This window comes from Neovison vison, chromosome 6 (assembly GCF_020171115.1).
Source record: "Neovison vison isolate M4711 chromosome 6, ASM_NN_V1, whole genome shotgun sequence".
Lineage (NCBI taxonomy): Eukaryota > Metazoa > Chordata > Mammalia > Carnivora > Mustelidae > Neogale > Neogale vison.
Window position 1 is genome coordinate 2,016,809 of NC_058096.1, and position 135,090 is coordinate 2,151,898.

General features: G+C 57.8%; 3 protein-coding genes across 4 annotated transcripts; all 3 read right to left on the minus strand.

Moving 5' to 3' along the window:
• Positions 1 to 6,463: 6,463 nt before the first annotated feature.
• On the minus strand, positions 6,464 to 15,801 carry GATD3 (glutamine amidotransferase class 1 domain containing 3). The gene is made up of 7 exons (XM_044250823.1): positions 15,616 to 15,801; positions 14,907 to 14,959; positions 13,626 to 13,739; positions 12,919 to 13,038; positions 9,737 to 9,829; positions 7,860 to 8,016; positions 6,464 to 6,942 (listed from the first exon to the last, which is right to left on the minus strand). The coding sequence occupies exons 1-7, from the start codon at positions 15,742 to 15,744 to the stop codon at positions 6,814 to 6,816; spliced, it is 795 nt and encodes a 264-aa protein (XP_044106758.1). The 5' UTR covers positions 15,745 to 15,801; the 3' UTR covers positions 6,464 to 6,813.
• A 1,722-nt stretch (positions 15,802 to 17,523) lies between these two features.
• Positions 17,524 to 33,025, minus strand: PWP2 (PWP2 small subunit processome component). Its single transcript, XM_044250791.1, has 21 exons — positions 32,991 to 33,025; positions 31,845 to 31,957; positions 30,497 to 30,591; positions 30,135 to 30,234; positions 29,142 to 29,285; positions 28,150 to 28,285; positions 27,673 to 27,899; positions 27,237 to 27,380; positions 27,023 to 27,093; positions 26,458 to 26,594; positions 25,892 to 26,040; positions 25,564 to 25,711; positions 25,189 to 25,339; positions 24,214 to 24,394; positions 23,093 to 23,240; positions 22,363 to 22,471; positions 20,683 to 20,748; positions 19,605 to 19,823; positions 19,318 to 19,468; positions 19,103 to 19,177; positions 17,524 to 18,057 (listed from the first exon to the last, which is right to left on the minus strand). Exons 1-21 carry the CDS (start codon positions 33,006 to 33,008, stop codon positions 17,880 to 17,882), a joined length of 2,760 nt encoding a protein of 919 aa, XP_044106726.1. The 5' UTR covers positions 33,009 to 33,025; the 3' UTR covers positions 17,524 to 17,879.
• Positions 33,026 to 35,637: 2,612 nt separating this feature from the next.
• Positions 35,638 to 114,575, minus strand: TRAPPC10 (trafficking protein particle complex subunit 10). 2 transcript variants are annotated; one of them, XM_044250789.1, is made up of 24 exons: positions 114,425 to 114,575; positions 94,892 to 94,973; positions 90,212 to 90,347; positions 80,740 to 80,936; positions 76,493 to 76,688; positions 74,545 to 74,656; positions 71,976 to 72,223; positions 62,479 to 62,625; positions 61,716 to 61,830; positions 60,871 to 60,947; positions 60,011 to 60,102; positions 57,554 to 57,694; positions 57,125 to 57,237; positions 53,954 to 54,468; positions 53,045 to 53,186; positions 51,901 to 52,059; positions 50,890 to 51,119; positions 45,034 to 45,134; positions 43,059 to 43,185; positions 42,277 to 42,447; positions 39,843 to 40,020; positions 37,350 to 37,544; positions 36,985 to 37,034; positions 35,638 to 36,891 (listed from the first exon to the last, which is right to left on the minus strand). In XM_044250789.1, the coding sequence occupies exons 1-24, from the start codon at positions 114,489 to 114,491 to the stop codon at positions 36,796 to 36,798; spliced, it is 3,687 nt and encodes a 1,228-aa protein (XP_044106724.1). In that variant the 5' UTR covers positions 114,492 to 114,575; the 3' UTR covers positions 35,638 to 36,795. The 2 variants fall into 2 exon arrangements, with proteins under 2 accessions (XP_044106724.1, XP_044106723.1); XM_044250788.1 differs by having other exon boundaries at positions 35,638 to 37,034.
• Positions 114,576 to 135,090: the final 20,515 nt, after the last annotated feature.

Here is a 135,090-nt window from a genome sequence, read left to right on the forward strand (position 1 = left end):
ACGATACCCACAGAGCCCCGGGGCACTTGGTGTCCAGCACAGCACATGGGCAGCGAGAGCAAAACCACTGCTAAGTGACCCCCGAGGCCAAGAGCGGCTCCTTGGGGAGCAGCGTAGATGAGGCCCAGCCAGAAGCCCTCAAGAGCACCCACGCCCTCTGGCCCGGCGCTTATCTGAGCACCAGCAGTGTGGCCAGGACGCGCAGGAGTCAGAACTGCTACTGGCGGGAACGCTAAGGGGGGCAGCCACGGGGCACAACCATCGGGGGAGCCTCGAGAAACCAAACACAGGACTGCGGCGCGACGCGGGATCCCACCCCCGGGCCCACCCCCAAGAACCGGTAGCCACGGGGCGCCTGACACCCACGTCGGCACCCGCGTCCACAGCGGCGCTGCGCACGAAGCCCCGCGGTGAGGCCACCCGATGTCTGTCACCCATCGGCGACGACCGGACCAACGGAATGGTACGATCCCGCCGATGGAAGGACGGACGGCCTGACACCTGCGACAACGCGGTGCACCCCGAGGACACCACGCTCGGGGACGTCCGCCAGTCACCAGACACGAGCACTGCGTGGCTCCCTCATGTGAGGCGCCCGGGCCTCCGAATTCAGGCACAGAGGGCGGGGGGGGGGGAGCCGGGGGCTGCGGCGGGGGTGGGGAGTCGGCGCTTCCCGGGACGGAGGCCCCGCTCAGGAAGACGAGATGGATGTTGGAGGTGGGCGGCGGGGAAGGCTGCGCCCCAGCCTGAACGCACTGACCGCTGGCAGCCTGGCTGCGGGTCCCTCCAGCAGCATCTGGGGCCCCGAGCTTGGTGGGGGTGCTGCGTACACACGGCACGTTGTGGGGAGGGGTGGGGCACGGGCCCAGCACCCCTGGGCAGGTGGGCCGTTCTCCCCAGAAGCTGCCGCCCACCCGGCCCGCGGTGCACCGCGGAGCCCAGGCCTCTCCTGCACCCCAGGCCTGTTCTGCCACCGCCCACATGGACAGGCAAGTGCCTGTGAGACCGGATAGCTCGGCCCTGCCCCGCGTGGGCAGCCTGGCGAGGAAAGGCTCACCGGGGGCAGCCGCCAAAGTGTCGGCCTGAGTTCACTCGTGCGGCCCACGGCACTCAGTGCTGACCCCGTGTGGGCCTCCCAGCGGGCCCCATGCGGGGGTTCGGCCTGAGGCACAGACCCTAGGGTGCAGGCAGCCCGCCGGCCAGGCCTCTCACCCAGCCTGGCCTGAGCTCTATCCATTGCCTCTTCTGAATAACAAACAGCCCCCAAACTTAGTGGCTTAAAACTCTATCTGCTCACAGTTCTGTGAGCCCGCACCTGGGCTGCCCACGCGCCTGTGGCCATCGGTGCAGCTGTCAGACGTGGACACCCCAGCTGGCCACTCGGAGCGGGACCTCGGGCTCTCCTGCTCCATCTCTAGGAGCCCCCACCCGCCCACCCCGCCCAGCACAGCTGCAGCCCTGTCCCAGGCCGCCAGGTCCCTCCCTCGCCGCCCGCCCACTCATTTCTCACACAGAGGAAGCGGCAGCCTTCCCGCAGCAGCGCGGCCGAGAGAGCACCGCACGCGTGCCGGCCAGGTCTGCGCCACTGGAGCCGTCTCCACCAGGCCTCGGCACAGGGCGGGTTCACGGCAAGACGCCAAAACCTGCAGCCTGGCCCGTCAGAGCTGCGTCGCGGAGGAGCAACATAACGTCCCCAAAGAAGCTGGAGGAAAAACACCTTCACAACCGTGGAGCTGAGAGCGACAGACACCCTGTGAGCCAGGAGACCGCGGGCGAAGACTCAGGAGCGCTGCGAGACAAAACCCACCAACCCCCATTCCTCACCCTCTGAAACTGCGTCCCAAACACAAAGGAGAAGCAAAGACTTTGTCCCCCGGGAACGGCAGGGATCCGCCAGCAGACCTGCCTTCCAGCAATTCCCAGAGGACGAAAGGCACGTAGGCCACGAACTCCGATCCACGCAGGAAAGGAGAGTAAGTGAAGGGAAAGTAAAAGTCTGCTTTTCTTCTTCTTACTCGATCAGCGGTTCCCTCCAAGTAACAGCTGCGGCTGCTGTCCACGGTCAAGGTTAGTGACGGGGGATAAAGAACGGTATTTCATGATGATAAGAGGGTCAGTCCTTCCAGAAGACAGAATGGTCCTTAGCACCTGACAACAGAGCGTCAAGCCACGCGAGGCGGAGGGTGACAGAACTGCTGGCAGAAACAGATGAACCTGCTACCACGGCGGGGACGCCCGTGCCCGGCTCAGAGGACAGACCCAGCAGGCAGGAAATCAGCAAGGACACAGTGGAACTCAATGCCACCATCCGCCAATGGGACAGAAGTCCCAGACCATCGCACCAAGCAGCAGGGGGATACGCGTTCCTCTCAGGCTCACGGGGCATCTCTAAGACAGACCGTGTTCTGGGCCACACACACCTCAACACATTCACGGAAGAGAAACCATACAATGTCTGCTCTCAGACCGCAGTGGAATCCAACCAGAAACCAGAATCTGAAAGGGAACTGGGAAATCCCTGTAAACTTGAGACTCAACAACGCGCTGCTAGAGAACACATGGACCAAAGAAGAGGTCTCAGGAGAAATTTAAAAATATTTGGAACTGGAAAAAAAAAAATCAAAATATAATTTAATCAAAACACAACTTAATCAAAATGTGTGAGGCGCATGGGGCGCCTGGGAGGCTCAGTCCATCAAGCGACTGCCTTCGGCTTGGGTCATGATCTCAGGGTCCTGGGATCGAGCCCCACATGGGGCTCCCCCTCCTCTCTGTTCCTGCTCGCTCTCTCTCGCTGTGTCTCTGTCAAATAAATAAAATCTTTTAAAGAAGGGTACAATTAAAAATAAGTGTGTAGGATGCAGCAAAAGCAGTGGCCAGAGGAAAATTTATAGCATCGGACCCACGTTAGAAAAACTATCTAAATGAATCATCTGAGCTTCCACCTTAGAAAACCCGAGAAAAGAAAACATGCTATAAATGCAAAGCCAACACAAACAATACACAATAAAAATCAGAGCAGAAATCAATGAAATAGAAAAAAAAAAAAAAAACGAAACCAAAAGTTGGTTTTCTGGGAGAATTCAGTATGGGTCCCTGGACACGGAAAGGATAATGACCCAATACCACAAACGACTCGATGCCCACTTGATTGAGAGACTTGGGTGAAATGGGCCTGCTCCTTGAGAGACGCACTCTGCAGAGTCCTTTGTTTGTTTGTTTTTAAGATTTTATTTATTTGACAGACAGAGATCACAAGTAGGCAGAGAGGCAGGCAGAGAGAGAGAGGGAAGCAGGCTCCCCGCTGAGCAGAGAGCCCAATGCGGGACTCGATCCCAGGACCCTGAGATCATGACCTGAGCCGAAGGCAGCGGCTTTAACCCACTGAGCCACCCAGGCGCCCCTCCTCTACCTGTTCTTGAAGAGAAACTGAGTCACTACTTGATAACCTTCCAAAACAGAAGGTACCAGGCCTCAATGCATTTACTGGTGAGTTCTATCAAATACTTAAGGAAGAAATTATACCAAAGCCAGATAAAGACAAGAAAACTAGAGACCAATACCTCTCATGAACACAGATGCAAAATCCTCAACAAAATATTAGCAAACTAAACCCAAGAAAGTGCAAATTGGGATTTATACTAGGTATGCAAGGATGGCTCAACATTTGAAAAAAAAAATAATGGGAGTCTATCACATCAGCAGATTAGGAAGAAAAATCATCTGCTCATATCAATGGATGCAGAGGAAGCAGCTGGCAAGTTCCAACACCAATTCATGATAAACTGTCAGGAAATCAGAGAGAGGAACCTCCTCCGCGTACGGAACCCCTCCTGCCAACACACTTAGTGGTGAGAAAGTCGAGGCTTTTCCGCGGAGATCGGGCGGAAGGCAAGGACGGCCCCTCTTCGCCACTCCTTTTCAACGTTGTGCTGGACGTCCTTGCTAACACATAAGGTAAGAAAACAAAATAAAAGGCATACAGATTGGAAAAGAAAAAACAAAACTGTCTTTGCTCACAGAGGACGTGACTAGCTCCGCAGAAAAGGCAAACACGGCCACAAAGAGCCCTCGTGAAGTTGGCGAGCGCAGCCACACTGCGGAGCACAGGTCAACAGGCCACACACTGCTAAGAGGAACAAGTCAAGACACCTGACCCCACCCGACTCCGAGAATTACCGCAAAGCCACGGTCGTCAAGGCGGTGTGGCGTGGGGTGGGCAGTGTTGGTGACAGCACAGGTCGGTGCATCAGCGGAACAGAAGAGTCCAGAAGGAGCCTCACAGACACACCCAACTGACCTTCGACACAGGGGCACGCGCAGGGTGGTGGGGAAACGGTCTGTTCGACAGAGGGGGCCCAGTGACAAGACACGGACTCGAACGCGTCACGGGCTTGAATGTAAGAAGCGGAACCATAAGCCTCCTGGGAGACACCAGAGGAAACCCAGATGGCCCAGTGGTGAGGGCTTCGTGGACGCGAGACCGAAGCTAGAGCCGGGAGAACAAGCCGATGCGCTACGATTCCTTAACGGCAACGACGGCGGCTCTGCCCCAAGCGCAGCAGCAGCAGCAGGAGAAGAGCTACAGGCGGAGAAGCAACGGCAGGAGCCACGCACACCAGTGTCCCCGTCACCTCCTCACCTCGGGGGGACCGCGAGAGGAGAGCAAGACGGGCGTGTGCCAACGGCCACTCGCGGAGAACCACGTGAGCGCTACCGAGCCTCAGCGCTCCCGCGGGTTCGTCCTCGCGTCCCTCCCTGCGCACCTGCCCCTCCAGAGCAGCACAGCGAGAGGAGGGGAGCCTGTCAGCCTGCGTTCCCCGAGTGTGGCTCTGGGTCCCGCGGTGCCCGACATCACCCACGCCCTGTGCGGAGGCCCGAGGGGGCGGGTAGGGCTCTGGCGGTGCCAGCGGCTGCCGTGAGCGGGACGCCGAACGCCTCTCTGCTGCGGGGGCACGTCCCCACGTGTCCAGAAGACGTCCAAGTGCAGGCAGACGGGCGGCTCCTCACCAATCACTGACGAGCACGTGGCGGGCAGACAACAGAGAACCCGGGGAAGGCCTTCCCGGCCCGAGCGCGTCAGCCTCCACGGAGCACCGCACACCAGGAAGGGCCGCGGGCGCACGGCAGCCAGGACGCTCTGCCCATCGAGGCCCTTGAAGAAAAGGTCAACGGGAGAAGGCACGCGTGGCTGCCGGGGGACAGGCCAGCACAACGCACACCAACTCCGATGGTCAGTAGGACGCCGGCCACGTGCTCAGCTACAGCAGACCGCCCAGGGCCAGAAACGGCCGACAGAAAGGGGACTGGCGACAGCAGCCCTCGGGGAGACACCAGAGGAAGCCTCGTCCGCTGAGGCCAGGCTCCAAAGCCCCTACCGCCCGGCGGCACCAACCGGACACAGCACCCCACAGGCCCCTGAACACACCCGCACCTACCGGAGCGCTCACGGAGGCAATGCTCGCGCGACACGGAAAAGCTGCGGAGGGGCCCACGGGGGAGCACGTCCACGAAGGAAAGCCACACAGGAAGGGTCCCTGTGCCCGGACCCCAGTGTGCTTGGCCCTGGTGGGGGCGGGGAGGGCCTCTGCCCTGTGGTCCCACCGCAGTGTTGGCTGGGACCTTCCTGACTTGCACATCTGGGGGCCAGGCACTCCTCCCTACACACACGCGTGCACACACATGAAAAGGGTTTCCACACATTTCTCAGGAAGGAGATAGTGTTCCATGGTGACCTGACCTCTGACAGGCCCTGGGAGGCTGCCCGGAGCCAGGGCAACCCTGGTGTCTGCGGGTGGGCCGCGGGGGCTCCCGCCTTTGGGGGACACAGGCAGGCCTCCAGAGAACAGAGTTCCCGTGAAGGTCAGACGTGCCGAGGCCGTCTGGCAGACACGCGGTTTGCCGGCGGAAGGGGCCGCACGGCATCGGGCATCACTGCTCCGTCCCGGGGCCCGGGCACCCATGCGGCCCATCATCACTTACCTCTTATGGCAGTGTTGGGGGGGAGGGGGGCCTTGGGTGCCAGGCCCCAACTGAACGGCCCAGAAGTGCATCCCCGCAGCTGCCCCCACTCTCCCGGGGTCACAGGACAGGGACTGGGAGGGGGATGTGCTACAGCAGAGGCAGCCTGCACCACACACAGCCTGCCCCCGGGCTGTCCCTCCCCAGACCGAAGCACACACACGACACGGGCCGCCAGCCGGTGCTGCCACCGGACGCCTCCCTGCGCCTTCTCTACCACCTCACATCGGCTGCTGCCCGCAGCCTGGGACTGACTCGACAGTCCCCACCCCGCCGGCTGACCACACGGGCCGCGCGTCCGCAACTTCCTTTCCTTCCTGGAAAGCAAGGACCCTCGCGTCCGCCGCCCACGCCAGCTTCAGAAGGCGTCAGTCACGTGAGCCGGCAGAGTGTCTGTCTGGGAAAGAGCTTATCCTCCCCGGCCTCAACGCGACCCGACCCGTTTCCGTTTTAGTTCACGTTTACTCTGGGTTACAGAACTTCCAGTTACCAGTAAGCGTGATAATTCAATTTCCTAACTACTAGATTCATAAACTCAAAACAATTCTTCCCTCCCAAGTACCAAGCATCCCAAGGCCGCACGGAACACAGTGGGGCGACGTCTCCCGAATTCTCTTCCTGAACCAGCAGGCCCCGCGTCACTCTCCGGTCACATGGGAGACCGACCAGCCTGAGCCCCAGGATGCCTCCTCCAGGGGCAGAGGTGCCTACAAGTGGATCCCTGCCCGCAGCCAGGGCAGGGCACACGGGCCATGAGCTCCACCTGGTGGAGGACGCAGGCCGGCGGCACGGTCACTTCCGACAGAGTTCCAGCACCTTCTTCACCATGGCCCCGATCCCGTCGTGGATGTGGTGGAGCTCCGTCTCGCACATGAAGGCCGGGGTCGTGACCACCTTGTTCTTCTGGTCCACGTGAGCTTCGTGCACGGAAGTTATGGAAACATGTCACCCAGCAAGGACTAGGGGATCGCAGGCGCGACGCGTCCAGCCCGGCCCCTGCCGCCCCACACCAACCTGCAGCGGGCAGAAGTGTACCGAGGGCAGAGCTCACCCACAGCAACAGGCCAACCCGGGACCTCCCTCTACATGAGCCACATTCCTGTCCTGGTCACCCGGACACAGCAGGCACAGGCCTGGGCCTGTCCCATGCTAACAACATGTGCCCTCCTGCGCCCAACCCCAAGGCCGCGTGGCCAGCCCACCCGGACGGCTGTGGGCTCTGCCCCCCTTTGCACAGGGGGGAGAGAGAGCGCCGCACCGGAAACCGCCCACAAGGAGAGAAAGGCAGCTTTGAGACAGACGCCCAGAGGGACACGGTGTCTCCAAAACCCCAGGGGACACCGTGCCGCTCTGCTCCTCAACCCTGGCCCACGTGGAGAGTCTGGGTCCAGCCGTGGAGCTGGAACACGGTCGGCCTGTGGCCCGAGGCTCTGTGCGCACAGTACCAGGCACCCACAGGAGGACCAGCATCCCACGAGGCCACGTGGGATGGCTCCCCGTCCACGGTGCCCAGGGAGCGTCCAGCCAACCAGGCAGCTCCCCCGTCCGTCTTCCACTGCAGCCTCCCCCCGACCCCAGGACGCCTGCTCCCCCCACCCCCGCCCAGAAACCTGACCCCATGGAGCCTGAGGCCGTGCACTCGGCTGACCAGGTGGCCCCGTGGGGCTCCAGGCCTGGGCACGCCACGGCAGCAGGTGTGACGCCCGTCATGCACGGGTCCCCAGAGGCCCCAGCAGCACAGACCCTAGTTCGATGCTGCGTGCCTGCGTCAGTCCCCAGGGTCAGAGGACGGGCCCCCGCACCACACGCTGCTGCCCCCCCGCTGCCGGAAAGGATATGGTCACTCCCTTCACGCAGTGCTTGGCGCCCAGCGCTTTGATGGCTTCCGCGGTCCCTGCGTAGGGCCACCTGCCGCCTTCCTCCTGCTCGTGGCCCACGGTGACCTCCACGCCACGGAGCACTTTGGCGGCGAGGACGGGCGCGATGCAGCACAAGCTGGAAAGCAGGACAGGGCGGGCTCGGGCTACACGTGCGCACGCAGGCCCGGGGCGGGACCGACCCCAGGAGCCCAGCAGCGGCCGCTGGGCCCACGGAGCGGGGAGGGTCGCGGCGAGGGGAGCTCCGCTCACTGCCCCACGCGCTGCAGCCCCGGCAGCAGAGGGCCCGTGGGCACCGGCCGCCCGCCGTGGGGGCCGCAGAGAAGGGCTCTCAGAAGGCAGCAGGGGACTTCAACCTGGGTTCCGGGTGGCTTTTCACGCAGCAGCAGCTGCCCCGGGGCACGGACGTCCCAGAGACGTCCTCTCCGCAGAGGGTGTGAGAAGCGGTCTCAGCGGGCCAGCGAGTGTGCCCGGCACCACGGCAGCCAAGGACCCCTGCCGTGAGAGCCCCGAGCCCCGCTACACCCACCGGGCCGTTCCCAGGGTGTCCGAGGCTTGTGGTTCACTCTGGGCGCTCCCCGGGGCTCCTCTGAGGCTGTGCTCCCACCAGGAGGCCCCACTGACCCGAAGCGCCAGACCCCGGCCCGGGCCCGCCCACGTGGCACCACTGTGTGGCTGCAGGCCGGGCTGCCCCTGCCCAGCTCACAGTCAGCACGGCCTGTCGGGGCTCCCGTGCAGGCCACAGGGCTCTGTCCCCAGGCTGCTCCGGTGAGCTGTGAGAGGGACGCCAACATACTCGTGCTCCTTCGCAAACGTCACGCCTAAAACGCGCTAGAAACGCGTGGGAGAAAATCTCCCTCAGCCACCAAGAAGGCAGAAGGCCATCAGAACTGGCGTCCTGAAGCGCCCATGTCCCCAGCCTGGCAGCCGGGGCACGGGACACACGGGCCAGCAGTGCGGCCGTCAGCCCTGGAGCTGTTGGCACAGCCGCCCGCCCTGCTCTCGGGCCGTGCCAGAGGCCCTCGCTGGCACCGCTCAGGCACCCAAGCGAGGCGGCACAGCCATCGGGCCCCCAGCTCCCGCCAGCACTTGTGATACAGGGTCGTCCCCGGCGCTCAGCCACATGAGCGGAAGCTACTCCAGGGCTGGCATCCCAGGAGAGGAGAGGCAGGGGGCAGCGCCGCCCCCCACTCCCGGGTGGCCCAGCACGGCGTCCTCCAAGCCCATGGGCGGCCAGCCTACGGACCCGAGGCCAGAGCCTTCCGTGAGGAGGGGTCCCGTGCCGTGACTGGCAGGACTTCAGGCAAGTGACCTGCGTGGGGACCGTCATCACGGGACCCCGCTCACGCAGCCGCAGAGGCTGGCGCGCTCCCTCATCCCACCCGCATTCAGTGCATCCGGCGGGGCTCCCGGGCGCTTCTCGCACCCGCGGACCTGCACCACCCACACACGCCGGCACACTCGTGCCGACAAGCCGGGGCCGGTGCAGCCCGCCTGGCGAGCTCCGGTCCGGGACGCCGCGGCCTGCGGGAGTTTGGGTGCACCTTGAACGCTGCCCCAGGGCAGGGGAGGGCGCTGGGCCAAGGAGCCCCAGCCGGCCCGGAGCGGGGACGGGACGGCAGACGCCCGGTGAGGGGAGGAGGTGCTGGCAAAGCCGGGGGTCGGGGAAGGACTGACGGGGGAGTCTTCTAGAAGCTCTCCTTCCTGGGAAGTCAGCAGAACGAGTTACCAGGACCGCGGGATGTTCCCAGCGGGAAGGCGCCTGTAACCACCACGAGCCCCGAGTGAAAACGGCCTTGAGGACCGCGCAGCCCCCCCCCCCCCCCGCCCCAACCTACCCGATGGGCTTGCCGGCCGCGTGGAACTCCTTCAGGACCCGCTCCACGTCCCCGTGGACCTTGCAGTCCTTCCCATCAGCGGCGAACGTGCTCCTACCACGAGAAGAGGCGGCTCAGCTCTCACAGCCGGGGGTCGGCCTGCCCGGGGCCCCGACCCCCCACCTGGGAGACGGCCGCGCAGCTGCGCTAACTCCCCAGCTCCCGAGACGAGCAGGTCACGTGCGTGAGCATTTTTCAGGCAATCACATACGTTACTTTTTCTGCTTCTTCGAGCCCAGCGAGGGAGGGGGCGGCAGAGAGGTGAGGCGGGGAGGCCGGTCCCCAGGAAAACCAGAGCCGGCAGGTGCCCAGGCTGCGGGCTGGGCACTGAGTCCTCAGAGGTCGGCTTCGTAAGCCAAGGAGGAGCAGGACATGCTGCGGGCCTGAAAGCCGTGACCCGCCATCCACGCACGAGGAAGACGCGCGGGTTAGAGGACAGGACCCCGCGCCTCTCACCGGGGCAGGCGCGGCTCGGGGGTCTGGATGGCCTCCCTGCCCACCGCCTGCGCGCCAGCACCTCTCTGGGAGGCAACTGGTGAGCCGAAAAGCACGCCCACTCTCCAGGAGCCCCGCTCTGGCTCCCTGGTACACACGTGTGCACACCTCCGGCCCGGGAACGCACCTGCGGCCTGACCGTCTCAGGGTGTGCCCGCGTGGCCGAGCTATCACGCGTCCCGCTTTAATACACATCAACTATCTCCCCCAGAAGCTAGTAGCAGCCCAGACGTGAGGCCTGGAAACCACGCGTGTCCATCCGAGTTGGGGCGTCTGCCCAACGGGGTCTGTACGTGCAGCCATGAGATGCTTAATGGGCCACCAACAAGCCACCGTCTGTGACACATACAGAACAAGACGCTTAGCAGGTCTCCAACTGGTTACACTTTCCTTTTTTTAAAAAAGAAGACGTTACCTTAGAAAGCGAGAACATGTGCGTGCGCGCAGAGCGGAGAACAGAGAGAAGGAACGTCCAGCAGACCCACGTGCGCGGAGCTCCCGCTCACAACCCTGGGATCACAGCCTGAGCCGAAGCCAAGTGCTGGACACTCGCCCAACCACGCCAGCCCGGCGCCCCGGTCAGACTTAACACAACCACACGGAGACCTCTTGGAAGTACACGTGGAGGGGCAACCAGGGCAGGGATGGGCCCGAGGCTCCCAACAGCAAGAACTTCTGTCCCCGGCGAGCTCACCTGCAGCCCCTCGCTGCGTGCACACGGCCCAACCCCAACCGGCAGCCGTGGCGAAGGGTGCCAACCCCACCAAGCTGACATTTCTTCTGGAACGGCCGGGACGAATGGGGCAGGAGACCTGAAGCCCTAGCCTGCCCAGGGGAGGAGTGAGTTCACAGACGGGGGCGCTGACCCAAGGCCGCGGCTCCCTGGAACGCAGGGCAAAGATCTGCCAACAACCTGCTCACCTCCCTCCTCCGCTTCTAGGCTAACCGTGTGTGGTCATCAGCCGTGCCACGGGCACAGCCCCAGCACAGTCCGAAAGCGCCCTCACCCGAGCTGCGGGGGAGAGGTGGGCAATGGTCAGAGTGCAGGCTCATCCCCAGGAAAAGCCCCAGGGCCTGGCAGAGTGAAGCTTACGGAGGCCGTTCCCTGCCAGCTTCTGCCCGGTGCGCGTGCAGGCGATGGGGACGAGGGCCGCTCCCCCGAGAGCCGGCATGTGGAGGATGGAGCGGACGTGAGGTGAGGCAGGGCTCCCAGAGGAGGCGGCACTGTGGGAACCGGCCTCACGGGCGGGACAGAGGCTTGGGACCTGGACAGAGCCGTTGAGGTGTCTGCAGGCCGAGGGGAGCCATGAGGCGTCGAAACACCTCAGGGTCTCTAACTGCCTGTGCCCCTCACCTCTGGGTGCAGGGCACCGGGACACCGCGAGCCAGGACACTGCTGCAGGGGGACAGCGCCCACCAACCAACCAAACAGGGTGCAGGAGGCGGTGCTCACGAGGGTCCCAGGCTCGCTCCCCGCCCCACCCCACACCCTGCACACAAGGCGTCCAGACGGAGGCGGGGCTGACGGGGGACCGTCCAGGTGACAGAATGTCGACAGGACACTGTGGTGCGAGCCTGGGGCAGGCAGCCGGCAGATCAAGAAGTGGGGAGGTCTGCAGTCCAGATACAAACAGAATTCCTGGCGGACGTCAGAGAAGGGCGCCGGGGCAGGCGGGGAGACCCCACAGGGCAGCGGGGAGACCCCACGGGGCAGCGGGAGGAGGATGGGCAGAAGAGGAGCCGCCGCAGGAGGCACGGTGGGCGGGCACCTTCGGGAGGAGACCGGACGGCACAGCAAGGAAACCCAGCAGGCGCTCGCGGGCCGAGGCTGTGCGGGAGGGTCCCGGCAGCACCCTGCACCCCCCTGGTCTGGGACAGGACGGGGAGCGGGAGGCGGAGTGGGGGGCGGAGTGGGGGGCTGGCTGCCCGAGCTCACAGCCAGCCACGCTGTCGGGGCGCCTGGCCGTGGGCCACAGCAGCCGGCTCGTCTGCGACCCAGGGAGATGCTCCCTGTGGAGCCCAGCCTGCGGGGTTTCCACTGAAACCCACCGAGCCCAGGCTGTTACCCCCACCAGGGTCCCCGTCTGACCCCAAAGCAGGCGACACAGCTGCTTCCTGTCCTCCCACGCCAGCCGCAGGGGGGCTGCCTCGGAAGGGACGAGCCGGGGCGACGCGGCCAGCATAGAGCACTTCCGTGAGGCACGCAGAGACAGGTGGAGAAACGGGAACAGAAACAGGACCTGAAACCCAAGGGACGTCACGCCGACGTGGTGACAGCTTGTGCTCCGGCTACCATGGCAACGACCGGAGAACAAAATGAGGAAGGGCTCCCTTCCCCCCGTCAGACCAGCCTCCGCACAGCCCGTGGGGACAGCGGCTTCCCTGCCAACAGGCCCGTGAGGCGGCGATGTCCGTGAGGAACACGTGCGGGGACACAGGTCCTGATGGGACCAGCCCGGCCGGCACCGTCGCTGATCAGAGGAAGCCCCCACCGCCCCCACTCCGCGGCGGCCGGTGCCGGGAACACCCAGCAAGAAGTGAGAGAAAAACCTGCGTCCTGCTGACGTAACACTGGGGCCCCCGACAGAGCAGCTCCGAGCGGCCTCTGGGACCCCACGCCCCGTCCCCCACGGCCCTCCAGCACTCACAGGTTCTTAGCGGCCCCGAAGCCTCCAGGGAAGATGGCGGCATCGTGATCGGCCGCGCTGAGCCGGGCCAGGTCGGTGATCTTGCCGCGGGCGATCCTCGCAGACTCGGTCAGGACGTTCCTGGGAGAGAACAGAGACCTGAAGTAGCGTCAGGGTGTGGAGAGCAGAGCCGGGCTTGCGGGAGGCCGGCCCACGAGCAAACACGCAGGTGCTCAAGGTCGGCGTCTAGAAAAACGGCCCTGCCCCACGCAGCAGCTGGCCGGCTTAGCCCTGGGGCCTGAGGAAAGCAGGCGTGGGAAGGTCCAGGTACCGCAGAAGCGGAGGGAAGCAAGCCAGGGCCTGCCCCAGCAGGAGACCGCACTGTCCCTGGCTGGACCCTGCAGCCGGAGCAAGACGGGAGGGCCAGAGGGACCTCAGCGTGTGCCAAGACTGCACGGGCCTCGAGGACAGAGATGCTCGGAGACTGGGGCCCAGCCAGGGGCAGGAGGCAGGAGTCCACGCTGATCACAGGGCAGGGGATCACGAAAGCCAGGCAGGAGGACTTCCGGCAAGCGGTAGAGGGTAACGAGTGCCACCATGGCACCGTCGCAGGACAGCCCGGAACGCAGCCAGATTCGTGGCCGGAACCACGCAACCAAGCCCACGGGGTCTCGGGCAGCTTCCAGCACGTCCTGGTCCACGCGCAGGACTTGGGGAGGGACCCACACCTGGTCTCGCTCTCGGAAGGCTGCCCCTTGGTGTGGTCGACCACGTGCATCTGAGGGATGTCAGGAGCGAAGATCTGGACCTTGGCCCCGCCACGGCTCAGGTGGACCAACACCCTGCGTGGGAGAGAAGGAGACAGATTCTGAGACACGGCCGACCTGGCGCTGCCTGTCACTCCGCGTGCACGGGCAGTGCCCCACAGAGGGCCCCGTACACACCCCTTATGGCGGCTACCGTCACACGGCCTTCCCGCAGGGCTACGGCCGGCAGGCCAAGGACCCCCACGTCCACAGTTCAGATTCGCTGCCACTGAATCAGCCTGGAGAGCCCAGCTGGTCCCCCAGCTCCCTCTACAAACCGGGGTGCAGGGGACGGGCGACAGGGCCGGTCCCAGCCTGGAAGTCTAGGTTCCCAGAATGCTTTGGGTGCTCTTCCTCCCACAGACGATCGACGCAGGACGGGAGGGCTGAGTCGGGCTTCGGTCAGGACAGGAGGTTCGAGTCCCACTCTGCCCCCCCCTTCCCGTCATGGCCAGAGGGCGGGGGGAGAGACGTCCAGGTCTCCCCGAGGGCTGCTCTGTTCCAGGCCTGGAGCTCTCACTGTCCCCCCTTCAGAGCCGGCGGCGTGAGCCGGTAGGGCCAGCACCCGTCACTCGGGCTCGGCTCCTTGTAACCTGCAGGGCTCTCCGCACTCGGCTCCGTGTCCACCCGCTACCCCGTGCTCCCGTGCCGCAGCCCCGAGCCCCCATCTGGAAGCTCTCCTGGCTCTCTACTGCCCACCAGCTCTGCACACGCCGAAGTCCACTGCGGGCCGGTGCCCACACTGGATGGGAGGGCAGGCGCAGGCTGGGGGGGGCTCGGGCTCCTGGGGGTTCCCTGTGGCCCCGCACCCGGGAGGGACATGCTCCCCAGCCACGTGCTAACTCTCCTCCAACCTGCTCCAGGCCCACAAGCCCTAGTGCTCGCGTGCACAGAAACCTTTTCACTCAAGTAAGAGAAGGACGAACGACGGCTAACGGGTCCCACCAAAGACGCGGGCCGAGGCGGGCGGCTCACCCGGAGAGCCAGGGAGAGCCAGAAGGAGGACGCCCACGCCCCAGGGCCTCGGAGGGAAGCAGCGGGCGCTAACAGGGCACCAGAAGTGCTCCCTGCTTATCTCTGGGGCACAAGACCACAGACTCGAGGGGCTCCCTGCCCCTCACTTCCCGGCTCACTGGTTTCTGCCTGTCTAGACGAGGGGTCCCCAAATGGTTCAGGAAAAGGCAACCGTCCCTGAGGGCTTACGCTGAGGCCTCGTGGAGCTCAGTCCCATCGTAGACTCCACATCCAGACAGCACCTGCGGGGGAGCGGGGGTCAGGGGGGAGTCCACCTGGAAGCCGCTACCCTGGGGGCGGGCGGGGGGCGTGTGTGTGTGTGTGTGTGTGTTTGTGTGAAGAAGGGCAGGCTCAGAGCAGAGAAGGGAACTGACCCTGGACAGACAGAGGTGAGGGCTGCGCAGGGGTGGGGTAGGGGGTTAAGGGAGGAGCCTGGGGGCCCAACCCAGAGAGGGCGTGGCTGAGGGGCTAGGGAGCCTTTTCTGGGGGAGCAGGGGGAGCAGCAGCAGAGAGATTAGGGGCCGGCCTGGGGGAGAGCAGGGGGCCTGGCCTGGGAGGTAGAGGGGTGTTGCGGGGAGGCTGGGGGCACGACCTAGGGGGTGGAGGGGTGCAGGGGGGGCAGTTAGGGGGCTGGCCTGGGGGAGAGCAGGGGGCCCGGCCTGGGGGTGGAGGGGTGCGGCGGGGAGGCTGGGGGCACGACCTAGGGGGTGGAGGGGTGCAGGGGGGGAGTTAGGGGGCTGGCCTGGGGGAGAGCAGGGGGCCGGCCTCGCGGGATGGAGGGGTGCAGCGGGGAGGTTGGGGACACGACCTGGGGGGAGTGGAGGGGTGCGGAGGGGACTTAGGGGGCCGGCCTCGGCGGTAGCCCCGCCCCCAGCCCCGCCCGCCGGCGTCCGCTCACCAGCGCGACCCTGGCCCCCGGGCGCGGCGCCGAGCCGTGGAGGGCCGCGCGTGGCGTGGACGCGTGAAGTGGCGCGAACGCGGAGGCCGCGCGTAGCCTGGAGGCCACCAAGACCCTGACCGCCGCCATGACTGCGCGGGGACACGGGTCGCGGGGTCACGCGGTCACAGAGCCCCGCGCGTAACCAGCGTGCCCCGCGCGTAACCAGCGTGCCCCGCGCCTGCGCAGTCGGCCCGGCCGCCGTCCCGCGAGCGCGCCGGTAGGCGGGGCCGCGCCTGCGCAGTCGCCCTCCCCGCGCAAGATCGTTGCCGGCAGGCCCGGGAGGGTCCCTCCGGGCACTCGCAGGGGGTCCTCCGTTGAACCCCTCTAGGTGTTTCCCAGGAGTCAGTTCGCGGGAGACTCCCCTAATCTACCGCATTTCCAAGTGCGGCAGCTGTTCACGATGCTAAGCGGTCCCCGCGGCGGCCCCGGGCTGCGGGCGCCCGGCCGGTGGACGCAGGGCCGTGCCTGCCGCGGGTGTGAGCGCTGCCCGGGGCCGCCCTCGGCACAGAGACCCGGGGAGGCGGCAGTAACAGGACAGGAAACGGCTGGAGCCGAGGAGGGGCTTGGGCGGTCCCGCTCCTTTGCTCCTGACCCTTCAGGACGGGCCTGGGACCCTTCCCTGCAGCCGGGCATTCTCCCGCGGGATCCCGGCCTCTCCCGGCTCCTGGGGCCCAGCTCCCCCCCGCCCCCAGGGTCCAGAACGGGAGCTGGCAGGAGCGACGGAGTCGCGGGGTGATGCCGACGTGCCCTAGGTCTGCCCCACCCTGAGGAAGGTCCTTCTGCGGATTCTGATTCCGCAGGGCTGGGAGCCACGAGGCCGCCTCTCCACCAACCCCGTGGCAGCTCCGGGCCCTGCAGAGCCCCACCTCCCAGTCGTCTGCACCGCTGGGGCGGCTCAGCGGCATTTTAACCTCAAAAATAAAACTCAGTTTTACCGACAAAAACGTGTTCACTGGAGAATCGCAGAGCTGTAGCCCGTGAAAAAGAACCTGCAGGAAAACTGAAACCACAGGCAAATCAGGAAAACAGGGCAGAGGGGAGCCTCTTGATAGAGGAAAAGGGGGCTGGGGCTGTAGAAACCAAGTCCGGTTCACTGCAGTGAACAGGGAGTGGGTAGTGCAGTGGCCTCTCACTGGCTGGGCCCTGCCACCTCGCACTGGCTGTGACATCTCCCATTGGCTGGGGAGCAGGTGCCCAGGAGGGACAGGGCTGAGGGCTCCCCCTGCGAGCCTCCAGACTCCACTCCATTTGTCAGCTTTCTGGGCTTCATCGGGCACACATGAAACCTATCAGAAAAGCAGCGTGACAAGCCGCCCGAACTGGACAGGGCTGCCGTCGCAGCTGTGTGGAGGGGCCGGGGTACACACCCCATGGGTGCACAGCCTGGGTCACAGAGCCCAGGAGCAGGCGCAGGTGGTCTGAGGAGCCCCAGGCTGAGACACAGCAGACGCTGTTCCCACCCACTGTCCAGAAAGTGCTGCACCCGGCTGGGCCCTGTTTTCCTGCTCTTGAGTGGAAGCTGCTTCCACCAAGCCTCAGGGACCAGGACGGGGGCCTGACGGGAAAGCCCAGCTTTTCTCCTCCCTGTGGCCCTAGAGAGCCGGCACAGGAGGTCTGAGTGAGCTCCCCAAGAACACGGTCCAGTCCCAGCCCCAGGGATCCCCGTGTGTCACTCTCCAAAGTCAGAGTGCGCAGAGACTCCCGGAGACTCCAGAGGCAAGACAGCCTGGGCTGGGGGCCACGCAGGTCGGGAGCCACGCGGGCTGGGGCATGGTGGGCGCTCCAGCTGTCCTGCTCACCCGTTCCCCCAGCACAGAGAGGCCACAGGCAGGTGACCCCAATGGTACAAACGCTTTCAATTCAGAGTGCAGATTCAATCCACACTTTTATCATAGAAAACCTCATTTTTTTCATCTCCAAATCATCAAAACTGTATTAAAAATATAAATAATGGTCACACAAAGTTCAAGTCTATAAAAACGGACCCATTCATCTCTGTAGACAGGCATCTCCAACAGCGCACGAGCGACATTCACCTTGGCTCACAGCACACGGCTCCCGGGACCGTGTGCCACGCCGGTGCTGGCCCAGGAAGCAGGTGCCGTCCTCCCGTTGGCGTCTCCGTGCCGCCGCCCTCACTTGCTTTCCCGGGCCCAGGCCGTGGGGCTCCGTCTCGTCGGCGGTCTTGACCGCAACAAGCAGGGCCGCAAGTGTGGCCAGCCCTACACCAGGTGCCCGTCCCCATCTCCATCCCCGTGTCGTGCGCCAAGCAGGTGCAGAGTGTCGTCATCAGACGCGTCTGCTTCGTCGTCGCTCCCCGGCGGCTCTGAGGGGCGTTTCAGGCCACGCTGCTTGGACACCGCCAGGGCGTACTGGATGTTATACCGGTTCCAGTCACAGCTGTTCAAAGTGCACAGGAGTCCCGTCAGGCAAAGGGACCACTCTCCTCTCCTGCCGGGACTCTGGCTCCCTGGGCGCCCCAGCACCTTCCCTGGGACCCCAAGAGTAACTGGCCACAGGAGACCTAGACAGATTCCCCGGCACTACCAGATCCCGAGGGAGGGGCTGCCGCCCGGCTTCACACCCATTCTAGAGAGCAGAGAGGGGCTCCCAGACTCAGTTCTTGCCCCCCATGAGCAAAGTAAAGAGAAAAATCACACCCATGTTTCCATGGAGGAAACCACCCAGTATGGACGAACTCAAGGCAAAGGGCTGAGAAAACTACTGCCCTGTGGGAAACCTCAAACAAGATCCCGTTTGGCAACGTAACTGGAGCCCCCTGATTAGTACACAGCAGCGAGCTGCGCCCCCACATCAGCGCAAACCACCACATGCAGGCGTCCCAGCAACGAAGCGTTTACGGGAACACCACATTACAAGGAGCCCCGTCTCTCGGACTGAGCTCTGCAGAGGCACAGAGGCCCCAACAAACAGCAGGGCAGCACTGACGCAGGACCCCCACGCCCCCACAGCACCCAGCCAGTGGCCAGGACTCTCAGAACAAAAGCCTCCAGGAGGAAGGGCTTCTTCAAGGCTCCAAAAGACCAAGGAAGCTGTCACTGGACAGCCAGGGCAGGGAACACGCCGCTGGGGATGGAGTGGGGACCCCTGGCCACGGGCCCTGAAGACGGCCCCGGAGTCCCCGGGTGCCCTGCATGCCCACCCCTCCGCTCAACCTCAGGGCAGGGGCAGAAGAGGCCTGAGCCAGGAAGAAAGCAGCCGCGACAGGACTCTCAGAGGCTCCGGACCCCCCGCGGCACTCCTTCCTCCGCGGGCTGACGGTGGGAGGTACTGGTTTCACCGGAAGAGCACTCTCTTTTCAACTCCTGGCCACGCCTGAAGCTGGGACCTCGAGTCCCACTGGGGGGAACCAGCTGGGGATGGGGCCACCCCCCAGCGCCGCCGTCCCCTCCGCACCCCCTGCCCCGCCCACGGCAACACGTACAGCCTGGAGACGTCGTCCAAGTGCCGCTGGATACTCTTCTGAAGGAACTGAACGGCCGGCAGCACCTTCCCCGCCCTGCACAGGAGACCCGCCTCAGCGCACGGCCGCAGCCCGGCGCCGCACGGCCCCGCTCGTGGGCGCGCTCGCAGCCTCCCGACCTACAGAGCCCAGCCGACGGACGGGACCACAGCCGACCCCAGGGAAGTGCTTCTGACCTGGCCTTCAGCTTCTGCCCGTGCACCAGGAGCAACTTCTGTGTCCACAGGAGGTAGAACTCCAGGTGGCAAGACACTTCGAAGGACGAAGCCAAGAACTCCAGCACTTTCTCCACGTACGGCTCCGGAAGCGAGGAGCTGACCACTGCGACTGCAGGAGCAGGGGCAAACTGGGCTGGCTTGGCAGGGACGGCTCCCATCGGCAGGAAAGGGGAGGACGGCTCTGCAGAGCCCCGAGCCCGGACACGGGGTGCTCCCGGCCCTGGGGGACCCGCCCCAGCGCTCACCCTCGTCCCAGGGCACCGACTCCAGCGCCTCCCGCAGCAGCTTCCTCTCGTTGAGCCGGAAGGCCATGAGGATGGCCCTGGTGTAGTCCTGCTGGCGCAGGGCCGCCCGGATGCGCACGGGGGTGACGCCAGTGTCCAGCTCGAACGGGTCAAACAGCGTCTGCGCGTCCAGGGAGTACACGAGGAGCCCCTCGCTGGTGGTGGCCGCCCAGCAGCGTCCTGGGAAACGAAGCCGGCGAGAGCCTTCCCCAACACCGACTCTCACTTTCCCTCACCTTTTTAAAGGACGGACACTGGGTACGTCCCCGTGGTCCCAAACGCCAACAGCAAGAAAGATGCATGGGGACGCCGTCCTCCCACTCCCACCCCAGCCACTGGCTCCTCGGCGGGGGGAACGGTGGGGGTGGCGCCAGGGTCGCCGACACAGGCATCCCCCCTTCCCTGCTAGCGCGCGCTCACGGGAGCAGACACACTCGTGTGCACCAGGCCCGGTCGGGTCCCCGCAGGGGCGCACACCCGTCTCTGCGGGCCACACAGCCTCAGCAGAGACACTGTAGCAGCACCGTGGAGCCCAGAGAAGACGCCCGGACAAGCAGTGCCACGGGCCAGAAAAACCACAGGCCCCCAAGGGAGGGGCTCCCAGCGCTGTCCCTGGGCCACGGTCTGCAGCTGGCCTGCACAGTGTACGTGGCCACGCACGGCTCTGCGCCCTGCGGGGGAGTGTTTCCTATGGCCCCACACTAGCCCACTGCAAGCATCCGTGTCCTGCCCGCTCCACGGGACCACGTTTACCTGACGGTCCCAGGCCCTGTGGACACAGACCCTTCCCGCGGCCCCTCAGATGACTGCCACACAAGAGTGGAGCTCAGGGTGGGTGTCCGCCTCCCCGGTTCAATGCCCAGTGGGTCCAAGGCCACCCTCTTCACTCTCCTCTGAAGAACAGTAGGGCCCAGGGCCGGCCAGAGCAGTGACCAGCCCTATCCCTGGGAGCAGGTGACAAGCCCACAGTGTGCACTGGAAGCCCCGCGGGACTACCCCTGCCCTTCCCAGCTCCAACAACCCGCCACTCGGGGCTCACCGGTGGGAGAGAAGCGAAGGGAGGTCACCCTGATTTCAGGCTTGAAGTGCCGAGAGCTCATGTCACCTGGAAAACAGGGCAGCACCTCCCTTACCGCTCACAGGACGAAGGCAGGGACCCCGCTGCTCTTCCCTGGCCTTCCCGCTCCATCTGCACATGCAGCAGGCGTGTCCTGCGCCCCAGCGGCTGTTTCACAGGCACCGCTGGCCTCCGCAGACGAGCGCTTGGAGCCCCTGCTCCCAAGCATCCACCCAGCTCGGCCAGCAGACAGCTTGTCTGTTTTGGCAAAAGGCCTTGGCCTAACCCCAGGGCTGGGAGGCAGGGTGGCTCCAGGCCCCAGCCGCCCATTCTGCCCGGTACTTAGCGCCGTGCACAGCTCACACGACTTCACGCGGCAGCTCTGCACCGTGGAGGCTCATTGCCCTGGGCATCCCCACGTGGGTCCCTTCTGCAAACTGATTTTTCACATCTCCTGTTTGAGGCATGATATGCTCCTGTGGCTCGAGAGTCAGTGACCCGCGAGTCATCTGAGAAAAGCCACCCTCCTCTCTGGCGGCCACCTCGGTGATGTTTTGTGCCTGCCTCCTCACAAACACGCTGCTGGGGACCCAACCTCGGGACGACCAACACTTGGGGCTGCGTCCTTGTGGGTCCGGCAGACCCTGGCTCTCCCCACACTCAGCTCCAGCACCTGCTCTGCTCAAACCGTGACCGTCAGGAAGTCTGCAGACACGGTGGGAACCACCTTTACACATCACTGAGAACTGAGGAACCTGTTTTCCCGAAGAGATGCCCGAGAACACGTGTGGCGCGGTCAGGGGCTGCTCCAGGCCCTGCATCAACGGTGCAGTCCTGCCCCCAGCACCCAGCCAGTCGCTGGGGCGCCCCTGCAGCCCAACATGCAGTGTGGCTCCCTGGCACTTGGAGCGGCACGAGCCGGGCTGGAATGAGCCGGCCCAGGCCAACGCCAGAAGGGAGGACAGCCCCAGAGGTGGGGTGGGGGGGGGGGAGGCCAGCCCCAGAGGTGGGGGTGAGGAGGGAGAGGCCAGCCCCAGAGGTGGGGGTGAGGAGGGAGAGGCCAGCCCCAGAGGTGGGGGTGAGGGGGGAGAGGCCAGCCCCAGAGGTGGGGGTGAGGGGGGAGAGGCCAGCCCCAGAGGTGGGGGTGGGGAGAGGCCAGCCACAGAGGTGGGGGTAGGGGGGGAAGGCCAGCCCCAGAGGTCGGGGGCGGGTGGGGAGAGGCCAGCCCCAGGTTGGGGTGAGGGACGAGGCTGGCACGGGCAGGGCAGCTGTGTGGCCACAGCCGGCACACTGACTTCCTAGCTGCCGGCTGTCCCTTTCTAATGGTCTACTAAAGCCTGAGTGCCACCCCTTCCCTGGGAGGGGCGTGCCCTCCTTGGGCCTCTCTGACTCCAGCGCCCTGACCCCGGAGCCCACAGAACCCTCCTCGTGGCCCACGTGGGGGTGAGTGTAAGGCACAGGGCCGGGCAGCGGCCAGAGAGCACAGCCGCAGGCCCAGACAGACAGGCAGCCTCGGACTACTCGTGTGTGACAAGAGCTCCTGGACGTAATCACTGCGGCCCCAAGAGGAAAGCAAAGCTGCTGTCTCCTGGGAGCAGTGGGTGCTGGGCAGGGCCACCTGCTGCGGCCATGGCCTTGGGGGGCACGGGGGCCCCTGCTCACCTTTCTTCACGCCCGGCAGGGGCACTGCGACTCCGTCCTCCACCCCGGCGTCCTGGTCGATCAGCGCCAGGTTGCCAAACTCGGTCATTTTCCTTCGGTTTAGAAACTCCTGGAAAGGGGAGCCTGGGTGGCTCAGTGGGTTAAAGCCTCTGCTTTCGGCTCAGGTCATGATCCCAGGGTCCTGGGATCGAGCCCCACATCAGGCTCTCTGCTCAGCGGGGAGCCTGCTTCCTCCTCTCTCTCTGCCTCTCTGCCTACTTGTGATCTGTCTGTCAAGTAAATAAATAAAATCTAAAAAGAAACTCCTGGAAAGATGAAACCCCAGGGGTCTTGCTCATCAGGTAGAGAGCAAGAGCCCAGCCCCCAGGCCTTGCTTCGCTCACGCGCCACAAACACTGGTGGAGACGTGGCCCCATGGAGAACAGCCACGGAACACAAAGATCCCAAGGCACAGACAAGCCAGTTCTCACCCCCGTGAGGCGGAAGCTGCAGGCGGATGGGGCCGGGACCCTCCAACGCGCCCCCAGTGAGCGCTCCCGCAGCCTCCATGGGGCCGGCACACGTGGGGGGCGTCTGCTCACTTAGCCTGCCCATCTGCAGGGACCGTCCCCTGCCACCAACTCAGGAGGGGGCGGGCCTCAGACAGCAATGGGGGCCTGGGCACATGGAGACGGGCCTGGGCATGCGGGGGGACGGGTGCTGGGGCCAGGCAGCCGGCACTCCCCCTCACCTCCATGGCATCCAGGGAGAGGTTGCAGGAGATCTCAAACTTCTTCCTGAGGATCTGCTCCTTGACGTGGTAGATGCACACAAACTTGGACATCCCTCCGGCTAGCACGCTCTGGCCGTCCGCAGAGTAGCACACCGTGGTGAAGGCCCTGAAGCCAAGGGGACAAGAGCCTCGTCACTGCTGAGACCCCCGACGGGTGGCTCCCCACTCTCCCCCCTCCCAAGCCCCGGGAGGAGCTCCGTTCTCGGGAGGCTCTGGCCTGGGCCTCACAAGACACCGTCACCCGCCGGGCTCCGCAGCAGCACCACCCCCAGGAGAAACTTCCAGAGACATGACCCTCTCTCAGAAGGGCCCTCCTGGGACAGGACAAGAAGGCCATTTTGCCTGCCCCGCGCACAGCAGCCACTGGCCGGGCCGCCTGCTCAGCCCCGTGCGAGGGAAAGCCGGGGCCCCACCGGCCGGGCTGCTCACGAGACAGTGTCACGTGTGACACCAAAGAACCCAAGCAGCAGAAGAAAGTGGCGAGACGTCATCCACCAGAAAGCGCTCATGCCGCAAAGACACCGCTGGAGCGAAAAGAGCCCCGGGCAGAAAGCGGGACGTCCAAGCCCAGATCCGCCAAGCGTCGCCTGTTGGGACCATGCGGGACCACTGTCGCCGTGTTGAAGACCCTGACCCAGAGGAGCGGATGCCCTGGACGACCGCCTGCAGCCTCAGGGAAGCGTGAACCAGAACCACGCGCAGAAAGCGCCCCGGCCCGGCCCAGAGGGCTGTCGTCTAGAAGCCCGTGGGAACGGGGTAGGCGGCAGGCGAGACCGGCCGCCGCAGGTGATGCAGCCACTTTGCAAAACGCTCCAGATCCTCACAGAAGCAAAGCCTGGACACTGCGTGACCCCCCCAGAGATTCCACCCGAAGACGCACCCCAAAAAACCCAAGAAAAGCTGCGCTCACAGCCGCCGGTCCCGTCCGATCCCGCAGCCCAGGGGGCACGAGGACATGGAGACTGACCAGTCACAGACCCGACATAGGCTCTGTGACCCCCGGGGGAGGAGCCCCGAGGCCACACAGACCCCCGGACTGCGGGGCGGGATCCGCCGCGGCGGCTCACAGAGGCACTCACTTCCCCTTGGCCGAGTGCTTGGCAGTGATCTTGTCCAGCTCTTTTCTGCCTGTCTTGAGGTCATGCCTGCCCTCGATGCAGCCCGTCTGCACGGCATTCTCAGGGTCCCAGAAGGTGATCTGGGAGTTCAGGGTGGCCACAGCCAGCTCCGCGCCGTCAGGGCGGAAGGTCACGGCCAGAGCTGGAGAGAGAGGCATCATCAGGGCCAGAGGAAGAGCTCACGGTCCGCCGGCGGCCACACCCTCCACACCCTCGGCCAGCCTCACGCCGGGAAAGCCAGGCGGGCAGCAGCACCCCAAGTCTGCACAGGACAGGTGGGGGCCCCTGGCTCTCCCCACAAAAGCTCCACCCTGCGGGAGAGGCCCCAGGCCTGAACCAGCTCCGGGGCGAGAGGCCCCACGTGGGGCTGTCCCAGGCCAGCCTGGGGGCAGGGGACAAGCAAGAGGCCAGGCTGGGCAGGGGGAGGCCCAGGGAGAGCGCAACAGAGGTGCTTCTGACAGAGCCGCAGGACAGCCTCTAAACACACCAGCGGGTGGCCAGGGCTCAGGGCGGAGGCCCATCGGAGAGCCAGGCAGGCCACCGGCAGCTGCAAGCATGTCCCAGAGCTGCGTGGGCAAGCAGAGACGCTGCGCCCAGGGGCCCACGAAGCACCCGGGGGGCGTGCGGGGCAGGACGGCTTCACCCACACACACAGAAGCCAGGGCCCCGGGTAGCCTCCTGCGCCTACAGTCACCTCGGGCTCAAGAACAGCAGCTGTGTCTCAGGGATGGCAGCTCAGGGGGGAGCGCCCGGCTCACTCCCCTGGAGAGGAGCCGGACACCGAGGAAGAGAACAGGGCCACCAACCCCAGTAGCTGGGGAGCAGCTGGGTGTCCGGGTTTACACGTGCCTACACCTGGGACAGATGGATAACGGCTCCGAAACGAGGCCTCCCTCCGCCGGTGACACCTTGTACCTGTGCCCCCCATGCACCCACCATCCGAGGTCAGGCCCAGCGTCTCTGTGGTCCTCCAGCTGTCTGCCATGTCCCACAGGCGCACTGTCCTGTCCCAGGAGGCACTGGCCAAGACCGACCTCACCGGGTTAAAGCACAGGCTGCTGATGGGGCCTTCGTGACCAGATAGGACCTACGGTGTCCAGAGAGGAGGCGTGAAAAGACAGCCCCGGGGACCACGCCGCGTACCAGGCCTGCGCACCGAGGCTGCAGGACGGGCAGCTGACAACAGTCTGGGTCTCAGTGCAGGGGGGAGGAACCGCGGCCAGAAGACGCCACTGCCCCTCCTGTGGGGTCCCCAGAGGCACCCTCCCACGTGCCGTACCCCCCACCCCTGCCCCCAGACCGGACACTCACGTCCAGGAGCCTGCCTGTCTGCATGGACCAGATGAAGACCTCAAAGGAATCCTGGGCCCCGGCAGACACGACCTCCCCGCTGCAGTCCACGGCCACGCAGGAGAACTGGGTGGGCCGCGGGGACGTGAAAGTGCGGAAGTTCCGGTACCTGCCCGGAGACAGGCCTCCGGCTGGCACGGCTCACAAAGCCCCACACCTCGAGTCCCTGGGGCCCCAGGGGTCAGGCTCGCTCTGAGCCTGTCCACACTACGTGCTTCCCAGCAAGCCCACGAGCCCTCTGTAGCGCTCTCAAGGCCCACCTAGAGAGGGGATGGAGCGGGCAGGTCACCTGTGAAGGTCAAAAGCACGCACAGTCCCGTCCATGGAAGAGGTCACAATGACGTAGCCAGTGGCCGTGAAGGTCACACCGGTGACCCCACTCGAGTGCTCCGTGAAAGTGATGAAGCAGAAACCACTGAGGGTGTTCCACACCTTGACCTACCGGCAGTGGGGGTGAGGGGTGAGGGGCTGGGCACAGCTCAGGGACACATGCACGGGTCATCTCAACCACGCCCCCCTCCACAGCTGTGCACACACCCGTCCCTCGCCCCCATGAGGGAGGCCTGGGGGCTGGCGGGAGCCCGTGTCACCCCAAGAGGCACAACGAGTTCGCACCGTGACACAGCTGCCCCCATGGACTGACCCCCAGCCGATCAGCTGCATGCGCACCGAAGGCCGTGCCGTTAATAGAGAAACGGCCGCCGGCTGTCCCCTGTAAGTCCTGGGGAGCCGGGGGACGCCTTCTCATGAGCCTGGATGCAGCAGGGGTAGCCCCAAAGTCAGGGCCTGGCTCTCCCTCCCCGGGGGCCAGGAGGACGAGACCGCACGGCCCTCCCACCCCAGGCCGAGCCCCACCTTGCCGTCATCGCCGCCGGTGGCGAGGTACTGCCCGTCGGGGGAGTAGGCCAGGGCCACCATGCTGTTGAAGTGGCCCTGCTGCTTGAGCACGTACGATTCGCTCTGCCACTCCCACACCAGCAGCTGGCCCAGGCCTGCAGAGTGCACGCAGGGACGGGCTCGGGATGGTCCCCGACACAGCGGCCTGCAGGCAGACCCAGGCAGCCGGCACCCCCAGCCCCCTAACCCGAGAGAGGGCGCCCGGCAGAGACTGATGGCCTGAGTCACCGTCCCGCAGGCACCTGCCCCAGCACCCGACCCCCCTGCCAGAGGCCCACAGCCACGGGCCCAGTGGCTCACCGAGAAGGGGGCTCAGGCAACGGGGAGCTCGCAGCTCTGAGGAGCCCCCAGCTCCCTCCCACGAGAGTCCCTGGCCCACCCAGCGTGCTCGCTCGCAACGGCGCGTGGAAGGGGCTTCTCCCGGGAGCTGGCGCAGCCCCACGGTTGGGGGGCGAGGGGCCACGTCAACAGTCCGAGAGCAGCGACTGTTCTCGTCCCCGAGCGACCGCGCACCAAGGCGCACCTGAGCAGCCGAAGGCGACCCAGTCTCCGGAGCCGTTGACAGCGATGGACGCGATCCTCTGGTCAGAGACGCTGAGCAGGAGCGCACCGTGGGGGCAGGGGGACAGGGGGCAGGCAGGCAGCACCGTCAGCCCCGGGCCACCGCCCGCCTGGTGCTCTGCGCCCCACCCCCACCTGCACACGTCCCCCCGCCACGGTGCCAAGGGGGCGCTCACCTCAGGGAGTGGATGAGGTTGAACTCGGGGAGCTCGTGCAGGTGGAAGACCCCAGAGGCGAAGCCGGTGACCAAGAGGTGGGTCGTCTTGTGGTACGCGGCGGCCGTCAGCTTGTTAAAGTCTCCCTCTTTGTTGAAAAAGTACCTAAGCAGACGGGGGTTCCAAGGAGATGCAGGCGGGGCCAAACGGCCACGCTGACCTCAGCCTGCCCCGGCCCCCTGGGATCCCCAGGCCATGGGCCCTGGACCCGTGGCCCTGCCGCCCTGGCCTCTCGCTCCCGCTCTCCAAGGCTTGCCCCTCGCTGAGCCTCCCTGCCCCTGCCCCCAGGACACGAGGCGGCTCCCGGCCGGCCCCCCGGCACAGCCTGCTCTCCAGGCTTGTGCGTCACATGGCAGCCCCGAGGGCGCGAGCCGCAGACACCCGCAGGGACACCTACTTGGCCAGCCGCGAGTACTTCACTTTTCCCTGCTGCTCCTCCGCAGCCGGCGCCGCCTTCCCCCGGACGGTGGTCTCCTCCTCCCCCTCCTCGTCGTCCTCCTCCTCCGCCTCCGCGCCCTGCAGCAGCTCTGCCCTCCAGCCCGTGGGCGCTTTCAGCCGCAGGCCCTCTGGGGGGGTGTCACACTGCCACACACACAGGGCCCCGTCCTGGCTGAGGGTGTAGAGCTGTAGAGGGAAACGGATGAGACCGTCCCGACGCCGGTGCCCACCAGCCACGAGGCAGGCTCGCGGTCCCGGAATCCCCTGGCCCGTACGGCCCGCCCCCGAGTGCCGGAAGAGGTGACCGCAAGGGACAGCCAACAGGTGCCGCTGCTCCCCGAACACCCCCAGGTGACCCGGGAAGGCGCCTGCGTCTACGGGTGAGGCGGGTGCGTGGCTGCCATCTGGGGTGCCGCTGGGCTCCGCGGGGACGTACATCCAGACTGCTGGACTCAAAGAAGCAGGCCACGATCGCGTCCTTGTGTCCTCCCAGCGCGTAGTAGATGAGGTTGTCCCAGCGCTCGGCTCCGAACACCCACGTGGACATGTCCTTGCTCCCGACAGCGAAGCACCTGGACAGAGGAGGCCGGGCTCGTCCTCAGGGCTCCTGGGGCAGCGCCACCCAGCACGGAGGAGCCGCCCAGAGTGACCAGCCCGGGTCTGCCCGGCCCGAATCTCCCCAAGCGTCGGCAACACCCCCACGTTCCTCAGGGTCAAATCACCGTCCCTCCTCACGGAGCTGTCCCTCACGGGATGGCAGCGCGGGGGGCTTGGAGAAGTGACCGCCAAGCCCATCGGCTGCCACGTGGGGAGTCCTGCTCCTCACGCCTCCCTGACTGTCCGTGCCCCCCACCTGAGGAAGCCCCGCTCCTGGAACAAGCACAGCCAAACCCGGGAACCGTCGGTGCCTCGCTGAAGCAGTGGGGGGCGGGGGGGCGGGTTAGGCGGCAGGGGGCCCCGCTCCGGCCCCGAAGACCTGTCTGCCAGGAGCACAGCGGCTTCCGAGGGCCACACTGCCCCCCTGCTCCCCCGTCCCCCATGGTGCCCGACCCCAGACTGGCACCAGCCACCAGCCCCCACACGTCCCTGGCAGACCCTGAGCCAGCAGCCCTCCAGGACGGTGGGGGAGCAGCCGTGAGAAGACGGGGCCGGCGCCCCTGTGCGGAGAAGCCCCGCAACCCTCCCATGGACACGGCTGCTCTGACATGTGGCACGACAGATCCTGGTGCCCTTGTCAAGGACCAGAAGCTGCGCTCTGGTTCCCAGAGACAGACGCCAGGCCCGTGCCGGCCCCGCTCACAGCCAGGAGCCCACCGGCTTCCAGCCCCAGGAACACTCGAAAGAGACCATTTCCAGGTGGAACTCTGGGATGTGACAGGAGTCACCAGGGCTCCCCGTCCAACACGAGGCCCCGCCCCCGGGTTTCACCTGGAGTCGTCTGTCCAGTCGATGCACGTGGTCTCGTCGTAGGGCCCAAAGTAAGTTTTGTCCAGGACGAAGGCATTGAATTCCCGCTTCCTCCCAGGGGCGTGGTACATCTGCGCGATGTTGCCTTTCGTGACGACGAACTTCCTGCAGCAAACAGGGGCCATCAAGATCCAGCATCCCCAGAGTCCGGAGCCCAGGGCAGAGCCTGAGGACAGCGCCCCTGCCCTGAGCAGTTTCCTACGAGAGGCGAATGTGGGGGCCCGGCTCTCCACGGCCCCAACCCCCGTCTTCTCTCGCAGGGACGCTGACCCCTGCCACTCTGCTGTCCCGGAGCACAGGCACCCCCGGTGCTCTCACCAGCCTGGGGGACAGCCGCCAAGGCCTGGCCACACTCGGACCAGCCCCGGGGGAGCTGGAAGGACAACACGGGTTCCGTGCAACAGCACAGAGGAAGAGCCACTACCTTCTAAGGGATTTCTGAGGCCGGACATGGGTTGGGGGCTCATGGCTGAAACCCAGAGCCGCCCCCTCCACGGCCCATCCAGGTCAGTCTGGGCGTGAGCACCCCAGGATTGAGCCCTTTCCCTTGGAGCCCTGAACCCGGAGCAAGGCCGGGTCTGGCCAGGACCCTATGCGCACACACTCTCCTCCCTGTGGACCTCAAATTGGGGGTCAGCGCTACTCCGAGCCAAGGACTCCTCTGTGGCTCTGTCTGGAGACTGCAGGACCGTCAGAGGCCCACGACTGTTCTGGAAGCGGTTCCGGTGGCACAACTTTAGAACCACCCGCTCGAGATGGGAGCACCAGCCGTGGAGGACGGAGAGCACGGCCTGTGGCCATGCGGCCCTATGGGAACCTGGAGGGCGGCCAAGAGGAGGCTTGGGCACAGGCTCCCACGCTGATGCCTCTAGTCGAAAGAGTGCCTGAGCCCGGCGGCACCCGCCATAGGGTCTGGACTTGGTGTGCGCCCTGCCCCAAGCCCCGGACCCCTACCTGCCATCCGGAGAGAAGGACACGCTGTGCACCGAGCCCTTGAAGTGGAAGTGGTGCAGCACGGACCTGCACACCAGGCTGACCAGCAGCGCGTCCCCCCCTGCGGGAGGGACAGTGGCAGGTGTGGGTCACGCCAGACAGGACAGCTACGGCCCAGCCTGGGACGACGCTGGGAATGTCCACCCCCCGCCCCACGCCCTCACCCCAAAGCCCAAGATGGTCTCAGCAAGGAAGCAACTGGGGGAGACGACTGGAGGGGCTGAGACCCCGGTGGGACCGATGCTGGCCTTGAGTCACCCTGCCGCCTGCCCTGCCTGTCCCCCCAGCTGCCTGCGTGCCGCCTCCCTGCCGAGGGCGCTCACCTTCATCGACGATGATGGCCAGGCGGCCGTCTGGAGACAGCCCTACGCACTTGACGTTGTACCGCGTAGCCAAGGGCAGAGTGTTGGATTTGTTGCTGAGAGACAAAAACCGGAGCGGTGTAGCTGGTCTCAGTGGTGAGGCAAGGAAGGGGCGGCCTCAGACCACCAACCCCTTACCCCCTCCTGTCCCTGGCCGGCTCTGGGGCCAGAGCTCACGGCTGGTCCCCAGCTCCCTGCTGGAGAAGAGGAAATAAGACCAGGTTCCTGCAGAAAACTTGGCAAAACATACTCAAAACCTTAAAAATGGGCTTTGGTTTGGGGAACCTGGTGGCTCAGTCGGTTGAGCGTCTGACTTTCGACTTTGGCTCGCTGTGATCTCAGGTCACGGCGTGGAGCCCCACGACAGCCTCTGCGGTCGGTGGGGAGTCTGCTCGAGGTCCTCTCTCCTCTGCCCCCTCCACACGCACAGGCACGCATGCAGGCACGCAAGCCCCCTCTCACACAAAAAAGTAAACTGGGGGGGGCTCTGATTGTCCGCAGAAGTGCATCCCAGGAGATCTCCGCGAAGGCTACCGAGTCCCCAAACTGGAATGTGCTAAATGTTCCCCAGAAGGAATTAACCCCTGGGCCTGCACAGCCCCGTGAGGCTGTCGTCACAGAACGGGAAAGTAAGTAACACGAGAAACAAGGAAGCAGCAGCCATTGGCTTGGGCTAACTGTGCCCCACTCTTCTGCTCTCTGGTCTCCACCGAGCGTGCGGTCCTCACTCCAGCCCCGTCAGCTGTGACCATCTCACCTGCTGGCCCAGGGTGCCCCGCCCGGGCACTGCTCTTGGGGGCGTCAGGAAATGAGTCCCAGAGAGGATAGGGACCATCGCCCCTCTGCTGAGACCGGGAGGCAGAGCCTGCAGAGCCAGACACAACTCCAGGCACCCCCGGGCAACCGGAGGGTCTCACCCTGGCCACGTGACTCTGGGAAGGGGTGACAACCGTTCAGGAGTTCTTCCCCTTGAGGAGAAGGAACAGAGCCAGGTGCCGGCTCAGGAGAAGGAAAGTGAAGCTGGAAAGTGGAACCGCCGGGTTCCAGCACTGGCCCAGCACGGTCCAGGGTGGCCTCCAGAGCCGGCACCCAGCACAGTGACTGAGACCCCAGGGCTTAGGCGAGGGCCCGGAGCGACTAGAGCAAAGCAGTCCTGCGAGTGAGGCGCTCACACTACGTGCACCTGCAGAACCTCCCGGCTGCCCCGGGGGCGGGGGGTGCACTAGGAAGGGGAGGAGGAGGTACACACGGTCAGTTTTTGCTGCATGCTGTAGCTGTCCGTGCTGTTCAAGTCATTCCAGCCACTTACTTTTTAAGGTCGAATATAGTGACTCTGTTTCCCACAGGGCTGATCAGTGAGTTTCCATCACGTGTAAAATTCAAGTTTCCGCACCTATACACTGTCCCCAGCAAATTTGAAAACTGAAAAGCAAATAAACTATCTTAGTACAAAGAAAGCCCCAAAGTGCAGGAAAGGCTAAGGGAGGCCTCTGGTCCAGGGCAGCACAGAGCTCCCCCGCTCCCCCAGGTCCCTGGCCATTCCTGGGTCCCTCCTGGCACGCTTCCTGACCACCTATGCAGTCCGGCCAGGAGGGACACAGGAAGGGGAAGGGAGTCCCAGCCCTGGGAACTCCAAGTCCCTGCCGAAGAGGATAAGGGCCACTGTGAGTGTCTGGGGCGGGGGGCGGTCTCCACACACGAAGGGGACCCAGCTGAAGCGGGAGAAGAGCGGAGCAATGGAGGGCAACCCCCCAGCACCCTGGGCTCAAGGCCACCCCAACAAAGCAACCCTGTCGAGTCCAGTCCGGGAACTCCTCAGACTGAAGGGCGGCCTGGAAACGGCGCTGCGCCCCGGGTCTGCGCCCTGCAGGCCCTCCCAGTCTCCACCGGCCAGGCAGGGCCGCGAAGAGCTCAGCACAGAGCGCGAGCAGGGCATGCAGGCAGCGCGACGGGCGGACGGGCTCCGCAGGCGGGTCGGGTGACCCCGGACAGCAGGAGCCGCGGGAGCGCACCGGGAGCAGCCCGGCCGGCGGCGAGGCCGTCGGCGGAGGCCCCGTGGCCCGATTCCCGCGCTTTCAGGCCGTGTCAAGGGCCGCGCGGGCAACAGGGAGGCACCGAGGCGAGCGCGGCGAGGAGTGCGGAGCCCGGCGAGGAGCGGCCCCACGGGGCGGGCACGCGAGCGCGTAGAGCGGCCCCGCCCGCGAGGAAGAGGAGGGCAGGCGCCCCGCGAGCCGCCGGGAGCCAGGCCCGCCGCCGCTCTCCGCGCCGGGGCTCCGCGCTCTCCCGCCGCCTGTCCGTCCCGTCCGGGGGCCGCCGCGCACCGCCCCGAGGCCGGCCGCGCGGGCTACAGGCTGACAGTGCGCTCCGGCCCGCGCGCGCCCAGGCCCCGCTCTCCAGGCCCGCCGCCGCTCCCCGGACCCCGCGCCGCGAACCCTCGGGCCGCGCCCGCGCTCACCCGGTACGCGAACTTCATCGCGGCCGCCGCACGTGTGCCGCCGCGCAGCCGCCGCGCCCCGCCCGCCGGCCCCAAGCAGGCACTTCCGGGCCTGGCCGCCGCGTCGCGCGGCACCACAGCGCCCCCAGGAGGCCCGGAGGGGCGGTGTCCCCCGAGGCGGAGCCGAGCCTTTAAGCCGCGCCCACGCCTCCGCCCCGGGGAGGAGCCCAGACCTCGTGCCCCGCCCCCGCCGCGCTTCGAGGCTGAGCTCCGTCCCCCGGGCCGCGCCCCCGCCACGCCCCGAGGCGGACCCCAGGCTTCGTGCCCCGCCCCCGCCGCGCCCCGCGGCCGAGCCCGCCCCGGGGCGTCGCACCGGCGGGACCCGCCGCGAGGCTGGAGCTCGGGTCCAGCCGGGTGGCCTCGCCCCCGCGCCGCTTAGAAGGTTGAGGCCGGGAGTAGACGAGGCGCCCCGACCCCACCCGCACTTACGGCCCCGCAGGACGAACGGCGGGGCGGGGCCCGAACAGGGAGCCGCGCGGGGAGCCGCAGACGCGCAGGGGCGAGGCGCGGACGCCGCGGCGGCAGCTCCCTTCCCGGGCGCGCGGCCCGCGGCTCCGTCCCGGGGTGCCCCGAGCCCGGAGGCTCGCACGTCTCCGGTCCTGCGGGCTGCGGGGTGACGCACCCCGACGGAACCCCCGGTGCCCCCGCGAAGCGGGCGGTCGGAGCCCGAGTCCGCAGCAAGGGTCGGGGGACAAGACGGGGCCGTCCTTCAGGTCCGCGCACGCGACCTCCATGCGCCTCAGCCAAAGAATGACGTTCAAACAGCAAAGTTTCTTCTTAAAATGTGTATTTCCAGAATGATAGTGCTCACATTTAAACAGTCTTCGTACAGTGGTTTGAGTCTAACGGAGTATTACAGAGTAACGTGAAAAAGGACTCTCCCAGCAAACCAGTAAACGGAGTGGGTCTAACCGGCAGCGTCGAAGTCACCAGCTGGCCGCCTGCTCGCCTCGGAACCCCAGCCTTTCGGGCCTGACAGCCGGACGCGCGCCAAGAATGAACCGAGAGGGACGCGTTCATGAAAACGCAAATGAATTCCAAAATCATGGGTTTATTTTAAAGATCACAGCTGACAGCGAAACATTCAGATCCGCATAGTTCGGTCTTTAAAAAGTACTATAACTTCTTATTTTTATGGACACATCTGCAGTGTTCCTTTAATTTGATTTTGTAAGTCAATCTTATTTTAATCACTCAAAAACCGGAAGCCTGTGTGTGTGTTGTCTCTGCTGACCACGGGCATCAACCGAGACCCACCAGCATAGAATCCAACCCGCGACCGGCTGCGCTGACAATGGACTGGAGGTAAAAGTCATTTTCAGATTGAATACAACAATTTCCACATTAGAACCAGAAGTTATAATTTTTCCAATCACAGGAAACCCCATGAAATTCACCAAAATTATAACTTATATCCCTTTCCACTTGCTAGTACTTACATGTTGCGCAGTGTGTGTAAAACGGCTGCATATTCTGCCATTTAGATGCTCATTCGATATCCGGCTTCACAATTCTTTAACAGCTGCTACATCTTTATTAACAAAACCTGCTCGTCTCAAACACATAAGCCTTATTTTATTTGAGACACAACAGAAACCCAATTACTGCTTTAAAAAAAAAAAAAAGATGATGTTTTAGGTAACATGTTTCATTTCTGTTGAACAAAACAGAACAAAAATAGAGGCACTCACCCAAAAAATCTTATGGGTAATTGGGGGATGGGGCAAACCAGCCATAAATTTGAATTTATACCAGTTGAAAACAGTAAAAAGCCACCAAGAACACTTTGGATTTCTCCATTTTTTCCGAGTATGTTATGTAACTAGAGAGGATTTCATCTGGGATTAGAACCCAAAATCAAACAGAAACAAGGTAACCATCGAATCACACCCCCCCCCCCAGGGGGGAGAGGTAAAGCCACATGATACCAGTGTGAGCCTTTTCTGCCAGAATCAAATCTCAAAGTTCTCTTCACTCAAAAGGCTTGGCCGGTCTGGAGGCCATCGTCAATTTTTACAACAAAATAAGTTTATTTGAGAAACCCTAACCTATCATTAGATTCTGAAGTTCTAATTTGCCTAACTAGTTGACCAAGTCGATTAGTTTTAAAGTGCACCTAAGGAAGATAGTTTTCTGAACAGTTTAATTAAACACTCCAATATTTGTCTTCTTTACACGTTTCCAATTTCTGTAAATGAAAAAGACATGGGGCGGGGGGCGGGGACTCACACCACCTCATTTGTTGAGGAAGTGGAAAGTCAGCACACAGAAGGGTGCACGCAGCCGCCCTGTGTACCCTGAGCCCCCCCGTGGCCCCCGCTCCCCGCCGCACCGCCACACCGGCCTCTCCCGCAGGTGACCGGCAGGACCCGCGGCACCAGCAGCTGCGAAGGTCCCTTTCCTCTGGGGCTCACATGCTTGAGGCTGCCCCACCTCCGCTGGACCTGACTACGCTCGCTGGGTCAGTCTGCTCCGCTCCATTCCAAGCACACTTTCCCAGGGGAGTAAGAGTTCTCTATTTCTTATGTACAAAAATACATTGCTCTGGAGAGCTGGAAAGGGTTCCATACACCCAACACTTATTTACAAGCTGTGACTCTCACACCAGTAAAAACAAACACACATTTATTTTCTCCTTGATTTTTGGTGCAACTTATACATAAACATTACATCCGTTAGTCTGTACTTTTAAAAATAATAAATCAACCATATGTACAATTAAATTTACAACCAAAAGCAAATCAATCCATTGGTATGGCGTGACTGCGATTTTAGTGGACCGGCAGAGAATATTCCAAGACTCTTCGTCCTTCCCACAACCAAACTAGAAGCACAGTCAGAGGGCCGCCCCCCCAGTCCCCCTGAAATGGAGCCTCTTAATGTCTAGGACTTAAGGTGCAGAAGAAACACATCGATTATACAGTGACGATGACATGTCAACGCTTTAAAGGTGAGAAGAAAACGACGTATCACCCCCACATATATAATGGTAATTCAAATAAATACATATTTAATTTCAAGTGCATATTGACATTCAGTCAACATCATGGGGAACAGGGGTTCCAGAAACATTTGTTCCTAAACTAGTTCAATGCCAAGTTGTCCCTTAGGCCCTGGTCTCGTCTTCCCCGAGTTCCTTTAAGATGGCTCCAGCTAATGGAGGCTCCAGGTCCACCCAGTGGGCCACCCCAAGGCACAGAAGGGGGGTCCTTCTGTTCCCTCCCCACCCAGCCCTCAGCCTCACTGATCTGCCCTAACAGGGTGTAATTCTAGAAAATCGCTACGTATCTCGGGTAAAAGATGGTGTCTCACCCTCCAGGAGACTCACAAATCCACCCGGGCTGGGATCCAGAGGGCAGCCGTGTGACCAGGAAGGCACACACGTGTGACAACGAAGACGGCAGGGCCTGCTGTGTGTCTCCCTGGAAGGCACACGGACTCCATGAGGAACCAGGAGACGGGGAGGCGGCCAGGTGAGGGCGCAGGGCGGGGGCGGGGCTCTGCAGACTCCGCAGGACACCAGCAAAGGGACCCAGGGATGGGAGAGGAGAGCAGCGAGTCCTCTTACAGCGCGGACAACACAAAAATGACGCTCTAACTCAGCCGACCGGCCGCACGCCGAAAACCCTCCGATGCTTCCGTGGCCAGGCAGAAGCACCGCGAGTCCAGGTAGCGCTAGAATGTCACGATGGAGAGAGCAATGGAGCCAGGATCCCTTCCCGTGCGCCCACACCCGGCCGGGGGCGTGTGCGGACTCGAGGCACGGTCATGTGACGCTGACTTCGAGGACGTGGTCGTCTTTGCTGGGGATGACCAGGATCTGCGTGCCCGCGCTTGAGTTGAAGACCTGGCCCGGCGGCAGCGCCTGGAGCCGGGGCATGGGCAGGCCTTTGTGCTCACCGCTGGAGGCCGAGTGCGCGCTGCCCCGGCTCCGGACGCTGCCGCCGTCCGGCTGGTCGTCCAGGTGCTTGTCCAGCGACAGGCTGTCGCTCTCTATCCAGCTATCTGCAAAATGCACCGCCGGTGACACCCCGGCCAGCGACCCGGCCCCCAGCCACCCCGGGGGAGCAGCAGGCCCACCCCAGCGGCCTTCAGCGCACGAGCAAGCCAGGTGGCCCCTTTAAAGAGAAGCGAGCCCACGGGCCGTCTGAGGACCCACGGTGGCTTCTTAGCAGATGCCCACACCCTGCCCCCCGCCCCCCCCGCCCCCAGCCGCTGCCCGTCAGCAGCCCGGTGCCCGCGAGGCGAGCGTCCCAGCGCCCGCACGGACCTCTCCCTCCCTCCGACAGCGGCTGCGCCTTTCCCCTTCAAGGTCCTTACCAGCGTCCAGTTGTGAGGAGTGCGCCGAGTGGTGGGGGAGGTATTTAAACAGCCTGACGTCGGGGAGGGGGAGGTAGCCCGCGAAGAGGGGCATCACCTCCATGTGGACGCGGTGCGTGGCCTGGGCGGCCACGGGCATGGAGATGACGCCGGAGCTCTTCCCGCAGACCGCCCAGTTGCTACTGTTGTCGACCACTGAAACAGAGGGAGAGCACTGGTCGGGCCCCGGCAAGGGCCGTGCGCAGCCCCCACTCCAGAGCGTCCATGCCAACCGGACACGTTCTCGACCTCCCTGTCCTCTGGCCGCACCAAACAGGGAAGTGTGGCTCGGCGACAAGGTACACGCGAGAGCCACGAGGAAAATCACCTTCTTCTCAAGTTCATAAATGAACAGGGATTCGGTTTTACTCAAAAACTTTGTACATCGGGCTTCCAGAGGAGGGGGCGCTGGCTGTGGAATCTGGAACAGGAGCGGGACAGGGTAACGGTCTGTCTAGGAAGTGGTGGCATCGGACCAGGGGTCCCCACCCCAACTTTGCTGCTCAGACGAGCCTCTCGATGGCATGGAAAGAGCTTATGGAAAGGCCTCCTCAAGGAGGTTGCGACATTGTGACACAGCAGACATTGTGAACACACGGCAGGCATTAGCAGCAGTGATTAGACCAGCCACGATGTCGTTCAGCGTAACCAGAATGTTAATGCACTCCTCACTCAGAAGTCAGTGGGCCGGGAGCTTGTCCTCGACAAGCCGAGGGCCTTGCCAAGAGGGGACGGCAGCTCTGTCAAGGGGACACTGGGCGGGGCCCAGGAGCTCCATGCACCAGAAGCTCCCTGAGGAGCAAAGAAGGGGTGGCAGAGGGCCGGCTTCCCACAGAGGAGGATGGAACGCGGCATCCGGGAGGGAGACCAGAGCAGTTCTCAGAGGGTGATCCTGGGGCACCTGGAAGTCCCACTGCCGCCCTTTTCCCCAGGCTGCCACACGCCCCGGTGCCCAGGACCGGAGGCCCCAGCATGAACCGAGGCCCCCCATGCCTGGAGAGGCACGCCAGTGGCTTCCTCCCCACCATGCACCTGAGGACAGAAATCGCCAGTTTTACTTAAGGATGTCCTTTGTGAAGTCGTCGAAATTTATGACATCCCCTCCTTAAGGAAAGATCTTTTCAACTGTAAGTCTGAATGATTACAGACTCTCGAGAAGCTGCGCCCCATGAGAGGGCCTCCAGCCCCCGAGCTCCCGGGGACTGCCCCCGCCGTGCTCTTCCGTCCGGGGTACTGGGCCGATGTTGTCTCGAAAATGAAGGCTGAGGGCCTGTCGCTTCGAAGAAGTTGCCAGTGATACCGTCTGAAACCGATCGAGGGCAGGAATCTCGGAAAACCTGCCTTTGCCACGGTGAGCCCGGCAGTGTCCCAGCAGTGTGGGCCGGAAGCAGATGCCACCTGCCCGACTGCCCAGCGAAAGGCGCCCAGTGTGCGAGAGCCACAGCCCTCAGGAGCCACGTCTCCCACGTGGCCGAGGCATGCCACGAAATGACATCAGGGTAAAGGGGCCTCTCAAACCACCAGCCAGATTTGAGCGTGGGAGGACACAGAGCACGACAAGTTCATTCACAGATCTCAGAGGCCACGCTGTCACTGGCCTGGAAAAAAGTACCACTGGCCCAGTTCCGGTGAAAAGCCAGCCGCCTCGGCTATTAAACCCCCTCTAGCAGGTGTGGATCTAAGCGGCCCTAGAGCGTCCTCTCGTCCTACCACCAGGGTTCCAGGCGCCAGCACAGAGGACAAGCCAGCTCCCTCCCGTGAAGCCCGACGTTAGCGAGAGCCGGAAAAAATGCAAACTAACGTCCTTCTTCTATCTTTGGTCTTGTTTTGTTGTGAATAACAGTTCTTGTTCATACACGAAGTGATGGAATGCGTTTACTGTGATTTTTAAGTTACTAAAGAAAGAAATTTGGGCTCCTCAACCGTTTCTTAAGAGCACACACGGTCCTGACAGACCCCAGAGCGCGAGCTACTCCCAAAGCAGCCGAGGCCCTGGAAGAGGCAGGCGAAGTGGGTCTGGAAGGGGTCGGGCAGCGGGCGGGTGGCGGGGGCAGTCTCAGGAGGGGATTGGGGGCAGGGGACAGGAGGAGGCCCGGAGGGAAGAGGTCAGGGGCCCGGACCAGACCACACAAGGACTGCGGGGTGGCAGAATTGGGACCCTGCTCCCTCAATATTGGGAAGACCCCGAGTCATGGGCAGAGAGGGAAGGCCAGCTCCAGGGCCACCATGTTCCCCACACTGGGCCCAACAACCGCTTGAGGATCTCCCAGGAACCAAGTCTAACGTCCTAGCAGCCTAGGACCATGTCACATAATAAAACATTCAAGTGAGCTTTTCTGATTCTAGAACATTCTCTTCAGACTAGAAACACTGCACCCTGTGGAGAAGAGGCTGCAAACCCTTCATGCGCCGGGGCAGCCCAGCAGCCCGGGGAAGAGGTGCATCCAGACGCACCTTCGTACATCAGCTTGGTCGAAAAGTACTCGTCGGTCTCCGTCAGCGCTTCATCCTTGTCCACCTCCAAGAGGTCCGAGAGCCGCGTGATGGACACCTCCAGCGAGCAGAGCGAGCCCGTCCGACAGTGCTCCGTGCCCGAGGGGGGCAGGATCTCTGCTTTCACGTTATATAACGTCTGCACAAGAAAGGGAGAGACGGGCACAAGTGTCCACACAGCGGGCAGAGGTGCTCCTCCAGCCCCGGGGTGCTGCCCACAGACACGAGGGACGGAGACGGAAGGGCCGCGTCGGCGGGAGGGCTGCTGGGTGCGGCCCCGCAGCAACCACCTTGCAGGGACCCGTGCCCGGCAAGTCCCCGCCGAGCGCATCTCACTCCTGTTCCCGCGCCCTTTCCCGAGTGCGCACAACAGCAGCGAGGACAGGTCCTCGCCCCCCCGCACGCCTGTCACCCAGACTCAGGATCACCAACGTTTTGCTCCATTTGCTCTCTCTCTGTGGATCAACGTGTACTTCTCTGCCCGGGGCCCTGAAGGCAAATTCCAGAGCGCCTGTGGCTTCACCACTCTGTGCCTCAGCAGGTGTCCCTAAGAACACGGACTTGCCCTCCCAGACACGACACCAGAACCTCAACAAGCAGACATCAGTCTCTCCTTGCCACTGCACAGCACCAGAACTACCTTTGGCTGAATGCTTCTTTCTCCACAGTGACCTCTGTACCCAGCGGCCTGCCCCACTCACACCTGCCCGACACCTCCCCTAACCTGGGACCAGCAAGACCCGGCCCTGCCCCGGGGTGGGTGCCCACTGGGTGCCCCCCCCCGCCTCCACTCCTCCCCGGAAGGACGTCGGGGACAAATGCTGGTGAGGCTGTGGCAGCTGGGCCCTCACTTGTCACTGGCGGGCGTAAAGGGGCGGCCCTTTGGGAAACAGCAACACCTTCTCAAAAAGACCACTTGCTCTAAAACAGGACCGTGGGGACGGTCGCACCATCCTGCCGGTGGACACCGCAAGGGGCCGAGCCGCGCGGCAGGTAGGTGACGGGACTCAGTAGCGCTTTCCTGAGAAAATGGTGTCTCTGTTTCCGGCCCTCGGAGATGACCGGTTTATCAAACGCTGACCTGCTTGCACAGCTCCAGAGGAACCCGAACCCGTGCGCGTGACCCGGAGACGGAGCAGAGAGACCGCAAGCGCGTGACCAAACACCGTGGCAAGTAAACCAGAGGGCCCGCCCGCAGACTCAGGCGCACGTGGGGTTTTACGTGGCGCTGCTGGGCACACGCGGAAAGGTGCGCGCGCTACAGAGAGAGACCACGCCGGCGAGGACGCGGACGCCGAAGGCCGATGGAGAGACGGAGCAGGAGGGTCAACACAGCAACTCGGCTGGAAAGAGGCGCTGAAACACCGCTGGGGTCAAGCGTTATGAACACGAGCACATCCTCTGACGGTTCCAGGAGCAGAGCCAAGGAAACACCAGAAACCTGCGTCCTCAGGTTCTGACTGACCCGGCACAAAATCCGAGTCTTCAAAGACATGGAAACACACGTGCGTTTCCCCACCCAGCTCAAGGCCACTCCAGCCCACATGTAATGCACGGGTTATAGGACAATCGTCAGGATGTGGAGGCAGTAGATTTTGATAATACTTTTTTTTTTTCCTATTATTATTTATTTGACAGACAGAGATCACCAGTAGGCAGAGAGTCAGGCGGGGGCGGGGGAAGCAGGCTCCCCACTGAGCAGAGAGCCCGATGCGGGGCTCGATCCCAGGACCCTGAGAACACAACCTGAGCTGAAGGCAGAGGCTTAACCCACTGAGCCACCCAGGCGCCCCAATTCTATTTTTCTTTTAAAAAGAAAGCCCCCTTAGGGCACGTGGGGGGCTCAGTGAAGCAGCTGCCCTCGGCTCAGGTCATGATCCCAGGGTCCTGGGATCGGGCCCGACATCAGGCTCCCTGCTCGGCACGGACACTGCTTCCCCCTCTGCCCCTCGCCCCGCTCATGCTCTCATCTGCTCTTCCTTCTGCTCTCAAATAAATAAAATCTTAAAAAACATAAAATAAAAAAAATAAAAAGAAAGCATCTCAGTGATCCTAGCAGCTAGGATCAAGAAGAAAGGACTCTGAGAAATAGCTCCAGAACATTCTAATCGTGAGCAAGAGAAGAGGGAGCAGAGAACCCGAATCTTCACTCTTTGCACTCCTCTCACGACCACCGGTGCGACCGCAGGACGGCCAGACCTTGCCTGAGAACGACCCGGGTGTCTCCAGTACAGCCAGCCAGCGACCGAGCTGCTCCAAAGGTCAACTAACCTCCTGCGCAGTTGCTTTCTTACACTGGAAGATTCTTCTCTGACTTCTGTAGATTAAAAGGACTATGACGCCACCTTCCGCGTTCCTACCCCGCACTCCCACCAGAAAAGAATACGATACGTACGAAAAAATTTTCCACTTGAAATTCGTACGTGTACGGCTTTAAGGGGACCGAGAGCTGTCCTTCAGAAGCCGGGGAGAAGCCAACGGAGAAGCAGCAGCGCAGAGAAGGGGGGGGCTCCCGTGCCCACAGCAGCTCCCACACGAAGAACACGGACTGCTTGCTGTGGATGGCCTGTGGAGACAGTCACCGGCGTGGCGCACACACACGCAGCGGCCCCGCCGCCCCGCAGGGTCCCGCCCGCCCGGCCCTGTGAAGACGGCACCAGGCTGGTTGGAAGGGTTTAACCTTTCGGGGCGCCTGGGCACACGTGACACATGAATATGTGGAACAGGACGGTCAGCACCAGCCAGGCAGCCCGAACACGAGCAGGACCCCTTTACAAAGCCACACCAACACAGAGGGTCTCTTCCCAGGACATGGACAGGTGTCTCGTCGCACGCGGGACAGGGGGACGGCATCCACACCATCAGCAGAAGCTCAAGAACAGGCCTGCAGTTACACAGGCCAGAGCACAGGGCAGGACCGTTTGACTCTTGTACGAGGATGAGCGTCACTCAGTCTCCTAACCCACCCCGCACGCCGCTCCGCGCCCAGCATGAAACACAAACACGCACAGGGAGGCGACCAAGCTGGGTGTCCCTGCCCCTCGGGACGCGCACTATTGGCTTGTCACTGGGGAGGCCACGCTTTCCTCAGACCATCCTGGCCACTCGGGCGTCCCATGCGGACTCGCACCCCGCGCTGTGCGGAGGGCTCTGCGCTCCCCTCTGGACAAGGCTTACCTGTGGGCACTTGGCATTCAGAGGGACGAGCTGCAGGTCAGCACTGCAGCCGTGGTCCACAAGGTCACCGTCCGACAGCTGAAAGTCAAGTTCCGACAAATTCTGGACACACACCTGAATGTACTTCCTAAAGCAGAAAAGCAGATTTGGAAACTTGACAACTGTATTAAATGTGCTTTGGTTAAAAAGACTCTCTCTGGGGGCACCTGGGTGGCTCGGGCCGCTGCCTTCGGCTCGGGTCGTGATCTCAGGGTCCTGGGATCGAGTCCCGCATCGGGCTCTCTGCTCGGCGGGGAGCCTGCTTCCTCCTCTCTCTCTCTCTCTCTCTGCCTGCCTCTCTGCCTGCTTGTGATCTCTCTCTGTCGAATAAATAAATAAAATCTTTTAAAAAAAAAAAAAAAACTCTCTCTGGGGAACCGAAAAATGACCCAGTAACGTAAGACCAGTCGGTCTCACACGGGAAAGTGCCCCCCAAAACCGCACCTCCCCAAACAAGCTACTTCTGAGGAAAAATGGGTCAAAGGGGGGGCCGTTCCTGACCCAGTGCTAACACGCGATCGTAGCTGGCTTGCGGTGCGTGAGGATGGAGAGAGGGGCCACTGGTCCTGGAGAGACCACGCACAGGGCTCCCATCCGTCCCTGTCACACAGGAAGAGTCTGAAAGAAAGCACCCCAGCTTCTGCTGAGAAGTGCCGGTGTCTCTAGCCACTGGCAGATGTGGTCCCTCCCCGTAGCGGGAGCGTGCCGGGGTAACATTCGCTCTAAATTTCTGACAATCTAGTGACCCATTTTTGCAAATTTCAGCAACAGATGAACGGGAAAGGAGTTTTACAGGGAGAGGCCACACGCCACCCTGAGCCCAGGGTCGGCGCCCACCGTCACTGGCGGGGGGACAAGCAGATGCTGCCTCCCGAAGCTGACGGACGGAGCACGGGGCTCCCCTCAAAACATCTGGGCCCAAGGCTGAGTCAGATTCTAGTGCGTGTGGCTTTGAGAGCCGTGAGAGCTTCTCAGCAGGAAGCAGTCCTGCCCCCGTGGGCGGTATCACCCGGCATCTCGAGGGGGATCTTCTGTCGTCACGATGGGCGTGGGGAGAGAGGCACAAGATGGGGGAGGAGGGGTGCTGCTGAGCACTACAGCGCGTGGGCCAGACTCTCGGGCCCACGAACGGGGAGTTCTTGGACCCACAGCATCCGCGGTGCCGAGGCTGAAAACCTCCCCCCAGACATATCCAGCAGCCGGCAGAGGAACCAAGAAACATGAACCCCCAAGAACGCGACCAAATTCAGAATGCTGGTGGGGCTCTCTGCTCAGCGGGGGGCCTGCTTCCCCCGCTCTCTCTCTGCCTGCCTCTCTGCCTACTTGTGATTTCTCTCTGTCAAATCAATAAATAAAATCTTTAAAAAAAAAAAAAAGAATGCTGGGCCTTCTCTCTAGAGGGCTGAACTGAGTTCTGCAGAGGGCCACAGGCTTGAGAAATGGGAGGACAGATGAAAAACGATGTCATCGGGGCGCCTGGTGGCTCAGTGGGTTAAGCCTCTGCCTTCAGCTTAGGTCATGATCCCAGGGTCCTGGGATCGAGCCCCGCATGGGGCTCTCTGCTCAGCGAGGAGCCTGCTTCCCCCCTCTCTCTCTGTCTGCCTCTCTTCCTACTTGTGATCTCTGTCAAATAAATAAATAAAATCTTTAAGAAGAAAAAGAAAAGAAAATGATCTCATCATCAAACGGGGACTTGGTTTGGATCCCACATCCTAAAAACCAATGGTGCATGGTCACTTCTGAGACCGCTGGGGATACCTGACCGTGGACGGGCTGCTGTGGAGCTGCAGGGAATTGCCAAGAACCCACACGAGCGGACCACAGTGTCAGGACGGGGAAGAAAGCCGGCTCAGCGTCCCCGAGGCCACGCTCTGAGCGGCAAGGTGTGCACGCGGGACAGCCCGGCCCAGAACTGGGGCCCCGAGCCCGCCTTTACCGTGTCCCGGCAGACAGAAGCGAGTGCGTGGTCCGGAAGGGCACGCTGAAGGTCAGAGCGATGACGGTGGAGTAGATGGACCATGGGCAGTCGATGGACACCTGAGGAGAAACAGGGGGATGCGCCTTCAGACCCCTGGCCCGGCCATGGCCGCCACCGCACCGTCCACCCAGGCCAGCAGTGGCAGCCGACGTCCCGGACGGGGGGATGGCCTCACCACCTCTTCTTCAGAAATCAAACCCCCGTGAGTCACGTGCATGAAGGAGAAACATCGAGCTACGTACACAGACAAGAAAAATCAACACGGAGCGGCCGGCCGGCCGTGAGACACAGCGCAGTCCCGGCGCCCACAGCCCCAGGACCCACTCGCGCTTCCCACACCGACAGCGGGACGGCGGACATGTTCTCCGGCACTGCAGGAGGTGGGGACGAAGGGCTTTCCGCCATTCGGGCACGATGACATGAGCAGTGACTAACTACCGCAAAATTAAAGGAATTAGCCAGTCACGCCACACAACGGGTATGAAACAGAAAGGCAAAGGCATCCGGCTGTGGAAACGCTGCCGCAGTGAACAGGACGTGCAGATCGCTTTTCAAGCAGCTGTTTTCATTTTCTTTAGGCAAACACCTAGTAGTGACACTGCTGGGTACCAGGGCAGTTCTAGAACGTTCCGAGGACCCTTCCATTCTGTTTTCCAGAGTGGCTGCCCAGTCTGCATTCCCGCCAACGGGGCACAAGGGTTCCCCTTTCTCCACATCCTCACCAACCTTAGTGTTGTCCAACATCTGCACGTCGTCTCGGGAAAACACTCAGATCTTCTGCATGCGCTTTTGTCAGACCATGGGGGATTCTGCTACTGAGTTAGAAAGTCCATTTTGTATTTTGGGTTTGAACACCCCATCAAATATATGATTTTCAAGTATCTTCTCCCATTCCGTAGGCTGGCTTTTCATTCTGCCTCCTCTGCTGTGCCAAAGCTTTTTAGGTTGACACAGTCTCAATAGTTCATTTTTGCTTTTGTTGTCAGATCCGTAAAATCATTGCCAAGATCGGTATCAAGGAGCTTACCACGTAAGTCTTCTTCTAGGAGCTATGGTTTCAGGTCTTACCTTCTAGCTTTGAATCCACTTTGAGTTAACTTTTTTCGAACAATTTAAGACAAGGGTCCAGCTTCGTTCCTTCGCATGTGGCTGACCAATTTTCCCGGCACCATTTATTTGAAGACATTGTCCTTTCCCCATTACACATTCCTGCATCCTCTGTCTTAAATTAATTGATAGAATATACGTGGATTTATTTCTGGGCTCTGTATTCTGGCCCATGGGTCTGTGTATCTGCATTTATGCTGCTACCATAGCGCATGGACGACCGCAGCTTCGTAACAGTCTCAAGTCCAGGAGCACAATGCCGCCAGCTTTGTTCAGATTGTTCTCGGTATCTGGGGCCTTTTGTGGTTTCACACATGTTTGAGGATTATTTGTTCCATTTCTACAAAAAATGCCTTTGGAACTTTGGGATTACACTAAATCTATATTGCTGGGTAGTATGGACATCTGAACAATATTAAATCTTCCAGTCCCTGAGCACAGAACATCTTTCCATGTATTTGTGTCTTCCTCAATTCCTTTCATTAATGTCTTATAGTTTCCAATATGCACCTCTTTCACCACCTTGCTGAAATTCATTCCTAGGTATTTTATTATTTTCGAGGCAATTATAAATGGAATTGTTTGATTTCTTTCCAACAGTTCATTATTAGTATATAGAAACACAACAGATTTCTCATACTTATTTTGTACTCCGCAACTTTACTGGATTTATTGATGAAGGTTTTCGATGCAGCAGTCTTTAGAATTTTACATACATATAATATTATGTCATCTGCAAATAGTGACCTTTTACTTCTTTCCTTCCAACTAGGATGACTTTTATTTCTTTTTCTTGCCCAACTGCTCTGGCAAGGACTTCTAGTACTACGTTGAATAAAAGTGACAAGAGTGGGCAACCTTTGTCTTGTTCCAGATCTTAGAGGAAAGGCCTTCAGCTTTTCACCATTAAGCATATTAGCTGTGGGCTTGTCATATATGACCTTTATTATGTTGAGGTATGTTCCCTACATATCCATTTTAATCTCCTTACTAGTAATCTGTTCAGATTTTCTATCTCGCCATGATTCGCTCTTGGTAAGTTGTACATTCCCCTGAATTTACCCACTTCTTCTAGGTTCAATTTGTTGGCCTGCCGTCATCTATGGTAGTCTCTTGTGGTCCTTTTTAACTTCTGTGGTGTTAACTGTAACATCTCTTTCACTTCTGATCGGAGTCCTCTCTCTTTATCTCGGTGAGTCTAGCAAAAGGTCTGTCAGTTTCATCTTTTCAAAGAACCGGCTCTTGCTTTCGCTGATCAAGTCTATTGTCTCTTCAGTCGAATTCATTTATTTCTGCTGTAATGTTATTTCCTTCCTTCTACAATCTTTGGGCTTCATTTGTTCTTCTTTTTCTAGTTCCTTAAGGTGTAAAATAAGGTTGTTTGAGACTCTCCCTCTTTCTTGAAGTAGGCCTGTATTGCTACGAACGTCCCTCTTAGAGTGGCTTTTGCTGCATCTCATACATTTTGGTATGTTACACTTCCATTTTCATCTGCCTCAGGGTAGGCTGTGATTTCTCTTGATTTCTTATTTTGGCCAACCAATTGTTCAGTAGCATGTGGTTTAATCCCCACAAACCTGTGAATTTTCCAGTTTTCCTCATGTAATTAATCTCTAGTTTCCTATTGTTGGGCTCAGAAAAGATGCATGATGTGATTTCAACCCTCATAAACTTGTTAAGACTTGTTTCAGGGCACAATATACAATCTATCCTGGTGAAACGTTCCCTACACACTTGAAAAGAATGTATCTTCTGCTGCTTTTGGATGAATGTTCTGTAAATATCTGTTAAGTCCATCTGCTCTAATGTTTCACTTAAGGCCAGTGTTTCCTTATTGATTTTCTGTCGATGTCTGTCTGGATCCATTAATATAAATGGGGTATTAAATTCCTCTTATTGTACTGCCATCTCTTTTCCCTTTAGGTCTGCTCATACTTACTTTTCATATTTAGGTGTTCCTGTGTTGGCTGCATAAATATCTGCAAATGTTCTACCTTGTGGGATTGACCTTGTTATCGTTATGTTACACTCTTGCCTCTTGTTACAGTCTGTTTCAAAGTCTGTCTTATCTGATAGAAGTAGAGCTGCTCCACGTTTCTTCTGGCTCCTTTAGGGTTTGGTTTCACTTTAGTCTGTGTGTGTCCTTGTGTCAAAAGTGCATCTCTTGTAAGCAGCATAGAGTCGAGTCTTGATTTTTTTATTCGTTCAACTACTCCTTGTCTTCTGATTACAGAACTTAGTCCACTTACATTTAAGTAATTACTGAGAGGGCATGTGCTTGTTGTCATTTTTGTTAATTGTTTTCTGACAGTTTAATTTTTATTTCATTTATTTGACAGAGAGCAAGCACACGCAGGGAAGCAGCAGGCAGAGGGAGAAGCAGACTCCCCACTGAGTGGGGAGCCCGATGCGGGCTCGATCCCAGGACCCTGGGATTACGACCCGAGCCGAAGGCAGACACGTAACCCACTGAGCCCCCCAGGCGCCCCTTCTCACGTTTCCTGGAGCTCCTCTCTGTTCCTTTCTTCTTCTTGCTTTCTTCTTCGTGGTTTGATGACTTTCTCAGGTGGTATGCTTGTATTTCTTTATCTTTTGTAGGCTTGCCCCAGGTTTCTGCTTTGTGGCTAGCTACCATGAGGCTTACCTATAACAACTTATGTTTGTAACAGTCTGTTTTAAGTTGATAATGACTTAAAAGTTTCTAAAGCTCAACGTTTTTACTCTCCCTCACCCCCCCACTTGATGTTTGTTTTGATGTCCCACTGTACATTCTTTTATCTGTGTGTTAACTATTATAATCATAGTCATTTTTTACTTCCTATGTCTTTTAACCTTCATCCTAGCTTTTTAAGTGCTTAACCCACTACTTTTACTATATATTCAACTTTCCAGTGAGACTTATTCTTTCGCACGTGCTCTTGTGACAGCCTTTCTTTTCAGCTTAAAGAAGAACATTCCTTGAAGGCCGGGTTAGTGGTGATGAACTCCTTTAGCTTTTATTTCTCCAGAAAACACTTTACGTCTCCTTCACTTCCGAATGATGGCTTTGCCGGGTAGAGCTATCTTGGTTAGAGGTTTTCCTTTCAGCACTGAGTACATCATGCCACTCTCTCTGGCCTGCAGAGTTTCTGCTGAAAAATCCGCTGACAGACTTAGGGGGTTTCCTTGTACGTAATCAGCTGTTTCTCCTGCTGCTGATTTATCCTCCTTCCATGACCTCCCCTCCCTCATCTGCTGCTTTTAAGATTCGCTCCTGGTCTTCAGTTTTTGACATGTAATCGTAATGTGTCTTGGTGTGGGTCCCTTTGGGTTCCTCTTATTTGAAACTCTCTGGGCTTCTTGGATCTGGATGTCTGTTTCCTTCTCCAGATTAGGGAAGTTTTCAGCCATTACTTCTTCAAGGAGATTTCTGACCTTTTCTCTCAGTCTTCTTCTTCTGGAAGCCCAGTGATCCAAGCATTAGTCTGTCTGATGCTGTCCTATTAGTCTCTAAGCTATCTTTGCTTTTTTTATTCATTCTTTTTTCTTCTTGCTGCTCTAAGTTCCACTCCTTGGCTTTGAGCTGTCTGTTCCTTTCTTCTGCTTCATCCACGCTGTATTTCAGTCAGCTGTGCTCTGTGACTTAGATCTGGTACAGTCTTCTACTTCTCACCTCCTTGCTGAAGTTCTGTGTTCGTCCATTTTTCTCCCGTTTGGTGAGCATCTTCATGAGCAGGACTTTGAACTCCTTTTCAGGTAACTGCTTAGCTCCATTTCATTAGGATTATTTTCCCCTGAGGTTTTAGCTTGATCTTCATTCCTGGAACATGTGTCTCTGCTTCTTCATCCTGCTGGACTCTCTGTGTCTACACAGCAGACGGCACAACTGCCGCCCCTAGTCTGAAAGGAACAGCCTGGAGTGGAAGATGAGCCTCACCATTCACTCCTGTCCCGGGCGTTGGCTCTTGCTCCAAACCTTTGTGCTGTCAGGACTTGCTGAAATTTTAATCCCTTCTAGCAACTGAGGGGTGTGCCAAGACTTGTCATTGTCCTGGAGGGGAGGATCCCAGCCCCTAGATTCACAATGACTGGAAGCCAAACACACAGGCAGCAGCTTTTCAAAGTGCAAATATGTACAGTTCTGTGGGACCACGAGTGTACAGTTCTACCTCTGGGTGAAAAGGCTCTCAGAACTGGCATTTGTGTTACAAGACATGGACAAAGCTTAAGAAGTACAATGGTAGTGACACATTCCTTGAGCTAAGGCCTGTGGCTCTGAGACCGAAGTCGCGATCTCTCAAATAACTGTCAATAAACACCAACATCAAAGCATAAAAATGACAGCACTTCCTCTATGCCAAGCTATAACGTTTCAGTGGACAGAAACTGAAGCACACGGACACAGAAGTCACACTAGCCTATGTACCAAGACAAATGGACTACAGACCCAAACTGACTTCCCCATTCTAGGCAAACACCCTATCTCCTACCATAAACTATCCTGCCTTCTCGGGCTGGTGTAGAAAACTTACAGCCTGGCCTGTCTTTGTCCTTGCAAGCGTACCCTTTATCTAAGAAGGGGGATTCAAAGAGACAAATGCCAAGCCCAGCAAGGGGATGTGGAGTCAGGAACGGGAAATCTGCCACTTGAACACAAGGCATCTCTTGGAACAAGCACGACCAGCAAAGGCCGCCAGCACGGGCGGCGCCCTCCTGGCCCCTCCTTACTTTGTGGTCCGTGGTAGCCATGCAGTGGCCAGCTCTGTGTGTGTCCTTATGCTTCCTGTGCGGCTCTGTCGTCCCCAGCGTGCTGCTCTCTCCTCCAGTTACTGGAGCAGAAGGTAAAGACAGAACTTCCAGTTCAAACTCAATCATGTGGTACGCAGGAGCAGCGGGCAGACTGACGCTGGTGACCCGGTCAGACGACTGGACGCGGAGCAACACATCAGAAGCCTTTTCTAGGAAAGAGAGAAAAGTCACTTCTAACACGTTCCGCGTGCGTCCCTGCTCCTCGTCCTTCCGGCAGTGACAGGCCCAGCAGAGTCGTTCCCGCCCAGCCCCCACTGCTCCTGCGCACCGGCAAGAGCGTATCCAGGAAGGATGAAGGGGGGCGGGCAGAGGTCGGAAAACGAGGACCACAACCCTCTCAGACACGGATACCACATAAGCCGGCGGCCTGGAGACCAGAAACGGTCACTAAGTCCGACGACAGGAAAGGGACACTTTCCGTGTGGCCCGCCACGTGCTGTGTGTTTCCCTGCACGACATGGTCCCAATCCATTCCCCCAGCGGACCGGCTCCCACCCAGAAGGGGAGCAGCACCCTTCCGTCTCCATCCCTCATGCCTGGGGACCAGGGGAGACGGGACTCTTCTACGGCTTCTGGCCAGCACCTAAAAAGGATGATTCGTTTCCACTTTGTGGCGAGGGGGACTGGGGAGGCAGCAGGTGGCTGCAGGCTGGCAAGGCACCGCCCTGGAGCAGGGGCCAGTCTGTGATGCTGCATTACAAGCCCTCAGTAAGGTCCGCCCCGCCTGGCCTCCAGGCCTCCACCAGCTCTTCGTCCCAGATACGATGGCCCGCCCAGGGTCAGGCTCCCAGCCCAGCGACAGGCAGGACATGGCCATGAAAGAGCCGCAGGGAGAGGCGGTCCTCAGGCACCGTGGGAGAGCACGGCCGCCTCACACCCTCAGGGTGCGCAACAATGGCGGGAGTCTGCCTTCCGGGGCGGCCGCCTCACCTCTCGTGTTGGAGTAGATCACGGCTCTGTTCTCCGCGTGACACAGGATGAGCATGGCTTCTGCGTTGCTCAGCTGGAGGCTGTCGCCGTTTTTTACCGTATAATGGCCCGTAGTGACAGTGAACTTGACCTTCTGAGGAATACCAGCCAAAAGGCCGTCTGAAAGGAAGAAGACAGCAGTCGGCGCCGTCAGTCGGCGGCGGCCTCGGGTGAGGTCACAAGGGCGCTCTGCCGCTTGTCACAGCAGACCTGTCCCCTGCAACAGTCCACCGTTCACGCCCAGCCCCACCCGCCGCGCTTTTCATCTCAGTCCCACGGACGCGGAGCTGCGGGGGCGCCTGCTGGGAACCACAGGCCCCGAGTCTTATCGGCACCGAAGACAGAGTGGGGTTCCCGGGAGCAGGCATGTCTCTGAATCCACCCGCCGATACGTCAGGGAGGGAGAAGCAGACAACACGGAAGAACAGACTAACGGAATCCCATGTACTGTCCGTGCCGTTCCGAACTGCTGCCAGCCTTGTCAGGCCAGGCCTTCCGGAGCTTTGGTTCAGAAACCACCGGGCGGATGGGGTGGCTACTGCCTTCCCCCAGACGGAACGAGGGGCGGAGATGGGCTGAGCCGCCAAGAGTCCCGCGCCAGGACAGGCAGAAGCGAGGAGGCGAGAGATCGGAACCCAGGAGGAGGAGCAGACGGGGAGGGACGGGGAAGCACAAGCGAGAACGGGAGGGAGGGACCGCGCATGGCCAGTCCCCGGGCTGGCTCGGGGCGTCCCAGGCCCTCGAGCAGCGGTGCCCGGCTCCTCTCCAGAGTGGTCCCGACGGAACCGTCCGAGAGGCTGCCCGGCATCTGAGGGCCTTTCCCAGTAGCCGTGGGAGACTTTTGCAATCAGAACAGTAGGGACCATGGAGAGATGAACTAGAAATAAAGTGCTTTCCTTGAATTTCTTCCCGAATGGAAGATTCGGAGCCAAATAAATACATCCCACTTGGCCCGAGAGACCGAGAGACTCCCTCACTAGTGTCTGACATGTCAAGTGCCACGTGGGGTTCACTAATCTGCTTACACCAACTCCTCCCAATTTTCGGACTTGACCCGAGGACAGCGGCTCTGGACGGGGCTCGCCCGTGCGGGGGGCGCACTCACCGGCCAGCGGCGCCACGTGCAGCTGCGGCTCCTGCGAGTACACGTCGTACTGCACCAGCGGGTAGAGATGCGGCAGCACGAACCACACCGGGCCCACCGAGGCGCACAGCTGCCGCAGCGTGTATGTTCCGGGCTCCTTGGCCTAGGGTCAAAATCGCATGTTGTGACGGTCAGCCCCCGCCCTTGTGACGGGCTTCCCAGGGGAGGCTGCGCCCCTGTCTCTGGGAAACGCCCGCTGCTCTCCCCCTCTCCCGCCTACCCTGCGGCTCTGGGCCCCCACCTCGGCGCGTGGGCTGTCCCCCAGCGCCCTCTGAGTCTCTTGCGGGGGTCTTCTCAGTAACGGATGCTTAAACCTGCCTTTCTGCTTCCAAGAACGTGTTTTCAATTTCATACACGTCATCTGTGGCACTATTTTCTGCAAAGTGTCTCACGGGACCTTCAGCACGGGCTCTGAGCCCTGCACCGAGCCTCGGCCACTGCGCCCGTGACCGCAGCCGAGCCCTCCTCGGTCAGCAGGACTCACAGGGTGCGCCGAGGGGAGGCGGGTATCAGAGCGGGCCCCGAGCCGCTGTTCTGACATCCATGTGGCCCACGAAAGGAAAGCCGAGTGGAACAGAGAACTGGGCCACCTCCTCTAAAGGGTCATTTCAACAAATAAGGGTATATTTTAATACGGAAGAAAAAAACTCTAAGTCCAGTGAGAGCAAAAATAATTACCCATGTTAAGAACTTCTTTCAAAATCTATGAGCTGTCATAACACCGCGTTAAGCGTCAAGGATTTCGTAAAATCTCAGTGTATTTGTCCTTGAGGATATACGCAAAAGCCAAGGGAAGGCCCAGCGCCAACAGCTCTGGCAAGCTCGAGACCCTTCCTGAGCATCTTCTAAGTTGCCCGCGCCCCCACGTACCTGCGTCCTGAATGTTATCCTGTTGGGCCCCGGCTCCAGGGTCACGTCGCTGCATTTGAGCACGTGGGCGCCGTCCTCCAGAGCCACGCCTGAGGGTGTCTCCAGAGAAGTACTGCTCTCCTGCCTTCTCAGCAGCATGTGGACATTTTTGCAGATGATCCCTGTCGTGTTCAAGGAGTGGTCAGAGGGACTCCTCTCGAACATCTCGTACAGCTCCAGCGCTGGCAGGTTGTTCTGGGCGGCGGGGAGGGGCGAGGTCTCCGCTGGAAAGGTAATGACCCCGTTGGCCGTCTTGTGCTTGGTGAGCCACTCGGCCGTCTTCCGGTAGTTGTTCTTCTCGATGCTGAAGTGGACGTTGATGGCGATCTGCTCCACGCGGACGGGGATGGGCATCTGGCTGCACAAGGTTATGTCCACGGAGAGAACGCCACCCACGTGGACCACGGCGTTGGATGGGGTAAAATGCAGATCTCGCAGATGTGCGAAACAGTGCAGAGGGAGTACGATCTTCTGACCTGCAAACGCACATCACCACGAGTTACTCGCCACGGCTCGCTCTAGACCGCCTCCGGCCGGCAGGGCCTTGGTCTCCCCGGGGACCTGCTGGAGCACGGAGCACACCCAACACGACAGGCCAACAGGCCGGGCTAGTCCAAAGAGACAGACGCAAACCTCCCCACCCTACAGCATCTTCACACACCAGAACACGCTACCCGGTCAAAGGTAGAACATAACCTCGATCTTAGAGAGGCCCCCAGAAATCATAATGTCTGAAGAGATTCAGCTATGCTCTGTTCTGGCAAACCTAAGAGAAAACCAGTCCGTTAACACCTGAATTTCAAATCCACACTTGTCAACAGTCCGATTCTTGGAGCTGCTTCAGAGAATTCCACCCGTTTCCCAACTACATAAAGAAATTACCAAGTACGGGTGTCTACGTTCCCCCCATGTATCCGGAAATCAAGCCAGGTGCGCAACAGCCTATGAAGTCAGCCAATGAAGTGGGGAGCCCTGCCTCCCGGACCCCAAGCCTCGCAGCCCTCTCTGGCCTCCTTTCTGTAAGCACCCGGCTTGCTGAGACCCATAAGGCTGCCAGACTGGTCGGCATTTTTGAGCACGAATCTACTAAAGGCAGGACTCGCAGAGACCAGTGTGGACGCGGACGTCACAGAGTATCTTATTCGTACGGACACCTTGAGGGACACGGCAGGAGAAGCACGCGTGCCCAGGCTCACACACACGTCACATAAAGCAGACACGGCCCACGGCTCTACCGACGACCAATGGGGCACATTTAAGAATCTAAAAAGACCAGCCAGTGCCATCTGCTCCTAAGAAGACCACGCAGATGGCCGGCGAGAGGGCGCAGCACCCCCACGGTCAGTGACCCCTGCTACCTAAGGCCATGTCTTCGGAAGCCCTGGACGTCAGGGAGTCAGCGACTGCCAGGGGCCGTGCTGGGGAAGTGGGTGTCCCAGCCCCCAGTGTGCCCGAGCACGCAGCCGCTCCTCTGGGAGACACCTGGGCAGGAGGAGTTCGTGTCTTTATCCGAGGAGATAGCAGAGCACCCCCTCTCCATCTCCTCCCGGCCCATGTCTGTCTCTGTCTGTCTTATGGCCACGTCAGGGCAAGTCAGGAGGGGACGCAGTGTCAGAAACCGACTATGCCGGCACCTTGACCTTGGACATCCAGCCTCCAGAGCCAGGAGCAGTCACGCTGTTGTTCAAGCACCCAGTCCGTGGCTCCCTGCGACAGCAGCCCGAGGGGACCGAGGCAGGAACGACTTTGAGCAGGCACTCTTTGGGACAAACGGAACACGAGGAGCTGAATGTCACATAAACTGAGCTCCACACACAGCTCCATCTACGAAATAAACCTGCCAAACTGTTAGCCCAAACCTGGGCCACTCAGACCTACCTTCCCCAGGGGGATGCTCCTATGAGGAGACGGTCAACCAATTCCAGAAGGCGGGAAGGTCTACGAGCTAACGGGCCCGATGGCCCAATGGCCCTTACAAAGTCAGTGTCTGACAACCCAGACATCACACAGCTGAATGGATAAGCAGCGAGGGGTCCGTCCACACAACAAACCAATGCTCAGCCACAAAGATGAATGAAGCACTGACTCAGGCCTCAACACAGTGGATCTTGACACCATGATGCTCGGTGACAGAGCAGGTCACAAAGGACCACTACGGTATGGGTTCCACCTACACGAGACAGATGGAAGGTGCCAAAGGCTGGCGGGGGCGGTGGCAGGAGGAAGGCTGGTAAGAAATAAGTATGGGGCTTCTTTTGGCAGGGATAAGAATGTTCTAGAATTGACTATAGAGTGATGGCTACACATACATATGTGAACATACTAAAAGCCACTGAACTATACACTGCAAATGGCTGAGTTCTACTCAATAAAGCTGGTGTGTTAGAAAACAAACAGAGATGGGAAGAAGTGTTCTAAGTTACAAGAGAACCGAGGTGTGACACTCGGAGGCGGCACATGGTCCCAGACTGGCCTCCAGCAAACATAGTTCACAGACACATTTTTTGAGTCGCTGAGGGAGACTGGAAGATAGGCCACTAGCAGCTCAAGCGAGAACCCTGTTCTCTGGGGTCTGGGGACGCCCCTGGCGTCAGAAGGCCATGCAAGACGGCCCCAGAGTGGCGTGTGACACGCGGTGTGGGTCACGGAAAGCCCAGTAGCAAGACAGCAGACGCAGGTTTGGTGCGGCGCGGCGCAGTCGAGCCGGTGAGCCAGCCGCACGCACCGGGTCAGCCCTTCCAGCTTCCCAGAGCATCAGGAATTTCACAAGAAGTTTAAACCTCACTCGGACCTGGGCAGTCAGCCGGTAAAGCAGAGTCTCTCTCAGAAGGACAAGGGATAGATCCCATGGGCTCTCACTCCTACGTGGAATTTAAGAAACAAAACAAAGGAACAAACAAAACAACAGATTCCTAAGTACAGAACAAAGCGGTGGCCGCCAGAGGGGCGGTGGGGGGAGGGGAAGAGTGCACCCGTCACGGGGAGGGGGTGGCAGTGAGCCCTGAGCCCCGTGGAGAGGTCCGGACTCACGGTGTACCTGAAACTAACAGAACACCGCACGAGAACTAGATTTCAACATGAACAAACAAACAAAAATTTAAAAAAAAAAGCCCTCCGAAGAGCAAGTCTGACCTGTGCCGTCTGTCTGGCGGCTGGCAAAGCTGAGTATCTCTTGGCAGAAGTGTTTCCGCTCCTCCTCCGTCAGGTGGTGATCACTGGCCAAAAGGCTACTGGTCTGAAGGTAGCTGGGGGGGTGGGAGTCAAGGGGTCTGGCAAAAGGACCCCACCCTGAGTGGCGCCAAGCACCTGCGGCTTCACGGTCCCCAGGGCCTCCAGGGGCAGCCCGGTGGGGACCCTCCCTTCTGTCTCAGTTATTAGGAACACAGAAAGAGGCCGGACATGTGGACGAGGCACCTAACTTCCACATGACACGGGACATCAGTGCAAGGCAGGCTTTCTCCTCTATGAGGTGCTTACTGAACACTTCCCGTGGGCGCCGCTGCCTAGGACAGACAGACAGCACGTGTCCCACCACACGGCAACGCCACACTTAAAGGATACTTCTCAGTCTGTCCGAGATGCTTCTGACATTCGGCGAGCTGCTTCCTTGTGTGCGTGATCGGGAGAGCCCAGCCCTCGGCCAGGTAACTTTTCAGTGCTCCTTGAAGATAGATTTCCGCCTTCTGTGGAGACTTCTTCCTCCTTGCAAATCGACAAATAGAAGCTTTCGTCATGGTTCATGGTCACCACCACCGGCCTGCCACCTTCTACACGCGCACGCCACGCCACTGCGCCGTCCCGGTCCGTCCCTGACGCTCCCAGGGGAGGGGTGAGCAAGCGGACCGACAGCCGGGCTCGTGCTTGGCCCGCACGGTGCGCCCGACATCCTACATTCGCCGCAGAGCTTCCACGGGGAATCTCAGCAGGAGGAAGTAAAGGCCACGGCTCAGTATTTTGGGCTGAACCACAAGAATGCTAAGGGCAGAGCAAGGTGGGGCCTGTGCACAGGGACAGAGCCCGTCAGCCAGGGGAGCCTTAAGTCCGCACCCGATGCCGATGGCCCGACTGCAAGTGCAGCTGGGAAGGACTCGGAAACCCAGGCCAGCAGCCCTGAGCGGCCTTCAGAGCATTCCAGAAAACCACGAAGAGTTTAAAGAGCCACACCCGGCACCCAAGAGAGGACCTTGCAGTCCTGATTTCGACCTTCAAGCCGTCCAGAACAAAACCAAGTTTAAAGCACAACTGAGGACAGCCGGCCGAAGCCACAGGGACGCGCAGGACCCGTGCCCCCCGCAGGGCCGCCACTGAGCACGTGCACAGAGGCCGACACGGAGCCAGTGCTCGCCCCTTCCGGGCTCCCTGGGGGGACACCCCTCTGTGCTCTGCGCTATGCTCAGAGATGAGAGTTCTACGCGCCCACGTTTCAAAGGGGTCAGAAGCTTCGATTCTTCTTGTTACTGTCTGTGGCCAAAGACTCTCACGTTCCAGAGCAGGGGCCCTACAGGCCGTCCCTCAACCCCCCGGCGAGTCAAGCCGGAACCAGGACTCGAGGCTCCGATGACCACGCCAGTGCCATCCCCCGGGGCTCCCGGGCTCAGAACGCACGGGCGTCCACACGGGCTCAGCTCCCAGCAGCAGCGGACGCGGCCCTCTGCCCCACGGACTGAACACGCCTCCGCTGCCCCACATGGACACTCCGCTGCGCCAGTCCGAGCCCTGACTGCCCATCCCCGGGCATGTGACTGGCCAGCTGCCCCAACCACGTCTGGAAACCAGCAAGTTCACACAGATGCTCCCGAATCCCTCCGCAGCTGCTTGTATCAGTTCAAGTCGTCTTCTGGTCTCCGCTAATAAAATTAATTACAGATGTCAAGATAGCATCTCAAGCACACACTGGAGAAGACTTAAACTTATCTTTTCCCTTCGAATTTCTATTCCTTTCCAGGGTTCTGAATGGCAATTACACTGCCAGCCAGGCTTTCTTCCCTTCGATAGGCTGATTTTATCAAACCCGTGAGAAAAACGCTAAGTTCTGAGTCTTCTCTCCAGCACCCAGCCCCAAAGCTGGGGCGAGCCTGGGGACGTTCGCAGCATGTGCACACCATCGCCCCCTCGGCCCAGAGCAGCCCACTCGTGCGCGCAGAGCACACGCAGGGACTGTAACCGCTGACCTCCGGGCTCTCCATCTGCCCGTGGGGCAGGTGACACGAACCAGAGAAAATGCTACGGGAGAGACTACTTCAGGATCTGCATCCCAATCTCTGCCACTGGATGAAAGCTCCCATTTCCTCCCAATCCTTCCATTAAATAAAACTATAATATTAGCTATCATGTATGTTTTAACAGCACCTGCATATAGAAGTTCGTTACAGTGGGGGCGCCTGGGTGGCTCAGGGGGTTAAGCCTCTGCCTTCGGCTCAGGTCATGATCTCTGGGTCCTGGGATCGAGCCCTGCATCGGGCTCTCTGCTCAGCGGGGAGCCTGCTTCCCCCACTCTCTCTGCCTGCCTCTCTGTCTACCTGTGATCTCTGTCAAATAAGTAAATAGTATCTTTTTAAAAAAGTACGTTACGGGGCGCCTGGGTGGCTCAGTGGGTTAGGCTGCTGCCTCCGGCTCAGGTCATGATCTCAGTGTCCTGGGATCAAGTCCCACATCGGGCTCTGCTCTGCAGGGAGCCTGCTTCCCTCTCTCTCTCTGCCTGCCTCTCTGCCTACTTGTGATTTCTCTGTCAGATAAATAAATAAAAATCTTTTAAAAAAAAAAAAGTACGTTACGTTAGTTTAATTAAATAAAAGAAACACAAAAATCAGTGACAGATATACAGGGTAACAAGCTGACAATCTCTCCATCTGGTTTTCAGGAGAAATGGAGAAACAAAGCGGACGCCGACGGGCTGACAGGTCCTCCACTCTTCATTCTACACATCGATGAACCTTCATAGTAACCCCACACGACAGACCCTCTCGTACTGCACACGGGACATGTCTGAAACTCCAAGCAGCGTGCATGGTCACTTACATGTAAAACTCGGCCAGGTCCTTCCCGACGAGCCTGGCGGAGCGGGTCCTCCCGACGCTGGTGTGCATCTCGATGGCGGCGTGGGACAGGTCCTGCGGGAAAGGAGACGCCCGCGTCAGCCCGAACTTCACCGCCGGACAGATCTGACACTGACCCACCGATGCTGAAGCAGAAGACCTTGTTCTCAACATCACTGTTCACCTCGCATCTGCGTTCGTGTTTTTATGGAACGTGTGACTTATACAAAGTCGTTCACATGCACATAAATTACGAAGCGTCGTAAGAACTGAAACACGAACTCGGTGGGCGAGAGTATTTAACTTCTCAAGGTACTTTCCAAATGTGGGCAGCATTTTTACGATTTTTCTCACGTTTTGGGTAACAGGGACAAAAATGCTCTGTCAACGGCCCCCAGACTCCCTGTGTGTCAGGAGTGCGGCCGGCCCACCCAGCCCCTGCCCCGCTGTGCTTCCCACAGGCTCTCCGAATCAAAATCTTTAAAAATCAAGCACAACACCTCGGTTTGAGTCTAATGCATTTTTTTGGTACATAGAAACCCATTCATTATCATTCCTTATAATTTCTATTCTACTGAACGAGCAATGCCACTTTGAATAAAATTATAAATCTCCAAAGATGCTCTTAGGTCTACTTATGGCACCAGGATACTAACGAATGTTTCACGAACAACAAGTATCCCAGTGTCACCTGCGGGTCCCTTGGGCACCTCAGAGAAACATAAAGGCCAGTAGGAGGTGGTCCCCAATACCATCCCGTTCCCTAGCCCAAGGCCACGTCACAGCGGAGTCTTCAAGAGGCCGCACTGTGCCGGGCAGACAGGCACCGTCCATAATACTTACTAAGTAGTGCTTTTCAAAAGCTTCGACCGATGACAACGCTTCTTTGAGTTTCTTGTAAGGACTCTGAGCTGTGTTGGCTTGAACAAAAAGAAGAGTCTATTCATCCTCTGTGTGAGGTCACGAGTTCACATTCACCCTCTAATGCCACAGCTCGGGGGTTCGCTGCTGCCTGGGAAGTCACCAACGGCCACGCACCTGGACCCACGCCACTACATCTGTGCTTGCCCGAGGAGGACAGCCACGACAGACTCTCAACCCTGCGTGTAGGATTTCATTCTCGAGGGAGACTAGAGTTCCTAATTCCATCACTTCCGCAACAATCACACGTGTCTCAGGCTGGAGCCCGGCAATGTGAGCGTCACACGTCCCCCCGTGCTCGGGGCCGCAGCGAGGCTCTGCCTCTGTGTCACTCCTGCGGCCCGGCTTACACCTGTGAGAATCGGCGGGGCTCCTTCCACAGGGCTCTCTGACCTATGAGTCGCATATGGGGTAAAAGGATTTGTCTGACCACGCTGCTCCGGAACTAGATCCCCTGGGATTCAGAGGGACATGGGTGCGCCTTGACGGCACACAGGCCGCGGAAAGCCATGACGGGCTTATGGAAGCCTGTGACAAACCCAGCAGCAGTTTTAAAACCCTTCCAATTTCTTAAACTATGTCTAACGTTTCTTTACGTTAGTCAAAGGTAAATAACATCTTACATATTCATGGGGTCAGCTAACAAGGAGTGTAATTTCCCAAAGCGGGGGAGAGCTCATGGTCAGAACTTGAATTAAACGAGCCCAATACAACCGACTCTCCCATTCCTCGCCTCTCCCACTGCACAGACACACATCAGAACGTACCTGTTTCGGGTCGCTCAGCTCCCAAACCTGCCAAAAGATCCACAATCCTGTTGAGGTCCTCTGAGTTAGGGCCTTCCTCTGACACAAGGCCACACAGGTAGCCCAAGGACTTTAGCTGTGGAGATAAACCCACAATTTCAAGTAACTGGCAACAGCAGTCAGCAGAGAGTTTTTGAATCTGAACATAAAAGTAAAAATCCAACTAAATTCTAGAAGAAACCTAGCCTTCCGACCCGAGTAATTCTCCCCTGCACACAGAAACACATCTCACGGGGACCATTTCACCCTCACGCGGCCCGCACGGCAATTCCGAGCGTCCGGGGGCTGCTGTTCTTGGCTTACACAGCTCACCTGCCTGCACGGTCCCAGGCTTTCGAGGCCCCCTGCCCAGTCTGCACCCCGCGACCCGACACCGGCAGGCCGTGTGCTGCACACACCGGGTGACCGTCTGTCACTCAGGCAGAAGCCACTTTCATTTCTACATGACGCTTCCCACGTCCCCCTTCTCTGATCCCCCTCCAGCTCCCGCCCCAATTCCTGGCGCAGAACGTCTTCGGCACAAACAGGGCAAGCGCTGGGTGTCCGCTGAAGAGTGACACTGGCCGGGAGCCATCCTGGGCCTCCCGACTACGAGACCACCCAGAAGTGACTGGCACTGCCCGTGCGACGACTCAGCGAACCACACTCCTCCAGACAGCGTCCTCCGGCCACCCGCCCGAGGGCACAGCCCAGACAGCACGCACGCCTGCGTCCGCGCGGTCACCTTTTCGGTGGCGTAGCTCCACAGGCCCACCGTGTGGGCGACGTTCGAGTCGATCTGCGCCCGGTCGCAGCAGCCTTCGATCCTCTGCAGCACCTCCAGGCAGCTGAGGAACACCCAGCAGTCCAGCGCGCCGGGCGGGACGGACACCTGGAAGGTCCCGCACGGGCGTGGAGACAGGGCCGGAGGGAGACACCCCCGCCCCGCGCCCCGCCCCGCGCCCCGCCCCGCGCCCCGCCCCGCGCCCCGCCCCGCGCCCCGGCGAGCCCCTCCCAACACCGACCCCGCCCAGCTCGGCCTCTGCGCAGCTACGGAACGAACAGAGCACGTGGTCATGACCGCGTCGGTTCGCCTCCGGAGAGCAAAGGGGCGATCCACGTTCAATCACGGTTTTGGGTTTTATGTTCCCAATGATAATGAGAGCCTTGGGAGGGACGTGACTTTCAGCAGGAGGGTCTGAAAAGCTTCTTGAGAAAAGGCGGCTGCACAAAGGGCTGACCATCACCTCTGACTCTAGGTCTGAAGGGTACACGTCAGGAAGGGCAGGAGCTGGCACCTTGGGACGGCACTGGGCCCATTTAGGGAGGACCCCACTCAACCCGTGAGCCCTGAGCCCGAGACTGCTATCAGGTGACGCGCATTATCTAATCCGTTCAGTTTTCAGGTGTGATTATGTCTAAAAAACGGGTTCCTTTGGTCAGACACAGACTCTGAACCATTACCCTCAAAAAATAAACATGAAGTCTCAGATCTGCCTGAAGATAACCCAGGGGACCATAGAGAGGGACACCGATAAAGAAGAGAACGGTCACACAGGGTGGCAGCTGCTGCACAGGGGGTGGCGGACCGAGAAATCCATCACGCTACCTTCCCCGCCGCCGCCACCATACGGACCGGAGCCCCAGGTCCGTGACGCTCCCCTCCCGGCCACCGTCCGGACCCGAGCCCCCCAGGACAAAACTAGCAGTAACACAGTAGCGCTGTGTTATCGCAAATACAGAAAGCGCCTCCTGTCCACGTCTGATTCGAAGATGCACTTTTCCCCCCAGTAAAGCATCTCTGAAACAGGAACGTGTCTCCCCGTCGACGGCCTCAACGACACTTCATGTTGGCGGGCCTGACTGCTTTCCTGGCCGCACGAATCCCACGAGGGATCTTACAACCAGTACCCCAGTTAGGACTCCAGAATCAGGTCACCTGACAAGGGACGCTGCCCAGTGCTGACGAAAGGCTCCTCTGACACACCCTGAGCACTGAGCACACAAACACAAGGACCCACAACCAAATGGAAGGAACCTGAGTGTCTACATTCCCCAAAAGCCAAAATGCCCCGGCTCTGCAAAATGAGATAGACGACTTAGATCCTTCCAGAAGAAAAATGGGCCTAGAAACCATTTACACCATCAGAAGCCCCTCCGGCCCAGACAATGGGCCACACGCCAGGGTCGCAGAGAGGAGCTCCGGGGCAGGACGCAGCCCGGGGACGAGGACAGGGCACATCCCTCCCTCCCCAGTCCCAGCAGGGCGGGCCCTCTTGGCTCCCGGGTACCGCCCATTCTGGGGCCATCACCTCACAAGACACTCAACGCAGGTGCCTGCTCGACAGAAGCGTCTCCTGGGCCGGCGAGAGTATAGGAAACGCACCGAGGCTACACATGGGGCTTCAGACTCAGATGATCCCAGTACAGAAAGGGAAGACCCGCAGCCTGAGCAGGGAGCAGCCACGGAGAGGGGCCGAGGGGGGCACTGAGAGGGACCACAGAGGGGAGCACTGGGAAGGGCTGCAGGGGAGCACGGGGAGGGGCCGTGGGGCAGCGGACACGGAGGGGCCCGGTGCAGGCTGGCAGGTTTCTGGGATCTGAGCACGTGTGGGCCGCTGTCCCAGAGCAGGGAGAAGGAGAGAACCGGAGAGCAGGTCCGGAGAGCAGGTCCGGAGGGCACATCCTGACACGCGCAGGCTCCGCAGAGGCCCACGGCATGACAGGAGGCCCTCCTCTGGGGAAGACCGTGGACTAGACACTTCACTTTCCGCAAAACGCAGGTGCCACCTTGGTGAGCCCCGGCAAACGGTGCAGGGAAAGCGGCTGCAGCGGGCAGCAGCAGCTGTGCAAGGGGCCGAGAACGCACAACCGCCACAGACCAACTTCCATGCCACAGGCAGCCGCGCAGACGGGAAAGGATATGGTGGGCAGGGGCTGTGGGACAAGGACAGAGGGGCACCTCGCGCCTGGAGGGACCCCACTGACTGCTGGCTCCGGTCCCCCGGGGGACCCCCAGCCACCCCGGTGCTGACAGCTCCCTGGCCAGGCTCTGGCCCCCCCAGTGCCACTTGGGCCTGTCCGCAGCGTCCCCCGCTGGCCACCACACGCCACCGAGGCTTCTGCTGAGAGACACCGGCCTAGGGAGGGAAACTAGAGGGAAATCTGCTTCAGATTTCTTCTGGTTTGTGAGAACGGGTATGAAAGCAGGTCTTTTGTGAAGGTGAAGCGGTATAAAGCAAACTTTCTCTTCTTTTTCAAAGATTTTATGTATTTGACAAAGAGAGACACAGCGAGAGAAGGAACACAAGCAGGGGGAGTGGGAGAGGGAGAAGCAGGCTTCCCGCTGAGCAGGGAGCCCGATGTGGGGCTCGATCGAGGACCGTGGGATCATGACCTGAGCTGAAGGCAGACACTTAACTCACCCAAGTGAGTTAAGAGCCACCCAGGCGTCCCTAAAGCAAACTTTGGAAAATGCAGATACCAGTGTATCTTCTTCAGTTTGTCTGAGTCTGTCTTATCGGTCACCCCAAGAGCTGTTTTACCATTTCCTAAGCCCACAATTAAAGACCTTCTTTTTATTCTTTCTTTTGTTAAAGCTTCGTATTTTTGCAAGACTGAACACCGAGAAACACAGCATCATGAGGTATGAGGAAGCCCCCCATACCCACCCCCACTGGAGACCCACAGGTACAGGGGCCCCTTCCCCCCACCTCCTGCCCCCGCCCCCCGCCCAACATCCAGCTCTGGCAGTCGCCACCCCCTTCATAACCCCATCCCTGGCCAGACGCCCCACAACAGACAGCTGTGAACGCTGTGAACGCTGTGAACCATTGCAAACGTGTGCATTCTTGTGCGTCTGACTTCTCTCGCTCTCATGTCCGCGACACCGGCCCCCTACACGTCCGTCATTTCCACGGCTGTCTGCCAGTCTGCTGTCCAAACGGATCACGAGATCGCACCCACGCATGCGATGGACGTTCAGGTGATTTCGTGGCCAGCAATTAATAACACGGCCACGAGCACGTCTGTGTTCATCTCTTGGCGCACGCATAGCGCGGCTGCGTATGCCCAGACGGGACAGCGGGGTCACGGGCACGTGTCCATGGGGCTCGGAGCAAGCACCTGCTCCCCCCCTCAGCCATGCGTGGGCTCCTTTCCCACCTGCTCGCTGAGGCCAGCCGGGCCTGCCACTGCGGATGTCCCGGGACGTGTGCCGACCTTGCCCACAGACCCAGTCTGGACCTCGCCAGGATGAAGGGCATTCGGCGCCCTTCCACGTGCCTTCTGGCCATCGGGATAGCGGCTTCTGCCGATTCTTCTACTGATCTGTCAGCGTCCTTTCGTTGTTTGGCAGGAGCTCTTCACACATTCTGGGAGGCGCCCCTCCGCCTGCGCATCCCGCCGGTGCCCGTCCCGGCTGGGTCCTCGCTCACGCAGTGCCACCTGCCCACGAAGACAAGGTCTGATGCCAGCGCAGTCTAGCCCGTCTCTAGCTTCCTTTACGGTCAGTGCCTTTTAGTCCTGTGTCAGAAACATCTGCTAACTTCCAGATCAGGGAGACAGTCTCCCATATCCTCTTCTAGAAGCTTCTTTTTCTTATCTTTCATGTTTGGTTCAAAACCCCTCCTGGAATTGTGTCTGGTATGAGATCGAGGTTGACTTTTACATATAGACATCCAGAAGACTCGCTGAGTAGACTGTTCTCGAATTCACTCAGTTAAAATGTTCCCCAACTGCCCCAGTTCTCAACAGGGTCCTCCCGGGTGGATGAGGACCTCGGCCCCTGGCACTGCTCCCATCTCCGCCCGCCCTCTGCCCCACCAGGTCCCACACGTTTCCAGACCATGGAACAGCCCAGGCCTCGGGGCACCACACAGACACTTCCAGGTCTCTTCAAATTCCAGGCTCAGAGAGCTCTGCAGCCTGGCGGGCAAGCCCTGCCTCACCCCGAGGGCCAGCTGAGCGCCCTCTCAGTGCCTTCGCGGAACTGCCTCTGCCCTCAACACGCTCTCGCATTCGCCACCACAAGCCACGGCTACCTGGCGAGTTCTCGCGCGGCCTGCTCACTGCAGTAAACGTGAGGCCCCCGGGACGGGGGTTGGGGTCTCTCGCTCTCTGCTGGAAACGAGCGCCGGGAATGAAAACTTGCTTGGCACAACCCGGGTGCCCCGGGAAGAGCTGCCGCACGGAAGCCTGGAACTCCGCCCCTCCAAGGCCGCTTCTGGAAACCTTTCCCAGCGCACAGGAGGTGCCACGAAAATGACCGCTGAGCCGAGCTGAACCTCCCGCGCTGGGAGGGACCTCTGCGTCCCCGATGCTCCTGTAGCCGAACATTCTTCTTGGACGCCCTGGCGACACTGCCCCGACCCCAGTATCCACAGCTGGCTCAGTGCACTGGACTGCGGCTTTCCCGTGTCAGGAGTGACCTGCTTCTTCCCCGTCCGCGTGCCGTGCCCCCAGCCCATGTTTACCCCAGTGCCCTGCAGGCCACCGACCGGCCCCTGAACGACACTTGCCAGTCCTTCTTCTGTCCTCAGAGCCACCGACCCTCACCGGTTCTTCCTCAGCAACAGCTCCGGCACTGACCTGTCCTCCTGTCCATCCCTGCTGCTGTTCCACATCAGGTCCTCGCGGCTCCGGGTCACGCAACGACCCCCGCAGAGCTTCTGGAACACAGCAAGCACTCAGGGACCCCGAGCCACACTCCTCAGCGACGCCTCGGCTTCTGTCCTCTGCTGCCTGAGCCTCAGAACACAGATCCGAGTGGCCAGCCAGGAAGGCACCCCTTTCCTGTCTCATCCAGGTAAATCTAGGAGCTTCTACCACATGCAGCCCCTGATCAGAAACTAGTGGACTGGCCATGATGGCCTCTTGTGCCTGGCTCTGGCCAGTCTCTGGAGCAGGTGGCTCTTCTGGGACTCTGCTCCTTCTTGGCCTACCCCGTCTGGGAACCGAAGCCAACAAGAGACAAATCAGTACGGACAGAGATGCATGTTTTAAAATATCATTTGGAAAGTCATCGTAACAAATAAAGAATGGCCTTCTAGAAAATATCTTCCTTACGTTCTCACTTACAATTTGGTAAACATTAAACTATATGTGCATTATTACTTTTTTTCTGACCAAAGATACAGGAAAACAGGCACTTCTGGTGTAAATGAAAAATGGGAAGACCTTTCTGGAAGGCAATGCGACAACGTGTATACTAAAAGCTTTAAAAACGCGTGTGTCCTTGAGCAACTCCACGTGTATGAACACAGCATGTGCCGACGGACGGGGGAGAACCCGCACTGGAGCGGAAGGAACCCAGATGCTGCAAACGGGACTGACTGGACGAACGCACGCCCTCTGCGGACCGCGAGCCCCGGCCACTGCACACCTCCCATGGAAGCAGCAGCATTCTACCTTTACATTCATAGACAACATACTCAATGTTTGGGAAAGGGAGGGCTTTTTTTTCTTTTTTAAAGTTGTAGAAAAAAGAAATACTCTAAGCTTACGTGAGCTCACACAGCTGCGACGCTCCGTGGGTGTCAGTCCTGATCCCTAACAGCGGCACGTGGCAGGTACAGTTTCCAGAATCGGGGCAGCTGGCCCGAGGCTCTTCCCTGGCACACCTGGCCGGGACTCCGGGTCCCACTACAGAGGTGGCGCATGCTCCCGTGGCCCCCACCACCACGTGGCCCCCTCTCAAAGAAGAGACTTGAAACCAATGAACAAGTCAACCAGGCTACCAGCGCGTTTTACAAGCCACAAGAGCAAGCGTACCCAGCCTCTTCTGCTAAAGCAACGTCACATTTAGAAGTGCACGAAAGGCTTTGGGCTTGAAGGGTCAACCGAGGAAGCTGAACCCAATGAGAAGTACACCCGGCCCTGCTGCGAGCTGCCCCCAGCCCCCCGTCCACACAGCTGTCCCCCGCCTGTGATGGCACCACGCCAAGCCCCCTCAGGCCTGCGTCAGAAGCCACAGCGCCACACCTCCGATATAACTGTGAAAAACAGCCACCGAAAAGCTGCCCCGTCACCACAAAATGCGTCCGTTTTTTCGAATAAAGCTAAATGTGTAAAAAATGTAAATAGTCTGGGGTATTCTGAATTAAAAGGAACTCTAAGAATACACTTTTCCCGGTAACTGCCCCCTGAAGATCAAACAGCGCCCCCCCCCCCGAAGCCGTCCCCAGAGGAACCTGAGATGAGAGTGGAGAGAAGGGTTTTGCGCCCGACGTCCCACGCCACCTCTGCGGTCTGACGACAACGCTGACACAGGCGAGCGCACAGACTCCCTGTCCTCGGAAAGAGCCGAGAAGACGTCAACAGGGAAGGCCACGCGGGGACCTGACTGGCAGGAGGGGTGACGTGCAGGAAGCAGCGTGCGCATCGGCTCCCCGGACACGCTCCGCACCCACACGGCAGCCACGGTCTGCCTCCATCTCACGGATGGAAAGGGGGGCTCGAAGGGGCAAGTGAACGAGTCACGGGCCCTGGCGGGGGGGCGGGGGAGGGAGGGGTCTCAGCGCAGACCGTCTGTCCCCAGAGCCCACCCTCCGTGCTAGACTGTCTTCCTAAAACCTGTCCCGACAAGGACACCTGACGACCAGATGAGTCCCACTGCTGGGACAGCAGAGGGGCCAGGAAGCAGCTCCCAGCAAAGGGCCGCGAGGGGACAGCACTGACGCTGGTGCCGACCCCATGCGAGAGTGAGCGTTCGGCGAGGACTGTGCAGGCTCAGCCGTGGGACGGGCGGAGTCGGGTCACAGAGCAGGTCGGCGGCTCGTGCCCCGGGAAGCTCACCAGGCCCGGCGCATGCCCGGGGCCCAGCTGCTGTCCACGGCACTCACGTGGCAGGGACGCCGAGGACGGCACACTCACAGGGCACCCCCCCCCCGCCGCGGGTAGCACGAGGAGACCAGGGAACAAGAAGCTGGTCGTCAGGATGGAGCCAGAGAGAGCAAACACCGGGTAAGTGTGTCCTCACCTGAACGCCGCTCTGCTCCACACATCTCGGGCGGACACAGCAAACCGGAAAGGTGCACGGTACCACCACGTGACTCCGTGGGAGGAAACGGTCCAGGGGACCGTGACCACTGCCCTCGGAAAAGCACCCGGGGAGAGACTACTGCCCCGGGCGTGAAGTTCACCCCACAATGCGAAGCGCAGGCAAGGCCCCGGGGAGCGTCTGCACGGAGGCCGACAGCCTGGACATGGGGCCGCGTCAGGCGACACGCCGACCTGGGGCTTTCCCGGGAAGAGCCCCTCCACCTGCTCCGGGCGTGCTTCCCCGGCCAGCCGAGGGGGCAGCAACGACCCGTGTCCACACACTCCTCTGTGGCCAGAGGCGGCAGGCAGCTCAGGAGATAAGCCAAGGCAGGCAGGAGAGCCCTCCGTGTGTGCTGCTCGGCCACGAATGAGTGGAACACCACGCGTGACCCCAGGCAGCCCGCCTGCCCCGTCTGGTCGTGCCAGAGTGACAAGAGACCCCCATGAGGACAAGGACGCCTGTGAGCAGGCATCAGAGAAGGCCTCCCCGCTCCTCCCCTAGGTCCCCAGAGGCCTCGCAGGTCCCGGGAGCTGTAGGAAACGCAACCACAGCCGCCCTAGGCCCCTCCCCCCAGCTTCCAGAACGCTTGGCAGAGTGGCAGGAGGGGGTGGCAGGGGCCCAGCTGGTTCCCTGCGGGGTCAGGGGTCCCAGGCGGCGACACCAGTCACCCGGGCAAGGCTTCCTCTCCTGTCCCGAGCTGGCAGCTGCACTGGGACCAATTTCCTGGGGCAAGAGAAAGAATTCCAGATGAAGTCTAACTCTGAGTCTAACAGGTTGTGACTGGTGGGGGCCCAGCACTAAGGGGCAGGCCCTGCGCCACCACCCAAGCCCCGGGCTGCAGGACAGTGCCTCCGAATGGACCCACCCGGGGCCACCCTAGTCTGAAGGTGCTGCCGGTGACCCGCCTGGGACCTCCCCCACACCCTACTTCTGCCCCACACACTAAGATGACAAAATGCCAGGCAAATGTCTAGGCCCATGGACACGGGCAGCCCTGCCCTTGCGGCCCTGGCTCTGCACGGCTGGATGGGAGTGACCGAAGCAGACTGTCCAGGTCTATGACAGAGCCACAGAGCACCCTTCCGAGGTGCAGAATCCTTCCCTCATTTGCTTCTTTAGGTATCCTGGCCAGACAAATAGTTGGACACAAATTCCTACACTCGTAAGTTTGCAGCTCAGCTAGGCTAGGCATTTCTCCTTTGGAAATTAACTGAAGTAATTTCTCTTCGTTTGGGTAAAACGACATTTCTACCGAACTCAGCGCTGAGCCTGTCCCTCAGCACTCTAGGGCACACAGCACGGAGGTTACCCAGTCAGGGAAGACGGCTCCACCCGGGTTCGGCAAACACAATACGGCTGTGCTCGGACCTTCTAACCCGCACCCCTCGGGCGCGCCGGCAGCGGCACGGCAGAGAGAAGGTGAGCCCGTCCAGGGTGCAGCCCGACCCTGGGACCGGTCACGTGGCTGGGTGAGTCACCGCACCGCTTCCAGGCTTGCCACCCTCTTTGGAAAAATGGACTCAGACCGCTCCCCTCGCTCCGAACCTGGGAATGGGGTAGGGTGAGGTGGGGGTGTCTGTGAACCCCGAGACCCCTGGCAGAGAGGTCATCGAACAATTAATGGGAGACCCCCACCCTGCCCAAAGCAGACCATCATGGACGTTCCCGTACTTCGTTAGATCATGTGACTCCGTGAGCGCAGGAGCCCCGGCAGGGACCGATCCCTAAGGACCCCGCTCCGCCACTGTCACAGAGTCTGGCCTCACTCACGGGTTTCATTCATACACGCGCCCATCGGGAACCCTCCCAAACCTCCATGGTAGTAATGCCCACGTGCCCAGCTGTTACCCATGTGTCCACATGCAAAGCCAAAAGGCAGCTCCAAAAGCAGGTGAAGGTCCGCCTCCAGGGCCTCAGGCTGCATGTGCGGCAGGGGAGCGTCTTCCTGGAGGATAAGCCCAAGTTCTCCCCAAAACTTCCGCGAAGAACCTGACCTAAGAGTCCAGCCCTGGGCCAGTGTGGACTCCCCGACGCTGAGAGCAGAAATGACACTCGCGTGATCAATCAGCGGAGAGAGTAACTCTGCGACCCACGGGACTCAGAGAAGAGCCCCTTCCTGCGGCGCGAGCAGCTCCGCGCCCGGCCCGAGGCCCGAGTCTGCCTCTGAACAGGGGAGAGGCGGGCCAGCGGGGGAGACTCACCTCCAAGAGCTTGAGCTCCTGCACGCAGCTGTGCAGCAGCTCCAGGGCGCGCTGGGCCACCTCCCACGGCCTCTGCAGGAAGAGCAGCAGGGTGCACTGGCGAGAGAACAGGTAGCTGCGCAGGTCCAGCAGCGTGGCCTCCTGCCTCTGGATCAGCGCGCGCTTCTCCATGTCGATGGGCTTCCGGAGGATCAGCCCGTTCCAGCTCCTCACCGGCTCGCAGAAGAAAGTCAGCCAGTTGGCGCCGTCTAGACAAGCACAGGGCATGAAACGCACGGACTACAGATGACCTCACCTTCCCGCCATTCCCGCTCGGGGCTGTGAGGGCTCCTGCGGGCCGGTTCCCACGGGCACTCCCACCCAGCTCGCGGCAACTGGTGATGGGCGCAAAGCCACGTGACCTGGGACGCAAGGCGCGGCGCCGTACCATGCCCAGCGGGTCGTGACCAGGTGGGCAGCTGCAGACTGCCGGGCTAGGAGGGCAGGGAGGCCTCGGGCTCCGTGCTCAGTGGGCTCCGGCAGAAGGTGCCAGGCCTGGGCTGGAGCGCACTGTGCCAGCTGCTTCTGCCTGGGTGCCCGGGCGCAGTCCGTTCCCGGGCGCGTGCTGGTCTATCTGGCCCCTAGCCTTTTCCTCCCTACGGAAGCCTCACACCTATCTCTGTCTCAGCCCTGCAGCGACCTGAACCCTCTCCTGGAGAAAAGGACAGCAGGCACAGGAAGAAGCAGTAGCGGGAGCAGAAGGGGAACATTCCTGCTCATCAAAAATCCCCAGCGAGGCACCCCTGTTCGAACTTACAGCCCCAGACTCAAACACGGCCTTAAAGTAAGCATAAGAGCCCACGATAACTAGTCATTCAAGCCATAGAGCAAAAATTTAGTCTATTTCTCTGGCTCCAAAAGACAGCCGTCACACCGCCCCGCGCTGCACTGCCCCCAGGAAGCCACTCGATATTGGCACAGTGGTGTTACTGAACACCTCCGCTGCTAACAGCTTACTGACTGGGACGTCTACTCAGAGCCGCTCAAGGCCACAGTCGGGGGTGCCCACCCCAGCCCTCACAACACCTCTGCCAACAGGCCCCTCCGTCGGGCCCTCTGCCCAGCATTCTCCTGGCTCCCTCTCCCATTTCACTCAGGCGTCTGTGTCAATGCCACCTTCTCGGAGAGCCTCCCAGACCACGCTAAGATCGCCCGGCACCTACCACCAGACTCTGCCCTGCACCCGCAACGCCTTCTGAGCCCTACGCTCATCACAACTACCGGATGTGTTTTCTCTACACCTGTGTCCCCTTCACACAAGGTTCTGTTACCTACTACATTCCGAACAGCACCTGGTCATACGGGACTCTCACTAAACATCTGTTAAAGGAACACACAAAAACAGACCATCTTAGCATCCAGCTGCCAAACGTCGGTCCAGCTTACCTTTGGATTCTAATCTGTCCCAGATGTTAAAAGGGAGAGAACAAAGAAATTATGCAAAATATGATGTAAGAAACATATAAGACATCTAAACATGTACAGTACGGAGATGCAAAATATAATCTCACCCCTTCTCACATTTTTCAAGTTTAATGAGTAAATACTTTGCCCTGGTTATGTCTACATTCGTGCCTTCACAAAGTAAGAGATGCAAATCTGAACTTCCTAGAAACTGGTCTGGAGAGAAAACCAATCGGAGCCGTTCGTCCTCATTTCTATCATTTCTAAAACAAAGACGGAGCCCGAGCTGACTGTCCCCGCACCTCACCCTCCTACGGGTCTTCTAGCAGACACTACGGTTCCCTGAAATCACTCCTTTCTTCACAGGCCGTAGCAGGGCCCTCGCAGAAAGATCGCCCCACAAAGACGTCTCTTTCCACACTGTGGTGGCGGTCAGAATGGAAACCCCCGAACGTCCAGCAGCAAGGGATGGCCGGATGAACCCTGAGGAATCCGCACCGGGAAGCACGATGCAGCTGCGACTGAAAGCACCTGAGCCCGGACCCGTTAAGCTGGAACGACGCCACGATGGGCTGTCGGTACGGACAGACGTCTACAGGAGAGGACGCCACGTCCATCAAATCAGGCAGCACCCAAAACACCCTGCGAACGATTACGGTGAATTCTTTCTCTGCGCAGGGCTTCCCTGTGCTACGTCTGTACGTCTGAGAGTGTGAAGCTCTAAAAGGAAGATGAACGCCCACGACAACGGTGCCGTTTAGAACTCTGCCGCGAGCCTCGCGTGTTCCAAAGACAGCCCGTCAACGGAGGCACAAGACTCCGACTCTTACTAGCAAGGAGGCCCAGAGGCGGACGTGTAACTAGCCAGCTGCATGTAGTAGAAAAGATTCTTTGAACCTGAACAACACCTTCTTCGCAAATGCTCTTCCTGCTTAAAACGCCTCTAATGGTGAAAGCGACTGGTTCTGAGTTCTCACCTCGTTTCCTATTTGAGGATATGTCCTGTAGCCCTTGCACAAAATACTGAAAGTGATGTAATCCTTAGCCAAATAAATCACGGCAGCTTCCAGACCACGTAAGAGCGGATTTGCTTCTGGAAGAGGACCTGCGTCCAGCAGCTACTCACCCCCCGCGCCGAAGTTGACGACGTACTGAGAGAACAGGGCGTCCAGCTCGTCGTACTGTACCAGGGCGTCCTCGAACTGCTGCAGCATCTCGAATACGAAGGCAAGTTCTTCCTGGTCCCCCAAACAGAAGTTTTTTAGAAACCAAAAATGTCAATCAACTTTCTGAAACGATGTGCTGCTCTTAAAGATGATAACAGAGGAAAAGCACGCAGCACTGAAAGTAACTCTTCACTCATTCCACTCAGGAAACCTCAATTCCGTGACCCCACGGTGTTAGCAGCGACAAATGCCCAAAGGGGAGGCCGAAGGGAGGTACGAAAAGGCCACTGTGAGCCCTGGAACCGTGTCCACGGCCCCGAGCAGCAGGGACAGGAGCAGGCACCCTTGGTTGCTGGCACGGCCCTTGCTAACTAGCGTGCGTCTGTGTGCAAGAGGGGAACCTTCTCCGTCTCCTGATCTAACCAGCCATGTCGAGTACGAGGGCTCGCAGATGTGAACTGTGCTCCACGGGCTAAAATCCAGCTCTGTGCTTATTTTGTTAAACAAACTGTTCCAGCTTGGCCATTAGGAGCCTCCTTTAGGTGGTGCCAACATCCTTCTGATGGACCTCTATTTTCCATCTTCCCATCTTCCTTAATTTTCCAGAAGTTTTATTCCTGGTCCATCTTGTATTTTCCCCGCCCCAGCCCTAAAATCAACCACTTCTAGAAAGATCCCTGGCACTCATTATTAAGGATGGGGTCTAGAGGTGCCTGGAGGGCTCGGGAGGTTAAGTGTCTGCCTTCAGCTCAGGTCATGACCCCAGGGTCCTGGGATGGAGCCCCGCATCAGGCTCCCTGCTCAGCGGTGGGTCTGTCTCTCTCTCTCTCTCTCCCTCTGCCTCCATCCCCCACCCTGCTCGTGTGGTCTCTCTCAAATAGGAAGGAAAAAAAAAAAAGAAAGAATGGAGTTTAGAAACCAAGATCTTGGCACTACGTGTGCTTACGTGACTGCGAAGTCATTCTTTCCTGGCCCGTCGGAGGACAGAGCGAGGAAACACACGCACATGTAACCCTCACATGCATGCATCTCCATTTCTCAGATTCCCACCCCACACCGCTGCGTTCACTTGGACTCCCCCGTCCTTGTCTGTAGCTCTTAGGAACCAAGCGGAATGAGCCTGAAAGGTCAAGGGACGGGGCCGTCCGAAAGGTCGGTAACGGGTCAATCCCACCGTGAGTGGCCGACGGGTGCGACTCCCTTATGTGCATGTGTCGCCCAGATACCACTAAGACATGAGCAACAGAGTCAGAGTTAAGCACCAGGATTTCTAATCAAAATGGGTCTTTTATTTGTTCAAAGTGCATTATTTCTTCAGTAATTTATACACAGGTGGAATTTAAATACGAAAATCAGGGTTTTTCTTCTGTCAAAATATGGCAAACAAGAACCAGGAAACCTAAGGGCAACGTTCCTGTCACCCTTTGCAGTGTCAGCAAGGTCCCCCAGAAAGTAGCTTATGACTGTCCTTTATTGGAACCTGGGACTATGAAACCAAACGACAAGGTGATAAATGCTGCTGGGAAGTCACGGCCTACTGCCAGGGTCATGCCGGGGGCAGGACTGTCACCACTGCCAGCCTCCTCGGCCTCAGCCACCTCCACGGTAGAGACCCTGGAAGGCCCAACAAGTCAGCAAAACCCACACTACTCCGAGGCCACGGCCCTCTCACAGGAGGCCAGATGCCGAGCTCGGAGGCCGCAGGAGAGCTGACGGCAGCGAGGGGCACCGGGGGGACCACCTCCCACCCGCTCGAGAGCCTGCAGACGGAAACGTCGGTTAGTGGCTGTGTCCTGTCCCTTGGGTTTTAAAAACTACGCCAGTAAGAATTACCACCGAACACCCGCCTCACCGACCAGGACAGGAGCAGGAACAGGACACGGTCCCGTTCTACCCGCCGCCACACACCTGCACCATGAAATAGTCGCAGAAGCTCCAGCCTGGCTCGGTCCTCTTCTCCCTCAAGGTCCTCATGTCGTCCTCAAACTTGCCGAGGTTTTTGGTAAAAGACATAAGAAGCGAAGTCCTGAGTTTGGTCAGGAAGGCATTCCAGGATTCCTGAGTTCGAGAAGAGTCCTTCAGGGGGTCGGAGAGCACGACACACCTGCGGAGACACAAACGGACTGTCTGGAAAATACTGTCCAAGCACAGCACGTGGTCCAGCTGCCACTATTTCCCTGCGGTGCCAACTGTCATCCTCCCCCACTTCCTTCCTCCCCGGCTGGTGACTAACATCAGGCGGGCGGTGAGAAACCAGACTGGGAAGAGGCTTCATCAGAAGCTGGCTTAATGCCCCACGCGCCGTCACCACTGCAGAAGGACGGGCGGCCGGAAGGGATGGAGGACGAGTCGGTCTCACACCCGGCCTCCAGGGCTCCCGGAAGATCAAGGTGACCACGTCCCCAAACCGCACATGGGCTGCCCTCCTCAAACACCACTCTGGCTCCCGGAAGCTGACAGGACAGAGCTCAGTTACGGGTGCGGCCCAGAAGGGTCAGCAAGGCACAGACCCGGCCTCGCTGTCAGCTCTGCTCCTGCTATTCCTGGCCGAGCCCACCCAACTTCCCGGGTTCTCCTCTCTTCGTCTAGCCCGTTCCTACTCATCCCTCCAAACCCGGCTCGGCTGACACACGTCCTCCTGGAACCTGGCCCCGCTGCTCGGCCCCCACCAGCAAGCGTCATGCTGCAGACCCGTCCTCTCTGTGGGTCCCGCTCTCCCCAGACCCGAGACCCTGAGCACACGGGCAGATCCCACAAAGAATTCATAAGTGAAACTTAGAGACTATAACATGCGGCTATGATACAGTTTCACTACAAAAAGAGGGCGGCTGGCCGGCTCCGTCAGCAGAGCATGCAACTCGAGCTCGGGGTGGTGAGTTTGAGCCCCAGGCTGGGCACAGAGGCTGCTTAAAAAGGGGGAAAAAGGAAAAATAAAAGACCATCCATGGTGTGGAAACATCAAAGGCATAAAATTACAAGTTTCCAGGAGATTTGGAAGAAACAACGTGTCCATCTAACACACTGGAAAAGCTAGATCTCTTGATCCTTGATAGTAAGAATTTACAGAGAAAGTGATTAAACATGGACTCATAAGTAATTTTAAAATACTGGTGCTATAAGCTTCCGTATCTTTCCTCAGTGAGTGCGTCGCCTTAATCACTAGCAAGGAGCAAATGGGCAGATTCTAAGTCTCGGTGGCGCATCAGGCCCTTTGGGGGAAGGGCTCAGTCTCCAGAGTTACAAATCAGCAGAAAAAAATGTGACATCACTAGAGTCTGGACGATCCACCAGGAATAATCAGTACCAAGAAGATGATCTAAAAATCGGTAACTGGCTGGAATTCCGGACATCCCACCCCACGGTCTGGTTCTTCCCCTGAAAACAGAGGGGTCCCACCAGCTCACTGCTACAGCCCCAGACGACCAACATGCGTTTCCTCACTACAGGGTCTGCTGGAGTCTGTCAGGTCAGCCTTGTATCCTTAAGCCCTTCTCAAGGCTGTGAACCATCGGCATTTATCCCAGAATTCTCCCCTGAAACCAGACGGTGGAAGGGGGAGGAAATGGCCAAGAACCCCAACCAGAGACAGTCTCTGTGTCCCGTGAACTGCTGCTTACCACAGATTAAGTTCTCCAGCCCTTATTGTGCCCTTCAACTCTCACTGTTTCTAGACCTTTCTATAACAAAAAAGAACTATGCTTCAAAAATTCTCATTAAGTTTGGACGGTCACTTGGAAAGGAGAGCCCAAAAGAGCTGCTCAGACCAGGGGGCGCCCAGTGTCGAGAAGGGCCCCCCCCAGAGTGCACTGGTGGCCTGAAACCCAGGGCAGCCGCTCCCAGGGGTCCAGTCCCCACCAGTCAGGGGACCACCGCTCACACCGGCAGCTCACGGGTCAGGTACAACATGGACAGCAACACTCACCAAAAGCCTGAAAAGTGCACAAAACCTTCAGCCAAGCAATCTTCCTTTTAGGGATGGAGCTAAGAGAAGAACGAAGGATGTACACAACATCCAAGTTCGAAAGATGCTTACGACGCCATTCATCCTCAGCGGTGACATGTCTTCCAGCAGAGGATGGCATAAACAGCTAGGGTGTCACCACTAGGGACTGTCACACACTCATTGATGGTAATGGCGGAGAAACACATCCACTGGTCGTGGGAACATTTTTACAATGTATTAGGTGCAAAGCAAGTACAAAACATGCCACACAGTACGTTGTGGGCACACATGCTCCGTGCACCTGTGTGTGCGTAAAAAGAAAAGGTTTGAAAAATAAGTACCAAATATGAAGAGTTAAGATCTAGTTTAACTTGGCTTACTGCCTTCTAATACTCCTACCATGAACACGCAGTGCTTCTAACCACAAACGATAAAGAAAACAGCAGGCTGCCGCAGGGCCAAGTACGCCAATGTTTCCAAAGGCCGGAAATCACACTGGCTAATCAAACAGCTGTCAGTACAGAGTTATCAAATTCGTACGTATGAAAATCTGACCCAGCTCTTTATTTTAAAAAATAAAGTACAGATATGTTAAAGGTAGCTTGCAAATTAATGAAAATCCAAATGCTGGAAGGCACATTTATAGACGGAGATGAAATGTTAAAAACTTGGTAAGTTAGGTTCCACATATAAAGGAAGAGTCATTCAAAACAAGCTAGATTTCAGTGGCTCAGCAGGAGCACACCTTAAGCAATCAGATAAAATGGTAACGCAGACTTAAAAAAAAAAAAATCAAAGGGTACTTTGAAAAAAATCCTCTAATCTGAACATGTCACAGGTTTAGACGAATATGCCCCATTAGTACCAATTTACGTACTTAGTCAAATCCCAAAGAAATGAGACGGAGAGGCTGGTTGGTCTGGCCGTCAGTCAGCGTTCCCCGCCGCCCGCGGCCCCACGCTGCCCACCTCCGCCCCCGCAGCCTGCTCCTCCTCCTTCCAGAACATGTGTGCCGGCGTACCCGAACCACACAGGGAAGGACACTTGGTCACGGGGCCTCTTGCTGAAATGTAAACTGATTCCTTGGCGATAACTCATTTATGAATAAGAGGCCTTGGGAAAAAGTCCCCCCAAGTCCAGATGGCATGAAATTCCTCACAGATAAACCGGAAACTCAACAATCTCATATTTATTATGCTTTAGGCAGGCTCACATTATGCTTTATATAAAGAAAGCAAGTTCGAACATGACTCTGGATCCAGAACTGTGTGGAACGTGGAAAGAAAGCGCAGGAAGGCTCCTTCAGCGGAAGAACTGTCAGCTTACTGGGTGGCCTGACAACACAGGATGCGATCACGGCGTTGGGGGCTCTCCTGGCCGCACACCCAGGGCTCTGGCCACACCCTTCCCACGAGCTCCAAGGTGCCCTTTGCCTCGTAGCCTCGCCCCCTGCTCCCGTCTCTGGTCACACTCAGCACCGGCCACCAGGGTGCCACAGGTGTGGGGAGCGGGGGTGAAAACCATGCCTCGTCTCTCCGGGAGGCCACACTGGACCAGAGCGGGGACCAGGCTGAGCGCTGCACCCCAGGCCCCGGGGGGGTGAAGGCACTGGCCTAGGACCTACAGACTAAAGCCCCAGGCACCGGGAAGACTGCCGTGTGCACGGCGAGGCCCAGAACTGCTGACACGGCAGTGAGCTCCCCGGAAGACAGAACAGGGCCCCACAGAGAAGCAAGGGGAAAGGAAGGTGTGCAGTAATGCAGCCACCCAAGTTTCGGGGTTCCCGCAAGATGAAATCAGCACTTCAGAATTCTGGTTCTGAGGAACTCGTAAGAGGTGTTAAGGTGACCGAGGACAACATGGGGCCCCCTCACTAAAGGCGTGTGGGGAGCCCTGCCGCAGACGAGGGCCGCGGGACTTCCCAAAGCCCCAGCTACACGGACGTGCACGCCGGCTCCTCAAGGGGGGACCCGCCGTGCGGTCTCTCCCACCGCGGTCACCCAGGCAGCGCACGGGGCTTGGGGGGCGGTTAGGATGGACAGCACGTCACCCGCCAGAGCAGGGCACCCAGCCTCTCCCCAGCACCCTGCACCCCCCGAGCTGAAGCGTCAGGCCTGCCACCACCGCTCACGGAGGCCGAGCTCCCACGCAGAGGGAGAAAGGCCCAGCGCCCAGGGAGCAGCCAGTGGGGTAAAGTTAAAGATACACTTACCTGTCACTCTGTTTATTACAAAAATCATTCCTTATTTTGTCCACAATGGAAGTTCGGGGAAGGATGTTGGTTTTGTTTTTTTTCTTGGCATCATTTTCAACGACCACTATGAGCCAGTCCACGGAGCTATGAGCTTTCAGAATATTCTGCCACTTGGTAAGGTCGTCTTTGACTGTAGCTTTATACACTTCAGTATCCTAAAAATAAGTAAGTCACCGTGAAGGAAAGTTAATGAATGCTCTTCTGCCTAACAGCGCAAGGTGTCTAACAGAGAATACATCGGCCACAGCACTTTGGCGTGGGGCGCTGGGGGCGCTCTGGGCAGGCCCGGCAGCACCGAGGCAAGACAGCTCCCATGGCCCAGAGGAGGAGACCGAGAGTGAGCTCGGTAAACCGGCCGCAGCAGCACAGTCTGCGGGGTGAAGCTGGGACTGGAAAACCCAGGTCTGCTAGGCCAGAGGCCTCGCGCCCAAGAAACGTTAACTGCGGCCGGGCGCGGCATGGGGCGACGGGGCAAGGCCGCGCCTCTGCAGGAAGCCCAGGCTACCCCTGGGCAGTGTCCTCCGCGGCCCCCCAGAACCACTCCAATGCGAGGGCCACTCGCAGGCCACAACAGGGGCAAGGCAAGAGGACAAGCTAGGGCTTCTGGGGAGCTGCTGTAATCCACCAGGGCTGAAGGGGGAACCATCCTGGTCCTCAAAAGTCAATGCCACTTCGGACTCAGCGCCCCACACGGCAGCCTGCACGAAAGCCCAGGAGCCTGCCTCCGACCCCCCAGAGAGAAGTGGAAGACAGCATCTCCCTGTTCTTGGCCACGTGGACAACTGCCCTTGTGCTCCAGGATAATCTCCTTAGCAGATCTGGAGGGAAAATCTAAAGCCAAGACACTTAATTCATACCCAAATCAGGCATTTAGAAGCCTTTGCAAACTACCATTCATAGCTACTGTTTAAATATGTATCCCCCCCACCTTTATTTTAATAGATTCCTTGTTAACCTGCCCATGTTTTCTCTGGATTTTTTAGTCCTGAACATGCTAATGGGATCAATCCATGAAGGAGAATCTCCAATTCCATGCCCCGTCCCTCCTGTGGTTTAACTGGTAAATGAGTACTTTTAATTTTTAGTCTGATTTTTAAAACTGCTATATCCTCAGTTTAAATTTAAAATATATATATATACACGTATGTGTGTGTGTATATATGTGTATGTGTGTGTGTGTGTGTATACACACACATATATATATACACACATACACACATATATATAATAAAAATAAAACCTGGAAAGATCTTCTGCTGAAAAAACAAGGGGAAACCACCTTGTGAAGACGGATTTCCTGTGAGCTGCCCCCTCTGTATGGGCTGCCTCTACCTCTCCATACCACCGCCCTGTGGAGCTCTGGGGCCCACGTGCATCAGGCCTACAGGGTGAAACCAGAGGCCACAGACCCCAGCGGGGTCTTTAAAATCACACCACAGGGCCCAGGGTCAGGGAGCCCCGAAGGAGCAGAGAAGCCCCAGAAGGCCGGCCCCAGGGCTGGTGCCCTCCAAGCCAGGGAGGGGCTGCCACCCCGTGCAGACACCAGCCCCCCTCTTGGGAACGCTCTGGTTGCGGCAGAGACCTGGCAGAGCAACAGCAAGGCAGAGTCCCCCCAGTTCGCATGTCACGGAGGCCCTCACGCGACAGTGACAAAACCATGGACATTACCAGAGACCCAGTGACTCTTGAGAAGAGCCCAAGCTGAGCCGGTGGGGCTGAGGGCACGCGTCTCAGGAAACAAAGCCACCGGCAGGGGAGGTCAGAAGGTGCCCACCGGCAGCGATGAGGAGGGCACCAAGGCGGGGAGCGGCCCTGCCTGGGCACCAGAGCCGCCCAGGGCCAGAAGGGCATCAGGACCCAAGGTGTGGAACCGCCCAGTGAGAGGATGGCGGACTGGGGGCTGGCGTGAGGTGTCAGAGGCCGAGGGGGCAAACAGGGCCTCCCTGTCGGGGTGACCTTCACTGGGGTGTTGTGGATCCGCCGAGGTGAGGGGGGAAGTGATCCAATGTGGAGCCCCAAGGCGGGGAGGGGGCACCGAGCTGGGGGTGGGGCAGCGCGACAGCAGTGACAGAAGGGTCCCTGACAGCAGACCTACGGAGCACAGTGAGCGCCTCTTCTCCATGGAGAAGAAGTCAAAGGCGGACCAGGAGGACACGAGAGTCTCCCTGTGGTGCAAGGACTAGAATCGGACTGTGTGACGTGTGTGCATTCGCACAGACACCTAGAGCGGAAATAAACGTAAATGTGCGTGGGCGGACAGCACATGCACACGTCCACGGACTCCCCAGCTGCGCTGCTGCGCGGGCCGGAACCAAGAGCCCGTCTACTCTGGGGCTTGGTTCTCCATACGATCCCGCACTAAAACAAACCTGCGCTCCCAGGGCTCAGGCAGAGCAAGGACAGGCTGACCTGGCCCGTCTCGTGTCGGGGAGAGCCCAGAAAAGGAGGACACGTCAAAGGGGCACAGAAGCCAAATGGGGACAATATGAGCATTAAAATCAATGCTGATAGGAAAGGCTTACACTCGCCAAACCAGAAGTCAGTGGGTGTCTACCGACACGAACCAACAAACAGGGCAACCGCCCCCTGTGTGGCGATGGCTGAGGCAGGAGGCGGACTGACCTGACCACCTGAAGCTCCCGAAACACAGAAGCAGGTGAGGAGAGCCCTGCCAGTGGCCGGCAACTGCGTGGAGCTCCCAGCCCACGGTGCCGCAAGGGGCACTGAGGTCACGCCTGGCAGGTCCCCTGCACTGAGCAGACAGAGCACAGGGCCCTGAGAGCCAAGAACAGTTGACTTCACTGGAGGTCAGAGCTCGGAGGGTCCCCTGGGGTGCTCAGGAGGGGGCTGACCGGCCCACAAGTAAAAGACCCAAAGCCAGGCAGAGACCCACCCAGACAGGACTCAACACCCACACAGGCTGGGATCGGGAGAGGCTGGAAACCTCCAAAGCCACAGGGCACTGGGTGGAGAACCCAGGAAGGAAGGAATAATTAGTCTTGGATTGACCACAGTTTCAGACCCACAGATCATAAAAGTGATACCCAAAATGATCAGACTTAAGTAATTTAATGACACAAAGCGCAAATTTTCAAGGATCACAAAAATATAAGCACCGAACGAAAAACTCATGGTGCTTGGCATCCCATAAAAACTGCCAGGCAGGCAAAGAACATATGATCCATGATGAGTAGAAAATTCTATCAACAGACGAGACACAGTAATGACAGGGATAGTAGCATTAGTAGACAAAACCATAAAATACTCACTGTGACCACATTTCAAGGGTTCAAGATGATTCCATCAGAGGAAAAACTGACATGAAGCAGAGACATGGAAGATATTTTTAAAAGGTAAAAACCCTTATGATTCTTCTGGAAATGAAAACCACAATGTCTAAAATGCCAAATACACTGAGTGGGAGGGATTAAGAGCAGATTAGACACCGCAGAAGAAACGATTAGGTAACCTGAAGACACAGAAGCAGAAATCACCCAAATGAAACAGAGGAAGACTGAGAAGCCAGCAACACAGTGTCACTGAGCTTCTGTGGGACTTCCAGAGCCTAAGATGTGAGTAAGTGACGCCCCAGAGGAGAGGGGAGGAAGGGAAGAGGAACACAACAAGTATCCGAAGAAAGAAGGACCAAAAATGTTTCAAATCTAAACCAGAACTACAAACCCACAAAGCCTGAAACACGGGAGGCACAAGAAACAGGAAGGGAAGTACAGCAAGGCGTATCACAGACGGTTCAAAGCCAGTGACAAGGGAAAACATCATTAATCCCTGAAGGGGGACAGGGGGAGGACACTTTAAATACAAAGTAACAAAGACAAGAACAAGGCTCCTCCTGGGTCAGGATGTAAACCAAGACAGTTGGAGGAGCATCTTTTACCTGCTGGAGAGAAAGAACGAACTGCCAGTCCAGAATTCTATATCCAGCAAAACAGTTCGTAAAAGTCGAGGCCGCCTCAGACGCTCAGACTCACAGACGCTGGGACGTCTCACCACTCTAACCAGAGCCCTGGCAGGGGTAACTAAGAGGCCCACGTTCCTACCTCTGATCTCCACAATGCAACTGTTCAAAGCAAAAACAGAACACCGTACTTTCGGATCTGTGACAAGACCAGTGCAGGGACACAAAGGTGCACCCAGCCCCCGCTGAAGGAAGGAGGCGATGCTGCAGACATGCCCTAGAAACCTGAAAGCAACTACTAGCCTAATGCAGTTTTACTTTTAATTCTAAAATCCCCAGTGTTATCTGCTTGCCCCACAGAACTTTCCTTAAGAATGATCAAAACTAAAGTGAAATGACAACAAAACACAGGCTTCCCATTAGAAAGTGTAACTTTAAGGGGGAAAAACCCTCATCCATAGTGTCTACAAAAAGTATACCTAGCACTAAAAATACAAGACTTCTATGAAAAAAGTGCACATTACTAAGGGCATCAAAAAGGCATAAAGAATGGAGAGACCACGTTCCTCGATAGGACGATCTGTGACTATTAAAATTCTCCCCACATGAATCCCCAACTTATTCAAGGCGATCCCAATCAAAACAACTCCCGTCTTTCCCTTTCTCTTCTCAACGGCTGCTCCTGTTCTGCGTGGCTCTGGGACAAACCGCTACAACACGCAGTGGTGGGGAATGCTCACTCCACTCACCGACCTACGGCCCAGACAGGACCCGGCACACAGCTCACCTGCCGCGCCCGCTGCGGCACTGGGAGCAAGAAGGCCGTGGTGTGTCCGCTGCCGGCAGCTTCTCGGCCAGGATCTGCTGGGACTGGGGCTGCACGGCCCCAGGCGGCCTTCCCAGGCGGGCACTCGACTTCCTCCCAGAATGGCGGCTGGGCTCTGAGAGCACACATCCCCAGAGGGCCCCGGAGAAGATGTATCACCTTTTACGACTTGGTCTGCAAAGTCATGGTGCCCCTCCTCCCAGAAGCCCACTTGGATTCAACTAGAGGAAACACTGACCAGACCTCTCCGTGGAGGAAGGTCACTGCCATGGAGAGAAGAGCACGGGGTCTGGAATGTGCAGATAGAATCGTTTTCGGAAAATAACAGCTGTACACCTAACAATCTGACTCTGAAGTTTATACAGAAGAAAAAAATGTATGCTAGCCAAGGGATGTATTTTAAAACAAGACACATCAATACATATGATAAAGATGTAATAATTACAAGTCTAATCCTAGCACAGAACAGACAACGATCACAGAACGTAATGCGTACATGACACTGGTTTAAAATAAAGGTGAAATTTTCAGAAAGTAGAAAAGAGACAATTATGAAATGATGTTAGGCCAATGTGCTACCCAATTAAGACTTTAAAATTAGACCTTAATGCTCCACACCACCTGCCACACACGAAAATAACCGAAGCTACACGGATCCAAATGTAAAACACAAATTCAAAAATTACTGAGAGAAATATAGGAGAAAACCGATTACCTCCTTCAGACAGACAAGGCTTCCTAAGCAGGACACACTCTACTCAGAAACCATTCTTTAAAACGACCTATTTCACTCCAGAAAAGCTGTAATAGTCAGAACACCAACGCACATTAGATACGTGAACTATTCCCACGAAACACAACTACCGACGACATGAGGAACACGAACACACCTGTAAGTGCAGACTCTCGCACACACCGTGGGCCACAGACAGGTCGAGTGAACAAATCATTAAGATATGAATGCGTGACCCAACAGGTGGGTAGGGGCGCCCTTACGGCTCTGTATCTAGCATTACAATCTAAAAAGCAGAGCAAGAAAGTTCTGGAACACACATAGAACATCCACAATGTCTGGTCCTTTCTCAGGTCACAGAGGAAAGGGAAGTTTCGTAAAGCAGAAGTATTACACACAACATCCTAATCACAATGCAGTAAAACCAGGAATTTTAAAATACGAATTTTAAAGAATTTCTTTCTGGAAATTAAACAAATTTCATGTTAAACTGTTGGGTGAAAAGGGCATTACAGACTCCGAGCAGAGACTTGCTGAAAAATGAACACTGGGATTTCAATTCCTATCTCTGAAGACTTTTATCATTTACATTTAAAATGAAAACAAATGTATTCCAACTCAAAAAAAAAGAGAGAAGAACAAAGTAACCCTTAAGAAAGCAAGAGGAAGGGAGGAAGAATGAAGGTGACAGTACGTCAGAAGTAAAAACCCTGGTTCTCGGGGGAGAAAGAGTCCACAAACTACGATTAGCTAATTTAATCCAAGAAGAAATGGGAAAAGTACAAAAATACAATGAAGTAACTGCTGCCACAGAGCGTATTTTAAAAGCAAATAAAAGACCCTGTGCACACCTTCACGAAACTAAATTTTATAACTTAACTGAAGTGTATAATTTCTAAGAAAAATACAGTTTAGCAAAACTGACGGCTGGCTGTAAGAGACTCATTTCCATGAAAGGGACATAGAAAGTGATCAAGGAACCGTCCTGTAAGAAGGTACCGGGTCCAGATGGTTTCACGGGAGAATCCCATCAAACCTTGGAGACCAGACTGTTGTAGGGCTGCATAAATTGTCTCCAAAAATACGAAATAAATGAAAACTTCCAAGTTATATTTATGAAGCATATATAATATTGACATCTGAGCCTGACAGAAACAATATGAAAAACGTTACAGACCAATCACTTGTGACCATAGAAGGAAAAAAATCCTAAATTAGGTGAACAGACAACCAATACCACATTAAAAAACTAGTAATTTGACCAAGTGGAACGTATAACAGGAATGCAAGTCTGGTTCTTGTTAAGAAACACATTCATATAATCCGACGTATCAGTAAACTTAAGTGGGGAAAAACCCAAACCATTCTCTCCAGAGTCTGAAGAAGCCTTTCCAACAAAATTCTAGAATGTATTCCTAACAAAGAGCCTTGAGGAACCAGGAAGGGCTGGACCCCCTCCCAAGCTCGTGCACGTTTCCCCCCATCCTACATCACCCCCCGGCCGGGCACACCCCGCGGGCGCCCCCAGAGGTCAGAACAAGGCAACGGAGCCCACCATGTCCAGCACGGTTTAACCACGGTTCCAACAGAGGAGGCGACCGGAGGCCCAGAACAGAGGGAGAAGAGCTGACGTGACGGAAACGCCGCGAAGCCCTAGACGCTGGGGCGCAGAGAACCAGCGGTAACACGAACTCGAGCGGGGGACGCGCACGGCTGACACGGGAGAGACCCACAGGCTCACACACACGCGTGCGCGCCAACTAGCAGAGAAGACGAGGGAGAGCGCACGCGGACATGAGCGACCGAAGAAGGCCGACGCAGAGAAATCAACTTGAGCAGAAACACGTAAACTCCGCCACGAGGACGCGCACCCCTGAAACACTCCAGAAGGACGCAGACGTGCACAGAGACGGCCTCCCTCGCTCGGGGTCCGAACGTCTCCACGCCAGCAAGACGTCGTCTCTGTGCATGAGAATTCATAAGCTCAACGTGGTCCCTACAAAAAGCCCAGAAAATTCCGTCTGGAGCTCAGGAACTTGCTACTGACATTCACACGGGGATGGAACCGAGCAAGAGCCGGGGGAAAACCATGAAAAGCCTGGGGCCGAGGGCGGCCTGGCCTCCAGACAGGGCCGCGGACCGGACCGTTCGCCCCGCGGCCTTCGCAACTCTGTCCTGGCCGCAGAGCAAGAGCCGCGACACAGACCACAGATGTGCGGGCTGGGGACTGAGCAGGAAACAGCCGCGGTGACGCCATCCGACGCCAGGGCCGAGGCCAGTCCGGAGCGGGACTGCGCACAGCACAGAGCCTGGGGCACTGACACTCTGATCGGAGGCACAGGATCAAGCGCCGGTCCCCGAGTCACACGGCCTCAGCGTGGCTCCCGAAGGGCGGGCGGCCCGTACAGCCCGCAGCGCCAGGGCGGCAGCTCTGGGAAGAGGAGGGCGCCTCCAGGACGAGGGCGGCACCGGCGGGAGAGCCCAGGACATCCTGCAGCGCCTGAGTTAGAGAAGTCCCTGAAAAGGACCCAAGGGCCGGTCTGGAGTGACTCTCACTGAATCTGGGACGCGCGGAGATCACAGTAAGGACAACAGATGGCAAAGCGTTAAAAGGCATAGAAAACCACGCAAGCTCCTTCCCAGAGGAGAACCCCGCGGAGCGGTGTTGGGGAGCTGGCTGCCGCCCTCTCAAGACTGGCCCAGAACACTCACCACTGGTGCTCCATCTACGCGGGAAAGCTGGACCAGGAGCCCGTTAACCCCGGGTCTTACCGTGGCCCACCAAGATGGCTTGTCAGACGCAAGGGGAAACAGTGCCTATAGCCCAGAGAAAGCTCGGCCACACACCAAATCTGACATCCCCGCCGAGGGGCCACAGACAGAAGCAATTAGCACCGCAGGCCTAGGACGGCTGTGCCTGGGCCTGGTCACAGGGTGGGCCCCTGGCTGAGGCCTGGGAACAAGGATGGTGGCAGGGTTCTCGCCACCACGTGACAAGAGACCCTCACTGGGCACCAGCTCTTTGCATAAACACTACGGCTTCTGCTGAACGCCTGCTCTCCCTCCGGGAGTCTAGAGTTTTGATACGAGGCAGGCAGAGGGTGTCCACATGCCTGAACCCCAACAGAAGCCCTGGGTGCTGACCTCTGTCGAGCTCCCTGGCAGACAATGTGCCCCATGTGTGGCCACGCTGCGGGTGTGAGCCCACCACGCGTGGCAGACTCAACTGGGAAAGGTACAAAGCAAAATCCGCCAAGGCAAAAAGGTCCAGGAGTAAGCTTCCAGCTCTTTCTCTACATCACGCCACACTGTTTCTGCAGACTCAGATTCCGGGTGGGTCACGACACACAACGATCTGTGTATGCCGGGTACCGCTACGACAGGAAGGAATGACCCCAGTACTGTCTCTCAGCGCACAACTGAACTCTGTCAAGAGTGACAAGCCTCTGTCTGGGTTCAGAAACACGTGACGACACAGTACAAGTAAGGTCCCTGGATGAGTGGCCGTGGAGGGCCTGCTCTGGGGGCACCACAGCAAGGAAGCGGGGCGGTCCCTGGCCTCAGAAAGCCCATGAACCAGCAGAGACCCACGGGGAGAATGAAGTCAAGCAGCCACCACGACAGTGAATAGCCGGGGTTCGGAAACCAACTGGGAGGAAACGCTAACAATCCCGAGAGGCCAGGAGGTGGCAGGGAGGTCCCAGGAACGCACGACACAGCAGGGGAGTTGTACCCGGTGGCTACCCAGAAGGCGACACACGGGCCCAGAGCAGAAGCGTGGAGTAACAAAGCCACTGGGCATGTGACAGAGGAAGGGGGAAAAGAGGCACCAAGCAGAGACCATTAAAGGGTCACCCTGAAACATCAGAGTTGCCTGAACAAAAAGCTAGACTGGGGACTCGCAACCCTATTCCAAGACGCTTCCGGTCCTCTCCTCGCCCCTGCGCATACTTACGCAGCACTCCGTCCAGTAAATGTGAAGGAACGGGAAGGTGAGCAGGGCTTTGTTTCCTTCTTTGGGCAGCAGCTCCTCTTTGAATTGAACAAAGTTAGATTCTAGGTGAATCATCTTTGGAGCCCGGCCATAGGACCTACGAACAATTTTTAAAACATCACTAAGAAAAATGACTACAGAGGGTCAGCAGAAAGAAAGGTTGGGGGGCCCAACAATAACTGAATCATACCCACAAATGCAGAAGTACATATACGGTATTAATCCAGAATTATGATGATAATACTCTGTCCAAAAGGATTCGGACATTTCTCTGAGCATGGCGCATAGTTACGTGTCAAAGCTCTGTCCCGATTGAGACTTCCGCGTTACTCAGTGACACGTGACAGCAATATCCTGCTGCACCTGGGCCATGTGCGACCACACAGACGGCTGAGAACAATGGTATTACTCGGAGTTAGTATCTCTATTACTGAATCTCTACGTCACCATAAAAAAAAAATGGTTCCCAAATGTCAAAAGCGCAGTTTGAAGATATGAAAGCTTTAAACCACACAAATCCTTTTACGATCACCTTTATGACCCAAAACAGAGCCACCCGCCACCTCCTGCGGGAGGAACATGGAGAGAGCCCGCTGCCCTCGGCCTCCCCGCCACCCCCGGCTCCCCAAGGGAGGGACACAGAGAGAGCCCCCCGCGGCTGACCTCGGATCTACGACATGGCTATTTCATTATCTTCTAAAGCGTACGTTCGCCTCCATGAATCCTTCCTCCACCACTTGTATTTTCCACTTCTACTAACTGTGTCTCTGGCACATCTCTAAGCTAGATTCTAGTATTTTTTTCGTCCGATCTAGTGGGTCTAACACACTGAAACTAGCCATATTTAACACGATTACGCTGATGCTTGAACCTGCGTACTTTCTATTTTCAGGCTCCTTCCCCCTGTCCTTTGTGAGACTAATCAAGTTTTCTTTTTCCATCCTTTTTCTCTGCTGGTTTGAAAGTTTCGCCGTCTATTTCTATTCTGCTGTTGGTTACATTTTTATTTTTAACATGCATCAACTTAAATGTTTCTCTGAAAGCCCAGAGGAAGTGTCTATCCTCGCCCTGAACCAGACAAGTACACTTCCTCCTCTGCTTTCTTCCCCACATCTAAAATGTTGGACTTAATTTTTCAAAGAACTGACAGCTTAAGTTTAGCGAAATATCTTTATGGCTTGTTTGCTGGCAACCGCTTCCTTCCTCTGAATTCTGGGAGCATCTTCCTTGCTGGGGCGCTGGTCCTTTCACTATCTCAGGGCAGGGAGGCTAGTGACTGCACTGGACTTCGCAGACACCTGCCGGTCGCGGCAGGCACCGAGCGCAGCGTGAGAAGGCCCCCCCGGACAACACAAGGGAAGCTCCGAGCGGCCAAAAGTCACGCACCCCAGGGCCGCCATGGCTCCCAGGCCCCCGACGGACAAAGCCGTCAGCCCAGCCTCCGCAGGGCCCCAGGCCCACAGGCAGGGAGGGGGCCGACTCCGCGCTCCCTTCGGCCCCGCAGTGCGGCAGCGCACACCTCGAGGCTGGAAGGCGTTTGCCATCAGTGCTTTGAGAAGGGCCGGCTCTGCAGCTGCATTTTCCACATTGTTGGGACCGCAGATCTGCTTTCTTTTTATTCTCCTGACACGGCCTCTGGTTTGCTGTTTTGCTTTCAGTCCACGGGACTTTCCGTGGACGCCAGCAAGCCCGATTCGCCTCTGGGAAAACCCTGACCTTCGTTGCTCGGATCCTGCCCATGGCCCGTTCCCCATCCTCCGCTCTGAAACTTCGGCTGTGCCCCACATCTCGGGGTGTCCCTGCGTCCCCGTCCGCAGCTCTGGACCCCGTCCCCTGCGCAAGGGGGCAGGGCTTCGCAGCTCCGTGTTCTCACTCCCCAACGAGCTCTCGTCCGTACAGCCGCTCGCTGCACTGAGGACAATCTCGGCTTCGAGCTTAGGTCCAGGGTCTACTCAATGAACCGCACACTCTGATCACAGCCGCAGGCACCGCTGTAACATGTCAGACAGTGTCAAAAGGCCATTCTCCCTCCCGCTCTCTCTCTCATACGCACCCAGCTGCCTACCGCAGTCTCCTCTGGTCCTCTCCTGGACTAGTCTTCCTAGAGCTACGCTGACAAGTTACCACAAACCAAAGGCTTAAAACAATATTAAGCCTCTGCCTTCAGCTTGGGTCATGATCCCAGGGTCCTGGGATCAAGCCCCACATCGGGCTCTCTGCTCGGCGGGGAGCCTGCTTCCTCCTCTCTCTCTGCCTACTTGTGATCTCTGTCAAATAAATAAATAAAATCTTAAAAAAAAAAAAGAAAAGAAAAGAAAAAACATCAATTCTCTCACTGCTAGGGAGGCCAGAAACAGTAATCAAGGCGCTGGCAGCGCTGGTCCCCCCGAGAGTCGGCGGGAGAACTCACTCCTCATCCCTCCTACCTCCGGCAAACCCGGGCGGTCTCCGCTTGGGGCCCCTCACGCCCTCTCTGCAGCCACGTCCAGGCGACTGCTCCTCGGCAAGTGGCTGTGTCTTCCCGGGACACCCGTCATCGGACTCAGGGCCCCCACTACTCTGGGATGGCCTCACGGGATCCTCGTTCCGAACGAACGCACACGCAGCTTGCGGACGGACACATGCTCTAGCGGCCACCACTCGGCCCTCGGTACCTCCCCAAACGCCGTCCTCTCAGACACAACGTCCAAGCGTCCGTGATGGAATCGGCAGGCTCAGCTCTGCCCGCCCGTCTCTTGTCTGCGCCCTGGTCCCACGGCTCCGTGGCCCCCCTACTAAATGCAGCAGCACCGGGGTCTGGAGCCCCGCACACGCTCTGGTGACAGTTTTCTGATGTGCTATTGGTCTTCCCACGTTCTCAGCTCCCGGACTCGCCGCTCCCCGTGTCGCACCGCCCCCACCCCCGGCTCTCTGACAACCGCAGAGTCCTCCCTCCGGCTGGCGTCCCTCGGAAGGCCTCCTGCTCCAAGCAGGAAGGCACCGCGGGGCCAGTCTCCTCCAGGACGGCGTCCGGTCTGTGCCACGATGAGCTCTCGACCGCCCCGCCGGGGGAGCACCAGGGAGGCGCAGCGCTCTGCCGCCTGGCTGCACCTGCTCCCATCCAGACGGGCCGCCGTCAGAACGGTGCTTCTCCCCACTGCCTGCGGAGCCTCGAATCCACGGCGCTGAAGCTCGTCCGTCCATAGCCAGAGCCACGGGCCGGTGCAGAGGTGGCCCCACGAGATCTGTCCCTCCCGGCGCTGTCGCCTGCGTCTCCAGCAGCCGCCTTGGCGGATGCGGGGTGCATGGGCTCAGCCGCCTCTCCCGAGGCCTCCGTCTCTCGTCCCTCTCCAGGGAAGATGTCCAGCCTCCACCGCGTCGCCCTCCTGCCTCGTCATCCCGTCCTCCGGCTCGGGCGGTGCAGGAAGGCGACCCAAGGAACACACACGAGATCCACAGCCTCTGCTTGTCTCCTGCGGGCCCTCGTCTTGTTTCACGGACACACTCTTCGCTCGTCTCTCTGAAGGGCTAAATACCGCGTATCGGAAACCTCTCCAGACCCCTCCGTCTCCCCGGACACTGACTCCTCCGCGGGGCTGTCATCTCTCGTGGACAGCACGGCCTCCTCAGGTGCTGAACGGTTCTCCTACATGCGTCTGCTCCATACATGCAATTCAGAACCACCCGCACGCCTCCTGCCACGCCGCCGGACACAAACACGAGACCGCTCCCACCTCCGGACCCCAGGAAGCCACAGCGGTTCTCCGTGGTGACGGGCTGCACCCGGCGGGCAGAGGACGATGCAGCAAGAACGGGACGACACGAGCAGGACTAACCACCGGAGACGCGCACGCACCTTGACTAAAATCGGACTCCCCCATACTAGCAAGTCAAAGTCCAAACAGTTTCTAGAAATAACAGCTCATCTTAGCAGAAGTAAGTTTTCCAATAGGATAATTCAATGTGGACTACTTCTCCAAACAAGTCATGAGACAAACAATCACAGGCAAAAGGACGAACAGGATGGCTGGTCCGGTGCGTCCCCCCTAATTTACAAATAACATTTTTCCGCGGACTTCCTCACCCTTAAGAAAGGAGCCCAGGAGCCCAGGGAGGGGAGCCCTTGCTGAGACTGTAGGTAAAGGCCATGTGTTCTGCTCTAAAGTGGAGTCTGTGCCTTTAAGACACTCTGCTACAGACTCTGAACTCAAGGAGACAAACCAGCGTTGCTGGAGGGGAGGGGGTGGGGGATGGAGTAACCGGGGACGGGCATTGAGGAGGGCACAGGACGTGACGAGCACTGGGTGTTCTATGCCACCGAAGAATCATTTACCTCTACCTCTGGAACTAATAATACAGTGTGCTAACTAAACTGAACTTAAATAAAATTTAAAAAAAAAAGATACTCTGATGCGCCATGAGGAATCAGAGGTGGTTCCTATAAAAGCGGGCCTTTAACGCAAAAGAACTGTCTTGTTTCCAGCGCCTTGTGTTTCAGTCAGAAAATTACCATACTCTCACCAGTGAGGCCCACGGCCTATGTGACGGCCTGCTTTCTTTACAAGACACCTCACAACTCAGGCTCTAGCTTTTGCCCCTTACTTGCGCAGAGATGTCTACAGAACCATGAGGAGATGAAGCCAAAAAATGAACGTGCCCCACCTTCTCCATTCCATGGGCTCTCTCGGAAGCTGCTGGGAAAGCGTCGGATAAATAGAGGTAAATAAGTTCTGATCTCCAGCACCTACAACAGGAATAAAAAGAAATCCAGTTACGACATTTTTAGGTGAATACGGGCAAAATGGGCTCTAGAATTTATTGACTTGGTAACTTGAGACAATTTTATATTTAGTAAAATGACATCACAAAGTAAGATTGTCGCACACCTTTAAATAACTCGTCTCAAGAAAACCCAGCTCTTGGCCTGCACAGTCTAACTTCACCCTGCGACACGTGCGTGCGGTGCGCACGATTTTCCCTGAGGACAACGAGGGTCAGGGGACGAAGCCGGGAGACGCAGAGCACACGCTCAAGGCCACAAAGCTAAGGAGAGAGGGAGCCGGCGCCCATCCACCAGCCGCAGCCTGACCGTGTGACCCACGCCACTGCTTCCTTCTGCTTGACGTGAACAGCCACAAACGTCCGGCCGAAAAGGAAACCCTGAGAAGTGAACGTGAACTCCTTCACCAAAATAAACTCACGATGCATCCAGATGCTGGAAGGAGCTAAAATGGACACAGGACACTCTGTGTGCACACGCGACACACGGGACACCTGGCGAGCCTTCCCTGAGCCAGGCCTCACGGTAACCGCGCAGGAAGGCCAGCGCCACCCCGTTCCACGGGCCAGGACGACGAGGTGTGAGAGGCCGGCGCGTCTGGGGCACAGCCCTCGCTCACGGCGGACGCCAGCTCTGAGCGCAGGGTGAGTTTTTAACCCCGCTCTTATCTCAGCGTGAACAGACTGCCAAGTCCATTAGCTCCCAAACCGACAGGGTGACCGCATTACACTTCAGCTAAAGAAGAACCTTCTGATACAGACCAGGCCGACTCGCACACTGCAGGGTCGTCGAACGCGAAGCAAGACCGTTATCCAAACTGCTTCTGCACTGATCTTAAAGAAATCACTGGGAATTGATGTGGGCCATTAACGCATCTGCTTATTTTGCTATCATCAATGTGTGTGTGTGTGTACATACACGTACACTCACATATACACATGTGTCTGTGTATACATGCGTACACACACGTACATATAAAAAGGCCTCCCCCACACCACATAAGGACACCAAATCCCTGCTGAGAGCAGCGACGCTTCCGGGCAGCCAGCGTCAGAGGTGGGGCCAGGGGAGGAAATGCGCGCAGAGAGCCCTTTGGCCTGGGTCTTGTCGGAGCCACGCCATCTCCTAGCTGAGCGCCTGCGCCTGAGGACAGCCACCCCTCCTGAGCCTCCCCGGGCCGCCTGGGGAGTAGAAGTGAGAACACCGTGGGCTGTGGCGAAGGTCAAAGGAGTGAACCCAAGTAAACCACCTTGAAGCCGGGCCTGCCACAAAGTAGTCTGGGTTACTCTTACTACATTTTTTGTTAGAATAAAAACAAATTTTTATGTTTTAACGTATCATTTTTCATCGTATTCCTTTATTTGATAGTCATCTTAGAAATCATTAAAATAAGAAAATAATCAATTAGCTAAATTGACTTCTTACCTTGGATTGCCATTCCCATGGCCTCCTTAAAATTAAAAGGTTCCAGGATTAATGTACTAAAACATCTGCTGTTCTGCCAAGGAGCAGGATGAAGCCCTCTCCTGCTTCGCTTGTGTTCACCGGTCCTCGTCCTCGTCCCAAAGGCCTGCACGTGTACACACGGCTCCAGAGAGCCTCCTATGTGCCCCATGTACCTCCCTCGGAAAACCCTACCAGAACAATAAAACTCATCTAAATGGAGACCATAAAGTTAATTTTTCTGACACGCTCTCATGGCATAAACCTTTAATTTGTGTCCTAAATTTAATCTGAAAAGATTACAGTCAGCTAGCATAGTAACTGTGGACTTAAATAGACCGTTTGGCCTCAGGGCCTTATACACTGAGCTGTGCCCCCCCCCGCACCCCCGGCCACAAATCCATGTAGAACCCTAACCCTTGGTGGCTCTGAATGTGACTGTACCGGGAAATCACGTCTGTAAAGGGGTGACTGAATTAAATGAGGTCTTTCGGGCCTTCGGGCTCTGATCCGATCTGACCGGTGCCCTTTTGTAAGAGACAATGTGGAGACACAGAGAGGCTTTAGGGGCGTGAGCTCACGGGAGGACACAGAGAAGACCGCCGTCTGCAAGGTAAGGAGGGAAGGCCCCAGCTACGGACACCTCGAGCTGGGACTTGGGAACCCCCGGCTTCCCGCTGGCTGGCTTCAGCCTCGCGGGCGGGGCCCCTCAGCTGCTCGTCACAGCGCCCCGGCAGACGAACACGGCACCCCCGGGCTACACTTGAAGGTCAGATTTCTCTAACCACCGACTGAGAACGAAGAACGACCCTCACTGTCCCGACCGCACACCCGTCATTATCCTCCGAGCCTCCCCTTGCTGCGGCGTACCCCGCAAGCCCGAGACGCCCCTGAACACGGGCTCCGGGGCGCCGGGGCAGGAAGGAGACAGCAGCGTGCGGGCACGACCGTCCGAAGGAACGACGTCCCCGCTCCTGGGACGGGGTGAACCAACCAGACACACGCGGCAGAAGCCCCAACCGCCCGATCACGACGGCGCCAAGGCCGCAGAGCTCGGAGGTCCAAACTAGAAGGGGACAGAGAACTTCCCAGCTGACGGCTGTCAGAAAGCAGCTACTCCGAGCAAAAAGGAGGCTTTCAAGGCTGAAGCGCCCAGCCTCAGAGAACCGTGTGCAGAAAACGCCTGTGCTGATTTTCCACCTCGAGAGGCCTAGTGAAAGACTAAAGTCAGAGTATTTACTCTAACAACCAAGATCCCTCTTTGTGTGTGTGAGGAAGGGGGACTCCTCAAAATAGTTAATAAGGGTCCTCCAGAGCGTAACTACTAACACGAACATCTCACCCCTGCATGTGTCTAACATGCCCCCGTCCTCATCTCTAGAGGCGACACAGGCGGGGGGCGGCTCCGGGGCTGTGCAGCCCACCACAGTCGTCCTCGGCCCCTGGCCAGTATCCGAACGCGGCTGTGCCCTGGCAGGAGACGGAGAAGCAGGGACAGGCACGGGGGCCACTCAAATGCGAAGGGAAACACTGGGACAGTCGCCCTGCTGGGAACGAGGGACACCGGCACTCAGGGTGCTGCCCAGACCTATCCGCACCTGCCCCCGCCGAGAAGAGCCCAGCTCAGATGCCCCCAACAAAGGCAGCCAGAGCCCCTGGTTTCTGCTTGTATGAACCTGTTTTCGTCTTATTCCTGCCACAGCAGGATTTTCTGACCAGACCTTTGGTACTTCCTGGATTATTACTGCATTCTGAGATTTTTACCAGCATATATTTAAACATATTAATCGTGCAATTTAAAACTTTTTATGCCAAGAGCAGATAAGACTGCTAATTAAACACGGAGCGAAAAAAAAATTTTAAAAATACGATTTCAGTGATTTAAACATGAATGGGTCGTATTTCACATTCTTCTTAAACCTTTACCTCGTAATTCAACATTCTTTTTATACCTTTAAAACAAAAAGAAGGGGCACCTGGGTGGGTCAGTGGGTTAAAGCCTCTGCCTTCAGCTCTGGTCATGATCCCAGGGATCGAGCCCCACATCGAGCTCTCTGCTCAGCAGGGAGCCTGCTTCTCCATTTCTCTCTGCCTGCCTCTCTGCCTGCTTGTGATCTGTCACATAAATAAAGGAAAAAAATTTTTATAACAAAAAGAACTGGAACTCAATTACAGAGAAAGTAATCAGTAACTTGGATCAACACTGAAAAGAAACGAACATGTGTCCATTTGAGAAAATATCGGTAACTACACATACAGACGCTTCTCTTGGGTTTGTGATCCCCAACAGTAAGACTGTAAGAAAACAGCTCTTTTTGAAATAACTCTTCAAAGAAGGCGATCACAGCAGAAATAGAAACCTGCAGGCTGGACAGTCTTTCCTGGCCCAAGATGCTGTCACTGAGATGAGAGTCTAACCAAAGCTTAACAGCAGGCCCAGCCCACCCCCGACCCCCACCCCGGTCACAAGCTGTCGCACCCTTTGCATGAGTCTCCTGCGACCTGAGGCACAGTGCAAACCCTCGCCTTCCACCACTGTATCTCTGCATCCACTACAGCGACAAAGTCACGGTTACTTAGTGTCAAAACAAAGAGTCACATTTTTAATTCTTAACACTAGATGGCAACCGACCAGAATCAACACGAAGCTGACCCGGCTAGGACCAGAGGCAACCTCCCTCCACCCCTGCCCCCTTGCTGGAAGTCCACACCCAAACCAAACTGCCCCGTGGGGCTCTATCTGAGGGACAAGATGACAGGGCGCTCACTTTCTGCATTTCAGGGACACAGGACGTGTAAACTAAAAGGTACGGATTCTCTCTAACACCAAAGAAAACTGTTTGTACCTACATTCAAAAAGCTGTAAATTGGTTGCTGATGTTCCTATAATGTTTATGCAACGATTTTTAGAATATTTTAGGACGCAGTTATGACATTAAGATTGAATCTGGCACTGAACCGTCTACAGATAAAGTAGTTGAATTACCAATGTGGTTTGAGTGCTCGACAGCTACAAATTAAGCCTCGGGGAAAACACAAGGCTGAACTGAAAAGTTACTCTCCACTGGGAAGGACACGGGATTCTCACGCTTGTACAATCATTACTCCCCATGATTTTTATTTTTCCCCACACGTGTGTTAAGGGCATTTGGAAATCTCTGGCCTAGTCCTGTAATGTAACACTACATTGGTACACTACAAGACCCCGGAGGCGGAAGGTCAAGGAGACGCGGTTGCTAATCAGGTGATCATAAATAAAGAGATTATCCCGGATTATCCAGGTGGGCCAAGGTACCTAGAGGGGAGGATATTCCGTGGGGAGGAGGGAGGCAGAAGGCCAGAACCGAAGAGTTGGTACCATGAGAAGGACTGAACAGGTCCCTGCTGGCGTTGAAGATGGAAGAAGGTCCATGAGCCAAGGAATGTGGGAAGCCTCTAGAAGCTGGAAAAGGACAAGGGGATGGCTTCTCTTCTGAAAGGAATAAGCCCTGCCAACCCCTTGATTTTAGCCCAATGGACCCATTTCAGATTTCTGACCCCCAGAACCCTAAGACAAATACATTTCTGTATTATTTGGTAATTCATGTATAGAGGCTCTGTCGAAGCTGGTTGGCTGAAGGAACAGGTTCCAAAAGACCTTCCGTCAACAGCCAACATTTCTGTCAAAAGCTGACCAGTTACCAACCCTTAAACACGCAAAGCTATGAAATCTCATGGAAATATGAAAGGGTCAGGACACTGTGACCACTAGAAAGCAGCAGAGAAAACCAAAAGGTTCGGCCGATTGCAACTGACGGGCAGCCTTCCTCCCAGTACACACATCTTCCAGATAGTATTTTTCTTTGGACATTTACCTTGGGTCGAAGATCTTACATCAAGTCTTTAAATACTTGTTGATACCCTCAGACGGCATAATTTTTCTTCAAATTCTTTAGTATAATCTTAGTAAAGGGACAGAGTAACTTTTCCCATAAAACATACCTCGTACTTTATCCCAAGTGGTTGAAGGCACCCAGGCTATTTTAGCCTGTTAGCGAAACGGATGTCTTCAAATACCTCGTGGACAACGTCTTACTTCAAGAGCATCAGTTCTGCCCTGCAGGACTCCAGAGCCCCCCCGCATTAAGGGGTGGCAAAGACGGGGTGGGGGGCAGATTGTAGCTCGACAGGAAGCAGGTGCGAGGTGCGAGACCCACACTGGGACACTGAGCGCCCCCCGGTCGGAGCACCTCCTCACAGGCACTCCAGAAGCTGCACGGCCACGGGCTGCCTGGGCTACCGGCTGACCAATTTCAAGGCCCTTCCCAGCAAGGGATCCTATGAGTCTCTACCTTTGAACAAATAAGTCAAAGGAAACATGTACTTTACCTGGCCTCTGTTGTATAGAAAACTGTTCAGAAAGAGCCATTCTTTAAGCGTGCCGTTAACCAAAGAAAGCGAGAGTTCACCAGGGAGCAGCGCGCTCCTGCTTGAAAACGGGGGTTAATTAAGGAGAGCACAGACACTCACCCTAACGACGCCTGTCCCTGCCCAGAGACCACACACGAATGAACTGTTCCTGAACAGCGTCTGGCCGGACAGACTTGCAAATGAAGGATACAGACGTCCAAGGTCACGAGCTGGGAAGGCGCGTCCGCCGGGTCAACCGAGCGCAGGGTGTGCGCGCTGTGCGTCTCCTACAACACCCGCACCGGAGAGAAAAGGCCTCACGCGGGCAGCTCTCTCATGGGGAAAACTGACACCAAACGCATCGTCGAGGCCCGCCCAGCCTGTCTGCACAGCAAAGGCTTCACATTTGGGGCTCAGAGGTGGGGAGTGGGGTTCAGGAGAAAAAACACACGAGATCAGACGCCACCCAGATTCCAGAAGTAGAAGCCAAGGCTTCGTCTGTGCCCCAAAATGCCTGGGCAACGGACCCGCTTCTGCGCGCGCACTGCCCTTCCTTCATGGCGAGGCTCGGGCCTGACACGAAACAAGCGAGCCCTCCCAGCCTCCTGCTGCAGAGGCCACGTTGGAAGAAAGGTCATTCCCACAGCCAACAAGATGGGGACGGTGGGGATGGCCTTTACCTGCCCGTCAGCCGTCCTGCCCAAATGCCCATTTTAGCTCACGCATCAGAACGTCCGGCCGTTTTCTTGCGGGCGATCAGGTAGCGCCCACTCCATCCGGCTCCCAGCTCCACCCCGACCCTCCGACCCTCGCTGTGAGGCCCGTCCGTGCACACGGTCGCCCGCCCACGCTGCTTCTCCCTCTCCCAGGAGCCAGTCTCTGTACCAATTACTACCCCCGGGTGTGATCAAAGGGGAAAAGGCAGAGAACATGTCTGTGATAAGTGAACTGCACGCCGCAGGAGTCTGCAGAAAGGGAACCAACGCTTACCCACAGAGAACAGAGAGACGAGGTCCCACCCGGAGACAAGATCTGCAGCCCGGAAGTCTTTGTCCTGTCCAACAGGAAAGACAATTGAGCACACGCCACAAGCTCGGCGGGGTCTAAGCAGACGCTTCTAACCAGGAGGCCAACGGGCCGTTCTCTGGAGCTCAGAGACCAAACACGACCCAAACGTAAGGAGCCGAGACAAAACGAAGGTCTGGATGAAGGCATCTGAATGCAAGTGCGGGAAGAAGGAGCCTGAACAGTTCACAGATTTTCACGTAAAGAACTACGGGGGGACCGCAGCAGCTCGGATCACGGCGCTTCCAGCTCGAGGTGCCTGCTTCAGGCCCAGCCCTGCCCCGGGGCTCTGGAGAGACCCGCTCCTGAAACCTCCGGCTCCCCAGAGTTCCCAAAGACCACTTTCTCAGTGAGGTCTGGCTGCCGCCTCTAAAAGGCTCACCATTACCAAGAGGAATTTAGCGATATTCAGCAAAATTACGAGTTTACCACAGCCCCAGCGATCCCTGAAGGAATCCATCCCAACAGACTGCACCATGAGGCTGTCTGATTCAGGGTTATTTGAAAGAGCAAGAGACAAAACCATCCAGTTTCCCGACAGGACCGGAGGAGCGTCAACCACAGAACACCCATGATCCACACCACGGACGGAGCTCTGCGCGGCTGGAAAGTCCAACGAGCAGGATCTCTAGGAAGTGCTGAGAGAAAAAGGGAGGCAGAGGAACTGTTTCTTGGTCTGTGACCTGCTTCCTAAGAAGGGAAGTACGGATGCGTATGAATTTTTTTTTTTCAACGGCAGGAGAATATTTAGGTGAAGACAGAGTCAGTGTGGAAAGGACAGAAATCTACGCTCCATACCTTGCCTGGAAGATCCGGTTGTGAGAGCATGTAAATATTTTATGTGATTACAAAACAAAGTTAAATTTTAAGAAAGCTTTCTCTAAAAATATCAGGGGAAAAAAAAAAGAAAACAAAGGGAGTTAAATGTGCGCACAGCTGGCAGTAGAGCCCCAGAGAAAGAACAAGGCTGGCCGGCGGCCCATGCCTCCTGGTGTGAGATGTCCAAGCGCCACAGAGAACACTAGAAGCATCTGAAATCTCTGCTCACGAGTCACTGCTGGTGGCGAAGGGGCAGAGGCCACACAAGGTGGGATCAGGGGCTCCCGGACAGGCAGCGGCCACTAGGGGTTTGTGAGAAAGGACTGTTCCCAGGCGGGCCTGCATAATCAGAAACGGGGAAGAGCCCGATGGGGGACCGCGAGGCAGCTCCGGTCTGAGAGCACTCTACCTGTCACCCCCAAGTCTCCGCAGAATGGGAAGAAAGAAAACACAGAAGATCTAGCGGTTCATTAAAACCGCTGAGTCCTGGGGCGCCTGGGTGGCTCAATGGGTTAATAAGCCTTTGCCTTCAGCTCAGGTTGTGATCTCGGGATCCTGGGATCAAGTCCAGCATTGGTCTCTCTGCTCAGCAGGGAACCTGCTTCCCCCTGTCTCTCTGCCTACCTCTCTGCCTACTTGTGATCTCTGTCTGTCAAATAAATAGATTTTTTTTTTAAATCTTTAAAAAAAAAAAACCGCTGAGGGCGCCTGGGTGGCTCAGTGAATTAAGCCGCTGCCTTCGGCTCAGGTCATGATCTCAAGGTCCTGAGATCACGTCCCGCATCGGGCTCTCTGCTCAGCAGGGAGCCTGCTTCCCTTCCCCTCTCTCTGCCTGCCTCTCTACCTACTTGTGATTTCTCTCTCTGTCAAATAAATAAATAAAAATCTTAAAAAAAAAAAAAAAAAACGCCGAGTCCTGAAATCGCACAAGGACCCAGCGACCGTCGGGCAGGCCTCACCTCTGCACTCCCAGCTCTGGCCCTGAAACAAAGACTCAGCGGCCGTCAGCAGCCCAAGCGTACCGACTAGGGTCTTAGAAAACCTTTCCTCACTAAAAAGAAGCAGGACTCCTTGGAGAAAGGGCAGACTCCAGGGCCAAGGCTGGAAAGGAGTCTGGAACACGTTAACAGCAGACACTCACAAAGACTCTTACAACTCAGAGGCCGACTAAACAGCAAAGACGGAACCACGGGCAGGTTGGCAAGGACGGCACAGGCCACCGACTAAAACAAAGCAGGTGGGGGGCGTCTGGGTGGCTCCGTGGGTTAAAGCCTCTGCCTTCAGCTCAGGTCATGATCCCAGGGTCCTGCGATCGAGCCTCGCATTGGGCTCTCTGCACAGTGGGAAGCCTGCCTCTCTGTCTACTTGTGATCTCTGTCAAATAAATAAAATAAAATCTTTAAAAAAAAAGAAAAAGAATTATTGGGGTACCTGGGTGGCTCAGTGGGTTAAGCCTCTGCCTTCGGCTCAGGTCATGATCTCAGGGTCCTGGGATTGAGCCCCACGTCGGGCTCTCTGTTCAGCACGGAGCCTGCTTCCTGCTCTCTCTGCCTGCCTCTCTGCCTACTTGTGATCTCTGACTGTCAGATAAATAAATAAAATCTTTTTTAAAAAAAAAAGCAGGTGGGTTTAAATCCTGAAATTCATAATGATACTTAAAAAAAAACAAAAGGTAAATGATTACCAATGGAGGACAATCCCTGTCAGTACGTGAACCCACACAACCCACACCACTGGACGAGCACGCAACACACATACACACAATTGCTTTAAAGGTTCTATTTATTTGAGAGGGAGAGAGAGAGAGCATAAGCAGGGGGAGCAGCAGAGGGAGGGGGAGGAGTAGGCTCCCCGCAGAGCAGGGAGCCCAATGTGGGGCTCGATCCCAGGACCCTGGGCAGGCGTTAAACCGACTGAGCCACCCGGGTGCCCCCCCCACACACACACTTTATACAGACACATTTCCACTAACAAGTGAAGACGAAATGGTAACACTGGAATCCCGCCAGTCTGTGCCCCACAGGGCGTGAGCCACAGAAAGGCCGCTCCCTCCAGAGAGACCCCAGTGGGGCCGGCACGCCACTGGTGGAGAAGACTATCTGGCCAAAAACATTCAACCTGAACCTGACCCAGCCTCTGGCTCCGAGGACCATCTTCCAGGAGACACAGAACTCCAGGGACGGAAGGCACCCCGGGACAGCGCTGGCCAAGCGGGAGGAAGGAAGATGACAGGCCACAGGACCGAGGCCGCGCTCTTCCGTAAACCGCCCGGAACAAAGGGGAGACGGAGGGAAACCTGAGATTTGAAGCCAGATTGAGAGCACGAGCTCCAAACCTTATGTGGACACCAATTAATTCAAAGAGCTTAAAAGAAAAAGACGCTGAAGACACACTGAACATGTAAACGCTGAGTATTCGATATTAGGGAAAATTTTTTTAGATGTGAAAAAGGCTTTACAGTTATGCTTTTAAAAGTCCTGATCTCTTCGCGATACGCCGTCTTGAGGGACACACACTGTCTCAGCTTGGGCTGCCAGGAGGAAAGATGTGACAGGGTGGCTTCACCAACACCGACTTGTCCCCCCAATTCCGGAAGCTGGAAGTCCAAGGTCGTTCAGCTCCTCCTGGTTTGGAGGAGGGGGGAGCGCACTCTTCCTCTTTGCGCGAGGCCCCTGGATCCATCCTCGGGCCCAGACTTCGTCCTCTTCCAGCCCGCTCCCCCCCCGAACACCCCGGCTCCAAACCGTCACCCCGGCCTTCAGGGCTCCAGCACACGAGAGGGGAGACAACGCCTCACCCCGTAACACACACACGTGCAGGTCCGTGACGTCACACTCGGGGTCTGCTTTGGACGAACACAGGGTTGGTGGGAACAGGCGCAGACAGGGGCAGGGCTGGCCAATCCTCCCAACTGCTGGATTCGGGGGACAGGCTTGTGGGGTTTCATTATCCTACTCTGCTCTGCACACATTTGCCAACTTTCCATCATAAAAAGTGTGAAATGCTCCAACTCTCCCACCTCCCTTGTCCTTTTCTTTCTTCCACAGCACTCATCACTGATTGCATAATTTGCTATTTTTGCCCATCGTGTCCCTCCTCCCAGTGGACTGGAAGCTCCACGAGGGCTGGGGTCTTTGCCGGCAGAGGTGACCCAAGCCCTGGCAACAGTGCAGAGCCCAGAAGCACAGTGTGCACCTGCTGACCGGGGAGCCTGCCCCGACCCCTTCGTAGTCTACACCAGCCAGCGCCGGACCCCAGAGCTCGGGACACCCTGCGGCAGCGGTGCCAGCACTGCTGGCGGTGAGATTATGGTCTCGGGACACAAATGCAATTTTAGAACGGGTAAGATCACACTGGAGACCTCCAGCACGGCTGACTGAGTCAGTGCTTCGACTGCTGAACCAAAGGAAGCGAGATTTCTATTTTACTTAACTCTGCAGCAAAGGCTTTCTCTGAGGGGTAATTTTAGGGACAAGTCCCCCTTCCTTCCATGTGGGCAGATGGTGTCTGCCTCCCCAGCGGCTCGGTGAAGCCGTGGCAGAGAAGTCGGGCACCTGGCTGCTGGTCCTCCCTGGGCCGTCACACACCAAGGGCTCAGGCACAGCGGAGCCGGCCTTCGGGGCTTCTGCTTCAAAATGACCCCTGACGGCCCACTCTGTTGTCTGCCTCTGTGCTTGCAAACTTACTAACTGATCCAGCTGGTCTAAAAGTGCCCATGAATGGTGCACGGTGAGGTAGTAAAATTACTACCCCAACGGGATATCGTTAGTGCCAAGGCTCTACCTAAAATCCTTAGCTCTAAAATATATCCAACTGCTTCCAAGTGCTAAACAGATCTGCTAAAAACAAGAAAACTTTCCAAACATACAACAGTTCCCAGTGAGAACGAGGTCTAAATCTGTTGTCAGTTTCTTCACAATTTCTCTACTCACTTTTTTTTTTTTTAGTTTTGCAAACAAGGGCCTAAAATAATATGAAGGAACAAAACATAACGGAACATAAGCCCCAAAAGCCAAATAAAGGCATTTGTTTCCCGAGGGGAAAATAATCAAGGAAGGAGAGACTACAAAAAATGTTCGCTATTTCTAAGAGATCATCCCACCTTGGGTCAACATCTAGAGCCCCAGGTCCCAGACACCCAGGAATCATTCCCGTGGCCAAGAGCTGACGAGGACAAACCTCTAAAGATAGAAGCAGCGATATAAAACCAGAGCCGCCCAATGGATGCTGGCGGCTACGCACCAGGAAACCAAGGCAGACACCGCCATGTCGGGAAGGAACGCGGTCCCGGAACGACTTGTCCACGCCTGAGCCCGAGAGCCTGTGGATGGGATCTCCTTTGGAAAAAGGATCTTTGTAACTGTAATGAAGTTCAGGATCTCAAATGAGATCACCCAGATCATCTGGGTGGGCCCTAAATCCAGTGACCAGGGTCGTGATGAGGGACAGGAGAGCAAACGCTGAGGCGGTAGCCACATGAGGACAAGGCAGAGACAGGCTCCAACGACAGCCGGAGCTGGAAGAGGCAGGATGGACCCTCCCCCGGAGCTGCAGGAGGGAGCGCACAGCCTACCAACACCTTCACTTCCAACTTCTGGTCCCCAGACCCCTGAGAGAATGTTATTTCCCTTGCTTGAAGCCAGCAGGTTTCTGGTAATTTGTGACAACACTGCTGGGAAACTAATGCATATGGTGTAAAGTACAAAAATAGAAAGCACACTTTTTCCTAATGCTACTCCAGTTCATGTTTTAGACATGCTTTCGGTCACACCTCTTGAATGTCCGAGAAACACGACTGAGCACATAGTTCAGAAGGGGTCCCGCCAGCAATAAACACGTAAGAACTTCACTGATCATCAGGTAAATGCCCCACGGACAACTACAACTACCTTGGGCTGGACAAAGACTCCGGAGAGAACATCGAAAGCACAATCCATGAGGAAAAAAGCGTTAACTAGACTTCTTCAAAATTAAAAATGTACTTCAGGGGCACCTGGGTGGCTCAGTGGGTTAAAGCCTCTGCCTTCGGCTCAGGTCATGATCCCAGGGTCCTGGGATCGAGCCCCGCATCAGGCTCTCGCTCAGCAGGGAGCCTGCTTCCCCCTCTGTCTGCCTGCCTCTCTGCCCACTTGTGATCTCTGTCAAATAAATAAATAAAATCTTTTTTTTAAAAATTGTACTTCAAAAGACAGCACTATGAAAAAATACAGTCAAAAGTTAGGAAAGAGTATTCACAAATAAATTACAGATCTGAAAAAGGACATGTATCAGCAAATATCATCAACTCTTCTAATTCAGTGATAATATAATTTAAAAATGGGCAAAATATCTGAGTAAACATTTCACTCAAGAAGATGTACAAATGGCTGATAAGAATAGGCAAAAAGGCTCAACTTCACTAGTCGTGAGGGAAATGCAAATGGAAACCCAACCAGACAGCACTTCACGTCCACTCGGAAAGCTAATAAAAGACAGACAAGCGTGTGTCCGCAGGAATATGGAGCCACCGGAACCCTCAACCGCCGCTGGTGGGGATCTGAGTCAGTGCAGACTCGGGGACTATCTAGCAATTTCCTAACAAGTCAGACATGAGCTTATCACCCAACACAGCGATTCCACTCCTGCAATCTCCGCATGAAGAATGGGAGCAGGAGCCCACACTCGGGCGTGCAAGTGCTCCCGGCAGCTCAACTCACAGCAGCCACAGAGCACCGACAACCCACACGCCCCTCGCCTGGGGAAGAGATCAACAAGATGGGGTCCACCCGCACAGCGGACCACCCGGAGATGACAGAAGGAACACACGACGGATCGGCACGACCTCCACAGAGGCGGCCGCCGAGCCTCCGAACACGGCTGGGTGAGGAAAGGCAGCCACGAGACCGCACGCCACGTGATCTCATGTCTAGAAACCTCGAGAGAACACCACTGTGGATAGACAGAAAGCAGAGAGAGGTTGCCCACACCTGGGGGAGACGTGGGGATCACCTGCTAAGGAGCACTAGGGAACCCGACAGGTGCCGCTGCCGGGGCACTGCTCTGGGGCCGGATGCTGGAGGAACCTTCCAGCAGGCAGATGAAAGCTCCACGAAGACACCAAAGCACAAGTCTGCGCGCCGAGTGGGCCTCGAAACGCCCCTCTTCCCGGAGCGACTGGGAAGCAGCCGGCAATATTCCAACGGCTCTGACCTTCTGACCCAGCAAGTCCACTGCCGGATTCCATTCTTTATTTTGGAAATCTATTCCTCCTTTATTTATGCATTTTCAGGGCTGAGGCTGGTTTGGAACCTTACAGAGGTCCTCTTGCAAGGCTTCATGCAAATGCCAGCTGGGCAGTCCTTCGATCCTACCTGCTCCCCTCAGAGGCCGAATCCACGACCCAAGAAGGCTTGCGTTTGGTCATAAACTTCTACTGACTTATAGTAAAGAAAGCAGATCTGAACCCAGTTCTGAAGGACCAATGCAGGGAAAATGGTCCCTAGCACATCAGGGAGCCTCTCTTCTCCTGCTGGATTGACCTGGACGCCTGGGGTCCGAAGCCTGCAGAGAAGGTCTGCAGCAGTGCAAACACTAGGCACCTAGCAGGCTCCCTAAGACAAGTCTGGGTGATCAGGGCTCAGGCTCTCTAAGCATTTCCCACAAAGCTGTCTTAGCTCAACATGACCCGCATTTCAAGAACATGCCTCTATGCTGTCAAAAGCCTCTAACTTACGGACGCCTCAAAGACAGCACCGTGTTTCCTAGAGATGCTCACTCATTTATCTATTCTATTTATTCAGTGGATATTTACTGAGCACCTACTGTGTGCCCAGCTCGGCTGCAGGAGCCAGGAGGCCAGCAGTGACCAGCAGACGCCGGGCCCTCATCCTGTGGCTCACAGGCAGCCTGGGTCGGGGTGGACGAAAGACATGAGTGAAGGAAAAACAAAATGTTTGTGTCAGGGGTGCGGAGCCAAGAAGACTGCATCAAGTCAGTGGTAAGCCCGACAGGGAGCAGGTGCGGGAGGTGGTCCGGGAGCAGCTCCCGGAGTGGGGGGAGGCAGTGAGGGGTCAGAAGGGCAGTGGGGGCAGCCAGAAAGCCACGGGGCTGGTGGGGTGAGGCCCGAGCCGGGCCCACAGGAAGGTCTGCGAGGGTTACGCTCGGAAGGCGGCTAGCCCTGGAAGGGTCCCAGGAGGCAAGCGTGCCTCTGAGGACCCCCAGAGGGATCGCCCCCCCGCCCCACGGAGAACTCGCCTCAAGGGGCTGGCACGAAACCAGGGAGGCCACCGGAGGCCGCAGGAGCACACCCAGGGCGAGGCGAAGGCGGCTTGCGTTGGGGGGAGCAACAGTAAAGGTGGGGAGAAGTGGCTGACTTCTGGATAAGTGTCAAAGATAAATGACAGGACAGACTGACCGCCAATTGTGATGAAAAGGAGGAGTCAAGAATGACCCCAAGGGCATCCGTTTTTACTTAGAGCCCAAATACCCTGTGAGTCCGAACCACTGGGGAAGGCACATAAAGTCAGGTGGAGGCCAGTCCCCAGCAGACCGGACGGGGACGGGGGCAGGAGAGCCCCGGGGCCGGCTCCGAGGCCTGCAGAGTGAGGGGGCTGCCTGACAAGGGCCAGAGCAGGGTCCGCAGCATCCAGGCCCGGGCAGCAGCGGGGAACCCGCGCGGACCCTGAGACACACACACACACGGCACCATGCGACAGCCATGAAGAGAAGCGTCAACACCGGCAAAAAGCCTTTTAGACAATAAGCCCTTCGGTCAGTCACACACTCCCACCAAAGCCCGGCCCCTCGGCCCTTCCCGTGTCGCTGTGTGGACCCCTACCTTGTCGTCCGTTCCCTCCCAGGCAGAGACTGGCTCTGGGCAGCCTGCCATGCTTGGTAATCTCTGACATTCATCCGGACTTCAAAAACAAAAATCAGACCGCTGACTCTCATTTGCACACACCAAATTTACTAGGAACGCTTCTGAGGCACATCTTGTAAATCGGGCCTGTAAGCCGAAGTTCAAACGGAAAAGGCACGTTTTACTCCTACATCATCAGTGCACGTCCGCCCTGGAGCTGGGTGCACCTACTCGGAACGCGGGCACCACAGCAAAGCCACACCCGCCACGGCGCTCCGAACCGGACAGCGCCGCTGGAGACGCACCAGGCCCCCCGGAGGTGTGCAGTTTCAATACCCGATCCTGCTACCTCCCTTCCAAGGACACGACGGTGTCACAGAACAGCGCGGCTGCTATGATAAAAGGAAGTACCACCAAAAGAAAGCCGCCAAGAGGGTGGCGATGTCCAATCAGACTCCCAAGCTAGCGAAGCTGTGCAGTGTCCGACAGGGCACCACCGCATCAGTGTGTCACTGCACTTGTCTAAGAATGAAAAACGTTTCTTCTAGGGCGCTTGCGTGGCTCGGTTAAGTGCCCTGTGAACAGTCTAGGAACCACTCCTCAGCGGTCAGGCTAACGGTTTGCACGGTGATTCCTCTTCTGGGTGCTTTCCCCAAGTTCATTCTTCCAACTCTGTGTGAACCCCCTGAGACCGGTACTATGGCCATCTCTATCTCCGGTGGACGAGACCATGAAGCGCCCGAGGTCCCCCATAAAAGACCTCTTGTTTCAAGCAGGCACAGGCACAAACGACACACCAAGCCGGGCAAGGACAATCGGTGGCACCGTCAGTCACGGAACGAGTGAGGTTTCTGAGGATGAATGTTCCTCCCACGTCTCAGCTGTTGGTCGCTCCTGGCGTGAGAGGTCAGTACGGGCCAGCTCTGCACTGCTGCGCATCGATCAGAACAAAAGACATTTGAAGGGACTTCTCTGGGACTCAAGAGGCAGTGGTTGAATCACAAGCACCACGCCTTCAGGGTAGGCGGGATATCTACCCCCCCCACCCCGCACATTTCAAAACTTTACCCGAAGGCCGAAAAATCAAACTCCAACCAGGTACAAAGCATCCTGTATCTGCTCAATTTTGTTGCCTTTTTCCCTCTTGCAAAATTCATAGTGGCAGATGTGAAACCCCAAACCAGAGATCCGGAAGAAGAAACAGCGCAGTCCGGGAAGGGATGGTGAGCTCGGACCGTCAGCAGGGGCACTGCGGCGCCTCGAACGCCGTTAAATCCTGCGTGGAGGGCACGTGCTCTTCTCCGCACGATGCGCAGGGTCAACAAAGAGATGCCCCAGATCAGCGGAACTACAGTAACTGTCTGCCAGAGAAGAGAGCTGGAAAAGGAACGTGTCTTCCCCAACACTCCCTTGGAAGAGAAACCGGTCCCCATCCTAAAGCAGAGAACGGACCCAGCGCTGCGGATAACGAACTAATCTATGCCGACACCTAAACTCGGATCACATAAAGCGGCTGGGTTTCTTCTCAGTCTCACGGCGCGTTCTCCACGATGAAGACATCGCAGGGCCGGTACTCAGAATGCCGAGTAGGGGGTCCGCTGCAGGACGTCGGCGCACAGTCAGTCCCCGAGCCGCCGCGCAGGCTCGCTGGTACTTACTGGCTTTGCCAGTCTTGGTCGAAGCGCATCCCCTGCTGAGGTGGTCCGAGAAGGGGCGGCAGGTTCGGAATCTCTTAGTGGCAGAGTGAAGGCCAGTAAAACGTTCAGGGAGCTTCAGGATACTATTAAGATCACTCAGCAGGCTCTCACGTAATCATGGGCTCTGGTTACCCCAGTCTCCGGAGACTTTCCCCTCTGCTCACAGCGACACACACCTAAACGGCCCCTACACTTCCGCGAGGCAGACACACTCTCCTTCTCCTCAGAAAGGTCCACTCCACGTGTCGCACGTTCTCGGAGAAAACTCCAGCCCCGCATAAACTTCGCTCTCGTCTGGAAGGGAAGGACTCCGACGGGATGGGGCCGCCGAGGCCGGCCGGTGTCTCAGGACAGGAGGCAGCCAGACCAGGAACACAGCGTTGCAACTAGGAGACCAGGTACCGAGTATCAAATCAAAACTTCGAGGAAGAAGGGGCCTCCTTCCCACTGCGATAGTCTCCACGGCTTAGACCAGCTCCTCCCTTCACAGGACCAGGGGCGGGACCGAATGGAGCAGACACAGAAGGCCTGAGGCAAAACCGGGACAAGTGCCCCCAAAGCTGCAGCCCCAAGCCCGGAAACCCCCGAACATAACTCAAGTGTGAGCTGGGAAGCTCACAAACCCGTCCCACGTGGAGCTCTTTCTTACTTCCCAGCTAACTCCGTCTGAAAGTTCCCGAAGCCCCTTTCTTCCCCAGACCCCAGCGAGGCAGAGGTCGTGAGCCCTCTCGACAGACGCCGTGAGAACACGGGCTTCAGCGCTGACCACCCGGGGCCCCCACGGACCGGAACTCCGGTAAATCCGGGGGAAAGGCCGCCGCGGCCCCGGCGGGCCGGCATGCATGCGGGCAAGCACGCAGACGGTAAACCCATGTGTCCATCAGTGTCCACAAGGACGACAACTCACACGCCGGGTCCTGAGACTTAAGAACTTGTCCTCCGAAGCGCACTTGCAGAAAGTCCGCAGAAACTGTCCAACCTCGGGGGTGGAGACACAGACCAGCCACGGGGCGCCGGGGAGGCACCTCCAGGCCCTGGCACCTAACAGGAAGACCCCTGGGCGCGGCGCCTGTTCCCCGAGGCCCTGGAAAGCACCTGGCGCCTGCGGGAGGGACCAGCCCTACACGGACCCGTCCTCTGGGGCCGAGGGCAGAGCGAGGTGCGGCGTCCTAGGCAGACACTCAGTGCAGAAACACGGGTGCGGACGGCTGTCCCCGAACGACGGCAGGGTCCGGACTTAGCGGAGACGCAGCCCCGGTCCCTAAGGAGGTTTCTCACCTGGAGGGGAACCCACGAACCCAAACCTCAAACAGCCTCTCGGGGCTCTGACGGGGGAGCAGGAGAAGCGCGTCCGCCGGCCGGACCCCCACGCCGGAAGGAAGACCCACGGACAGCAGCGAGCCCAGGGCCCCCGCGCGGTGGGCTCCCGCTCGTCCTCGTGGCCGCGGCGCCGCCTCGTACAGCCCGCGAGCGCACGGGGCAGCAGCGCACGGGGCACCGGCGGGGGCTACGATCCCAACAGTCCGAAACTCCGGTCCGCGGGACGCCAGACCTCGCCGGCCGCCGGCGCGCCGCTGACCTCGTCCGCCCCGGCGCGAAGCTCGCGTCCGGCTGCTCAGAAGTCCCGGCGCGCCCAGGACAGCCCGCCAGCCCCGACGCGGGGGCACCGGCCCGGCCGCGCAGAGCGGGGCGTTCGGGGCTGCCGGGGGCGCGGCCTCGTCCGCGGGGACCAGCGCGGCTCCCCCCGCAGCTGTCACGCCCGTGGCCGCGCAGCGTCGCGCGGCTCCGACCCCTGCCCGCGGGCGCCCGCAGCCCTCGCGCTGCCCCGAGCACTTTCCGGGGGACACGGACGCGCCCGCGGACTCGGCCCCGGCGCCCGCTCCCCGCCCGCCGCCCCGAGCGCAGCCGCCCGGCCCGCGAGCGCGTCCCGGCGGGGTCGGAGGTCGGGGCGGAGCGAGGGCCCCGCCGCAGCCGCCGCCCGGGCCACACCTCCGTTCCGGGAAGCGGCCGGGCCGGGAGCGCTCGGGGAGGGGCGGGGGGGGCGGGGGGGGGCGCGCGGGCGGGGGGGGCGGGCGGAGGGACGGGGGGGGGCGCGGGCGGAGGGGCGGGGGGAGGGGCCGGGCCCCGCAACGGCCGCCGCCCCCTCCCGCGGCCGCGGCACTCACAGGTGACGATGGGCTTGTTCTCCATGGTGTAGATCACCGGCGGCTGCGGCTCCTCAGGGGCGTCCATGGGCGTCCGCCGTCACCGGCCCGGCCCCCCGCGCCCCATGGGCAGCCCCGAGGCCGCGCCGGGCCAGCCCGAGCCTGAGCGGCGCCGCGACAGGGAGGCCCGCCCGGCCGCGCGAGGCAGCTCCGGAGCCGGCCGCCCGCCGCCGCCGCCCGCCGGCCGCACCACTTCCGGCCCCGGCACCGCCGCGCTACCGCTTCCGGGGCGCGCGGCTTAAAGGGGAGGCCTCCCGGCGGCGCGCCGGCGCTGTCCGCCGACAGAAACGCGGGGGCGGGGCCGGGGGCGGGGCAGGCGGGCGGGGCAGGCGGGCGGGGCAGGCGGGCGGGGCAGGCGGGCGGGGCTCGCGCGTGGACCTCGGAGCGGACGTCTCCACCCGCCGCCGCACCTGGCCACCCGGAGCACGGCCGCTGCCCACCGTGCAGATCCCCCGAGACGCGGGGTCCGGGCTGCCGGGCGGCAGCCGCCCCGGTCACTGGCAGCACACAGACAGGGGCGCGACCCCGGGACGCGGCTGGAGTCACCGACCGCACGTGGACACGGGGATGCCCGCGGGGGTCACCGACAGCAACCCGGAGGAACCCTGGACACTGGTGTGACCCTGAGAAGCACTCACAGCACGGGGACCCTGGGACCGCCCTAGGGTCCCTAAGGAGGGGCACGTGGACAGGGGCCTGGCAGTGGCTCACCTCGTGGGTCCCTTCACCCAGAATGTAGCTTTCGGCAGGTTCGCCAGAGCCCAGCGCCGCAGGGGAAGCCGGGGTTCCAGCATGATTCCCGCTGCGGGACGGAAGGGCAGCTACTCCTGCCAGACGGCCAGCCTGCGGTCTTCTTGTTTCGCTGGGTTTAGTTGGAATGTTGCTGCCACAGAGTACAGCAAGATTACTGACCTTGCGGCTGCAGCCAAAGATCCCACAGCGCCTCAGGTACTCCTCTGGGCTCCCCGACCCTCCCAGGGAGTTGGAATGACTGCCTCCTTCTGAATGTCCACATCAGGGTGCGGCACTCATGTTAGCACTAGCTCCGTGTGTCAGGGACAACTGCTGAATGCTCGAACTGTGGGACTGTGCCTTCCACTTGGGTCCTGAGCCCTCCCCCAGACCCACCGACACTGGACCTTCCCCCCACGGAATGGGCGTGTTGTGGGAATGCCACAAAATCAAGCCCCACTTTAATGCACGTAAGTTCCCTGTATAAGGAAAGTCGTTTTGGGGTAACATCTGCAGATGAAGTAACGTGACCGTATGTGTGAAATAGTTTGAACAGAGCTGCCAAGTGTGTGTGCATGGAGAGGACATGGAGAGCGGCGTTTCTGACACTGGAGGCTGTGAGGCACGGCCAGAGAAGGAACCAAGGAGGGGTGCAGAGCCAGAGTCGGCCTGGGGGTTCCCTGTAAGTCCTTGGCCTCGGCTGGGCTCAGCAGGTGTAGAATGAGACTCCATGGGGCTTACCGGAAAGTGACTGTGACAGAGTCAAGCGTGGCACAAAGACTAGAGGTTGAGCAGGGCTAGTGGAAAGATCTCACTGATGCTTCACTAACTCCCAGGACATTCCGCCGAGACCCCAGATGGAGGACCTTGTGCCCGGGGGTCTGCGCACTTTATCCGTGAAGACCAGGAGGAATATTTTCAGCTTTGCAGGTCATATACAGTTTCAGTCTTAGATTTTTCTTTGGGAGTTTTAGAAAAACAATTATTGAAAAATATAAAAACCATCCTTAGCTCAAGGGCCACATGAAAACAGGGCATGGCCCTGATGTGGCCAGGAGCCATACATAGGTTGCCAACCCCTGCCCTAAAATAGGGCCGATGCTACACGAATCTTAAAATCTTAAAACAGTGCAAGGCAAAGCCTTGACAAGGTGTGCAAGACAGACAGCACTCAGATTTGAATCTTGACAAGCTGGTGGACACTTTGGACATTCCTCAGATCCAACCTAACAAAAAGCCTAAAACTAAGCCTACACAAAGTCAAGGTGATAAAGATAGTAGTTGAACTGCCAGCAAGAACGGAAGTCCAGACTCTTCTGTAGAAGATGATCCATGGTCTCTACGACTCGTGATTCACCAATGCCCAGCATATGCTAAAAAATTACTACACCTCGAAACTAGAAAGTGTAAACCGTAATCAAGAAACAAAGCTGTCAGTAGAAACCAGCCTCTGGATGGCCCAGATATTGTCTTCACAGAGTAAGACTGTAAAGCTCCCACAGTAAACTCAGAGAATTAAGGAGAAGTACGCGCCTAATGAATAAAGACGGGGACACACAGCAGAGTAAGAGAAGTATCAAAATAATCGAATGGGGGGTGCCTGGGTGGCTCAGTGGGTTAAGCCACTGCCTTCAGCTCAGGTCATGATCTCAGGGTCTCATGATCATCGGGCTCTCTCCTCTGCAGGGAGTCTGCTTCCTCCTCTCTCTCTGCCTGCCTCTCTGCCTACTTGTGATCTCTCTCTGTCAAATAAATAAATAAAATCTTTAAAAAAATAAAATAATCGAATGGAACATCTGGAACTCAAAAGCATGGTTACTGAAATGAGAATTTCACCCCATCGGCTTAACAGCAGGTTGGAAATGGCAGAGGGAGTCAGTGACCTTGAAGAAAAATCGATACAAATGATTCTATCAGAAAAAGGGGAAGAAGACTGAAGAAATATGAACAGAGCCTTAGAGACCTATGGGATGACAGAAAGTGATCTAACACACGTGTAATGGGAGTCCTGGATGGCAGAGGCCATCGGTATGTGGCAGAAAACGTGTTTGAAAGATTGATGGCCAAAAATCCACAAATTTGATGAAAAACCTCAACTTATTGGTCAAGAAACTCAGCAGAGGGCACTAGGTGGCTCAGTTGGTGAAGTGTCTGTCTTCAGCTCAGGTCGTGATCCCAGGGTCCTGACATTGAGGGCTCCCTGCTTGGGGGGAGTCTGCTTCTCCCTCTCCCTCTGCTCCTCACCCACTCATGTGCACTCTCTCTGACTCAAATATATAAATAAAATCTAAAAAAAAAAAAAAAACTCAGCAGAACCTCAGTAGAACACATGCAAAGAAGCTTATATACAGGGATGTCGCCAACTGCCAGCAACCTAAACAGAGTATCCTGAGAGCAGGCATCTTAGAAAGACAAGTTATCCCTGGGGAGCAATGGCAAAAATTTCCACTGAGTTCTCATCAGTATCAGCGAGAGAACCAACGGTATAAACCTTTAAAGGGCTAGATTTGTAAAACCTAACCCAAAACTCTATGTCCCACAAAAAAATTCTCTAAAAATGAGAGCAGATAAAGATGTTTGCAGATAGAGGGCAAGACTGTGGCCAGCAGGAAGGGTACCTCGAGGCGTGGGGAAGGATGTTCGTAGGAGTGAGAGGAATCGATGCCAGGTGGACAATAGGAAGGGGGGCTCTGGAAACGATCAACAAATATGTAAACACAAATTGTTACGCTTTTTTCTTCTTTCCATAATTCCCTTCAAAGACAACTGTTTAAAACCTACATAGTGACGTTGCGGGGTGGGTTTGGAGCGGATGTGGTCGTGAAAGCCACGGGGATGGGGCGGAGGAGGGATCGTGCACCTGTGCGAGGCTGTGACACCTGCGAAGCGGGGAGGGGGGGGGTTCAGGTGTGAGAGAGAAGTGGGACAGGAGAAGGCTCCAGAATGAAGAGAGGAGACCAAAGTAATACAACACCAACTCAACGACACTCAACCGGAGAATGCTTGTGCTCAGTCCCAGAGCAAAACCACTGGGAAAAAAAAATTGTTGGAAAGGATTTGCTAAGAAGCCGATAGAGAAAATAAAGTAGACTAATAGAAAATACTTGATTAATCCAAAAGAAGGCAGGAAAGGGACAGCAGAAGAGTAAAAAGCAGACAGGACCACCCCACCTGGTCGCCCTGAGAGAGGAAACTCCGCATCAGTAGACACCAGGGAAAGACAAAATAAGGTGACTGTGACCTATCACTTCGTGTCTACTCAAGTAGCCAAAATTAAAAAACACTTTTTAAATGTTCAGTGTTTTGTTTTTTGGTTTTTTTTGAAAGAGCACATATGAGTGTCAGAGGGCAGGGCAGCGAGAGGGAGAGAGAGAAATCTCGAGCCGCCTCCTTACTGAGCTCGGATCCCAACTCGGGGCTCGATCCAGTGACCTGAGATCATGACCTGAGCCCAAGTCAGGAGTCGGACACTTCACTGCCTGAGCCACCCAGGCACCTCCGAAATAAAAATGTTTTAAAACCTGCCAGTACCAAGTGTAGACTGGCAGGGCAGACCTCCACACGCCAGCCTGTCCTCCCGGAGACGTAACTCAGAGACTCGGGGCACGCAGACACTAAGGAGTCTCCCTGATGACCACAGGCACCATGTCCTGGCCACATGCCTGGCTCCGGCTTGGAAGAAGCCTTTTTTTTTTTCTTGCTTTCTTGTTCTACAGTTCTAGGAAGTACTTTTTTTTTTTTTTTTTTTTTAAGGAAGTACTTTTTTGTAGTACAGTTGACACACAATGTTACATTAGTGTCCAATGTACAAAGTAACAATTCTGTCCTTGGGGCTGGGCTCCAGGCAGTGCTGCTACCACCAGTCACCACTCAGCCACAGTGTCATTGACATATTCCCCATGCTGTGCCTTTATTCCCCAGAATTACTCCATAACAGGAGCACCTCCCACTCCCCTCCTCCCATTTTGCCCATCCCCCCCCACACCTCCTCCCTATGGAGAACAGTAGGGAGGTTCCTTGAAACGTAAACATAGAATGACCATAGGATCTGATAATCCCACTAGGTATTTGCCCAAAGAAAGTGAAAACACGAGTTTGAAAAGATAGGTGCACCCCAACGTTTGTTTTAGCAATATTTACAATAGGCGAGATATGGAAGTTTCCTTTCTGGAGGGGACGGAGCGAAGGGCGAAGCTCTCCTGCTCCACTACAGCCAACCTCCAGCTGGGGAGCCGTCAGGGGACTCCTCCTGGGCTCTTTTCCCTCCAGCAGACCTATCAGAACTTTTTTATCAAATGGGAATTTAGAAAATGCTAGAATTCAGCACAAATACTGGTTTAGCAATTCATTTAATAATGGCAAACATGATGCTATTTCTATTAACCAATGTCTGTTCTTTCTCTAGATCTTTGTCTCCTGAGACAGCGTTTGCTTTTTTTAAAGGTTGCGGGAACTTGGGCCCAAATGGTCTTTCCTGGTAGCCCATTGCATCGTCTCTAAGCTCCAAAGAGCCTGTTACATAATGTATGGGGATATTGCATGTGTAGTGGCTACGGGGAAGGTCCACAGCATTTGCTCTGTCCTCCCGCTCAGTCCCCTCCACAGAGATGGGCCGAAGGAACAGCCAGCCAGCAGTGTTCATAGCAGGCTGATATGTAATAGCCACAGACGGGAAATGACCCAGATGTGCCCTGATGGGTGACCAGTTAAACACACAGCCACTCCATAGGACACTACACAGCAATCAGAAGGAACACGTTGCTGGCGGGGCATGTGGGTGGGCTCGAGAGAACGCGGCTGGATGAAGAAATCCCGCCGCAAAACGTCACATGCTCTGGGACTGCCACAGAATACTCTTGAAACGACAAAATCACAAAGCTGGAAAACAACGGGTTCAGGAGAGGGTGTGGGGTAAGCAGGGAAAGGGGCTGAAGAATCCCAGTGGGGACGGATCGTGCTGCATCATCTGGGCTACGTGAATGTCACCATCCCCATCAAGGCGGGCCCTGGAGCTCTGCCACCTGTCACCTCTGGGGAGAAAACCTACAATTTTTACAATTACAATTGCAACTTACAATTGCACTCAAAATAAAAGTTTAATTAAAAACCTAACTGATGGGGCGCCTGGGGGGCGCAATGGGTTAAAGCCTCTGACTTCGGCTCAGGTCATGATCTCAGGGTCCCCGGACTGAGCCCTGCCTTGGGCTCTCCGCTCAGCAGGGAGCCTGCTTCTCCCTCTCTCTCTGCTCTTTCTCTCTCTCTCAAAGTAAAATAAATAAACATCTTTAAAAAACAAAACTCAACTGACTTTAAAATACTAATACGCGAGTCTCCACAAAGAACCCACAGGGGAGCCCTGTGATGCTGTGAACAGTTCACCACACGCCCACTCCTCGGTGGTGGGGCTTCGCGCACTGACAGGGTGAGGAGCTTCTCCTGGGGCCGGGCTGCGCTGGGCAGGCAGTCTGGTCCCCGCCGCTGGGTCGCAGGTTTCTCTGCACACACCGAGCTGCACACACCGATCCCTGACTGGGCAAATAGTCACCATCCACCAAAGAAAAGAAGATGTAGGAACAATTCCGCAGACGAAAAATCCACCTCGTGAGCAATCGAAGAAATGTCATGCAGACGTTTTTTCCTCCTAAACTAACAAACCCCTGGTGTGTGGGGGGGGGCGGAGGCTGTTGGTGAGGGTAAAACCAACAGCCTGGCGTGCTGGGGGGGTGGTCATAGACTCCCCAAGGCCACCTCACTATAAAGCCGTGATCAGGGCCCACCCTTTGACCTTGCAGTTGCCCTTCTGGTTCATTTTAAGGAAACAGTCTCTCCCCAGCCCAGGGGGGATAAAACGCCTGCTATTACCATCCAGTTAACACGGGGCGCTGGGGGGACGGTGGGTAAAAGGGCAGAGCTGGGGTGCACCCGGGCCCCCGCCCCTCCTGGCCACAGCCGCTGTCCTTGCGTGTCGCTGGCACAAGGAACGCCCTCCCCACGCCCCTGTACGCGGACCTCTTCCCTGGTTTGCCTCTGCATCATGTGACTCGAATAATTAGGGATAATGAAGCCAGACCTGGCGCTGAGGAGGACATTTCCGGACGTTCTGCTCGGTGCTCCTATGCTTAGCTCGGTTGCCTTCTCTCCTGGCTTCCTGGCAGCCTGGCTTCCCGCTTTCTCCTTTCAAGCTGCGGCTATCCCCTGAGAGACTTGTCTGGCACCTGTGTCCTGCTCAGTGGGGACGGGAGGCACGGGTGAGAGGGACCATCTTGCTGGAGACCCTCGTCATTCTGGCTATTCTCACGCCCGGGGGCTATCCCCTGTGCTGGGGGCAGAAGCCAGCTGTGGCCTGGCTTAGCCAAGGCTGGCACCTCCCGTGCCAGCCCCCGGCATGTCTAATGTCGGGCTGCGGGGGCAGGAGGGGTGGTGGGAGGCAAGTGCAGGTTCAGGACTGGCCTCCAGAGGTACCAGATCCCAGTCGGAACCGCTGGGACCCGCGGCGTCCGCTAGCCCAGATTTCTGCGTGTCTCACTGGGCCACACCGCGTAACACGGTCCAATCACAGGGGGGCACCCAGACCCTAGCAGACAGGTTGAGGGGCCCCAAACCATATGCCCACAGTTCAGTCTCATCCGTGGCAGCTGGATGGCCTGGTTGCTGGTAGGGTCACCCCTCCAGGACCTGCTGGGGGCCCCGTGATCCTGCCCCAGGCCCGGGACCTTCTCCGAGGCCCAGAGCGGGAAGTGCCAGGAAGTCGCCACCACCATCAGGGCCTCCCTCGAGTGGGTGGACAACAGCACAAACCTCCCTTTCTCAAAGCGCCCCGTGCACGGTTCCTGAGGGGCCCAGAGAGACGGCAGGACCAGGGACAGCTGCTGCCTCTCCACGTCCTGCCCTTCCTCCCCTCCCTGCGCCCTCCCCCCTCTCTCTGGGGCCACCAGCAAGTAAGCCCCCGGCCCCCGGCCCCGGAGTGCCCCCAGGATGCAGCCGGTCGGCAGGACAAGGTCCCGCTCTACACACACTTGCCCTGCAACCCCCCGCGGCCACCCCCAGGTCTCAAACAGGAGCCTCCATGGCCTGATTACCAAGAATCAAGGATTCGTTTGCTTTTTGAAAAAGTGTTTAATTTCAGATTCGATTTAATTAACATAGAGCGTATGGTGAGTTTCAGAGGTGGAGCTCCGTGGTCCATCAGGCGCGTGTAGCACCCAGGGCCCATTCCACTCTGTGCCCTCGCCCACACACTAACTGCCCCAGATACTCTGCCCCAGAACTTGCCCGACTCAGAGAGTCAACACGTACCAGACGCTTCATTGTGGATGTTGAGGACTTCATTGTTAGTAACAGAAAACCCAGCTTTTCCCCCTCGGCTTGTAAGTGAATTTGGAGGACCGCATCCCTGAATGGCTGTTGTGTGCCCAGCCCAGTTCTGGTCGGCCCTACGGCCTCCCTCCAGGGGATCGGCCGGCTGTCCCGGCAGACGGGGCCAGAGCTCCAGATGGCTTCAGAATGGGCCGACAGGGTGTCCTGTTGGTGGGTGGCTCACCCTGGCTGGTGGCTCTCCCTGTGCCTCTTGCTCTCGGGCCCCAAGGGCTTCTTCCTGGAGGCTCGGCAGTCGCCACAGACCCCGGAGCCCTCCCTGTGCCCTCCTGCTTCTTCCTTTGCCGAGATCTCTCAGACCCACACAACCAGGGGAGAGGGCTAGGGGAAGGAGGCAGGACGAGGTCCTGGCGATCCCAGCCCGAGCTCTTGTGCCTTTCTGGCTTCAGGGTGCAGGAAGGAGCTCCTTGGTTATTTAAGGGGCATTCCCATGTCCCATGGCGAGGGACATAGAGAGAAAGGCTGCCCTTGCAAATAGAAGGAACAGTCTAGTCCAAGGCAGAACCAGAGCAAAAAGCAACAGTATTCAAGGCTGAACACTGATGAGGAAAGTACTTGTGGGGGAGACCTTTCCAACCCACCACAGGGCACCTCTTCCTGGCAAGGGGACACGAAGCAGCGTTGACTGTCCACTGAGCCCCCACGAGAGCCTCAGAGACTTTCCAAACTGAAAGAATAATCCAGCCACATCTTCAATCATAATGCAACAATACCAGAAATTGATACCAAAATAAGGACACCCAACAGCCTTTCTACTTGGAATCTACAAATTTTCCCAACAGCTCTTGGGTCATAGGGCAACTACCGGCCAGAAGGTACAATTCGCCGGCACCCAAGACAGTGGGAGCACAGTGCTGTGGGCCCCTGGCTCACACCCTGTGGCAAACATGCGGCCTCGGATGCAAACATGCCAACGTATTTACAAGGGAGAGCAAAAAGCGAACGCAGCACTGTCGTGGAAGGTTGGAAAACGAAATGCAAATCAATGGCAGGAGAGCAGACGTCACTGGTGGGGAGCCAGAGCCCGGGGATGCGTGGCCGGCGCAGCGGGAGTGGAGGACGTGGGGAGAAGGTGCAAATACGCTGAGCGTAACCACAGAAACGAGGACGAGTGGCTGCAAGTGACTCATCTGTACTGATTTAATTGAAACAACTATTTGTTTAAAATAAATCTTAAAGTGAAACTTAATTTTCTAGGGAAAAAGTGGAGTCCAGAAAATAAAGTCTAAACAGGTAATTTCCAAATCTTAGAGAAAGTTGTTAAAGTTCTTCCTCCCCCCCAAACAGCCCCTAACTCCGACGGCTTCCCAGGGAAAGTCCGCCCTCTCTAACCTACTCCCGAGCGGAGAAAAAGAGAGAGGGGGACCTGGGGGGCTCCATCGGTGAAGTGCCTGCCTTCGGCTCAGGTCATGATCTCAGGGTCCTGGGATCGAGCCCCGTGTCAGGCTCCCCGCTCAGCAGGGAGCGTGCTTCTCCCTCCCTCTGCCTGCCTCTCTGCCTGCTTGTGTGTGCTCTCTCTCTGTGTCTCAAATAAATAAAATCTTTTTTTTTTTTAAAGAAAGAAAAAGAGGGAAAACTTATAATTCTTCTACATTAAGGAAGCATAGTATTAAAGCAAAACCTGATAGAGACTGCACAGAGAAAGAAATCCAGCAACCAAAGTAACTTACAAGTATCAGTACGAGAGTCTTGAACTATTAGCGGGTAGAACCCGTCAGCGTGTGAGGACTAGCGTGTTAGCAGACAGACTCTGCTGCCAAAGCAAACAGGCGAGTTAATGTTAGACAGTCTGCTCATGCGGCCCAGCAGGGGAAGACATCGAAAAGAAAACGCTATGATCGTTTCTGTGAATTCAGAAAAGGCATTTGCCAAACTCAACAATCATTCTTGATTTTTAAAAAATGCTTAATGAAATGACAACGATGGGTTCTTCCTCAATACATCAACATATGTAACGTTATAGTCGTATAAATATCAGCCCAGGGTCGGCTCCATGCTTAACCCCGAGGCTCTGGAGTTACTCCCTTCAAGGCAGAAACAAGACAGAGATCTTCGCATCACCAAGGCTGGGGAGGTGGGTGGACAGAGGGAGAAGCAGGCTCCCCGCTGACCAAGGAACCTGATGCGGGACTCGATCCCAGGACCCTGGGATCATGAACTGAGCCAAAGGCAGAGGCTTAACCAACTGAGCCATCCAGGTGCCCAAAGCATCCATTTTAAATAAGCACAAGTAATAAGAGAATTTAACGGGTTACCTATAATATTAATATTACTCACATTAATTAATTAGTACCCTTCGCCTACGTCTACAGTGATTGATAGATAATGCGTGTGTGTGTGTGTGTGTGTGTGTGTGCGCGCGCGTGCATAAATACAAAAGATATGGGGGAGAGAACCCCATAAAGACAACAACAAAAAGAGAAAATGCTGGGGCATACGTGTAGCAAGTAATGTGTAAAGCACGTATGGGGAGAACCTTCAAGGACCCCAAAGTCAGCTTGCCCAGGTGAAAGCATGAGCCATGCTCTGGGCTGGGCGTGGACGGTCAACTCTCCCCACGCTGGATTCTAAGTTTAATGCAATCCTTACAATCATTACTATCAACAGGCTAAGTTTTCCTCTGCCTAGAATGGCTAATTTCAGGGATGGTGTCAGAAATAAAGAAAGTGTAGCCAGGACAACTCTGGGCAGGGAGAGTCATGCTGACACTCCACGAGGCAGCTCTCGCTGAACAACTAACCTGGGGTCGTGCGGACAGTGTCCTGCCCACAGGCCAGCGGAACGACATCACAAGGGAGAAACAGACCTGAGTACATGTGGGAATTTAGCATGTGATCAGGTTGGAACTTCAAGTCGAAGGTGGACGGGGACCTAAATCAAAGTCTTTGGGAAGTATTAGGAGAGCCCAGGACTGAGACGTTGAATAAAGATGGAGAAGTTTTTTCCTGTTCTTTCTCAACTGTTTTCAAGAGTAGGGCCACATTAGTTCAACCAAGACCTTTCTGCCCATTTATCCCCACCACCGCCCAGGCTCCCCGCATAGCAGGACGCTTCTGTTTCAGCACAGCGATGTACCCACCGGATGGAGTAGTGTTTCCGTGTGCTTGGGGGTTTACACGTGTGTAGCTCATTGAATCCCAGCTTATCCCCCACTTTACTGCTGTGGATCTCCTTATCAAACGGAATCGATGCTCATCTCATAGGGCGTTCGTGAGGCTTATCAGATATTTGAAAACAAGCCAACACGAAGAAAGGCATTAAATACATTCTGTTGGGACAACTCAGTATCCAACTGGAAGAAGATCCCCTTAAATCCACACTCCTAACTCTGCCCCAGGATACGGTCCAGGGAGATCAAACATTTGCATGTAGAAAGCAAAGCCATGAAATTATTAGAAGAAAATACGGTGAACTCCTCTACCCCTGGAGTGGAGAAGGTCTTCCTATGATATGTCAAAATCCAGAGACCAAAGCATAAAAGAAGGACAAGTCTGACCATAAAGATAGAAACATATGCCAGGAGAAAAACATCATAAACAAAGTCAAAAAATAAACAGGTAAAAAAAAGGGGGGGGGGAGTATACATTACAAAGAATGAAATCTTTGTAATAAAAAATATATAAAGAGTTACTGCAAATCAAGAAGAAAAAAACCAACCCAATAAGAATAGGTAAAGACGTGAGCCCCCGACCTCCGACTTCAGGTCAGATGCCAATCACGATCAGCAGGTCCCAGGGTTTCCTCCACTTCCAACCACCCGCTACAAATCAGGGCTCCCACGACCTCTCCTCTGGTCGGACTAATCTGCTAGAGTGACTCACAGATTTCAAGGAAACACATTTGTGGGTCCATCATATACTAAAGGATGTGATAAAGGGTGCAGGTGAACATCCAGATGGAGAGGTATATGGGGCGGGGCTGGGAGGGTCCCGAACACAGGAGCTTCTGTCCCGTGGAGTTGGGGTTCATCACCCTCTCTGTGGGGACCTGTGCAAGTTGCAGTGTGCGGCCGCTGAGGGCATGCATATCCCTGGGGGGAGGGGGGAGGGGGACACCTGCAGACAGGCCGGATGTTGGGGCTTCTCCCTGTGTCCGGGGCTATCGGGTGAGTGTGTTAAGTACTCAGAGAAATGAAATGGGCTGTTGAACCCCTCCTGTCATTTGAGAACGCTCCTGGGAAAGGGGTTGACTGTTCTAATCAGAACTTTATGCGGAGATATCCGAACTAAACAAAACCAGCCGAGTCTGAGGGTCTTTACAATAAAGAGGTGCCTTCAGGACTCTCTTAAAACCAGGAAGGCCCTTTCCCTGGAGGTTGGGCCCCTGTGTCCCTGGGGGACGAGGCCTGAGGCTTGGTAACCATGGGAAGGGCTGCAAGCTGAGTCTTCTCAGGCCACAGTCCCTTGCACTTGGGGGTCCTGGGCCATGGAAGCCCCTTGACTCCCTTGCGAGCCTGTTTGCTCTGGCCTCGGTTCTGCCACCGGAGGTCCAGCCCTGTGGGGCGGGGCAGGGAGGGGGGTGCTGTAGCACGTTCCGGAGTCAGCCGGCAGACACCCCCACGCTGGCCTGGCCAGGGCCTCCCGAGGGGCGCAGGAAAGCCGGCGCACACATTCCCATCCCCGAGAGCCCACGCTGTTTGCAGGACCACGTGCAGGCCACTGAGATGCAGGTGGCCGGCTCCGGGGCCAGATGGTGGCCGTGACCTTGTCAGCCTGCTGAGCCAGGTTGGAATGGACTCCTGTCGCAGGAGAACACGACCCCCTACTCATCTGGGCCTCCGTTCCCAGAGTCTGCTGCGCGCTCCCCCGGCTGGACACACAGACCCCCCCGAGAGTGGGCGTGGCTGGGAGCGGGTGGAGGCCCCGCCCACCCGGGGGTCGAGGCTCTGCGCCAGGCACTGGGGTGCCCACAGTGAGCCCTTCTGCGCGGGTCGCAGCGACGTCCTGCCGGAGAGCAGACCCCGCGCAGCTGGGGCAGCCCGGGAGCCGGAGAGCTCTCCTCCTGGGAGCCGTGGCCCCAAGTCCGCTCAGCGTCCCGCACTCCCGGGCCCCTCGGGGTTGCAGGAGCCCAGTCCCGCGGTCCTAGCTGAGGCCGGTGCTCCTGGGGAGCCCGCTGGAGAGCGAGGGGCGGGGCGCGCCCCGCGTGGGTTACTGATGAGCAGAAAATGGGCAAACAGCGACCTGGGCCTTCCCAGCCGCAGGATTCCTCGTGATGCCAAAGGCCCGGCGCAGACCCAGCCTGCGATAAAGCGCCCCGCACGGGGGAGGGGCAGACTGAAGGAGAAGCTGACTCCAGGCCTCCCTGAGCCCTTCCAGAGAGATCTTGGGGATCGATCCTCCCAATGCAGAGCCGTGGTCATGCATTTTTAAGTGGCCATTAGTTGGGGCCATCTTCTAAGTGGGTTAGGTGGCCTTGGAGGCTCCGGCTGCAGGGCAGGGAGGCCCTGGGGTGGCGGGAGGTGGTTAGACCTCCACCGAGGATGGCCTCCAGGCGGATCCCCAGGTCCCCGCCAAGAACAGGACACTCTGCTTGCCTCACTCTGATACGCGGTGTCCCCAAATGACTTCTCAGGCCGGGCTGGGGAGACTAGCCTGAGCGTCTCCATGAGCTGCGCTCCCAGCCTGGCGCCCTTGGGCCCCTAAACAGGATGTGACCTGGGCCCCAGGTGAACTGATCTCACTCCCGACACACTTGTGAATCTTAATTCTGCAATTTTAAAGTAAATTTTTAAAGTAAATTCTGCAAATTTAAAGTAAAGTAAATTTTAAAGATGTTACCGGTTGCTTCGTCTTGGGGTCCTCAAGTTCCCCTTATTTTAATAGAATTTTAATTACAAGATGTTTCTTGGATGCGAACGAAAATGGCTTCAGCCGGTGAAGGGTTCCAAGCCCAACACTGACAGGTGTGCCCTCGGCCATCTCTCGGAGCCTGTCGCTGGGGCCTGTGTCACTCGGCAGCCGCTGTGCTGGAAGTCAGGACCTGGCTGTAAGCGTGAGGGTCTCCCGGTTCGCCCACGAGTAAGGGGTTTTGGGATGTGGGGACTCCAGGGCTAACACAGACGGTTTCAGGAAAACTGGATGATTGTTCACCTTAATCGACAGGGAAGCAGGGGCACCCGGGTGGCTCCGTGAGTTAAACCTCTGCCTTCAGCTTGGGTCATGATCTCAGGGTCCTGGGATCGAGCCCCGCATCGGGAAGCGATGGGAGCCTGCTTCCTCCTCTCCCTCTGCCCGCTGCTCCTCCTGCTCATGCTCTCTCTCTTTCTCTCTCTCTCTGAAAAATAAATAAATAAAACCCTAGGAAAAACAATCGAAAGGGAAGGAGAGCCGCAAGGGGCAGGCGACCTGTGCTAAGGACAAGCCCTAATTAGAATCAAACGGGACCTGAGACTCAGGGCAGTGGTGAAGTTTACTAGACAAGCCTGAGGGTCTTGAACTCCTCAGCTCCCCGACCTGGGGGGCCAACAGGAGCAGCCTCCCTCCCCCCCATAAGGGAAAGCATCCCCTCTTCCCTGGAGAGCCACAGAGACCTTCAGCTGGTCAGACGTCCCACGAGGCCCCCCATCCCACTGGCCTCCACGCTCACAGAACTGTTGGGAGGAGAGTTGGGGCACAGGATCCTGGGATTTTGGAGTGACGCTTCAGAGAGCTTAAAGGCATGTGAAAGCAGCCCCTGTGTGCTCCTGGCTCCTGGTAGCTGCCGCGAGCCTTGCCATGGAGCAGCATGTGCGATCGGAACCGGCGCTTCTGGGCAAGGTACGTACGGCAAAGCCACTGGGCAGCACAGTTGGGCAGGAGTGTGTCACGTGAGGGCAGCGGGGCATCTGCGATCAAGCAGGGACAGGCTGGAGACCCACAGACGGAGGTCCACACCTTTCCATCACCTGTGCTGCCCTCATGCCTGCCCCCCAGCACACACCTTGGCCTCATGGCGTGCCCGGCGCACCTGTCCGCAGAAAGAGCCTCACTGGTCTGATTCACAAGAGGCTCCACTTCATAGGGTGGTGCCTGCCATGGGTCCCCTGCGTTGTACCCCAGCCTGATCCACGTGTCTCCCCAGAGGCCCCTGAGGTGAGGAGGTCCTCCCGTGGGCAGGGCTGGAGGGGACAGATACGGGGAAGAGCCGCGTGCATGGTTTGGCTTACTGGTCACGTGTCTGGAAGCAGCAACACTGGAAGACTTTGGAGGAAAGGAGTGGCAGGACGTCTCTGGGGACGTGAATTGCTCTAGGGGGTGGGGAAATGCAAATCAGAACCACAGTGAGACCCCACCTCACTCCCCTCAGAACGGCTGAAAGTAACCAGTCAGGAAACGACAGATGCTGGCGAGGATGCGGAGAAAGGGGAGCCTCCTACACTGTTGGTGGGAATGCAAGCTGGTGCAGCCACTCTGGAAAACAGCATGGAGGTTCCTCAAAATGTTGAGAATAGAGCTGCCCTATGACCCAGCCATCGCACTACTGGGTATTTACCCCAAAGATACAAACATAGTGATCCGAAGGGGCACGGGCACCCGAATGTTTCTAGCAGCAATGTCCATAATAGCCAAACTATGGAAAGAACCTAGATGCCCATCAACAGATGAATGGATAAAGAAGATGTGGTATATATACACAATGGAATACTATGCAGCCATCAAAAGTAATGAAATCTTGCCATTTGCGACGACGTGGATGAAACTAGAGAGTATTATGCTTAGCGAAATAAGTCAATCAGAGAAAGACAATTATCATATGATCTCCCTGATATGAGGAAGTGGAGATGCAACATGGGGGGTTTGGGAGGGTAGGGAGGGAAAAAATGAAACAAGATGTGATCAGGAGGGAGACAAACCATCAGAGACTCTTAATCTCACAAAACAAACTGAGGGTTGCCGAGGGGAGGGGGGTAGGAAGGATGGGGTGTCTGGGGGCTGGACATTGGAGAGGGCGTGTGCTAGGGTGAGTGCTGTGAAGTGTGTAAGCCTGACAATTCACACACCTGTACCCCTGGGGCAAATAATACATTATATGTTAATTTTTGAAAAAGAAGAAAGAAAAAAAAATTCCTTAAGAGAATTCTTATGAAGCAATAAGAAAAAGGCCACAGTGGGAAGCAGAGGGAAGAGACAGAGCATCTCCCAGAGGGGACCCCAACATTCACATGCACCTGTCACCCTCCTGTCCCCCAAAGCAGACAGGGAGGCTAGGGCTGAAGCCATGTCCGCGCTCAGTTTGGACATGGGGGAATGGCGCACCCATTTGGGGAAACAGAGGTAGGATCTGCGAGGGCCCAAACCCCCGCCCTAAGCTCCCACACGGAGCAGTTCGGATACAAGGTTCCCAGCTGCATGGCCCAGGGCGGCAGGCGTCCGGCAGGACCAGGGAGGGACTCCGCCACCATCACACCGAGAAACTATACGGCCGCAGGATGACATGCAGCTCCCTGCGTGAGTCCCACCGCGACACCGGATCAGCCTGGGCGGCAGGACGAGCGGTCCATGTGCCTCCGTGTGCTTCCGAGTATCCTGGGACACGACCCAGGAGGATGGCCTGAGGCTGCCGGGTGCCGGGCTGACTGGGGAAACCGAGGCTCAGGCTTTCCTCCTGGGTTGTGAAGACACTGAGCTAATGCCCAGAAGTGCCCAGAACGGCACGGGGCAAGCGACGTCACCGCTGTCACTGCCCTTCAGGATAAACTCACCCATGGGAGGGAAGAGGGAGAGACGTGGGCATGTGTCGCGTGGCAGGGCACGGCGTGTGAGGCTGCAGTGGCCTTGGGGACGGGCCCCTACAGGTTTCTCTTACTATTTTGTTTGAGACTTTATTCATCTGGGAGAGATGCACAGATAGAGACAGAGAGCAGGGGGAGAGGCAGAGGGAGAGGGAGAAGCAGGCTCCGAACCGAGCCGGGAGCCCGACGTGGGGCTCGATCCCAGGACCCGGAGACCATGACCCGAGCGGAAGGCAGACGCCATCCGAGCCCCAGCCGCCCCCTCACTAGCTGGACATCGCTGTGACGGCTCCAGGTGCCGGAGCCCATGGTCGCTCACGTGGTGCTGCGTCGTTTTCACGTTTTCCTTCTGATGTTCCTCTCGGGGCACCATCCCTGCCACCCCACCCAGCCTGGCCCTCTGGTCTTTAGGGGGACAGAACCCTCCCCAGTGGGGGGATGGCCCAGGTCGAGTGTGCTGTCTGGGGACTTGGGTTTCACTGCGACATTCCCTGCGCTCCCCTGTGCCGTGAGCTTCCTAAGCCTGTTCTGGCAGCTTCCGTGCAGGTCGTCTTCCCTCCGTCCTCCGGTCCCCAGCTCGGAGTCCTGTGCACGGACCATGCCACGGGGCGCTCAGCGGGACAGCGGGGGCAGAGAGCCCTGGGCCTTGTCCCCCCTGCCCCTCGGTGCCGGCCCGGGAGACCTTGCAGAAGGCTCCCGGGCATCGGGACCCGTCCAGACGCCGCGCTGAGATGCTGCCAGACACAAGCTCAAGGCCGCGTGTCCGGGATGACCCAGCTCCTGCGGAAACGCTCAGGGCTGCACGGAGACTTACTGTGGTGCCGCCGAAACCTGGGGTAGGCAGAGGGGGCCCCGGAGCCCCTCTCGGACCAGTTCCCGAGAAAACTCGTGTGTGTGTGTGTGAGAGAGAGAGAGAGGGAGGGAGGGAGGGAGGGAGATGGAATGTGTGAACAGGAGAACAACTGTCCTTCCGGGTGGCTGCGGCATTGTACAGATGATAACCCGCTCGCGCGTGGAGTCTGGACAGTCAGGTAAGGACTGGAGTTTACACTGCCTGCAGGTCCTGCTCTGGCTTTTCCAGGCACGTTTTAAAATGACCACTCAGGGGCCTCTGGGGGACTCCACTGGATGAGCATCCGAATCTTGGTTGCAGCCCAGGTCGTGTCTCCGGGTCGGAGGATCGAGCCCCGGGCGGGGGCTCCGCGCTCAGGGGGAACCTGCTGGAGATTCCCTCTCCCTCTGCCCCTCCCCCGCCCCGGCCACTGGTGGGTAAGAGGTGCTGGTCCTCTGCTGTCTGCCTCCTGCGCACGCGTGACCTGGGACGGAGGAGAGCCCTCCCCTGGCTCATCTAGCATCTGAGGCTCTGTTGAAGGAATAAACCTGTGGCTCCACTTCCTTCGTGGGGCTGGACTGAAAGCGCCCGTCCAGACGGTGGCCCGTGGGTCTCAGGTCCCCAAAGGCTGCTGAGGTCAGGGTCTGTGCTGCTCCTTCCGCAGATCATAATTCAACAGACCAGCTGCAGCCTCAAAACACACTTGCGATTCTAAACGCTTCTCTGCTCGAGATGCCCTCCGTCCGCCGCCCGGAACTGGCCCCTCGAGGACCCAGGCTGTGCCTCCCACCCTCGGGGCACCCCCTCTCTCACGGCCCTCCTGGGAGTGCAGGCCGGACCCCACGGGTGCCTTGCTCCCGGTGCACCACGGCCTCTGCCCTAGGGGCCCAGAGCTTGCTTTTCCTCTGGGGGGTGGCAGGTAGCCAAGCCAGGTAGCCTGGTGGCACGAACCCCCCACCCCGGCCCACACGCCGCCGTCTGTGCCTCTCCTCTGCACGCCCGCCCCAAGAGTCTCTGCCTCTGTTCCAGGGAGGCGGGGCTCGGGTCACCCTGGGGCTCCCCACTCCCGCGGCAGCGCTCCAGGACCAGCCTTCACCGCCTCAGCTGCCGGCCAGCTCTGTGGCTCTCCAGCAGGGGCCCCGGCAGGCTGCTCCTTGTTTCCTCCATCTGCCGCCCCCCGTCCACCGGCCTGCCCTGTCCTGCGGGGAGCCCCCTGGTTGACTCTCTCCTGCTGGGAAGGGGCTGGAACTGCAGCAGCCAGGGGGCCTCCCGCATGGCCAACTCCCTGCTTCTCTCCAAGCTGGGGGATGTGGGACAGTGACTGGCTAGGCCGGGCGGTTTCAGCAGGTGCGCAGCACACAGGACCCAGGACCTGCTTGACGGCTGTCACCCGAGGTCCCTCTCCCATCCCTGGCTTCCCACAGCCCAAGACGGACATTCCGGCTCGGCTGTGCTCTGAGGAAAAGGCGGCCTCTGCCCCTGGACTCTTTGCGCATGGGGTGGGAATGGGGAGCGGCAGGGGTGCGGCGTGTTCGGCTCACCTGTATTCCCTCTGTGACAGGAGCCCCTTTGGGATTCTCCCAGGCTGAGACCAAGCCATGATCTGTTTCTGTGGTTGTAAACAGAGGAAGAAACGCCTGCGCCAAGCCCCTGGAAAGGGGGCTCCCAAAAGTCGAAGCAGGGGATGCCTGGTGGCTCAGGCCCTGCTCCCGGGGTCCGGGGATCGAGAACGCTTGTCGGGCCTCAGGCAGGAATCTACTTGTCTGTTCCTCACGGCTGAAGTCCCTCACCAGGACACCTTGTGTTTGAGGGCGGTGCATGGGGCCAGGGTCCCCAGGGGCTCTCTGGTCCCGCACAGTGGTTGAGAGCCTGGCCAGGCGAGGTGCGCTCCGGCCGTGCAGCTCCTGGGAGTCCTTACAGGTCTCTGGGCCCGGTGTATGCGCTCCCCGCCCCCCCTCCCGTGATAGAAGGAGAATCCCTCCCCCGTGATGCCCCCGAGGGGCCCTTGGATCCTCAGTGGTTTCGCAAACAGCCTGGAGCAGGCTATCCTCACCCCCAACTCCAGTCTCGGTGTAAGGTCACTTAGCACGTGCTTGTCTGTAAGGACCCCCCCTCAGGCTCCCCACACACAGCAGCCAGCTCCGAGCGCTCTGGGACCTCAGGGAGCCCCTCCCGTGCCCGGCTAGGGCCTCCCTTGCCACACTCAGCCCTCGGGAAGGCCGTGTGCAGGCCTTACTGGACCCCACAGGTATGATCTGAGGGGGTCAGGCCCCCTCCAGACTGTGGAGGGGATCCCTTCAACCACCTGCCAGATTCTCCCGGGGGCAGAGCTGAAAACGCCCCCAACCCCCGGTCGTCCCACCTTCCAGACGCCCCGTGCATTCCTTCCGCCCGCTCTCCCCAAAACTCGCTCCTCCTGGGGTGTTCCCACGGCTGCTGCTACGGGGCTCTGCCCTGGAGTGGGCGGGGCTGGAGCCGGACCTGATGACGTCACCCACTTCCTCGGAGAGACGCCCCAGGACCGCTGGGGCTCTTCCCTGGGTTTTTAGCCTCCAGGGAGCACTTTTGTCAAGAGGAGCTTCTCTTTCCGGAAGCTCCCTGCTGTGCGGGTTACCTGGACGCTCGGCGGTCCATGAAACATGAGGAGACGTGAGAAGAAGGATGATTTCCAGAGCATAAAGTTGTGATTTCCTACCATTTCCTCGTGGGATTGCCCTTACAGGAGCAGCCCTGCTTCCTCTTACAGCCTGGGGTGTGTGCTGGTGTGTGGACATGTGTGCACCCTAGAGTGTCCATGCACACAGAGGTGCATGAGCAAACACACGCATGTACCTGTGTCTGCGTGTGCTGGTGTGCTGCCCGTGTGTGTGTGTGTGTGTGTGTACATACACCCCCCCCCAGCTTCTTACATCAGGGGGCCAGGAGCTGGTGCCAATGAATGGGGTCTCCCCCGCAGAGCCAAAGCAGAGGTGGGGTGCG

Bases quoted from the DNA above. Each gene is read 5' to 3' on its own strand.
- TRAPPC10 (XM_044250788.1), bottom strand. From the start codon at position 114,491: ATGGACGCCCCTGAGGAGCCGCAGCCGCCGGTGATCTACACCATGGAG. The intron at 94,974-114,424 runs GTGAGTGCCGCG...TTCCTGTTGTAG, and splicing joins GAACAAGCCCATCGTCACCT to GTGCTGGAGATCAGAACTTA. The intron at 43,186-45,033 runs GTAAAGGCGGGC...TTTCTGCTTTAG, and splicing joins CTTCTGTCTGCCGGGACACG to GAAGTACATTCAGGTGTGTG.
- GATD3 (XM_044250823.1), bottom strand. From the start codon at position 15,744: ATGGCGGCGGTCAGGGTCTTGGTGGCCTCCAGGCTACGCGCGGCCTCC. The intron at 14,960-15,615 runs GTGAGCGGACGC...GCTCCCCCGCAG, and splicing joins CGGGGGCCAGGGTCGCGCTG to GTGCTGTCTGGATGTGGAGT. The intron at 6,943-7,859 runs ATATCCTTTCCG...ACTTCCGTGCAC, and splicing joins ACTGCGTGAAGGGAGTGACC to GAAGCTCACGTGGACCAGAA.
- PWP2 (XM_044250791.1), bottom strand. The intron at 27,900-28,149 runs GTACGTCCCCGC...TTCCCTCTACAG, and splicing joins TTGAGTCCAGCAGTCTGGAT to CTCTACACCCTCAGCCAGGA. The intron at 27,094-27,236 runs GTGAGCGCCCCC...GCTCCTGCTCAG, and splicing joins AACCTCATCCACTCCCTGAG to CGTCTCTGACCAGAGGATCG.